This window comes from Salmo salar, chromosome 12 (genome assembly GCF_965601325.2).
Source record: "Salmo salar chromosome 12, fSalSal1, whole genome shotgun sequence".
In the NCBI taxonomy this organism is placed as follows: Eukaryota; Metazoa; Chordata; class Actinopteri; order Salmoniformes; family Salmonidae; genus Salmo; species Salmo salar.
Genome location: NC_138302.1, coordinates 90,212,355 through 90,349,280, shown reverse-complemented (window position 1 = coordinate 90,349,280; position 136,926 = coordinate 90,212,355). Strand labels below are relative to the sequence as shown.

The following is a 136,926-nucleotide window of genomic DNA, read 5'->3' as shown; positions in this document are numbered from 1 at the left end:
AGTAACACAAACTCTCAGCTACAACAACAATTGTTTGATATCCAGCGCAAAGGATTTACAGTGCATTCAGAAAATATTCAGATCCCATGACTTTTTCCACATTTTGTTAAGTTACAGCCTTATTCTAAAATGGATTACATAAAACATTTTCTTCATCAATCTTCACACAATACCCCATAATGACAAAGCGAAAACTAATTTATAAAAAAATGTTAAAAATAAATACCTTATTTAGACAAGTATTCAAACCCTTTGCAATGAGACTCTAAATTGAGCTCAGATGCATCCTGTTTACATTGATCATCCTTAAGCTGTTTCTACAACTTGATTGGAGTCACCTGTGGTAAATTCAATTGATTGGACATTATTTGGAAAGGCACACACCTGTTTATATAAGGTCCCACATTTGACAGTGCATGTCAGAGCAAAAACTAAGCCATGAGGTCGAAGGAATTGTCCGTAGAGCTCCGAGACAGGATTGTATTGAGGCACAGATCTGGGGAACGGTACCAAACATTTCTGCAGCTTTGAAGGTCCCCAAGAACACAGTGGCCTCCATCATTCTTAAATGGAAGAAGTTTGGAACCAAGACTCTTCCTAGAGCTGGCCGCCCGGCCAAACTAAGCAATCAGGGGGAGAAGGGCCTTGGTCAGGGAGGTGACCAAGAACCTGATGGTCACACTTACAGAGCTCCAGAGTTCCTGTGTGGAGATGGGAGAACATTCCAGAAGGACAAACATCTCTGCAGCACTCCACCAAATCAGGCCTATATGGTAGAGTGGCCAGACGGAAGCCACTGCTCAGTAAAAGGGACATGACAGCCCGCTTGGAGTTTGACAAAATGCACCTAAAGACTCTCAGACCACGAGAAACAAGATTCTCTGGTCTGATGAAACCAAGATTGAACTCTTTGGCTTGAATGCCAAGCGTCACTTCTGGAGGAAACCTGGCACCATCCCTACTGTGAAGAATGGTGGTGGCAGCATCATGCTGTGGGAATGTTTTTCAGTGGCAGGGACTCGGAGACTAGTCAGGATCGAGGGAAAGATGAACGGAGCAAAGTATAGAGAAATCCTTGATGAAAACCTGCTCCAGAGCGCTCAGGACCTCAGACTGGGGCAAGGTTTCATCTTCCAACAGGACAACGACCCTAAGCACACAGCCAAGACAATGCAGGAGTGGCTTCGGGACAAGCCTCTGAATGTCCTTGAGTGACCCAGCCAGAGCCCAGACTTGAACCCGATCGAACATCTCTGGAGAGACCTGAAAATAGCTGTGCAGCGACGCTCCCCATCCAACCTGACAGAGATTGAGAGTATCTGCAGAGAAGAATGGGAGAAATGCCCCAAATACAGGTGTGCCAAGCTTGTAGTGTCATACCCAAGAAGACTCAAGACTGTAATCGCTGCCAAAGGTGCTAAAACAAAGTACTGAGTTCAACAGAGTCTGAATACTTATGTAAATGTGATATTTCTGTTTAATTTATTTATTATTTCTAAAAACATTTTTTTGCTTTGTCATTATGGGGTATTGTGTGCAGATTGATGAGGAAAAAAGACAATTGAATCCATTTTAGAATAATGCTGTAACAACAAAATGTAAAGGTCTTTGAACAATGACATGTTTACTATTGATGTAGTTGTTATGGTATGCAGGGTTTTCTGACCACGGTTGTTAGAGGTGGGAGTGGGAGGTGGGCCACCTACACTCTTAGAAAAAAGGGTTCTTCGTTTTTCCCCATAGGATAACCCTTTTTGGTTCCAGGTATGACTCTTTTGGGTTCCATGTAGAACCAACCCTCTTATGTAAAATATTCTACATGGAACTCAAAATGGTTCTACTTGGAAGCAAAAAGGGTTCTTCAAAGGGTTCTCTTACAGGGACAGCCGAATAACCCTTTCAGGTTCTAGATGGTTTCTCTTAGAAAAAATATACTATCAAGAGAGTCCTCTGCTTTGACTTGAGGTCTTATTCTTACATTCAATTTGACCCAGATGGTCAGGGTTGCCATAGTTATGCTATACGTGATAGAACAACTAGAATTAACTCTATTGAGAAGATATCGAGTATGCTAATGATATCCTGCCTGCCTGCCTGCCTGTGACACAGCATGTACTTTATCATTGGGAGCTGGGTTTATTGAAACTCTGATAAATTCACCTGTCATGCATTGAATGCTTCTCCTTCAGAAGATAATGTTGTAATTATAGTGGTACATCTGTTTGAATAGCTAAAGGGATGGTGATCTCTATAATTGCATGTTGATCTCTATAATTACATGTTGAGTATGAACTGTCATTGATAACCATCTTCGGGATTGCATTTTGAGGGCCACTGCTTTTTGTGGGTTAAATTAAAGAGATTTAGGACAGTTCCTTATTATAAGGTGAACAACAGATCCTAACTGGAGTTATTTACAATTGCATAACAACAGAGAGGTGACTCACTTAAAATTAAAACAGACTCCACAATGGGAGAAGAGAAAGTCTACAGACCTGTGCCTATCTATGGCCCATAGCTGACATAAGGGAATTGGTGTTAGTACTGTCATACATTGAAGTAAAATTAAACAGTCTCTTGTAGGTGTTGGACTTTAGGAAGAGAGGTGGGTTGTTGTTGTTGTATCTGCAGAGGAACATTCAGCGAATTCTAAATATTGCTATGCTTCATAATTTACAGTAACTACCACAAATAGGGACACTTGTAGCAAGTCCACTCATCTTGTCCCAGAACTTATTGAGTGGGCAATGTTGTGGTGGGACAAGGAGGGGGGTGTAAACAAGGATGGTGAAAGAATGGGGGGGGAAAAATCACTTGCGCAACAAAACAATGCCACTCCCGGTCGTTTCTGTGGTAACCACAACAGTCAGAGGGGGTTAGGCGAGGCTGGGAGTCAGAAGACGGAGAGAGTAGGAGGCACCTGGTGATGGGCGGGGAGCAGGTCGAGGGTGCTCCGCCACTCTCTCCTGTCATCTCAACAGTGCTTCAGCAGGATGACTCATTTTGGGAGAGAGACACTCATTGTTATATAAGCTAATGCTCCAGATAGTCTGTCTGTCTGTCTGTCATCAGCCTGAAAGCCTCCCTGGCCCTCTCTCTCTATCTACCTCCACATAATTGCAGGGTGCTGTGAATGGTCGCATCCATTTTCCTGTCACACTTGGGGCCTGCTTTGACCCCCACTGACGAATCAACCACTTACATACAGAGGGGTCTCAGTGAAAATGGTCCTCAAAATAGGTCCACCGGATTCCAGAATGAAATTACACACCAGCTTTTTGTTAGACCATATATTTAATCAACTTAGTTATTATGCTATTTTGATACTGTGGCTCAGTCATTTCATAAAACAGTATGTTGTGTTGTGTAGCAAAGTGTATAGTAGTATCAGTAGTATTATTACTGACCAATGTTTTCCATGGTAAAGGACTTCTAACTTCTGTTCAGTTTTTGGAAGTAAGGAGTGAATGACTGTACACACATACATTCAACAGTTTGGGGTCACTTAGAAATGTCCTTGTTTTTGAAAGAAAAGCATATTTTTGGGCCATTAAAATAACATCAAATTGATCAGAAATACAGTGCATACATTGTTAATGTTGTAAATGACTATTGTAGCTGGAAACAGCAGATTTTTCATGGAATATCTACATAGGCATACAGAGGTCCATTATCAGCAACCATCACTCGTGTGTTCCAACGGCACGTTGTGTTAGCTAATCCAAGTTTATCATTTTAAAAGGCTAATTAATCATTAGAAAACCCTTTTGCAATTATGTTAGCCCAGCTGAAAACTGTTGTGCTGATTAAAGAAGCAATAAAACTAGCCTTCTTTAGGCAAGTTGAGTATCTGGAGGGTCAGCATTTGTGGGTTCGATTACAGGCTCAAAATGGCCAGAAACAAAGAACTTGACTAGTCTGACTAGTCTCCCAGTCGCTGCCGCTGAAAAACATCCCCACAGCATGATGCTGCCACCACCATGCTTTACCGTGCAAGGTTTCCTCCAGACGTGACGCTTGGCATTCAGGCCAAAGCTTTCAATCTTGGTTTCATCAGACCAGAGAATGTAGTTTCTCATCATCTGAGAGTCTTTAAGTGCATTTTGGCATACTCCAAGCAGGCGGTCATGTGCCTTTACTGAGGAGTGGCTTCTGTCTGGCCACTCTACCATATAGGCCTGATTTGGTGGAGTGCTGCAGAGATGGTTGTTCTTCTGGAAGATTCTCCCATCTCCATAAAGGAACTCTAGAGCTCCTTCAGAGTGACCATCGGGTTCTTGGTCACCTCCCTGACCAAGGCCCTTCTCCCCCGATTGCTTAGTTTGGTCGGGCGGCCAGCTCTAGGAAGAGTCTTGGTGGTTCCAAAATCCTTCCATTTAAGAATGGAGGAGGTCACTGAGTTCCTGGGGACCTTCAATGCTGCAGAAATGTTTTGGTGTTCTTCCCCAGATATGTGCCTCGAACACAATCCTGTCTTGGAGGTCTCCGGACAATTCCTTCGACATCAGGGCTTGGTTTTTGCTCTGACATGCACTGTCAACTGTGGGACCTTATATAGACAGGTGTGTGACTTTCCAAATCATGTCCAATCAATTGAATTTACCACAGGTGGACTCCAATCAAGTTGTAGAAAGGATGATCAATGGAAACAGGATTTACCTGAGCTCAATTTCGAGTCTCATAGCAAAGGGTCTGAATACTTACGTAAATAAGGTATTTCTGTTTTTTGTTTTTTATAAATTTGCTAAAATTCATAGAAACCTGTTTTCACTTTGTTATTATGGGGTATTGTGTTTAAATTAAGGAGGAAAAATATTTATTTAATCAATTTTAGAATAAGGTCGTAACGTAACAAAATGTGGAAAAAGTAAAGGGGTCTGAATACTTTACAAATGCACTGCACATACAGTTGAAGTCGGAAGTTTACATACACTTAGGTTGGAGTCATTAAATCTCGTTTTTCAACCACTCCACAAATTTCTTATTAACAAACTGTTTTGGCAATTCGGTTAGGACATCTACATTGTGCATGACACAAGTCATCTTTCCAACAATTGTTTACAGACAGATTATTTCACTTATAATTCACTGTATCACAATTCGAGTGGGTCAGAAGTTTACATACACTAAGTTGACTGTGCTTTTAAACAGCTTGGAAAATTCCAGAAAATTATGTCATCAAATGTATTTATAAAGCCCTTCTTACATCAGCTGATATCTCAATGTGCTGTACAGAAACCCAGCCTAAAACCCTAAACAGCAAGCAATGCAGGTGTAGAAGTACGGTGGCTGGGAAAAACTCCCTAGAAAGGCCAGAACATAGGAAGAAACCTAGAGCGGAACCAGACTATGAGGGGTGGCCAGTCCTCTTCTGGCTGTGCCGCGTGGAGATTATAACAGAACATGGCCAAGATGTTCAAATGTTTATAGATGATCAGCAGGGTCAAATACTAATAATCACAGTGGATGTCAAGGGTGCAACAGGCCAGCAGCTCAGGAGTAAATGTCAGTTGGCTTTTCATAGCCGATCATTCAGAGTATCTCTACCGCTCCTGCTGTCTCTAGAGAGTTGAAAACAGCAGGTCTGGGACAGGTAGCACATCCGGTTAACAGGTCAGGGTTCCATAGCCACAGGCAGAACAGTTGAAACTGGAGCAGCAGCACAGCCAGGTGGACAGCAAGGAGTCATCAGGCCAGGTGAGAGAGAGAGAGAGAGAGAGAGAGAGAGAGAGAGAGAGAGGAGAGAGAGAGAGAGAGAGAGAGGAGAGAGAGAGAGAGAGAATTAGAGAGAGCATACTTAAAATTCACACAGGACACCGGATAAGACAGGAGTAATACTCCAGATGTAACAGACTGACCCTTGCCCCCCGACACATACACTACTGCAGCATAAATACTAGAGGCTGAGACAGGAGGGGTTGGGAGACACTGTGGCCCCATCCAACGATACCCCCGGACAGGGCCAAACAGGCATGGCTTTAGAAGCTTCTGATAGGCTAATTGACATCATTTGAGTCAATTGGAGGTGTACCTGTGGATGTATTTCAAGGCCTACCTTCAAACTCAGTGCATATTTGCTTGACATCATGGGAAAATCAAAAGACATCAGCCAAGACCTCAGAAAAAAAATTGTAGACCTCCACAAGTCTGGTTCATCCTTGGAAGCAATTTCCAAACGCCTGAAGGTACCACGTTCATCTGTACAAACAATAGTACGTAAGTATAAACACCATGGGACCATGCAGCTGTCATACCGCTCAGGAAAGAGACGCGTTCTGTCTCCTAGAGATAGATGTACTTTCGTGCGAAAAGTGCAAATCAATCCCAGAACAACAGCAAAGGACCTTGTGAAGATGCTGGAGGAAACATATACAAAAGTACCAATATCCACAGTAAAACGAGTCCTATACCGTCATAACCTGAAAGGCCGCTCAGCAAGGAAAAGCAACTGCTCCAAAACCACCATAAAAAAGCCAGCCTACGGTTTGCAACTGCACATGGGGACAAAGATCATACTTTTTGGAGAAATGTCCTCTGGTCTGATGAAACAAAAATAGAACTGTTTGGCCATAATGACCATCGTTATGTTTGGAGGAAAAAGGGGGACGCTTGCAAGCCGAAGAACACCATCTCAACCGTGAAGCACGGGGGTGGCAGCATCATGTTGTGGGGGTGCTTTGCTGCAGGAGGGACTGGTGCACTTCACAAAATGGATGGCATCATGAGGAAAGAAAATTATGTGGATATATTGAAGCAACATCTCAAGACAACATTCAGGAAGTGAAATCTTGGTCGCAAATGGGTCTTTCAAATGGACAATGACCCCAAGCATACTTCCAAAGTTGTGGCAAAATGGCTTAAGGACAACAAAGTCAAGGTATTGGAGTGGCCATCAGAAAGCCCTGACCTCAATCCTATAGAAAATTTGTGGGCAGAACTGAAGAAGCGTGTGCGAGCAAGGAGGCCTACAAATCTGACTCAGTTACACCAGCTCTGTCAGGAGGAATGGGCCAAAATGTCACGTCCTGACCAGCAGATGGAGCCATTGTATTAGTTTTGGGGTCAGGACGTGGCAGTTTTTGTATGTGAATGATTGTGTTGTTGATTGGGACTTACAATTGAAGGCAGGTGTGTTGAGTTGCCTTTGATTGGAAGTCCTATATAGGTGTGTGTGTTTTTCTTTGGGGTTGTGGGTGGTTGTTTTTGCACGGCGTTTAATAGCCTGCAGAACTGTTGCTGTTGTCACCGTTATTGTTTTGTTAAGTGGATGCTTTACTCCTTTTTGGAAATTAAATATGAGTATTCACATACCTGCTGCCCCTTGGTCTTCTCTCCATGACAACTTCTGTTACACAAAATTCATCCAACTTATTGTGGGAAGCTTGTGGAAGGCTACCCGAAACGTTTGACCCAAGTTAAACAATTTAAAAGGCAATGCTCCCAAATACAAATTGAGTGTATGTAAACTACTGACCCTCTGGGAATGTGATAAAAGAAATAAAAGCTGAAATAAGTCATTATCTCTACTATTATTCTTACATTTCACATTCTTATGATAAAGTGGTCATCCTAGCTGACCTAAGACAGGGAATATTTACTAGGATTTAATGTCAGGAATTGTGAAAAACTGAGTTTAAATGTAAACTTCCGACTTCAACTGTAGATTATGCAAATCACCTTGTCAGCTAGCTAGCTATGCTGTTGAAACAATCTAACTAGTCTTTACCTGTGATTGGAGTTTGTTCTGCTGCTGACATGTGCCTCTTATTCCTACTAACAAAAAGTGTAATTGAAGCCTTCCCTGTTCCTGACCATGAGATGACACATGCAACTCAAAAGGGAGCCACTTCTACACTACCATTCGGTGCTGGTGGCTTCTGCTTGCAGGAGGAAGGCAGTGCTGCAGGAGGAATGCAGTGCGTGCTCAGGTGGGGGCAGAGGAGCAGGGGAGGGGTAATTTTCCATGAAAAAAAATATAGATATTTATTTGATGGACAATTCATTTAAATAAGGCAGCAGAAAATAGACTAAAGTCGAATAAAAATGTCATAATTAAAAAACGCCACCGATCTAGAAGGGCACTTTTCTCATAGGAGAGCAGAAGGCCAGGTGCTCAGGCACCCCTAGACCTCTATCTGTGCACATGCCAGGCTTTTTAAATTTATTTTTTATTTCACCTTTATTTAACCAGGTAGACTAGTTGAGAACAAGTTCTCATTTGCAACTGCGACCTGGCCAAGATAAAGCGTAGCAATTCGACATATACAACAACACAGTGTTACACAAGGAATAAACAAAACATACAGTGAGGGAAAAAAGTATTTGATCCCCTGCTGATTTGTACGTTTGCCCACTTACAAAGAAATGATCAGTCTATAATTTTAATGGTAGGTTTATTTGAACAGTGAGAGACAGAATAACAACAAAAAAATCCCCAAAAACGCATGTCAAAAATGGTATAAATTGATTTGCATTTTAATGAGGGAAATAACTATTTGACCCCTCTGCAAAACATGACTTAGTACTTGGTGGCAAAACCCTTGTTGGCAATCACAGAGGTCAGACGTTTCTTGTAGTTGGCCACCAGGTTTGCACACATCTCAGGAGGGATTTTGTCCCACTCCTCTTTGCAGATCTTCTCCAAGTCATTAAGGTTTTGAGGCTGACGTTTGGCAACTCGAACCTTCAGCTACATCCACAGATTTTCTATGGGATTAAGGTCTGGAGACTGGCTAGGCCACTCCAGGACCTTAATGTGCTTCTTCTTGAGCCACTCCTTTGCTGCCTTGGCTGTATGTTTTGGGTCATTGTCATGGTGGAATACCCATCCACGACCCATTTTCAATGCCCTGGCTGAGGGAAGGAGGTCCTCACCCAAGATTTGACGGTACATGGCCCTGTCAAATGATGCGGTGAAGTTGTCCTGTCCCCTTAGCAGAAAAATACCCCCAAAGCATAATGTTTCCACCTCCATGTTTGACGGTGGAGATGGTGTTCTTGGGGTCATAGGCAGCATTCCTCCTCCTCCAAACACGGCGAGTTGAGTTGATGCCAAAGAGCTCCATTTTGGTCTCATCTGACCACAACACTTTCACCAGTTGTCCTCTGAATCATTCAGATGTTAATTCGCAAACTTTAGATGGGCATGGATATGTATTCTTGAGCAGGGGGACCTTGCGGGCGCTGCAGGATTTCAGTCCTTCACGGCATAGTGTGTTACCAATAGTTTCCTTGGTGACTATGGTCCCAGCTGCCTTGAGATCATTGACAAGATCCTCCCGTGTAGTTCAGGGCTGATTCCTCACCGTTCTCATGATCAATGCAACCCCACGAGGTGAAACTTGCATGGAGTCCCCAGGCCGAGGGATATTGACAGTTATTTTGTGTTTCTTCCATTTGCGAATAATCGCACCAACTGTTGTCACCTTCTCACCAAGCTGCTTGGCGATGGTCTTGTAGCCCATTCCAGCCTTGTGTAGGTCTACAATCTTGTCCCTGACATCCTTGGAGAGCTCTTTGGTCTTGGCCATGGTGGAGAGTTTGGAATCTGATTTATTGATTGCTTCTGTGGACAGGTGTCTTTTTTACAGGTAACAAGCTGCGGTTAGGAGCACTCCCTTTAAGAGTGTGCTCCTAATCTCAGCTCGTTACCTGTATAAAAGACACCTGGGAGCCAGAAATCTTTCTGATTGAGAGGGGGTGAAATTCTTATTTCCCTCATTAAAATGCAAATAAATGTATAACATTTTTGACATGCGTTTTTCTGGATATTTTTGTTGTTATTCTGTCTCTCACTGTTCAAATAAACCTACCATTAAAATTATAGACTGATCCTTTCTTTATCAAACGCACAAAATCAGCAGGGGATCAAATACTTTTTTTCCCCCACTGTACAGTCAATAATACAGTAGAACAAAAGAAAACCAAAAGTCTATATACAGTGAGTGCAAATGAGGTAAATTAAGGCAATAAATAGGCCATGGTGGCGAAGTAATTACAATATAGCAATTAAACACTGGAATGGTAGATGTGCAAAAGATGAATGTGCAAGTAGAGATACTGGGGTGCAAAGGAGAAAGATAAATAAATAAATACAGTATGGGGATGAGGTAAGTAGACAGATGGGATGTTTACAGATGGGCTATGTACAGGTGCAGTGATCTGTGAGCTGCTCTGACAGCTGGTGCTTAAAGCTAGTGAGGGAGATCTGAGTCTCCAGCTTCAGAGATTTTTGCAGTTCGTTCCAGTCATTAGCAGCAGAGAACTGGAAGGAAAGGAGGAATTGGCTTTGGGGGTGACCAGTGAGATATACCTGCTAGAGCGCGTGCTACGAGTGGGTGCTGCTATGGTGACCAGTGAGCTGAGATAAAGCGGGGCTTTACCTAGCAGAGACTTGTAGATAACCTGTAGCCAGTGGGTTTGGCGACGAGTATGAAGCGAGGGTCAACCAACGAGAGCATACAGGTCGCAATGGTGGGTAGTGTATGGGGCTTTGGTGACAAAACGGATGGCACTGTGATAGACTGCATCCAGTTTGTTGAGTAGAGTGTTGGAGGCTATTTTATAGATGACATCACTGAAGTCGAGGATCGGTAGGATGGTCAGTTTTACGAGGGTATGTTTGGCAGCATGAGTGAAGGATGCTTTGTTGGGATATAGGAAGCCGATTCTAGATTTAATTTTGGATTGGAGATGCTTAATGTGAGTCTGGAAGGAGAGTTTACAGTCTAACCAGACACCCAGGTATTTTTAGTTGTTCACGTATTCTAAGTCAGAGCCGTCCAGAAAAGTGATGCAGGTGCGGGCAGCGATCGATTGAATAGCATGCATTTAGTTTTACTTGCGTTCAAGAGCAGTTGGAGGCCCGGAAGGAGAGTTGTATGGCATTGAAGCTCGTCTGGAGGTTAGTTAACACAGTGTCCAAAGAGGGGCCAGAAGTATACAGAATGGTGTCATCTGCGTAGAGGTTGATCAGAGAATCACCAGCAGCAAGAGCAACATCGTTGATGTATACAGAGAAGAGAGTCGGCCCGAGAATTGAACCCTGTAGCACACCCATAGAGACTGCAAGAGGTCCAGGCAACAGGCCCTCCGATTTGACACACTGAACTCTATCAGAGAAGTAGTTGGTAAACCAGGCGAGGCAATCATTTGAGAAACCAAGGCTGTCGAGTCTGCCAATAAGAATGTGGTGATTGACAGAGTCGAAAGCCTTGGCCAGGTCGATGAATACGGCTGCACAGTAATGTCTCTTATCGATGGCGGTTATAATGTCGTTTAGGACCTTGAGCGTGGCTGAGGTGCACCCGTGACCAGCTCTGAAACCAGATTGCATAGCGGAGAAGGTACTGTGGGATTTGAAATGGTCGGTAATCTGTTTGTTAACTTGGCTTTCGAAGACCTTAGAAAGACAGAGTAGGATAGATATAGGTCTGTAGCAGTTTGGGTATGGAAGGTATGGAAGTACCAAGAAGGTTAGAAGAGAAAATAATAAGATAGTAAAAAAAGGTACAGTGAAAGACAGATTCAATGCATATTATAACATTACCTGGCCTACTGACATCAAATTGACAATTAAACCTGCATGTAGATATGATAGATGTTACATACAGTACAATGCATCACGGCTTGTTCTTGTTCTTATGGCATCTCTTTGTTGTTGCCTACCTTATGGAGGGCCCACGCCTCCTCTGCAACATAAGAGCGCCCTGGTAGGGACAGGCAAGCATCTGATTCAGACAGACACATTAGCCCAAGGGTCCTCTCACACAGCAGACTGTATCATCCTGATGCTGCACAACACTGAAGATGAATCCGCAGTGGGTTCGAAGATCACATAAACCACACAGGATGATCATTACCAGTTCGTGTGACCACATTTAAAATAATCAGCAGGTTGATTTTGTGGGTCAGTCACCTCCAACACACACAGAAATCCCCCTTATGGTGTTGTGCAAATTTATTAGGCGCCAAAGAGCAATAAAAAAATGTCAATGATGTTAATGACATAACTCCTCAGAGTTTGTACCGACAGATGTAGCCTATTGAATATCATTATAGAATTTGCTTAAAATGCATCCTCCAATTACAAAGTCTGCCTATGCCCACATACAGTGAAGGAAAAAAGTATTTGATCCCCTGCTGATTTTGTGCGTTTGCCCACTGACAAAGAAATGATCAGTCTATAATTTTAATGGTAGGTTTATTTGAACAGTGAGAGACAGAATAACAACAAAGAAATCCAGAAAAATGCATGTCAAAAATGTTATGAATGGATTTGCATTTTAATGAGGGAAATAAGTCTTTGACCCCCTCTCAATCAGAAAGATTTCTGGCTCCCAGGTGTCTTTTATACAGGTAACGAGCTGAGATTAGGAGCATACTCTTAAAGGGAGTGCTCCTAATCTCAGTTTGTTACCTGTATAAAAGACACCTGTCCACAGAAGCAATCAATCAATCAGACTCCAAACTCTCCACCATGGCCAAGACCAAAGAGCTCGCCAAGGATGTCAGGGACAAGATTGTAGACCTACACAAGGCTGGAATGGGCTACAAGACCATCGCCAAGCAGCTTGGTAAGAAGGTGACAACAGTTGGTGCGATTATTCGCAAATGGAAAAAACACAAAAGAACTGTCAATCTCCCTCGGCCTGGGGCTCCATGCAAGATCTCACCTCGTGGAGTTGCAATGATCATGAGAACGGTGAGGAATCAGCCCAGAACTACACGGGAGGATCTTGTCAATGATCTCAAGGCAGCTGGGACCATAGTCACCAAGAAAACAATTGGTAACACACTACGCCGTGAAGGACTGAAATCCTGCAGCACCTGCAAGGTCCCCCTGCTCAATAAAGCACATATACATGCCCGTCTGAAGTGTGCCAATGAACATCTGAATGATTCAGAGGACAACTGGGTGAAAGTGTTGTGGTCAGATGAGACCAAAATGGAGCTCTTTGGCATCAACTGAACTCGCCGTGTTTGGAGGAGGAGGAATGCTGCCTTTTACCCCAAAACACCATCCCCACCGTCACACATGGAGGTGGAATTATTATGCTTTAGGGGTGTTTTTCTGATAAGGGGACAGGACAACTTCGCCGCATCAAAGGGACGATGGACGGGGCCATGTACCGTCAAATCTTGGGTGAGAACCTCCTTCGCACAGCCAGGGCATTGAAAATGGGTCGTGAATGGGTATTCCAGCATGACAATGACCCAAAACACACGGCCAAGGCAACAAAGGAGTGGCTCAAGAAGAAACACATTAAGGTCCTGGAGTGGCCAGCCAGTCTCCAGACCTTAATCCCATAGAAAATCTGTGGAGGGAGCTGAAGGTTCGAGTTGCCAAACGTCAGCCTCGAAACCTTAATGACTTGGAGAAGATCTGCAAAGAGGAGTGGGACAAAATCCCTCCTGAGATGTGTGCAAACCTGGTGGCCAACTACAAGAAACGTCTGACCTCTGTGATTGCCAACAAGGGTTTTGCCACCAAGTACTAAGTCATGTTTTGCAGAGGGGTCAAATAGTTATTTCCCTCATTAAAATGCAAATCAATTTATAACATTTTTGACATGCATTTTTCTGGATTTTTTTGTTGTTATTCTGTCTCTCACTGTTCAAATAAACCTACCATTAAAATGATAGACTGATAATTTCTTTGTCAGTGGGCAAACTTACAAAATCAGCAGGGGATCAAATACTTTTTTCCCTCACTGTATATTGTCTCAAGAAAATGTTCTTTTTTTAATACCCTCAAACACCAAATTAGGCATACCTCATTTCAATATAGGCCATGACATCATCACTGTCAATCGTGAATGATAATTCTTCACATTTTACCAGTGAAATGTCCAAACTCTGTCCTCATGCCAATCGTTTGAGCTCAATCAGTTTCATGGAAATATGCATTTAGATCTTCTTGAATTACTGTTTTGTGAGCAAATTAGAGCAGATGGTGTTAACAAAATATACTGAACAAAAATACAAACGCAACATGAGCTGAAATAAAAATGTCCATACACAAAAAAAGTGTATTTCTCTCAAATGTTGTGAACGAATTTGTTTACATCCCTGTTAGTGAGCATTTCTACTCTGCCAAAATAATCCATCCACCTGACAGGTGTGGCATATCAAGAAGCTGATTAAACAGCATGATCATTACACACCTTGTGCTGGGGACAATAAAAGGGCACTCTAAAATGTGCAGTTGTGTCACACAACACAATGCCACAGATGTCTCAAGTTTTGAGGGAGCATGCAATTGGCATGCTGACTGAAGGAATGTCCACCAGAGCTTTTGCCAGATAATTTAATGTTCATTTCAGCCAACTCCAATGTCGTTTTAGAGAATTTGGCAGTACATCCAACCGGCCTCACAACCGCAGACCACGTATAACCACGCCAGCCCAAGACCTCCACATCCTACTTCACAGGAGGGCTCATCTGAGACCAGCCAACCGGACAGATGATGAAACTGAAGAGTATTTCTGCCTGTCATAAAGCCCTTTTGTGGGGAAAAATTCAAAGCACATTCTGTCTAGTGGTGCACACTTGTGTTTTGGCCACATGGGATTTTGTTTTTACTATTCAGCTAACAATCCTAAAATCTCATAAGAAATGAGGTGGTGTTTTTGATGTAACAGTAATGTTATATATACCATGCTATTATATTTGTTTCTGTCGGGGGCACAACTTTGGTTTTAGAAGTGATAAACATTCCAAACAGCCTACACGACCGCATCTGCATGGTCCTAAAGCACACCATTCCTCGTTTTGTATCACATTCCAATGGTTAAAACTATGGGGGGCAAAAATGCAATTTCAGAATGTGGGGGGACATGTCCCCCGTTCCCAGTGAAAGTTTCACCCCTGGTTTCTGTTATGTAGAAAATACTAATTAATCATTATGTGATCTTCCAAGACATTGATTCAGCACTGAACTAACTTTACTCAAGGAGCACCATTGTGAGAAGGGGCAGAGGGACTCTCCAGTGAGCTCTGGCAGCACTACACCCCTGCAGTCCGCTGCACAGAATGAGCAATTGAAGTCTACTCTCTTGCCTTGTGCAAAATTTGGTGATGCAGAAACGAGACCACATGTGTGGCTGTATAATTTAAATCTGGGAATATCTGGCCAAGGAAACATTTCTGGTTGGTCTCAGGGAATGTAAAACATTTAGGAAGTGAGACTTAAAACGGGATTGAGTGAAGTAGCAGCAAATATGTTGAATGAGCAACTAATGAGCATGAGAGATTACTTTATATTTTTCAGTCTAATATGGCTATTTACTTACTTTTGTAGCTCTTCATCAGAAGCACACTTTTTGTAAGTAGTTAGGGCTAACTGTCCTTCCCAAATTTAGCTGAAATGTTCCCCTGAAAGGATTGGTGAAATATGATTGAACTCAGATCTTTAACATCAACAGTATGCGTTGGCTACCACATCTTTAATCCTTATGATATGCAGGCCTATATTTTCATAAACGTTAAGTGAGAGCAAGAGATAGGTTGGAATGTCTGACTGAAATACAGGATGTTGACAAATCTACATTTTTTATATATAAATTAGTGGTGTTTCAATTTCTTGATAAAATGCAGGACATGATGGTTTGGTTGCCGGTCAAAGGGCCAAAATGCAGGACTGTCTATCTAGCACAATCCGGGACATGTGGTCACCCTATTACCAGTCATGTTGAACAGTTCATACACTGCATGTGGAAAGCAGCAGCCTTCTATTTCATTTTACGTTTTTACATTTAAATCTGGATAGCTAAACTCATCTATTTGCCCCAACAAATAGATGGATTTTGCTGTTGATGGGAGAAAATATGATAAATGACTCCCCGATTATCTCAATATGCTCATACAAATATTTTTTTTTATAAATGTGGTTTACATCAATGGAAAGAGTGGTTGATTTAATTTTGCCCGTCCCCCCATTCGCACGCATATGCACACGCACATCACGCCTTCCTTGCCTGCACGTTGGTTAGTAGAGTAGGCTGCCTACCATCGATGTTCATGTTCTCGCCGTGTTGCTCTCGTAAAGAAGCAGTTGATGGAGCAGATGAGCCGGGATCTACCTTTTTTATTTAACAGGGAATAAAAGTATACACTGCTAACTAACGCACGAAAACCTAGCGCTCATCAAGTTCTTTCTACCACAAAGCACGCGTAAAAAAAGAAAATAACTGAAAAAGTGGACACAATTTTGACAGAGTAATTTCAGGTGAGTGAGCAGCGCGCACATTGGACATGTTAAAATGTCAAACGTAACTACGATATCTCAAGCATTTTCTGAATGAAAAACCTATACATTTTTTTGGTGTCATTTTGTTGGGTTTCACTACAAATTGAATGGCTTTCTTGATGGACATTCTTCACTGCATGCTGCAGGTTACAAAGGCAAACTTTGTGCCCGCTGTATTCCCACTTGAAGGTTAACTTGAGTTACAATACAAGAATGATGAATTTCAAAAAGCAGTGTATCAATTCCATTTAATGTAAACACATGAAAGTGAACTGTTTTTATAATCGTCTAAGACGTTTGAAAGGATTATAGAATTAGAAAAAAAATACAGGAATCGGTTGAAAATAGATGTATTTTCATTAGAATATCATTAGATTTGATTCCGTATCAAACAACTAATTAATAACGACATTTAAGTCAAAACCCATTAATAATGCATGACTATTGGAAATGACACTGGTCACATCATATTATGACCATGTGCACTTTTCCTTTCCCCAGTCAAAGTTTAAGGCACAGCATCTAATGCTGCAGCATCTCCCTCAGCTCTGCAGGTTATAACAGTCTCACTGTGTCCCTGTCACTTTATCCAGCAGATTAACATATCATATAACACCCGTCTCACTTATCATCAGAGTGATTCCTCCTCATTCTTGATTCCACATGTAGACTTGCTGCTAATCAGGTTGCACCCCTCCACTTGTTGTTCAGATAATGTCATTGTTACCCTCTCAAGTGATTTTACTGTCTAAAAGGAGTCAGATTACTTCTGATATAGCGATACATTTTTACCTCACTGTTGGGTATCAGACAGCACCCTCTGACCCAAAGAGCGTGTCCTCGCATGCTCGTGGATGCCAAACATATGCACGCTTGTGGGTGTAACCCACTGTGGAAAAACTGGTTGAATAAACATTGTTTCCACGTCATTTCAACAAAAAAATCTGTGATGACGTTAAATCAACTTGGAAAGCTAATTGGATTTGCAAAAAGTCATCAACATAAGGGCATTTTGTATTTTTGTAACCCAACTTTTAATCTAAATCCAATGATTTTGTTTACATTTTTGTTAAGTTCACATTGAATTCACGTTATTTAAAACTTCTTTTAGCGCTGATCCCGTAACCGGGATCAACATCCAGCGAAAAATCAGAGCGCCATATTCATAACCAAATCTAATAATTTCTGTTTCTCAAACATAGGACTATTTTACACCGTTTTATAGATACACTTCTCCTGAATTGAACCACGTTGTCCGATTTCAAAAAGGCTTTACAGCGAAAGCAACACATTACATTATGTTAGGAGAGTACATCGGCAAAATAGCCACACCGCCATTTTCCGACCAAACACATGCATCACAAATAACCAAAACACCGCTAAATGAAGCACTAACCTTTGCCAATCTTCATCAGATGACACTCCTAGGACATCATGTTACACAATACATGCATTCTTTTGTTCGATAAAGTTCATATTTATATATAAATACAGCATTTTACATCGGCGCGTGATGTTCAGAAAATATTTTCCCTCAAATGCATCTGGTGAATCAGCGCTACAATTTACTTAATTACTATTCGAAAACATTTTTAAAATGTAATATTGTCATTCAAAGAATTATAGATAAACATCTCGTGAATGGAACCGCATTGCCAGATTTAAAAATAACTTTACTGGGAAATCACACTTTGCAATAAACAAGGTGCTATGCTAAGAAAAATAGGCTAGGCGATACAGGTTAGTGCCATCTTGGAACCATCTAAAATCAAATATACTATTGTAAATATTCCCTTACCTTTGATTATCTTCATCAGAAGGCACTTCCAGGAATCCCAGGTCCACAACAAATGTAGTTTTGTTCGAAAAAGTTAATTTATGTCCCAATAGCTCCTTCTTGTTAGCGCGTTCCGAAGGCAACTCAAAATGTACTGAAGCCCGCGGGACTTGTCATCACGAATGTGCAAAAAATATATATTTACGTTCGTTCAAACATGTCAAACGTTGTATAACATAAATCTTTAGGGCCTTTTTCAACCAGAGCTTCAATAATATTCAAGGGGGACGATTGCATTGTCTTACTAAACGTTTCGGAAGATGAGGCTACCCATGGGCGCCCGCGTCATAGTAGTAATGGCCCTCCCTCTATGACCAACTTTCCAAGCCTCTCTTTCGGTCAGTTTCTACCATAGAAGACTCAAACCACTTTGTAAAGACTGTTGCCATCTAGTGGAAGCCTTAGAAAGTGCTCAATGAATCCTAAATCACGGTGTGTTTCATAGGCAAAATGTTGAAGGTGATTCCACAAATCAGATTTCCACTTCCTGTTAGGATCTGTCTCGGGGTTTTGACTGCCATATGAGTTCTGTTATACTCACAGACACCATTCAAACAGTTTTAGAAACTTTAGAGTGTTTTCTATCCACATCTACTAATAATATGCATATCCTAGCTTCTGAGTTTGAGTAGGAGGCTGTTTAAAATGGGCACGTATTTTTTTCAAAATTCAGTTGTAGCGCCCCCTATCCTTAAGGAGCTATAAGAGGTTATTAACAACTCATCCAAATGTAAATCAAAGCTAGATTTTGAACTGAAGTCTGTGTCCAGGTCTGATCACTTCCGACACCAGTGTAATGAAACCGGCAAGGATAGTGAGCTTACCACAGTGGTATTTGAACCCACAACCTTCTGTCCCATAGCCCAGTGTGCCATCGACTGTACCACAAGAACTTGCACGTGTGGCCCGTTACTCAGTAATTAGTTGAAGCACCTTTTGCAGCGATTACGGCCTCAAGTCTTCTTGGGTATGCCGCTACAAGCTTGGCACCCCTGTAGTTGGAGAGTTTCTCTTATTCTTCTCTGCAGATCCTCTCAAGATCTGTCAGGTTGGATGGAGAGCGTCGCTGCACAGCTATTTTCAGGTCTCTCTAGAGATGTTCGATCGGGTTCAAGTCCGGGCTCTGGCTGGGCCACTCAAGGACATTCAGAGACTTGTCTCATAGCCACTCCTGCGTTGTCTTTGCTTAGGGTTGTTGTCCCGTTGTCTTCAGACTTCGCCCCAGTCTGAGGTCCTGAGCACTCTGGAGCAGAGATATCCTTCATAAAGTATATCTCTGTGCTCTACTCCGTTCATCTTTTCCTCGATCCTGACTAGTCTCCCAGTCCCTGCTGCTGGAAAACATCCCTACAGCATGATGCTGCCACCACCATACTTCACCGTAGGGATGGTTCCAGGTTTCCTCTAGAAGTGACGCTTAGCATTCAGGTCAAATAGTTCAATCTTGGTTTCATCAGACCAGAGAATCTTGTTTCTCATGACATGCACTATCAACTGTTGGACCTTATATAGACAGGTGTTTGCCTTTCCAAATCATGTCCAATCAATGTAATTTACCACAGGTGGTCTCCAAGTTTGTAGAAAGATCTCAAGGATGATCAATGTAAACAGGATGCACGTGAGTCAATTTCGAGTCTCCTAGCAAAGGGTCTGAATACTTATGTAAATAAGGTATTTTTATAAAATTGCAATCATTTCTGAACCTGTTTTCGCATTGTCATTATGGGTTACTGTGTGTAGATTGAATAGGATTTTTAAAAATGTAATACATTTTAGAATAAGGCTGTAACGTAATAAAATGTTGAAAAAGTCAAGGGTCAATGAATACTTTCCGAATGCACTGTATATGCAGTCACAGAGCAGGAACTTTACGACAGTGGTGGGTCAGTGGCTTGGATGGAGCCATTGCTTATTGCTTATCATTAACCCTCCCTGGGCAAGCGTCCCACCTAGTCAACAGCCGGTGGAATCGCATGGCGCAAAATACAAATACCTCATAAATGCTATAACTTCAATTTCTCAAACATATGACTATTTTACACAATTTTAGAGACAAGACTCTTCTTAATCTAACCACATTGTCCGATTTCAAAAAGGCTTTACAGCGAAAGTAAAACATTAGATTATGTCAGGAGAGTACCCTGCCAAAAATAATCACACAGCCATTTTCAAAGCATGCATATTTGTCACAAAAACCAAAACCACAGCTAAATGCAGCACTAACCTTTGATGATCTTCATCAGATGACACTCCTAGGACATTATGTTATACAATACATGCATGTTTTGTTCAATCAAGTTCATATTTATATCAAAAAACAGCTTTTTACATTAGCATGTGACGTTCAGAACTAGCATACCCACCGAAAACTTCCGGTGAATTTATTAAATTACTCACGATAAACGTTCACAAAAAACATAAATTATTTTAATAATTATAGATACAGAACTCCTTTATGCAATCGCGGTGTCCGATTCTAAAATAGCTTTTTGGTGAAAGCACATTTTGCAATATTCTCAGTAGATAGCCCGGCCATCATGGCTAGCTATTTTGACACCCACCAAGTTTGGCACTCACCAAACTCAGATTTACTATAAGAAAAAATTGATTATCTTTGCTGTTCTTCGTCAGAATGCACTCCCAGGACTTCTACTTCAACACCCAATGTTGTTTTGGTTCCAAATAATCCATAGTTATATCCAAATAGCTGCGTTTTGTTCTTGCGTTCAAGACACTATCCGATGGGTGACGTGCCGGCGCGTATCGTGACAAAAAAATTCAAAATATTCCATTACCGTACTTCGAAGCATGTCAAACGCTGTTTAAAATCAATTTTTATGCAATTTTTCTCGTAAAATAGCAATAATATTCCGACCGGGAGACCTTGTTTTCGTTCAAACACTGAAAATAGAAAATGGAGTCTTCACATGCACGCGCGCACCCGTGTCATTGTTCTCAGAACGACCACTTTCCAAAACCCCTACTGTTTTTCGCCCAGGGACTGCAGAGTCATCATTCCCCGTTCTGGCGCCTTCTGAGAGCCTATGGGAGCCTTAGAAAATGTCACGTTACAGCAGAGATCCTCTATTTTCCATAAAGAGGCTATAGAAAGCCAAGAAATGGTCAGACAGGGCACTTCCTGTATGGAATCTTCTCAGGTTTTGGCCTGCCATATGAGTTCTGTTATACTCACAGACACCATTCAAACAGTTTTAGAAATTTTAGGGTGTTTTCTATCCAAATAAAATAATTATATGCATATTCTAGTTTCTGGGCAGGAGTAATAACCAGATTAAATCGGGTAGGTTTTTTATCCTGCCGTGAAAATACTGCCCCCTATCCTAAACAGGTTAAGAACAAATTCTTATTTACAAGGACCACCTACTTCTTCCCCCCGGTCAGGGAATTGAACCCCAGTCTCCCGCGTGCCTGCATGACACAGGGATTCTTTAGCTAAATAGCTAAGTACTGTAGCCTACTCCCAACCATCACGTTGTACAGCGCCATATTGTCCGTTCCAGCCTAACGGAAACCCAGAGGGTTTTTTGTTTTTCTTGGAATATAAACACAATATTAATCAAATTAATGAAACAAACATTTTTCAAATCAGTCCCATATACTATGTTCTTACAGAAAAGGTTTTAAATTCTCTAGTACAGCTACTGTTGAAGGCTATCAAATGCTTCTCAAAGATGCCCTCTGGTGGTCAAACGAGCACTAACTAGGATTAATGTTACCATGCAAGCTGTGCCGCAGTACTCTGCAACTTTTAAAGGACACACCACTGTTGTTTATTTGAGGTATAAAAAGGCGTCTGAAGTTTTTCTAATTTCCACTTAACTTCAGACTTGATTTGTCATAACGAAAAATGTACCATTAATTATAATCCACATTTCCTGTTGCTGCAGGATTATTTCCCTGCTGTGAGAAACTGGTCCAATTAAGATGGCACATTAAGTGTTTTGTGATGAAAATAATGTTTGAAAAACACTTCAATAAAGAGGCGGACACTGCCTTCTGTTCTGTCCCCTCTGTACATGTAGCATGCTTTGTGTTGGTTTCCATGACGCCTGCGTAGTGGTCGTGTTGTGTTTTAATGTGTCCAGCCGACATTATGTAACATTCAAGCTTAATGTATCAGACACGAGAGCGGAGAGAGGCTGTTGTTTTTTCCTAATAAACATTGAATGTAAAGGCTATATTTCGGAATTACCAAAATCTCAAGTAGTAGTCTCTAGCAAACATAGGTGTGAATTACCATTCTATGTAATGATTTTGAAACCCCACCCCCACAACTATCCTATTAAAAGCAGTGTATATGTATTTAGCTTTTTTGGCACAGGTCGTTAGGCACTAGACTTCGCACGGTCCACGGATCGACTCCCGCATCAGCGGTTCTCGCTCTCTTCACATATGTCGGCTATATTATCAACTAAGGTTGGGCGGTATTCAGATTTTCATACCTTCATACCGTTCCTTTTACCAAACCAGGGTATACGGTATTACTGGCAGTGCCTCTGTACAGACCCAATCAGAGAATATGGAGAGAAGCAATCACTTATTCCCTTTGCTAAATGGCTGTAAGGGAAAATCACATCTCCCCAATGACACCACTGCCAAGGTCAGTTTGATCAATATTCCCATGGGTGACAATTAATGGCGTGGAAATCATAATGTAGCCTATTATTAAAGCATGTGTAGCCAAACACCAGCCTGGTTATGTATGAGGGCTGAAGGCCCTTGGCTGCGCAACATGGCAACAGCTATTCGCATTTTAATATTGAGTTAAATGAGATTTGTTACATTGGATTAAGTCATGTCCCATCAACATGAGTGCGCATTTGCCAAAAGTCACTTACTGTCACCATACTGTAATGTCTGTAATAACAGCTTCTTCTGGGAAGCGTATTCTGGGTAATTAGTGTGTGGTGTGTGTGTGTGTGTGTGTGTGTGTGTGTGTGTGTGTGTGTGTGTGTGTGATATTTACTTATAAAATATAATTAGGGTAACATATTCAAATGTCTGTACTTTACTTGAGGGAAAATCCGGAAAACAAGGGATCAGCGTAAGGTAATTGGAGTGGAAATAATATCTTATAGAAGTTCTATTCACACAGGGGAGAGACCGGAGAGCACTGCAATACAATTTTGAGGAAAGAGGTCCTTAGCCAATCAAAGAACACAAACGTAAAGCCCTTTTTACCAGCAATTTATGGTATGGGCAGGCATAAGCCACGAACAACGAACACAATTGCATTTTATCGATGGCAATTTGAATGCACAGAGAGATCGCGATGAGATCCTGAGGCCCATTGTCGTGCCATTCATCCGCTGCTATCACCTCATGTTTCAGCATGATAAAGCACAGCCCTATGTATCAAGGATCTGTACACAATTCCTGGAAGCTAAAAATGGCCCAGTTCTTCCATGGCCTGCATACTCACCAGACATGTCAGCCGTTGAGCATGTTTGGGAGGCTCTGGATTGACCTGTACGACAGCGTGTCCCAGTTCCCGCCAATATCCAGAAACTTCGCACAGCCATTGAAGAGGAGTGGGACAACATTCCACAAGCCACAATTCTATGCAAAGGAGATGTGTCGTGCTGCATGAGGCAAATGATTGTCACACCAGATACTGACTGCTTTTCTGATCCATGCCCCTACTTTTTTTTAAGGTATCTGTGACCAACAGATGCATATCTGTATTACCAGTCATGTGAAATCGATAGATTAGGGCCTAATTAATTTATTTCAATTGACTGATTTCCTTATATGAACTGTAACTCAGTAAAATCTTTGAAATTGCATGTGCCGTTTATTTTTGTTCAGTGTACAAAAAGCTCAAGTTTAAGGGGAACTTCAAATGATGGCAATTTATATTTCATTCCAGCTTAAACATGCTGTATTTTGCTAGATACAGTGTATTCGGAAAGTATTCAGATCCCTTGACAATTTCCACATTTGGTTACGTTACAGCCTTATTCTAAAATTGATTAAATTGTTTTCCCCCTCAATCTACACACAATACCCCATAATGACAAAGCACATTTATTAAAAATATTAAATTGAAATATCACATTTTGCATAAGTATTCAGACCCTTTACTCAGTACTTTGTTGAAGTGCCTTTGGTAGCGATTACAGCTTCTTGTGTATGACGCTAGAAGCTTGGCACCTGTATTTAGGTAGTTTCTCACATTATTTTCTACAGAGCGTCGCTGCACAGCTATTTTCAGGCCTCTCCAGAGAAGTTAGACTGGGTTCAAGTCTGGGCTCTGGCTGGGCCACTCAAGGACATTGAGACTTGTCCCGAAGCCACTGCTTCGTTGTCTTGGCTGTGTGCTTAGGGTCGTTGTCCTGTTGGAAGGTGAACTTTCGCCCCAGTCTGAGGTCCTGAGCACTCTGGAGCAGGTTTTCATTAAGGATCTCTTTGTACTTTGCTCCGTTCATCTTACCCTCGATCTTGACTAGTCTCCAAGTCCCTGCCACTGAAAAACATCCCCACAGCATGATGGTGCCACCACCATGCTCCACCTTAGGAATGGTGCCAGGTTTCCTCCAGACGTGACGTTTGGCATTCAGGCAAAGAGTTCAATCTTGGTTTCATCAGACCAGAGAATCTTGTTTCTCATGGTCTGAGAGTCTTTAGGTGCCTTTAGGAAAACTCCAAGCAGCTGTCATTTGCCTATTACTGAGGAGTGGCTTCCGTCTGGCCACTACCATAAAGGCCTGATTGGTGGAGTGCTGCAGAGATCGTTGTCCCTCTGGAAGATTCTCCCATCTGCACAGAGGAATTCTGGAACTCTGTCAGCGTGACCATCAGGTTCTTGGTCACCTCCCTGACCAAGGCCCTTCTCCCCCGATTGCTCAGTTTGGCCGGGCGGCCAGCTCTAAGAGTCTTTGTGGTTCCAAACTTGTTCCATTTAAGAATGATGGAGGCCACTGTCTTCTTGGGTACCTTCAATGCTACAGACATTTTTTGCTACAGATCTGTGCCTCGACACAATCCTATCTCGGAGGTTTACGGATAATTCCTTCGACATGGCTTGGTTTTTGCTCAGACGTGCACTGTCAACTGTTGGACCTTTATATAGACAGGTTGAATTTACCACAGGTCGACCTTCAGATGTTTCAAGTTGTAGAAACATCTGAAGGACGATCAATGGAAGCAGGGTGCACCTGAGCTCCATTTCGAGTCTCCAGTCTCATAGCAAAGGGTCTGAATACTTATGTAAAAACTTTTTTTTATACATTTTCAAAGAATTCTGATAACCTGTTTTCACTAGGTTGATGAGGGGGAAAAAATAATTTTTGAAATTTTAGAATAAAGCTGTAACTTAAAAATGTTTTGAAAAAGGGAAGGGGTCTGAATACTTTACGAATGCACAGTATGTAAATCTTCAACTAGTCATTGATTGCCATTGGATAACTACAGAGAGCTGTGAAAGACTACAGACAACTATCAGTTTACCTTCCATGGAACCTGGTCCGGTAAGGTTAAACCACAATAGCTAATTAGTGTCCTGGTTTTACAGTTAAGTGTTTACATTCATAGAAATAACAGTGAACAAGAAAAAATTGTTCACGTCATGCTTCATGTGCTTGTAGATAAAAATGCATTTTAAATTGGGTTGTAGCTGATGAGTACTCACTATTCAATCTATTTGAAGGTACTAAAATCATTCCATGAAGGACCTATTTTGATCTTTTGATGCAAGACCAAAAATGTTTTTGTATTGCATCCAAAAACCCAGTGAGGCATGCATGACGAGACTAGCCAACCACTAAATTTAGCTCTGTTCCTGTACAACACAGTGTGGATGGGCAATGCGTCTATCCCCCCCTCCTCATGTGTGATGCTGCTGGTTGCGTTCTAAAGGCACCACACTGTACCCCTGACGCTTATGTAGGACTTGGTAACCACGGCAACAAACAACATCAGAACAGAATGGTCAGACCCAGGCGGTAAAGCGTGAAGAAGAGGGAATAAAGATCTCCGACTTAAAACAATAAGTCAGAAGCTTCCATCCTGTCAACAGCAGATCAAACAGGTAAAGAGGAGCTTCACACACCTGCTTGATGCAGAGATCTCTCACTGTTCTCTTCTCACCAGTGATTTCATGCCGTTTTAGGATTTCCTTGCTGTTGTGTAATAATCAAACGTGTTTGGTTTGCTGTTGCCCTAGTTGCTGATGGTACCAATCTATGTTTTTGTTTTATACTAAATCTGGGTGTGCATTGAGGTTGATTTAATCAAAGTCCACCAAGTGGGGGGGAAATACACGGCGATGGTCATAGTGTTCTGAAAGGCAACGTCTGTTTCCTAGCTTGGTGTTGTGCATGACCATCTGTTCCCTGTCACCAGTGCTTCACAAGAATTAACCTTTGAAAGTTCCAAGCTCATGCCAGGGATCAGGGGCATGTCTATGGCTGGTGGCCAGGCACCAACCTGCATCAGACCTGGGAGAAGAATTTACATTTTAGTCATTTAGCATACACTCTTATGCAGAGCGACTTTTATGAGTAATTTGGGTTAAGTGCCTTGCTCAGAGGCACATCGACACATTTTTCACCTAGTTGGCTCAGGGATTCAAACCAGTGACCTTTCAGTTACTGGCCCAGTGCTCTTAACCGCTAAGCTACCTGGTTATTGTATGGTACTTACAGTAGCATTATGAGGCTGTATATTAAAAAATATAAACGCAACAATTTCAAAAATGTATAAGGAAATCAGTCAATTGAAATAAATTCATTAGGCCCTAATCTATGGATTTTACATGACTGGGAATACAGATATGTATCTGGTCACAGAGACCTTAAAAAAAGGTAGGGGCGTGGATCAGAAAAACAGTCAGTATCCGGTGTGACCACCATTTTCCTCATGCAGTGCAACACATCTCCTTCGCATCGAATTGATCAGGCTGTTGATTGTGGAATGTTGTCCCACTCCTCTTCAATGGCTGTACAAAGTTGCTGGATATTGGCGGGATCTGGGACACGCTGTCATATACATTGATCCCAAACATACTCAGTAGGTGACATGTCTGGTGAGTATGCAGGCCATGGAAGAACTGGGACATTTTCAGCTTCCAGGAATTGTGTACAGATCCTTGCGACATGGGGCCATGCATTATCATGCTGAAACATGAGGTGATGGCTGTGGATGAATAGCACGACAATCGTCCTCAGGATCTCGTCACAGTATCTCTGTGCATTGACGTCACGGTATCACTGCCCATACCATAACCCCACCGCCACCATGGTGCACTCTCTTCACAATGTTGACGTCCGCAAACCGCTCTCCCACACAACGCCATACACTCTGTCTGCCATCTGCCCGGGACAGTTGAAACCAGGATTCATTCGTGAAGAGCGCACTTTTCCAGCATGCCAGTGGCCATTGAAGGTGAGTATTTGCTCGCTGAAGTCTGTTATGATGCCAACATGCAGTCAGGTCTAGACCCTGGTGAGGACAAAGAGCACGCAGATGAGCTTCCCTGAGAGTTTGACTGTTTGTGCAGAAATTCTTCAATTGTGCAAACCCACAGGTTCATCAGCTGTCCGGTTGGCTGGTCTCAAACGATCCCGCAGGTGAAGAACCCGGATGTGGTGGTCCTGGCATAGTTACACGGGAGGGCAGTTGGATGTACTGCCAAATTATCTAAAATGATGTTGGAGGCGGCTTATGGTAGAGTAAAATTCCATTATCTGGCAACAGCTCTGGTGGACATTCCTGTATTCAGTGTGCCAGTTGCACGCTCCTTCAAGCTGAGACATCTGTGGCATTGTGTTGTGCAACACAACTGCACATTTTAGAGTGGCTTTTTATAGTCCCCAGCACAAGGTGAACCTGTGTAATGATCATGCTGTTTAATCAGCTTCTTGATATGCCACACCTGTCAGGTCGATGGATTAACTTGGCAAAAGATAAATAAATGCTCACTATAACAGGGATGTAAACAAATGTGTGCAATTAAAAAAAAATGTAATACGCTTTTTGTGCATATGGAACATTTCTGTTATCTTTTATTTTAGCTTATGAAACATAGGACAAACACTTTACATGTTGTGTTTTTATATTTTTGTTCAGTGTATGAAATGAGCTATGGAAACAACTAGGGATGCACGGTCCCGTGTGGCTCAGTTGGTAGAGCATGGTGTTTGCAGCGCCAGGGTTGTGGGTTCGATTCCCATGGGGGACCAGTACGGAAGAAAATGTATGAAATTCACTACTGTAAGTCGCTCTGGATAAGAGCGTCTGCTAAATGACTAAAATGTAAAATGTAAATATATCGGTGAGCATATCAGAATCGGACGATATTAGCTAAAAATGGCAACATTGGCATCGGCCCGATGTCTAGTTTAACGCAGATGTGCGAAACCGATGTCAAAGCTGACGTGCATACCTATATAACATAAGTCTCTTAAATAATAGATCCACCATTGAGCACAAAAACAACACTTGTTACAGAATATTTTACATAGATGTTATTTCTATCAGACAAACCATGCCTGACAACATGATCCAATAAGACAGAAAAATAGAAGAACATTTAAAGGCGTAAAAATACACACTAAAACAGAACAAAAACAGAAAAATACTAAGCTCACACTTCCAACAGCCAAACAAGTTCAAGTCGAGCACTCATTTGAAAGAGTAAGATATTTTCAGCGAGACAACTCAAAGGCGAAATCCATAAATGCCAAGATAATGGAATTCATTGCCCTTGACAATCAACCATTCTCTATCGTGGATGAAGTTGGCTTTCGCTGACTGATCGAGCACCTCGAGCCCAGGTACACACTACCAAGTAGGCGCTATTTTTCAGATATTGTACACAGTATTGTTGAAATGCACATCTATGAGCTAGTTGCTATGGGCGTCACTGCTATTAGCTTCACAACTAACATTTGGACTAGTGATGTCAGCCCCATGAGCATGCTGAGTCTGACAGCACAGTGAGTCGACGAGGATTTTGTACTGAGGAAAGCCGTATTGCATGCTCAAGAATGTGCTGGTTCTCATTCCGCTGCTGCCATTTCAATGGCATTTGACAACCTATTTGAAACATGAACACACTCCTAGCGCCATTTGAACAACTGAATTGAGAAATAAGCTAATCAACTGCATCTGCAGCAGGTGTGATACCCTCTGTCATGGCATTGAAACGCCTGCTCAACAAAACTGCCGACACAGACGGTGGGGTTAAAATTTACAAAAGTACTTGAGGCTGTGAACACAAGCGATGGAAATGTACACAGTGACAGTGTGCACCGAGGAAGAGAGGCCACAAACAGACAGCTGAAACTTCATTGCTTGACATGTATTATGAAATCCTAGTTGAGACTGAACAAATGAACAATGAAACAGCAAGTAAGTGAAAGAGATAGGTTTTGATTATGTTTTACTGGTAATGGGGACATACTTAAATGCCAACAAAATAACTTTTTGGTCAGTGTGTGTTTGTGTGTAACCTGTACTTAACTAGGCAAGTCAGTTAAGAACAAATTCCGTGTCACGATACAACAGGAATACAGCATGATAGAATGTGATGCCTAAGACAAATTTTTACTTGCAGTCATTAGTGGGCATTTGAATCTATGTTCCTTTTTTCTTCCTTTTTTTGTTGGATTACAACAGGATATGAGGACTACGTGAAATATGTCTTGCATGTAATGGACATTAGAATAAAGGACTTGTCTTGCGATATATTTAGGTTGTTTTCAAAAAACAATTGCCATTTTTTTCGAACAGTTGAATCCAATGAACTGAGCAGGCTGGGCTGACATGCTTATAGCCTTGCTAGGACTTTCAAATATGAGCATGCATTTATAAGATTGTGCTGTTTTTATTATTTCTATTAATATTATCTATTATTGTTACTATAAAAAAAATCTGACTGTTTTCCATGTTACTTGGTTAGTTCTCTTAAGCATCCTCATAGGTATTTATGTTATCATGGGACTGCCCATATTTCCCTCTGGCCAATGCCAATTGGCGGCCAAGAGTTTGCCTTAGGACGCAAAGGTGTGTCATGAGTCAGGCAGATGGTCTGATGGTCTTAATGACAACAGACCTAGATATGGGGGGAGGTTTTAGTGGGTGGAATATTAGGACAATTGGAGGTTTACAAAGTTGCAGCTACAGCATGCTTAACATTGCAAATTATTATGGTACAGCTATATGGACACTTAATCATCATGGTGCTTTTTAAGGGTAAGTTTACAAACATTGGTTGTGGTAAGTGTAATTTAAACTTGGGTATTTTGTATTTTTGTATTTATTATGGATCCCCGTTAGTTCCTGCCAAAGCAGCGGCTTCTGTTCCTGGGGTCCAGCAAAATTAAGGGAGTTAATACCATTTTAAAAACATTACAATACATTCACAGATTTCACAACACACTGTGTGCCCTCAGGCCCCTACTCCACCACTACCACATATCTACAGTACTAAATCCATGTGTATGTGTAGTGCGTATGTTATCATGTGTGTATGCATGTGTCCGTGCCACTGTTTGTTGCGTCACAGTTCCCGCTGTTCCATAAGGTGTTTTTTTTATCTGTTTTTTTTTAATCAAATTTTACTGCTTGCGTCAGTTACTTGATGTGGAATAGAGTTCCATGTAGTCATGGCTCTATGTAGTACTGTGTGCGTCCCATAGTCTGTTCTGGACATGGGGACTGTGAAGAGAACTCTTGTGGCATGTCTTGTGGGGTATGCATGGGTGTCCGAGCTGTGTGCCAGTAGTTTAGACAGACAGCTTGGTGCATTCAGCATGTCAATACCTCTCATAAATAAAAGTAGTGATGAAGTCAATCTCTCCTCCACTTTCAACCAGGAGAGCTTGATATGCATATTATTAATATTAGCTCTCTGTATACATCCAAGGGCCAGCTGTGCTGCCCTGTTCTGAGCCAGGGCAGCACGGCACCTGACCACACGACTGAACAGTAGTCAAGGTGTGACAAAACTAGGGCCTGTAGGACCTGCCTTGTTGATAGAGTTGTTAAGAAGGCAGAGCATCGCTTTATTATAGACAGACTTCTCCCCATCTTAGCTACTACTGCATCATTTATGTTTTGACCATGACAGTTTACAATCTAGGGTCACTCCAAGCAGTTTAGTCATCTCAACTTGCTCAATTTCCACATTATTTATTATAAGATTTAGTTGAGGTTTAGGGTTTAGTGAGTCTTTTGTTCCAAATACACTGCTTTTAGTTTTAGAAATATTTAGGGCTAACTTATTCCTTGCCACCCACTCTGAAACTAACTGCAGCTCATTGTTGAGTGTTGCAGTCATTTCAGTCGCTGTACTAGCTGACGTGTATAGTGTTGAGTCATCCGCATACATAGACACTCTGGCTTTACTCAGTCAGTGGCATGTTGTTAGTAAAAAAATTAAAAAGCAAGGGGCCTAAACGGCTACCCTGGGGAATTCCTGATTCTAACTGGATTATATTTTAGAGGCTTCCATTAAAGAACACCCTCTGTGTTCTGTTAGACAAGTAACTCTTTATCCACATTATAGCAGGGGGTGTAAAGCCGTAACACAAGTTTTTCCAGCAGCAGACTGATCAAAAATGTCAAAAGCTGCACTGAAGTCTAACAAGACATCCCCCACAATCATTTTATCATCAATTTCTCTCAGCCAGTCATTTGTGTAAGTGCTGTGCTTGTTGAGTGTCCTTCCCTATAAGGTTGCTGAAATTCTGTTGTCAATTTGTTTACTGTGAAATAACATTGTATCTGGTCAAACACAATTTTTTCCAGAAGTTTACTAAGCGTTGGTAACAGGCTGATTGGTCGTTATTGTAAGTGGGAAAATAAGTATAGCAAGTTATAATTGTAATGGCTTAGCAGATCATTAAAAAACTAATTCATGGCTAAAAGAGGTTGGGTGGAAAAAGGACTGGGAGGGAGAAATATATTTTTGTCATGGGCAAAGAAACTCAAAAGGGGTGATTATACTAATTAATACAAATTTTGATCCGATTTTGCAAACAGATCCACAAGGAAGATGGATTATTTTAAATATGCTATTGGACCAAAAACGGATCTGGCTAATTAATCTATATGGGCCAAATAATGATGATCCACACTTTTTCAAATACATATATAATCTATTGAGCTCACAAGCAACGACATAATCTATTATGATGGTGGGAGATTATAATACGGTTTTAAGTACCTCAATGGATCGTAAAGGAAATCATTCTACAAAATATCACCCTCAAGCACTTAAGGAGATCACAAAGATCATGGATACATTAGAACTAGTTGATATGTGGAGGTTGAAAAACCCTGACCTAGTGAGATATACATGGAGGAGGCTTAATCAAGCTAGCCGTCTTGATTACTTCCTTGTCTTGTTCTTGCTGGCATCAAAAGTTTAAAAAAAGTATTAATAGGAGACCGAATGCGATCGGACCAGCATCTAATTGGCCTCCATATAACTCTTACAGAATTTCCAAGTGGACGGGGATATTGGAAATCTAATCAAAGCCTATTGGATGACAATTTATTCTTAACGAAGACAAAATAATTCATAAATTACTTTTTTTTGTACAACATAGGTACAGCAAATCCCCTTATTGTATGGAACACTTTCAGATGTACTTTTAGAGCCATTCAATACAATATTCATTAAAACAAAAGCAGTTTAGGTCTTAAGAGATTAGACTAATAAAGGAAATGGAGGAAGTAACAGCGCAGATGGTAATGGGAACTGTACTACAGAGGCACAAAATAGGTTAGAGGAAAAACAAAAAGAAATGGAGGTACTTATTCAAGAACGATCAAGTGTAATGTATTAGAAAAATAAAGCGAATTGGATGGAAAATTGTGAAAAATGCACCAAATCTTTCTTGAATCTTCAACATAGAAATTTGGGCAAAAATAATTTATAGAAACGTGTTATAAATGGCGTTATCCATGATTCACCAAATTATATTTTGAAAGAGGACGCAAAGTATTTTAATCATGTTTTTTTTTCAGTCTCCTCCATGTCCACTGAATGATGTTTACTGTAAGGATTTCTTTCATAATAATAATAATAATAATGTAAAATTATTATTAACACATTCACAGAAAGACCTGTGTAAAGGCCAACTTACAGAATAATAACTTTGAGGCAATAAAATATTTTCAGTCTGGAAAAACACCAGTGCTTGACGTTATACCAGTAGAAGTATATCAGACCTTTTTTGATGTACTCAAAATCCATTATTAGCATGTTTTAATTACTCTCATACAAATGGTAGACTTTCAGGTACTCAACAAGGTTTGATTTCATTACTACTAAAACAGGACCCAGGTGGTAAGTTAGAGATCCTGTCCATTTAAAACAAACTGGAGGCCTCTAATACTTCATTGTTGTGATGTAAAAATCCTGGCGAAATGCATAGCACATAGAATAAATAAGGTTTTTCCAGATATTGTTCATCCTGATCAGACAGGTTTTTTACATGGAGGATATATTGGAGATAATATACGACAATTACTTGAAATAATTGAACATTATGAAACATCGAATATACCAGGTCTGGTCTTCATAGCAGATTCTGATAAAGTATGACTAGAATTGATATATAAATGCCTGGATTACTTCAATTTTGGTGAATCTTATACAATGGGTTAAAGTTATGTACAGCAACCCCAGATGTAAATAATGGTTACTTCTCAGATAGTATTGAGCTTTTAAGAGGAGTAAATCAAGGCTGTCTGTTGTCTCCAAATCTATTTATGGCCATTGAACATTTTGAAAATGTAGATCCAACAAGAACATCAAGGGGTTAGAAATCCAGGGGATAAAAACAAAAGTGTCAATCTATGCCGATGACTCTAGTTTTTTCTTAAATCCGCAATCTGGATCCCTGCACAGTCTCATTAAAACCTAATTATGACAAGTGTACCATATTAGGTATTGGATTGTTAAAAAAATGTGTTTACACTACCTTGTAGTTTACCAATAAAATGGGCGGATGGTGAAGTAGACACACTTGGTATTCACATCTCAAAAAATATAAATTAACTTACCACAATCAATTTCAATAGAAAGTTTGCAAAAATAGATAAGATTCTGCAACCATGGAGAGGTAAACGCTTGTCTATTTATGGAAAATCACATGATTAGCTCTTTTGTCCTATAACAGTTTACTTACTTACTAATGGCACTGCCTACTCCAGATGACAAAATGAAAATATTTCATTTTGGAATGCTAAGGCAGACAAAATTAAACATGCCTATTTATATAATGAATATGAGTTTGGGGGGCTGAAATGATTAAATATTAAAGCTTTAAACTAAAAGCTTCACTCATACATAATTTATACTTAAACCCCAACATTTTCTCCAGTAGATTATTAAGGCTCATCCTTTGTTCAAAAATGGCCTTTTTGACTTCATACAAATAACGACTTCTCATTTCTGACTAATTGAAAATGAAATTTTGTTTAAAGGATCGCCCTTTCTTAAATAAGCCATACAAAGCTGGTCACAATTTCAGTTTTATCCCCCAGAAAAGATAGAACAAATGTTATGGTTAAACTCAAATATACTGATTTAATAAAAAAAAAAAATGTATATTTATTAATGATATTATGAATAGAAATGGGGGAGTTACAGAAAATATATGGGAATATCTGCTCAATCCAAATTTACAACCAACTGATTGCAGCTCTACCACAGAAATCCAAGTGGAAAAGGGAGAACGTAAGGAACTTGTTTGCCTGCCATATATTAAAGATACAAATTGGCTGAAAGGAACTGACATAAATAGAAAAATATGCCAGTTGCATCTGAGGACAAAAATGTGGACAGCTGCACCATACAGGTTGCAAAATAAATGGGAGGAGATTTTCGATGTACCAATTCCATTGCACATGGTTTATGAACTGGTACAAAAAACTACACTTGATTCAACACTTAAGAGTTTTTCAATTTAAATTATTATATCAATTATTGTCACCAACAGAATGCTATATATATGGGGCATACAACATTCTAAGCTCTGTAGATTTTGTTGCAAAGAGACCGAATCAATAGGTGCAATACAATAATAAATTATCGATGTAGCTTGTTTCTGGTCAAAGGTTCAGGAATGTAAAAAAAAAAAAATCACAACATACACTTAAAATTAACCTTACAAATGGCAGTGTTGGGCGATTTGGAAAGCCATAGTCAGTCAATAAATAATATAATAATACTCGTAGGAAAGGTTTACATCTTTAATTCACAATGTGTGGATAATATACGATTAGAAAGGTTAATACATTTTGTAAAACATCACGGCACAATTGAAAAATATATGGCACATGGAAACCAAACGAGGGTGGTCTATGGTGATAGGTGGGATGGGCTGAGAGTGGCTGAGGTGTGAGTTTAAAGAGCTTATGTTCGGTAATGTATTATTGTTATGTGACTGCTGTATGTAAAATGTATGTACAGTGGAGAGAACAAGTATTTGATACGCTGCCGATTTTGCAGGTTTTCCTACTTACAAAGCATGTAGAGGTCTGTAATTTTTTATCATAGGTACACTTCAACTGTGAGAGATGGAATCTAAAAGAAAAAATTCCAGAAAATCACATTGTATGATTTTTAAGTAATTAATTTGCATTTTATTGCATGACATAAGTATTTGATCACCTACCAACCAGTAAGAATTCCGGCTCTAACAGACCTGTTAGTTTTTTTTTAAGAAGCCCTCCTGTTCTCCACTCATTACCTGTATTAACTGCACCTGTTTGAACTCCTTACCTGTATAAAAGACACCTGTCCACACACTCAAACAGACTCCAACCTCTCCACAATGGCAAAGACCAGAGAGCTGTGTAAGGACATCAGGGATAAAATTGTAGACCTGCACAAGTCTGGGATGGGCTACAGGACAATAGGCAAGCAGCTTGGTGAAAAGGCAACAACTGTTGGCTCAATTATTAGAAAATGGAAGAAGTTCAAGAAGACGGTCTAGCACCCTCGGTCTGGGGCTCCATGCAAGATCTCACCTCGTGGGGCATCAATGATCATGAGGAAGGTGAGGGATCAGCCCAGAACTACACGGCAGGACCTGGTCAATGACCTGAAGAGAGCTGGGACCACAGTCTCAAAGAAAACCATTAGTAACACACTACGTCATGGATTAAAATCCTGCAGCGCACGCAAGGTCCCCCTGCTCAAGCCAGCGCATGTCCAGGCCCGTTTGAAGTTTGCCAATGACCATCTGGATGATCCAGAGGAGGAATGGGAGAAGGTCATGTGGTCTGATGAGACAAAAATAGAGCTTTTTGGTCTAAACTCCACTCGCCGTGTTTGGAGGAAGAAGAAGGATGAGTACAACCCCAAGAACACCATCCCAACCATGAAGCATGGAGGTGGAAACATCATTCTTTGGGGATGCTTTTCCGCAAAGGGGACAGGACGACTGCACCGTATTGAGGGGAGGATGGATGGGGCCATGTATCGCGAGATCTTGGCCAACAACCTCCTTTCCTCAGTAAGAGCATTGAAGATGACCCATGGCTGGGTCTTCCAGCATGACAACGGCCTGAAACACACAGCCAGGGCAACTAAGGAGTGGCTCCGTAAGAACCATCTCAAGGTCCTGGAGTGGCCTAGCCAGTCTCCAGACCTGAACCCAATAGAAAATCTTTGGAGGGAGCTGAAAGTCCGTATTGCCCAGCGACAGCCCCGAATCCTGAAGGATCTGGAGAAGGTCTGTATGGAGAAGTGGGCCAAAATCCCTGCTGCAGTGTGTGCAAACCTGGTCAAGAACTACAGGAAACATATGATCTCTGTAATTGCAAACAAAGGTTTCTGTACCAAATATTAAGTTCTGCTTTTCTGATGTATCAAATACTTATGTCATGCAATAAAATGCAAATTAATTACTTAAATCATACAATGTGATTTTCTGGATTTTTGTTTTAGATTCTGTCTCTCACAGTTGAAGTGTACCTATGATAAAAATTACAGACCTCTACATGCTTTGTAAGTAGGAAAACCTGCAAAATCGGCAGTGTATCAAATACTTGTTCTCCCCACTGTATATGTAGCAAAAAAGCTGTAAAAAAACAAAGATATTTGTCCTCGAATGAGGGGGGGTGGTGGAGGGGTAAAAAAAAATATATATATTTACAATGACGGCCAAACCCAAACGACGTTGGGCCAATTGTGCGCCGCCCTATGGGACTCCCAATCACGACCGGATGTGATACAGCCTGGATTTGAACCAGGGACTGTAGTGACGCCTCTTGCACTGAGGTGCAGTGCCTTAGACCTGTGTGTGTGTGTGTGTGTGTGTGTGTGTGTGTGTGTGTGTGTGTGTGTGTGTGTGTGTGTGTGTGTGTGTGTGTGTGTGTGTGTGTGTGTGTGTGTGTGTGTGTGTGTGTGTGTGTGTGTGTGTGTGTGAACTATTTAACTGTACTAGAATGCTTAAAAGGCCGCCAAAAAAATATAATATCGGTATCGTTTTTTTGGCAAGGAAAATATCGGTATCGGCCAAAAATGTAATATCGGTGCCTCCCTAGAAACAACCAGTCAAAGGTGAACACTGACAGTACATCACCCAATTGTACCATTCATGAAGCCATATTACTCCATCGCTAGATATCTGCAGTGTAATAGTTGAAGTCTCTGTAGCTCCCAAGCCATTACTTTCAGATGGACTGTCTTTTTCTAAAAGCAGTTTACTTCCATTAGTGGAAGAAAAAAATCTACCTTCGCTCAATTTGAAATTCTTTCAATAGCAAAAGAAGACCAGCCTTCTGAATCAGCAACAGTGAAGGGCTTCCCCGTCTTGAAAAGGAGAGGAATCTTTTATCATATTTAAATTATTGATTCTTTTAAAAAAGCTGGATGTTTTCTACTGAGGGGTAATAAGTGGCTTTTTATTATCTTCAGCAAGTTAGGTGAGGACACGGTCTACTTTTGCTTCCATAACTTTCATAAAAGGGACAGTGTGTGTCTCCTTTAAACAGAATATGCACTGACAGTTTTCCTTGTCACTTTGGTGACAAGACTGACAATCTTATCATCCTAGACCTAATCTTTACTATTCTACCATTGTCCATCCATTTTCAATTCATTTGAATGCTTTGTCTCCTAACATATAGTTTTTTTGTTTACGTGACCCATTCAAGCAATGAAAGACCTGAATGGACTACAATTTCTAAAGTGAATTAATTCCAGACAATGACCATACAAACAGGATGGTAATACACTAAATGGGGAGAGATAGGAAATGGTTTTGGATGTTGGGAGCATTGGCCTTGTGGCATTAAGCTACAGTATGTAATGAATGACGTTTCATTCCCTTCCAATGATTAAAATACAAACAAGAAGAAACATAGAAATTGACGTTGTTTAATTTCTGGTGAGCATTTATTCCAGTGCTAATGATTTGTTTCCTCTTTCTGGTCATCCATCGATCTTTTAACAATGATAATAATAATGTGCTGGGTGCTTATGTGTCCTATTTCACACCCATTGTGTCCAATACTTCCCACAACTGTGTCAACTTGGCTGGGGATGTCCTTTGGGTGGTGGACCATTCTTGATACACACTGGAAACTGTTGAGCATGAAAAACCCAGCAGCGCTGCAGTTCTTGACCCAAACTGGTGCGCCTGGCACCTACTAACATACCCTGTTCAAAGGCACTTAAATCTTTTGTCTTACCCATTCACCCTCTTAATGGCACATATACACAATCCATGTCTCAATTTTCTCAAAAATCCTTCTTTAACCTGTTAACAAGTGACATCAATAAGGGATCATAGCTTTCACCTGGATTCACCTGATCAGTTTATGTCATGGAAAAAGCTTAAAGTTTTGAATACTTTTTGTATACTCAGTGTATATTTAGCATTTGTTTATGCTGTAGTTTTGTGATTGTTGCATCCTGAATTATAGTCCTAAATAGACTTTGTTCCAGACTGTTGATATTGCTGTAAGGCAGAGTCTTTGACAAAGAACAATGTCTAACTTGTTTGTCTCAGTGGTGTTGTGACAAGACTTTTTGCATATTCATGATTGAGTTAGCACAGAGGCTCAGGCAATACAGCAAAGTATTATGAATGTTTTTGCATTATGCTAAGCATTATCTCTGTTAGCTATATCATACCCACTGATTGATGCTGTGTCTCGCAATCATTTTGTTTGCTGAAACAGAATTTAATTGTTGCTTTGCTTAGAAAACAAAATAATATAATAAAAAGCGAACAAGGAGATAAACCAGACATAAAACAAATTTCAAAAGTGACCCCTGAGCCAACACTTCACTATTAGAACAAGAGCCGCATAGCGAAACCATAATGGGATTTTAGAACTAAGTGTCATGAGGTGGCATGTCATTATGAAGCAGTTTGTAGTGGCTTCCTTTCCTCTTTACCATAGCCACTGCCCAAGCCTGAAGCGGGGTTGTTTGGTACGCATACAGTCCACACTCAAGGTTTCCAAAAAGCCAAACATTCAATGTGATCCAGGGATATGGTGCAACAAAAATGTTTATTCTTCTTATAACTAACAGGAAAATGAATATCCAATCAACTTAAAACATAGGTTACTTGATATGGAAAATACACAATATGACCTGTCTGTATGTCTGTCTGTATGTCTGTATGGTCAAAAAACTACACCGCTCCCGCGTCTAGCAAGGACTCCTCCCCCCAAAGGCCCAACTTCCTGCTTTTATCCTAACACACTTACTGCAGTACAATGAATGGGCAAGAGGGGGGGGGACAAAACTAAGTTACACTAACAACAAATGAATACATCTCAAACAGGTAAATATAAATCATAAAGGTACGTACCTAATATTTCATCATATACATTCATTTTTACACAAATATACATGGAGCTCTGAATGTTCTGTCTTTTATACAAATATGTCAAAATAGGCTCTAACATACTGGCCCCTAATTGTTGACTGCACTGAATGGACAACAATTACTTAATATTCAAACGTAGAGCCAATACACAAAACATTCTATACCAGAGCGCTATTACAGTTCATAGCTATATACAAATATACAAGGTGCCATATAGGAAAATAGTCCGTAGATCTCAGTCTGAGTTCAAGTGTTTCAACTTCCAAAAATGTCAAGAGTATGACGCCCAAAAAATGTATGACTACGACATCAAAGAATGTAAGAGTACAACATCAACGAATCAGAGGTGCACGTGATTCAAAGATGGAGCACTGTGTGTGTGTGTGTGTGTGTGTGTGTGTGTGTGTGTGTGTGTGTGTGTGTGTGTGTGTGTGTGTGTGTGTGTGTGTGTGTGTGTGTGTGTGTGTGTGTGTGTGTGTGTGTGTGTGTCTCTCACTCCGCTGCCTCCAGGAGCAGACAGAGTTTATTGATAGGTCTCTGTAAGATATTGGTCTTGGTCTTAACCATGACGCTCCGGACAAGACCTTTGGCCCCTGGCAAAGCCTCCACCACACGCCCCATTAGCCAAGAGTTCCTAGGGGCGGTGTCGTCGACGATGACCGCAAGGTCACCAGGACTGAAGTTTCTCTTAGTTTTGTTCCACTTGTTCCGCTCCTGCATAAGTGGAAGATACTCCCTGATCCATCTCTTCCAGAAGAGGTCAGTAATATATTGTACTTGCTTCCATCTCCTTCGTGAGTATAGGTCGCTTCTCTGGAATAGTCCTGGTGGCAGGACTGGCTTTGCTTTCAGATGAAGCAGATGGTTCGGAGTCAGGGGTTCTAGATCATTAGGGTCATTTGTTACAGTTGTGATTGGTCTGTCGTTCATGATTGCCTCAACTTCACACAAGGCTGTCTGCAAAGCCTCATCATCCAGTACTTGCTCTTTAAGGACTGAATAGAGGATCTTTTTTACTAGTCGGATCAACCTCTCCCATACCCCGCCATGGTGGGCTCCAGAGGGAGGATTGAATGACCATGTCACTCCTTCCTTCAGTAATTCATTTTGAATCTTGTTGTGATCCGGCTCTTTCAGAGCTTCTCCTAGCTCTCTGTGTGTTCCAACAAAGTTGGTGCCATTGTCTGTTCTGATACTTGTGACTGGGCCCCTTCGACAGATGAACCTGCGCAGGGCATTGATGCAGGAATCAGTATCCAGATAACTAGCAACTTCTAGATGGACAGCTCGACTCACAAGGCAAGTAAAGATCACACCATACCGCTTCACATGAACGCGGCCTCGCTTCACCTCTATGGGGCCGAAGTAATCTATGCCCATATGGGTGAAAGGCGGCAAATCAGGTGACACCCGATCTTGTGGAAGGTCGGCCATCTTCTGTTCTCCAGCTCTAGCTTGCACCCGCCTGCAGAAGACACAGCTCTTAAGGATCTTCCTTGCTAAAGAGTTGGCACAGGGTATCCAATATCGCTGGCGAAGTCTAGAAAGCATGTGCCCTCTCCCAGAGTGGCCAACCTGCTCATGGATGTGGAGTAAAATCAGTCTGGAGATGTAGGAGTCTTTGGGTAGGATCATAGGATTCTTTACTTCCGTAGGCATAGCAGCTTTGCTTAACCTTCCTCCCACTCTCAGAATGCCATTGTCAACAATTGGATCAAGCTTACAGATTGAGCCATTTCTCTTGGCACATTGTTTTCCTTTCACAACTAGTGCAATTTCTTGTTTATAGTGCTGTCGTTGCTCAAATCGAATGATAGCCTTTTCTGCTTCATCTAGGTCATCCACAGACAGACTTTCTTTTCCAAATGTCAGTTTGAACTTGTCAATTTGTTCCTTCAGTGAGTTTGTCAGACTCTGATCTGAACCTGGATCAGTTTGTGTGAGAACTTTCCTTTTCTGGCTTAACTGTAGAAGAAGTCTCTTCAGTTTCAGCATCCAGGCAACTGCTTTCTTCAAGCTGTTCCATGTTGAATAGTACTCGATCAGTTTGCTGGTCGGACTCTTTTCTTCCACACATGTACTGTTTACGTTGACGTCTTTTCTCACCTCTGGATCATCTGAAGGGATGGAGCCAAGCTCCTCGGGGACTTTTGGCCATTGTGTTTCTGTTTTCTCCAGGAATTCTGGTCCTTTGCGCCATCTCTTTGAGTTCAGGAAAATTTCAACATGTAATCCTCTTGAAGCATCATCGGCTGGGTTGTGTTTGGAGTTCAAATACCTCCACTGTTTTGCTTTCGATAGGTCACGGATCATAGCAACCCTATTAGCCACAAAGGTATGGAATCTCTTGGTATCGTTGCGGATGTATTTTAGCACAGACTGGCTGTCTGTCCAGAAAGTTGACTCCTCAAGTTCAATCTGGAGCTCCAACCTTAACATCCTGTCCACTCTCACTGCCAATGTTGCTGCAGCAAGTTCCAGTCTGGGGATCGTCTTCTGCTTGAGTGGAGTGACCCTTGATTTCCCCAGTATGAATGCAATGTGGACCTTTCCCATACCGTTTGTGAACCTAAGGTAGCTTGCCGTGCCATAACCTTGCTCACTTGCGTCACCGAAGTGATGCAGCTGTGCGGTCTTGACTTGACCAAAGTTCTCAGGCATCATACACCTGTCTATCTGGAATCTAGAAAGCTGGTCTAGCTCTGAGAGCCATCTCTTCCATGAAATAGAGTGTTCTTCGGGGATGACTTCGTCCCATCCACACTTTAGCTTTACGAATGGGGGCGAGGAAACCTAATGGATCATAAACAGAGCTGACAGTAGAGAGAATACCTCTTCTTGTAAGGGGTCTGTTCTTGACAATGACTCGGAAGGTAAACGCATCTCTTTCAATGTTCCATCGGATTCCAAGTGCTCTTTCAACAGGCAGCTTTTCTCTGTCCAGGTCCAGTTCTTTTATCTGCTTGGCTTTGTGTTCATCAGGGATAGAAGCCAGCACAGCACGGCTGTTGCCGACCCACTTGGTCAATTTGAACCCACCCTGAGAGCACACATCCATGAGGTTTTTTGTGAGAGCTATGGCTTGTTCTTCTGTGGCCACTGACTTGAGGCAGTCATCAACGTAGAAGTTGGACTTGACTGTTTGAATCACCTCTTCATCGTACCTCTCACAGTTGTCTTCTGCAGTCTTTCGTAGTGCAAAATTTGCACAACTTGGAGAGGATATAGCACCGAAAAGATGTACTGTCATTCTGTACTCCTCCAATCTTTTGTTAGTGTCACCATCCGGCCACCATAGGAATCGCAGGAAGTCTAAGTCATCTTCATGGACACGTACTTGATGGAACATTCCTTCGATATCTGCCATCATGGCAATGTGCTCTTGCCGAAATCTTAGCAAGACTCCTATAAGCGTGTTCACCAGGTCAGGGCCTTGAAGGAGTTCACTGTTAAGAGATGTACCTTTATAGGATGATGAACAGTCAAACACCACTCGTATTGTTCCTTTGCGCTTATGGTGAACGCCATGGTGTGGTATGTACCATACCTTGCCTTTCTCTCTGAGAAGCTGTTCTTGTGGTACCTTCTCAGCATAACCTTTTGTTATCATCTCTTCCATGAAGCCTTTGTACTCTGCAGCATAACCTTCATCCTTCTTAAACTTCCTGATGATATTTATAGCCCGCTGCTTTGCCATGTCACGATTGTTCGGCAGGACTACCTGTTTGTTGCGAAAGGGCAACGGTAAGTAGTAGTGACGGTCTTTGAGGGTTATGGAGCTTGATACGATCTCCATAAACTTACGATCCTCAGCTGACATCTCACTCTTCTCTTCATACTCTCTCTCAGGGAAGTCATGGTTGTATTGATTTACAAGAAGAACCCCCAGGTCGGCCATTGAGATACGATTGGCCATCACCGTAGGACATCCAGATTCTTCTGCCATGGTACAATTGTTAAGAGGACCGTTCATCACCCATCCAAAGATGGTTTTCACTGCATACGGTCCGTTGCCTTGGCTATTTATGATATGCCAGGGTTCCATTGCCTTTGGAGCATTTATGCCAATCAGGAGTTCGACGTCAGCATCAATTTCCTTCAACTGAACCTCTTTCAGGTATGGCCACCTTTTGAGATCTTTCTGAGTGGGAATGTTCTCTCTTGTCACTGGGATCTTATTTTGGGTGTAGACCTTTGGTAATGCAAGAAATGTGTTGCCTTCCACGTTGCCAATCTCTAATCCAGATATCTCAAAGCTCTTGGTAGGACTCTCCTGCCCCATTGTGCGTAGCAGAATTTCAGTCTCACTGCATTTAGCATTCAGCTGCCTCATGAGTCTCTCCATACAAAATGTTGCAGAGCTACCAGAATCGAGAAACGCATAGGTTAACACAGACTTGCTTCCATTTGCCACCTTTACTTGAACTGGCACAATTGCAAGTGCACAATCTGTACCGGCCCCAGTATCTTCACCAGCTTCCAGTGAGACAAGAGCACTGCTGACAGTCTCCTCCCGCTTTACTGCTACACCACTCATATCTGCCTTTTGAGATCTAAATCTCTCTCTTCCTTCAATGTGCAGGATAGTGGGGTGCTTTCTTTGACAGCTCTGACAGGTCATCCTTCTTTTACATTCTTTGCTTAAGTGTCCTCTCATCAAACAGCCAAAACAAAGGCCTTTTGATCTCAGAAACTCAACCTTGGATTCGTGTGGCTGTGCCTTCACCTGTTGGCAGTCGACCAATAAATGATATCCAGCACAAAACATGCGTGAAGGAACTGGGAGCGTCAGAAGGGTAGGTGCCTGGTCTCTTTACTTTTAATGTTTGTTCTTTTAGAGGTTTTTCAGAGTCACAATCTGCCACTACAGCTACTGCAGTGGCAAAGCTGCTTCCCCTACTCTTGGACTTGAACTGCTGTTTAAAGTCAGCTTCTGTTCTGGTTTTTAAAAACTTTGTTGGACAGGGGATCTTGAATATCTCCATACAACGGATCCTGCAGTATTTTGGCCTGTTTTTCCATGAACGTCACAAGGTCACTGAACTGGGCCCTCAGGTGTCTTCTCTCTAAAATATCACATGCCGTAGACCTCCATTTTTCCCTTAGTTTGTAGGGAAGTTTTGACATGATCAACTTTATGTTGGAGGGAAGATTAAGCTCTTCCATGTTCTGTAGGTCTTGCATAGCGTTACAGCAACCTCTAAGATAGAGTGCATAGCCACCCAATCCCTTTCCATCATCCGGTTTGATGTTTGTCCAGTTCCAAGCTTTTTCCATGTAAGCAGTGGTGACTTTGATTTCATTGCCAAAGTGTTCCTTTAACAACCTCTTGGCCTCCGCATAGCCTCCGCATAGCCTCTTCTGGCTTCCATATGCAGACAACTACGTACCAGATCCTTGGGCTGACCAGTGGTGTACTGTTCCAGGTAATAGAGCCTATCCTGGTAACTGCTGGTCTTCTCTTCTATACCATGTTCAAATGCACGCATGAATGGCCTAAAGTTTAGAGGATCACCGTCAAACATAGGTATCTCCCTAACAGGGAGTGTGGCCTGTTTGTGCTGTAGTACAAGGAGGTCAGCAATTTCATTCTGCCTTTGCATGACAGTAGAGAGGTTATCATGGCTGGTATTATCACTGATACCTGCAGTGTTGATTCTGTGTTGATTGCTAGACCTTGCTGTTGGCTGCTGAAGGGTGTGGTTCATGACAGTTCTCTGAATAGGTTTTGATGGCTTTGTTGTCAGTTGTTGTAAAACCCTTTGTAGTGGGGTCTTTGGAACTGCACCTAATGCAGCAAACTCAACAGGTGATGGTTCAGGTTCCACATAGACCTCAGGTACCTGGTTCTCAAAATAAGAGTTCATTCCATCTTCTTGGCTTAGTAAATGGGCTGCCACAGCATTGAGAAGTTGACTCAACACTCTCCAGGACCTTCAGTTTGGCATTATATGCTGCTATGTCCGTTTCCAGTGCCATTTTCTCCATCCTAACATTCAGTTGAGCTTTCTGTTGTTCCAGTTGAGCTTTCTCCAGTTCCAGTGCATGCTTGTCCTGTAATGATGCTTGGCGAGCTAGTAGAGCTGCTCGTTCTGCCTCAGCTTTTAAGCGTGCAGAGGACACTGAGGAAGCAGTCTTAGAATACTTTGTTTTACTTGATGTTTTTGACACATTGGAAATGCTGTCGTGTGGTTCAATGAGCGTTTGTGGCTCAACTTCAGCTTTTTTCCATATTTCCACCTCTTTCAGGAAATGTTCATAAGTTGTCATTCTTGGTTGATAATAGTACATGCTCTCCTGTTCCTGTTCCTCCTCTGTGACCAGCTCTAGCACAGATTCATGAGCATGCTTAAAGTCATTGAGAACAGCATCAAATGCTTCAAGACTCTCATTCACAGTTTCAATGTTTCCTCCATCAACAAGAAGGACTTTTATTTCATTCATTTTGCGTGTACACACTCCAAGTTTGCCTCTCCGGGCTGCATAGAGTGAATTTAAATGCTCCTCTGCCCTCTCCAGTGGAGTCTTATTTGGGATTTCGTCCTCCATCATTCACTTTTAGTTCACTCAATTTACAATGACACAGTTGTTGGTTTGATTGTTAAACGTAATGCCCCTTTAGACCTCCTGTAATGCTTTAAAACACAGTCATCCATTTCAGCATATTGACCCATTTTGAATTGAACATGTGCAAGTTTGAACACGCAGTATCACTCGTTGCGTGGATGCATTGCATTTCCACGTTAGGCCAAATATTAGACATATGATTAGGTTACATTGTGCATAGGATCTCAGTGTTTCCCAAACTTAAACTTCTTAATTGTTTTCACAGCGCTGTGTTTTGAATTCCATTCCCAAGTTTATCAAACATTCCAATTATAAGCACATTTGCGCTTCCATAATATGCATGATCAAACGATCGCATTGAACAGGGCAGCTCATTCATTCGCAGTGGTTACTCACGGCTGGCGAATTCTAGGAGTTCAAGTCCTTCCAAGCGAGCTGTCCTTATGGTACGAATGCAATTACAAATCGAACAATATCCAGCGTGTGTCCAAAACCGGAGATTTCCTTCCGATAGCAATCCTTCACGGAGTTTTTGGACTTGATTGTAGTGGCTTCCTTTCCTCTTTACCATAGCCACTGCCCAAGTCTGAAGCGGGGTTGTTTGGTACGCATACAGTCCACACTCAAGGTTTCCAAAAAGCCAAACATTCAATGTGATCCAGGGATATGGTGCAACAAAAATGTTTATTCTTCTTATAACTAACAGGAAAATGAATATCCAATCAACTTAAAACATAGGTTAATTGATATGGAAAATACACAATATGACCTGTCTGTATGTCTGTCTGTCTGTATGGTCAAAAAACTATACCGCTCCCGCGTCTAGCAAGGACTCCTCCCCCCAAAGGCCCAACTTCCTGCTTTTATCCTAACACACTTACTGCAGTACAATGAATGGGCAAGAGGGGGGGGGACAAAACTAAGTTACACTAACAACAAATGAATACATCTCAAACAGGTAAATATAAATCATAAAGGTATGTACCTAATATTTCATCATATACATTCATATTTACACAAATATACATGGAGCTCTGAATGTTCTGTCTTTTATACAAATATGTCAAAATAGGCTCTAACACAGTTATATAAGCTCATTTGGTGTGCGTGTGTGACAAAATAGTAGATGCTGTAATACAGAGACAGCAGTTGTAGGGAAGGGGGCTCAGAAGGGGGCTCAGAAGGAGAAGTGTGGCAGACTGTACTTTGGACTTCAAACCACTCACAAATCACCAGTTAGTGATGCTGAGCTCTGCAGCTTTCAGGTGCAAGATAAAGGAGGTGCATACTGTAATTAGTATATATACACACACATGCACAGACTAAACATTATGAATAACACAAGTATTGTAAATTATTACACATTATGTGAGCATGTATGTATTTGGCTATACTCTTACACCTGCCTTCTTTTACCTGGATTTAAAGGAGACTGCAGGAGGGGCTCCAGATAATGTTTTGTGAACATGAAATATCTCCCTTTCCCTATGTAAAATTGTTCCTATTGTGTCCAATATAGTGCTGAGGACGCAGTACTGAAATATTCATTTGATAATACACAGATACTCGCCCACTGGGAAGGGTGCGATTTAAAATAATGAAAATCCGGTTTAGGAGAAAGGGACAAGTGTTAAGGATACCTGTGGCCTGCCCTATCAGCTCCAACTCCCTAATGTTCCCAGTAATCTAGGCCCTCCCAACAAACAGCCCAGCCCTCCTGGTTTACCTGTTTCCTGGCCATGCATTATTCCCTGTGACGAGGAGGTGCTGATGATGTGAAAGTGGGGTTTAGTGGTAATTAGCTAGGAGTTCAAAACTCATTATGGAAGAACAGCAGGTGTCGTACTGGCCTCATCATACTGCCATTGTTTACAGATGGCTCGTTGCGGAAGCTTCCTTAGCTTGGCATCCTTGATCAACCAAACCTAAACTATTCGGTTTCACCAGAATAGCATTTCTCATTAATATACAATATCTCTAGGAACAACAGTTTACAATTTGTCGGATTTAATCTGTCCTTCACTATCAAATAAGCGTTTGAAATACATTTTTACACAGGGTCTCATTTTCCACCTGTAGAAGTGGGAGATCACGTGAGAAATTACTCTCAAGTGACTACGTGGTCTAGAATGGACTACAATGGCAGCCCACAGGCGGAAAATGGGATTGTTCCTAGAGATATTGAAGATGTCTCTGTGGACGGGAAACTTTATTTTGGTGAAACTGAATAGTTTTGGGTTGGTTGATCAAGGACGCTGGGCTACAGAGGCTTCTGCAATGAGCCATCTAAACAAATGTTTTAACATTTTTATTTAACCTTTATTTAACTAGGCTCGTTGCGGGACGAAGCAAACTATAGAGCAACCAGAAACACATTTGCAGAGACTTATTTTAGTGTATGTATGGAAGGGGTAAAGGGTAAAAACAAAAATGTATGTATTCACACACAAGCAGCTTATGAAAATGTGCTGGCAAACCTGCTGGCACCGCTCTTATATTATCTCTGTTATACAACCACCTAGACTATGGAATATAAATGCAATGTGCTGCAAGCTGACAGAGGATTACAGGCACAAACATACTGCTGCAGGTGTTGCTGCCAAAGGATAGCCACAAAATTAAGAAGTTCATGAAGCGAATGCCTTTAAGACAAACATTTGGGGAGTGATGTCGAATATAAGGTAATCCAAAACCTATGGAGTAAGGTTTTGACAGACTTGACCCACTTAAAGATCTATAGTGTTGTCCATTACAGAGCTGACTATCAAATGTACAGCTAAAATCTAGATGGACATGACAATCATCATATGTCACCCCCCCGTTGTTTTCTAATTCTAAACTCTTTTGTTGTCGATTTTACAGTAGGACACATTTACAGTAGACTACATTTACTAGAGGTACTGTAGAATCAGTGTAGATGTCTTCTGTCGTGGAATGGGTTTGTCTCTCTTATGGAGTGGGTCCGGATCAGCATACACAATGGACTAGTACCACTCTCTTTATGAATGGACAATAGATATACAGTATCAAACAGAAATTATATTAGTATAGTTGCAGGAGATATGACAACACAGAACAAATGGCCCATGTATTTTTACCAGTTGCAGTAGTAGAGTTGCATGAGGTGAGGCTGATTTACAGTTTATCAGCTTCACTGTGCTGTTCAGCCAACGAGTCAGGCAGTATGTATCTCTGGAACCCTGATCCTGTAGTTAGATAGTAATGAGTCCCACTGTGGCCCACACTACACTCATCCTCCTCTTCTCCTTTCCTCTGTGTCTCTCTGTGAACTCATTCTCTCCTTCCCGTGCAGATGATTGATTCACGACCTGAAACAGAACTATGCGCTCTTCTCTCTCGCTGCACAGGGTTCGTTATTTCCCTCGCCTGGCTGATTACTATCACTCTACCAGTCAGATGGAGATATTGCCTGCTCCGCTCCAAACCAACGCAGACAGGGCTACTGCTAGAGTTGAAGCACCATGGGTACAGGGAATTTAATTACTGCTTTGAAAGCTCTTGTAATGAACAGGAAAAAAACAGACTTCTCTGCCAGAGTGCAGACTGTGCAGATAGCTAATGGCTCTGGCTTTTAGTGAGTTTATTAGAAAGAAAAACAATTCTGGATGCAATCATTCTGGCTCTGAAATGATAGTTCAGTCTTCTCTCCTGGCCCAGAGTGCTATTCTGGGAGATGGGCTCCTCTAGACAATGGAGTGTGTTCTTTACGTGGTCTAGTCCAGGGGTAGGCAACTACACTGAACAAAAATATAAACGCAATATGCAACAACTTACAGTTCTTAAAAGGAAATCAGTCAATTGAAATAAATTCATTAGACACTAAGCTATGGATTTCACATGACTGTGAATACAGATATACATCTGTTGGTTACAGATACCTTAAAAAAAAGGTAGGGGCGTGGATCAGAAAACCAGTCAGTATCTGGTGTGACCACCATTTGCCTCATGCAGCGTGACACATCTCCTTCGCATCGAGTTGATCAGGCTGTTGATTGTGGCATGTGGAGTGTTGTCCCACTCTTCAATGGCTGTGCGAAGTGGCTGGATATTGGCGGGAACTGGAACACGCTGTTGATCCAGAGCATCCCAAACATACTCAATGAGTGACATGCTGGTGAGTATGCAGGACATGGAAGAACTGGAACATTTTCAGCTTCCAGGAATTGTGTACAGATCCTATCTTATGCCTGCCCATACCATCACCCCACCTCCACTAAGGGGTACTCTGTTCACAACGTTGACATCAGCAAACCGCTTTCCCACACGACAACATACACGTGGGTTGAGGTTGTGAGGCCGGTTGGGCATACTGCCAAATTCTCTAAAACGACGTTGGAGGTGGCTTATGGTAGAGAAATGAACATTCAATTATCCAGCAAAAGCTCTGATGGACATTCCTGTAGTCAGCATGCCAATTGCATGCTCCCTCAACTTGACATCTCTAGTATTGTGGTGAGTGTCAGAACTGCACATTTTCGAGTGACCAGCACAAGGGGCACCTGTGTAATGTTCATGTTGTTTAATCAGCTTCTTGATAAGCCACACCTTTCAGGTATATGGACTATCTTGGCAAAGGAGACTTGCTCACAAAACAACGATGTAAACAAATTTGAGAGAAATACGCTTTTTGTGCGTATGGAACATTTCTGTTATCTTTTATTTCAACTCATGAAACATGGGACCAAAACTTTACACGTTGCGTACATTTTTTTGTTCAGTGTAGATTCAGACGCGGGATGATTTTTGTCAGAATGGATCGTCGGGGGGCTGGATCATACTGTAAGTATAATCATTTGCAAATGACCACAGTTGAGCCAAAACATATCTTGATTACATTGAGACCAGTGATATAGTGGTAAAAAAAGTGGGTAAACTATCAACTCCAGTGGGTGATTGGGGTAAGACGAACAACCACCGATATAAACCAACACATATTACACTTTTAAACCTGTATTGTATGATTGCACAGATGATCTTTTTTAGTGAAGGTGTTGCTTTACTCAACTGTCCAAATGCTTGGACAGCCTCTCTGTCTGCTTGCTTCCTCTCTCTCTCTCTGTCTCCTCCTGCATTGCAGCCTGCCTCAGCCTCACCACTGTCTGGCTCATCACTACACTCTGTAAAGCTATTTTAAAAATAGATTTTTATATACATGAGAATAATATAAAATAGTTTTTATATTTAAATTGTCTTTATATTTCACTACATTTTAGGTACCACAGGCTGTCCCAACACAATTATAAAAAAGTAAATTCTAACAGTGTAAAAGGCCCTTTGTTTACTCTAAAATGTTGTATTCTACACCCATTTGAAGAGAAACAAGTTAGAAATGCGTTTGATAAGATTACAGATTCTCTCAGGGGAACCCACATTGATCCCTGACCTGAAGTTTGGGAACCACTGTACTACTAACATCTTTCTGCTTACTTCCTCTCTGCGTCTCCTTTGCCTCCTGCATTGCAACCTGCCTCACCACTGTCTGTCTCAGTACTCTGTAAAGCAAAGTTATTGTTATGAGAACTTATAGTAGCCTATCTTTTGTTAAGATTATAGCTAACTTAATTTCAGTAAACTGCTCCTGCTGAGGTCAGGCTTTGTTTAACGTTAATTTCTAATTTAGCTATATGTAGCGAGAGCCCTTGGCTTGAACTAACGAGTTAGCTGGCCACCTGACTGAACTATCAGTGACTATTTACCAGTTGTTCACAAAGAGTCAGTTTCTTTGGGGGGGGGGGTCTGTTGACACAACAGGAGCCAAGGGACGTTTAAAAAATGTATTTATGTCAAGCATCTAACAAACCCACTGTTTGAGGCGTCTGTACTTGCCACTTTGTACTTGCCAGCGTTGATATGGACTGAGGTAGTATGTTTCACGTCTCGGCCTGTGCCGTGGGCGAAGTTTGCCATTGGACAGAGTAGTGAATGCTCTGCTAACAAGGCAAATCCGGGGGGTGCAGGAAAACATAAGGAAAATACCTGAATCATGATTCCACTCGTTCAGATAGGCAGGCGCGATTAGAACTCGGATCAAGAATATTAGCGTTCTGAGGTTTAATCAACATTGGGAACGCAATAATAAGTGAGTAAATGACAACTAACTAAATAAAAAGGTGAGTAAACGCTATTTCACAAATAGAAAGTTGCGTAAATGGCGTATACGTGTGTTTACCCTCCACTACAGCCCTGATTGAGATACGATCGCATGTCTCTTTTTATTTGTGGGAATACTTGGGAACAGATATCCCAAATTAAAATAATTTTAAGCTTAATTCCTAGTGATTTTAGTCTTTCTTGCAAAAAACTTTGGGGGGGGGGGCCCAAAAGAATCACTCGCAGCCCGGTTTTGGCCCGTGGGCCACCTGTTGCCAACCTCTGGTCTAGTCAGTGGAAAAGCAGGCTTTTGCTCAGCCGTGTTCTAATAAAGCACTTTCTTAAGTTGCTTGTTTATCTCAAATGGCTTAGGGGTCTTCCATTTAGAGAGAGTTATTCCTTCGGGTCCCATGGTTCAGAGCTTTAGACCCAGTTTAATATTTACCTAATGCCCATTAAATCTCTAACCTGGTCCCAGATTTTTTGTGCTTTTGCCTATTCCATTGTCATTGTCAAGCCATGACAATTCCATAAGGAGTTGGCAAGAGAACAGAAACAGACTGGCACCCAGGCTATTAAATATCTGCAGCGTGTTCCAATATATATTTTTTACTGCTAACAATAGGTCACAAACACAGGAGATGTCCTCACATTTCTGATTTGAACTGTAATCAATAGACTCCTCTGCCTGTCTTGCCAGTTTAGACATTTACCTGCTTCCCAGCCGTGAGTGAAGGAAGGTTCACACTAAGCATAGCAGATGCATCATACATCATGAATGATCGGTCTGAGTGTTGTCAGAAGAAAATTAGTGTACTGTGTATACCGAATGAGATCTTTTCTCAATTCAATTACTCACCTAGATCTTTGCATTTCGGTTGCCTCCTATACAATGGCTACATGTTTTTGGGCTTTTTGGATGATAAATGTTGAAATTGCTGAAATTACAGACTACGTTTTTATTGCGTACACTGTACTTATACCCAGTGGTGGAAAAATTACTAAATTGTCATACTTGAGTAAAAGTAAAGATACCTTAATAGGAAATGACTCAAGTAAAAGTGAAAGTCACCCAGTAAAATACTACTTGAGTAAAAGTCTAAAAGTATTTGGTTTTAAATATACTTAAGAATCAAAAGTAAATGGAATTGCTAAAATGTACTTAAGTATCAAAAGTAAAAAATATATTTTATTAAGCAAACCAGACGGCACAATTTTCTTTTTTTTTTATTGACAGATAGCCAGGGGCACACTCCAACACTCCAGACATAATTTACAAACAAAGCATTTGTGTTTAGTGAGTCCTTCAGATCAGAGGCAGTAGGGTTGGTCAGGGATGTTCTCTTGATAAGTGTGTGAATTTTCCTGTGAAAATGTACTTTTGGGTGTCAGGGAAAATGTATGGAGTAAAAAGTATATTATTTTCATTAGGAATGTAGTGAAGTATAAGTTGGCAAAAATATAAATAGTAAAGTACAGATACCCAAAAAAACTACTTAAGTAGTACTTTAAAGTATTTTTACTTAAATACTTTACACCACTGCTTGTACCTAACAATTGTTTTGCTCCTAATACTACAACAATTCACTATTGTAAAGTGGTTGTTCCACTGGATATCATAAGGTGAATGCACCAATTTGTAAGTCGCTCTGGATAAGAGCGTCTGCTAAATGACTTAAATGTAATGTAAATGTAACAAGATTAGAACTGATTTGAAATCATGTGCCTTTACAGTAGCTATTACTACAGCTTTGGTATAATGGCTCATTTACAAAGGCCAATTGCCTTTCCTGTTTATCATTAATTTCCCCATTGTTTCCTCATGTATTCGTGATCCTTCCATAAGGACGTGTTATTTTCCTCTACCACGGAGTAAACTGACATTGATTTTCCACCAGAGATGAGCCATAATTTTTCTTCTCTTAATAGGGACATGACTGATGACACTCCACTGAGATGGCACCTCAGTCAAATGCACTCTCCTCCTCATCCTCCCACTTTATTTCACTCTGCTTTCTGCTGCCAAATCAACAGGGTTGTTCAGCAACCAGACACCCATCCAGAGAGGATCATATTTATGTATTCAGGGAACTGTATGCTCTGTTCAGAAAGAACAAAATCTGCTGCTGCTGCTGCTGTTCCATTGGACCAGGGACATTTATGGACACCAATTCAGTTCCAAAAGTAATTTTTAAAAGGTTGTAAATTGCCATTCTGCCTAATAGCTAAATGAGTTCCTTAGAACAGAAAAAAAGGAAGCTATCTGAAATTCATAAAAATCTCTATTACATTGAGACATTTGCCAGCTTGTCTTTTATTCCATGCATCTTTCACCCATTGCTTTCCCCACTGCTACATCCTTTTAGAGTAGTCTCTTTGAGATACAGAGAGCAGACCAAGGTGTTAAAGGGCTGTCTGACTCATTATTGAGTGAAAAGAAAGCAGCCTTCCAGATTACTGGAGAGTTCAATCTTTTTGCAGGAGAGTTATTGTGAATAATGTTGAGTCCAAAGTGACGGGCATATTCAATAAACACATTTTGAAAACGTTAAGTGCATGATGTGCCTCTGCCTATTTCGTGCATGGATTGAAAGCATTGATTTAAAAACAACTAAAATCTGCAATTGTTAGTAATGATATGCTACATTCTTTGTCATAGCATTGCATATGCTGTATACATGCTGTATACTGTATAAGAACAGCAAGGTAATATACAATAGGCTTAGGTCATGGTGCTCTTAAGTTGTTTAGTAGTGAGGTGGAACTTGGTATCTACTGTTGTACAATGTGTACTATTGTAGCAACAATATGCTATGTCTTGGTAACAGGTGGTGTTGGTGTGATCTCCCTGTGTAGCTGAGGAGCTGCCATGCCATTTGGCTGTTTGACACTCGGGGAGAAGAAGGATTACAACAATCCCTCAGAGGTGACTGATAAATATGACCTCGGACAAATTGTCAAATCGTGAGTATTTCTTCACAATGCTTCACAACGACTCTTACATTCTGTAGTCTGGGACTTTAACTAAATAGTAAAATAATGCTTCTTCCATTCAGTATAGCTTTTAGTGAAATGTTTATTTTGTTTGCTCTTGTGTGTGGTCCTTGTTTAGGGAGGAGTTCTGTGAGATCTTCAGAGCAAAGGACAAGAACACACTCAAAATGTTCACCTGTAAAAAGTTTCTGAAAAAGGATGGGAGGAAAGTGAGAAAAGCTGCCAAGAATGAGATCCTGATCTTGAAGATGTAAGTTACATTCAGTTTAGCTTATGCATTATTTCAGAGCTTTACCCTTGGCATCTGAAATGCCACAGGAATCAAATCAAATCAAATGTTATTAGTCACATGCGCCGAATACAACAGGTGTAGACCTTACAGTGAAATGCTTACTTACGAGCCCCTAACCAACAAAGCAGTTAAAAAACAAATATGAGTAAGAAACAAAAGTAACAAGTGATTAAAGTGCAGCAGTAAAATAACAATAGAAGACACAACAGTGGTAGGCCTGATCACCGACAATGATGAGACAGCCTATAGGGAGGAGGTCAGAGACCTGGCCGGGTGGTGCCAGAATAACAACCTATCCCTCAACATAACCAAGACTAAGGAGATGATTGTGGACTACAGGAAAAGGAGCACCGAGCATGTCCCCATTCTCATCGGCGGGGCTGTAGTGGAGCAGGTTGAGAGCTTCAAGTTCCTTGGTGTCCACATCAACAACAAACTAGAATGGTCCAAACACACCAAGACAGTAGTGAAGAGGGCACGACAAAGCCTATTCCCCCTCAGGAGACTGAAAATATTTGGCATGGGTCCTCAGGTCCTCAAAAGGTTCTACAGCTGCATCGTCGAGAGCATCCTGACTGATTGCATCATTGCCTGGTATGGCAACTGCTCGGCCCCTGACCGCAAGGCACCACAGAGGGTAGTGTGTACGGCCCACTACATCACTGGGGCCAAGCTTCCTTCCATCCAGGACCTTTACACCAGGCGGTGTCAGAGGAAGGCCCTAAAAATTGTCAAAGACCCCAGCCACCCCAGTCATAGACTGTTCTCTCTACTACCAAAATTCCTTGAAAGACCAAATGAAATGTCTTATTAGCACACGTTAGTTTACTGCTGTAATGAGACCGATCTCTAGGTTGAATTATTTAATCCAAATTTCACGGGAATTGGAAATGGTCCACTTTCCATACAGATCAAAATATCATCAAGTCACTCATACAATATCACAAGTAATGTCCATTTTTGCCTATACTGATTTTATTCAGTAGGCATTTCATAATCTGAATTTAACTTGAATGGGAAAAGGTCCAATTCTCTAATGGTTATTAAACCATTAAACTACTAATACAAATGATCAAATGTTATGTCTTAATGATTCCTAGTTAATCTTGGTTTAAAATTGCTCAATACATGACTTTGTTTTTCTTTGTTTCCATCTGTGCCTCCCTCCATCTTTCACAGGGTTAAACATCATAACATCCTCCAGCTGGTTGATGTCTTTGAAACTAGGAAGGAGTACTTCCTCTTCCTGGAGCTGTGAGTGTTATTGGAGGTTATTGAGTGACATTGGTTAGGGCTTTTTATTTGTTCTCTTGAAGTCATCATGGTTCCGTTCCAATGATTACACCATTAGGGAGTGTACCTACGTCTGCAGACTTGCCAATGCATACTTCCCTTTCTCAACCCCTGTGTGAAATGTCTATTTTCCATATTCTCCTGGAGAATCTCATTTTAGTAAACTCATCTGAGTTGATTTTTACTTCTTGAATGTTGCAAGAGGCCTACAGTACAATTTAGGGATACGACACATGATAATGGTTTTCTCTGGATGTTCTTCTCTGCAGAGCTACAGGCAGAGAGGTCTTTGACTGGATCTTAGACCAAGGCTACTACTCGGAGAGGGACACCAGCAACGTTGTCAGACAGGTGTTGGAAGCCGTGGCCTATCTGCACTCCCAGAGCATCGTCCACAGGAATCTCAAGGTATACTGCGTACACACACAGCACACTGCTCCCATCTGGTGTTTCATAGAGGTTATTACACCATAGGCCACTCACTCGGGTGACAGCATTAGAAATACGAAATTTAGCTATTTGCCCTCTGCATTAAAAGAACATGAATTATATTGCACCCTGAGTAATTGTCCAACCTGCCAATTATGTATATTTTTGTTATTCCATCTACATACCAAAAAGGAGATCTGTTCAGACGTACACTTTGTTTTGTCTCACACAGCTGGAGAACTTGGTGTACTTCAATCGCCTGAAGCACTCCAAAATAGTGATCAGTGACTTCCACCTGGCCAAGCTGGAGAACAGACTCATCAAAGACCCCTGTGGAACCCCAGAGTACCTTGGTGAGTTGGTAGGGAAGGGGGCAGATCATAGACGTATGGGGGCAAATGGGTTTGGCATGACAGTAACGGTGTTTGGACAAGTTTAGAGCTACATACTATGTTGCTACCTCCTGAGCATTCCAATTTTCGATTCATGAATATTGGATTGTGTGTGTCTTACTGCAGCTCCTGAGGTGGTGGGACGACAGAGGTATGGGAGGCCAGTGGATTGCTGGGCCATCGGGGTCATTGTGTATATTCTGTGAGTGTTCTCTATCACCTCAGTTCACTAGAGTTAACAGTGTCTTGCCGATACAGTACTCATGTTATCATTCATCTCAGGTGACTCAACTCTGTCTTGTTTTCTCTTTCTCCAGCCTGTCTGGAAACCCTCCTTTCTATGACGAAATGGAAGATGACGACTATGATAATCACGACAAGAATCTTTTCCGCAAGATTCTGTCAGGAGACTATGAGTTTGACTCACCGTACTGGGATGATATCTCTGACTCGGGTATAAAACACTATAATTCGAGATCAAATCAAAATGCAGTACTACGTAGCACATTTAGGAACCAGTAGATGGGAAGAGGAAGGTTTTTAGGCGTGTCTACTTCTGTTGCACCAGAAGAGAGAAAGAGAAGATGTGTACAATTACCTCGACTAACCTGTACCCCCACACAGTGACTCGGTTCCGGTACCCCCTGTATATAGCCTTGTTATTGTTACTCTTTTATTTTTTTACTTTAGTTTATTTCGTTAATATTTTTCTTAACTCCATTGTTAGTTAAGATCTTGTAAGTAAGCATATTACAGTAAGGTCTACACCTGCTGTATTCAGCGCATGTGACAAATAACATTTTATTCCATTTTTTTATTTGTTGTACAGCGAAAAGCCTGGTGGCAAGTCTGATGGAAGTGGAGCAGGATCAAAGACTGACTGCACAGGAGGCCATCAACCATGAATGGTATGGATCGATCCAAGATTAAAATACATAACAATTTTTGTCGTCTTAAGTGTGCAATGTGTGTATGCGTTTTGATTGGTTTTCTGTTTACCTGTCCCTTGTTTCAGGATTTCTGGGAATGCAGCGTCCGATAAGAACATCAGGGATGGAGTGTGTGGGCAAATTGAAAAGAACTTTGCCAAAGCCAAGTGGAAGGTATTCTTCCTTTCTGTCAAACAAACCTTTTTTTGGTATTTTTTACAATCATTGTTTAACTTGGCTGCATAATGTATGAATGTTGTGCATATGAAGTTCATTCACTGCACAGATTCTTCACTTAGATGATAGCGTTCTAAAAATATCTTTCTATGGTCTTGCTCTTCCACAGAAAGCTGTACGAGTCACAACAATGATGAAGAGGCTTCGAGCTCCAGAACAGAGGGACTCAGGGACCTCCAGCCCAGTACCAGGGGGCTCTACATGCCCTGTCACCTCCAGCAACACTCCAGTACCCTCAGCTGATGCTCCTGAGGGCACCCCTGTCAGCACAGAGGCCTCGGTCACCCTCCAGGTCCCTGACTCACAGAATCCACCCGCCATCATCACTCCTGATGAGCCAGAGGCAGATCCCCTGCAACGGTGTAACGGGGATGCCGCAGTGTCCCTCCAAACACCCCCACAAACACAGGACGATCAGAATGGCTAGACAGAGCAGCAGCACTACAACCCCACCACACACACCCTGTTAATAACACTCCGCCCCACCCTCCCTCTTGCAGCATTAGTACAGCAACATCTCACTCGGTCTGTTATATCTGTGATTGTTTGAGATGGTCTGTCTATCTTAAGCATTGTTTTCTCTCACTATTTTCCCCTCCAGTTTTAAGGATACTCATCCTTTTGAAAATGGTTCAAAGCGTGTGAGGAATACTAATTGTTTTGAGCAGGTCTAGGAAATGTCTCGGTCTCAAACTTTCTCTTCAATTAATTACTTTTAATTTAATGGAAATCTCAATTCAATAAATGTATCTGTTTGAATCTGAATCACGCCTTCAGTGCAGTTCTTAGACACCTACAGTACATGTTTGTAATGTCCTGCCTCCTTGGTTCCATCTCTTAGAGAGGCAATTTCTAAATATGTTTGCTACTGTACCCTAGTCGATATGTTAGTGAGAAATGATCCTCAAAGCGACTAATAACTGCATATTTTGTCTTTATACTCCCGTTTATGAAAAGATGAAAGAAACCTGTGAGAAAGTCTGTCTGGTCGGTTCATGGTCCCAATAAAATAATGTAAAGGCCTTTATTAAGATTTTGCAAATAGTAGCTCATGTTGTATGTAACTAGTTTAAGGTAGTGTCAAGCCTGTTACACGGTGTGGTATCTATGTTTTAAGCATCTTTTAGCTGAGCTGAAGGGTTGCCAAAGTATTATGTAAATCTATGAATTGAGCAATATTGGTATTGCTGTATAAAACTGACACTTTTTTTGAATTACTTTAATTGTGACTGATCAGTATGAGTTTTTTCCCCCATATGCCATGACCAGCTAATTTAACCTGACTGCTTTTCATAATGACATTCGTCATTGTTTAAAAAATTGGTTCCTATGGAGGTTTGGGACAGTAGATAATATTTGTAACTTACAGATCATACACTTGACACATTGTTTTTTTCCTCTTTTCCCATGAATACCTGTAAAGCTGAAAAATATATTCTCAATTCACTTATTCATATCATGGGAGCCACCACACAAGTATGTGACAAAACAAAGCAATGATGTTATCAAGACACACATTTAAAAGTATGCTACAAGGTTAATGTATGCTATAAGTATGCTATTATTATGTATTTATTTAGCGACTACATTTTCTTGTATTTTGAGTAACGTCCCTCAGTCTCTGTATTCCTTGACTGAAATCTATAATAAAATGAATGGTGATTCACAAGTTATATTTTTGATGCACAATGTATACCAACGTATCATCCTCCTTTCATTCCAGAAAAGTAATCCTGTCATCAAATCCTGCATCGGGGATGCTGAAATTACACACAAAAAAAGTGAATTTTATTGGATTTGTAGCTAGCTAGCAAGCGAGTTATGTGATTGTCTTTACTGGATGCACTGAGAAAGTTGACTAACGTTTGATATACTTAATTTTGAGATTTATAACTAAGTTCATATATAACATAAGTTATATCAAATTGTATTAGTCACATGCGACGAATACAACTGGTGTAGACCTTACAGTGAAATGCTTACGAGCCCCTAACCAATTTAAGCCGTTTTCCATATGTTAATATAATCATATTCATCTGTGGTGTTTGGTTGTTACATTAGCTATCTAAGGTTACAGGTTGAGGTGTGTCACAAAACATGATATGCTAAGGCTGGTGGGTTAGCCTGGCTGTAAATTGCCAAGTTGCTGGTAACAACGATGAGTTTTTTTCTGTTTCCATTTACTCGTAGAATTAGATTTTTTTTCTGGCCTCCTGCTCCACTTCATCCAAGTGCCCCTTTCTCCACAGGGTAAAATAGTTTCGGTTGGCTAGCTATCTAGATTGTTTCAGAAACTTGCGAGCAGGGATGGAAATTAAGATAGCCTGCTAGCCTAAGGCTACTATTCTGACTGGGCTATTAGAAAAAAAGTGCAAAACCAGCCTGCCATGCCAGTGAAATTGTATCTTTTCAAACATCACATGGCACAGATTTTCAACCCGAATGTTAACGGCCTCGTAGAAATTGCTGTCTCCAAAAGCCCAACTGGCAAGTGCCCAAAACCCTTCAATTCCATCCTTGCTTGCAAGCATCCGATAAGTATGAAAGGAACAGCAACTAATGTCAAATGGCGCCAAATAACCTTACCTGTGCTGCTCTCGCTCGAGAGCTTGTGTCGTTCGAACACCTTTACCGAGCGAGTTTATCCAAGAAAAGTTAACATTTTTTGAGTTTATCTAGCACATCGTTTTTTGAGTAAAGTTAATTTAAGCCGTTTTCCAGCGCATTTATATATTTATCAATTCTAGCATTTATGTTTATGAGTTTGACCAATAATTTATATATACACTAGATGACGGTGGGGGCGCTGTTTTGAAGCCAACCATAGAGATAGATGGTGCCATTATAGCGTCTGTAACAGCCTCAATGTCGCTGTCCATGCTATCTCCATTTTGAAAAAAATAAATGTTCTTCTTCACGATTAGCTGATCCCTCCTGAGGCCCCGGTTGGACAGCAGGGTCACCAGGAGGGTTCGGCCAATGAAGTAGAAAGTTCCACCCAGTTGACTACATTAAAATGGTGGAAACCATCAATGGCTCTGCCCATGTTGAAATGGCCCTTTGGCCACTAGAGGCATCTATCATTCTCTATGAAGAGACACAGCACCTCCATCTTGGTATTCCATTGTAAAAAAATATTTTGGAAGCTGTAGAAAATAATTTATTAATGTGTCCAATTATTTTTGCCTCATTCATTCTATTGCAGACACATTAATACATACTTTTACATTATATTATGTGAACTAAAAATACTAATTTAAGTATAAAAAATATCTAAAAACATTTTTAGAAAGTTCAAATGTTACTGTCACACTACAAATGGAGGACTGCTTCTTGGTTCTGAATAGAGGGAGTACAGCTACAACCGGAACTGACCTTTTCATAGCAGGTTAGGAGAATTTATGCAGCAGGTTATGTTAATTATTGTGGCAGGTTAGGAGACTTAGGTTAAGGGTAGGAAAAGGGTTAGGAATGTTGTTATATAAATTCAACAAAAGACAATAATAAGTTAATTTGACAAAGGACAAATCAGTTGAAATCGCACTGTGGATGTATTTGACTCTATAACTGCATTGGGGGCATACATATATTTCACCGTACAGCCTTACCTATGGACTGTGGCTCAATGAAATGGTATATCAGCCTATTCAGTGACACCCACAGAACACACCTTTGAAGAGTTTACACACATATTAGCGTCGTAGCTCTTATTGTAAGACTTTGACTGTGGGAAATCACCTCAATATTCAGCCTATTGACTGGTGAGCAAATGTTGCTAATTTCACAGTAGTGTCATTTCACAGTGGTGTCAAAGTCCTGCAATAAGAGTTATGACCTTAATATTTGTGTAAGCTCTTCACAGTTGTATTCTGTGGGTGTCACTGAGCAGGCTGATATCTATGGATCTTGGGTCCATTAAACGGGGTAAGGCATTGCACATTGCAATATGAATGTCTAATACACACAATAGACTGACTGGTGAGGGGATTTCCCACAGCCAAGGTCCTACAATATGTGCTACAACTGCTTCACAGTTGTGTTCTCTGGTGTCACTGAGTAGGCTGATACCCAATTTCATGGACCCAAGATCCATATGTAGGGATGTACATTGCAATGTGAACGAGTGGCGCAGCGGTCTAAGGCACTCCATCTCAGTGCTAGAGGTGTCACTACAGACCCTTGTTTGATTCCAGGCTATATCACAACTGGCTGTGATTGGGAGTCCCATAGGGCAGTGCACAATTGGCCCAGTGTTGTTAGTGTTTGCCCGGGGTAGGGTATCATTGTAAATAAGAATTTGTTCTTAACTGACTTTCCTAGTTAAATAAAGGTTAGAAAATGTTACTCATTTCACAGTGGTGTGAAAGTCCTGCGATATGAGCTATGGTGCTAATATTTCTCTAAACTCTTCACAGTTGGGTTCTGCATTGATACCCCATTTCATGGACCCAAGATCCATAGGTAAGGCTGTGCATTGCGATATGAATGGTAATTGTACACAAGAGGCTGAATAATTAGTTGATTTCCACACAGTTAAAGTCCTGCAATTCGAGCTATGATGCCAATATTTGTGTAAACTCTTCACAGTTGTGAACATTTCATGGACCATAGCCGAGGCCGTACAATGCATTCAATACATTCACAGTGCGATTTCAACGGATTGTTATTTTTTGGTAAAATTAAATAACTGTGTTTTGTTCAATTTATATAACAACATTCCAAACTTGTTAAGCATTATCTAGTCCAAATATGGCATGATTCGACAATTTGTAGTCAATCAACAGAAGTCAATGATGATTTAATTTACCAATGAATACAAATTAGCTGAAATCGCGCTGTGGATGTATTAGACTTCAGAATTGCTTTGGTGTCATGCAGTCAAGGCATGATATTGATCAACCAATGGTGTGTTAGATACCAGCCATGGACGTTTGACACCCCTCATTTCCATATGGGATAAAGAAATACAGGAATAAATATATACAGTGGGGGGGGGGGAAATATTTGATCCCCTGCTGATTTTGTACGTTTGCCCACTGACAAAGAAAGGATCAGTCTATAATTTGAATGGTAGGTTTATTTGAACAGTGAGAGACAGAATAACAAGAAAAATATCCAGAAAAACGCATGTCAAAAATGTTATAAATTGATTTGCATTAGAAAACACTCTGAAGTTTCTAAAACTGTTTGAATGATGTCTGTGAGTATAACAGAACTCATATGGCAGGCAAAAACTTTAACCTTCTGCATCACTTTCAAATACGTACTTTTATTTTGAAGGCAAACAGCAAATTCCAATATTGTGCCTAATCGTTATTATGGCTAGCTTCATAACACATAACCCGGTCCAGTCGAGCCACAGGAGAGCTAGCTGGCTGTTTATAACGTTAGCTTTGGGAAACAGGGTTTAGTAGCTGGCTAGCTATTTATTTCCATGAACTGAAGTTCAATTTCAGAAGGCTAACAACAAGTGGCTAGCTAATACCAGAAGTTGCGGTCCAACACAACATTCTACAATTAAACTGTTCTCTAACGCGTCAAATAGTTTTATTTGACGCGTCAAACAGCGTTCCATAATATACTTGCTGCCATCAGTGGATACTGTAGTTCCCACACTGTCAGAGGACTACAATTCCCACTTAAAAGTTACCGTCCCCGGATATATTGGTTCCTTATAATTTCCGGTCTCCATTTATTCCCCGATTGTTTCTCAGAAGAAATATCAAGGTGAGTCTCCCTTATGAAAAATACGTAGAAATGGATGAAATATGATTATGTAACGCACATATCAACATCTGGCGTAAAATAAAAACATTATATCGTGTATTCTTTGAAAACAGATGGGTACCTGCCAGTATATTAGCTCGCTCGTGGCTTGGAATACAAAGTCGATGGAGGCAGTTAAACGTTGGCGTTACTGTAGCTAGCTAGACATGGTTGCCAGCACGGATAACGTTAGCTAGATGGAACGTCGTCATTAACTGGCAATGCACGCCATCGTCTACTTTGCTTGTTTTTCATCAACATACTTGATAGCTAGCCAGATAGTAAGCTAGCTAGTTTCAACTGATCAACAAATGGTGTAGTAAATATTGACTGAATGGAGGTAGCTACTATCTTACTCAATTTAGCTAGCTAACGTTAGTAACACAAATATTAGCCCTAGCTTAATACCCATGTCACATATCTAGCCTGCTAACGACTCCATTCATTGGCACAACATACGAGGCTAAATAAAGATGGTGGTTGATGCAGACTATGGTATCAATACCGTCTCACTTTGTAGTAGCTACACTGTTTTTGTTTACTTTAATTTTCCCAGATGCTTATCAATCTCCCTATAGAAGGGGTATTTATATTGTGAAGGAAAAAATGCATTAGAGTTAAACTACTGTCTGGAATTTAACATTACATTTTTGCTCTGTCAGATAAGTTGGTTATTTGAAAATGATGTGGGACGGACCCAGGAGAGGACCACAAGGGGGCCCACCCTTTCGGTAAGCAGATGGTGGCAATGGCAGTATGCAAATAGAAAACTATCTTGCAAGAGAAAGTTAATGTTTTTACATTCTTATGGTGGTTACTTGATTTGAGAGCTACTTAATTTTAAAATGTTTGTAAATGTTTAGAGCCCAAAGTATGAATTCTCATTTCTTTGTTCCAGTGGGGACAATCGTGGAGAAATGTTTGGGGGCCGAGATGGCCCTATGCCTGATTTCAGGGGTAGAGACGGAATGAACATGGGTCCCAGGGGACCACAGGATCGGGGGCCTCCTATGGACATGAGGAGGATGGACTGTCCACCTGATATGAGGGACCGTGACATGGAACCACATGACATACGAGGGAGAGGAGAACCACCTAGGGATTTTCTGGGGAGACCTGGAGAAGAACCAGACTTCAGCCTCAGAAGGCAGTATGAAATGTCAATCAGGGACAAGCTGCTTAATGCAGCTGCTGGTGGTGGTTTCATGGGGCCTGGGCCAGGCATGGGAGGGAGAGGAATGGGAGGGAGAGATGTGAGGGGAAGAGGCATGGGAGTGAGAGGCATGCCTCCACGAGATCTACGAGAGTCAAATGACAGATTTATGGACATGAGAGACAGGGATATGTTCCGCAAGGATATGCCAGGCTTCAACAATCCAGACATGGATGGAAGGCGAGGAGGATTTCCCATGGAGCCTATGGGTAGAAATGAGGTGTTCAGAGACATGCGTGATAGGGACAGGCCACCCATAGACAGGCCCCCGATGGGCATGGATGACATTGATGGGTTTAATATGGACATGCCTCCACGAGATCGAGACCGGGGAATGATGGACTTTGACAGGAGGGGTGCTCCCCCATTGAATCCAAGGAAAAGATTTGAGTCTGATACGGACTTCAGAAACCGCGTTGGACCTCCAGCTGAATTCCGAGATAGGGATAGATCTCCCGTAAGATTTGCCGACAATGATGGTGCTCCAATGGATGTCAGGGGAAGGCCTGGCGGCCCTCCAGATCTTGGTGGCCCAAACAGACCCAAGTTTATGGGTACAGATCCAGAAGGCACCCTTAGAGACAGAGAATTCCCAGAAATGGAAGAGGTGTCGCTTGCAGAGGAGTGGAAGAACCGTAAGAAGGAGAAGGACTCTCTTCCATCTCCCATGACCAGAGGTCTTCCTCCTTTCTCCAAAGAGATGCAGGGACAGCGATTCCCTCCAGTGTCCAGAGAAGGTAGTCTTCTTGGAGAGCCGGAAAACTTTAAAGAAAGGAACATGCCATCTACAGAATTCCCTGGGAAAAAAGATGGGCCTCCTTTTGGCTTCCCTCACCCCAACAGAGAAGCTCCAGGTTCCCAGAACTGGGATAAAAAGCCATCCACAGATATCCCTGGGATGGATCTGCCACCTTTTGGCCGTAGAAGTCTTCAGGACCCTCCCTTTCCACCCATGGGTCCTGGGCTCCTGCCAAACATGCCGAACAGAGAGAATGACGGCAAGCGCTGGCCCGAACATGGGGATCCCAAGCAGAATCAAAATGCACCAAATCGAGTTGACAGGCCCCCATACCTCTTGGAGAAGGACAGACCCCCATACATCCCAGAGAAGGCTCCACCAACTCCACTGGGCCATGGGCCAAAAGATAAAACTCGTTTCAAAGGGCCGAAGGATGCATTGCTTGAACAAGGCCCAGAGAGGGTTAAGCTGGTTCCAGGGCCAGACTTCCAAGGCAAAGACCAGGACTACAGGGACATTGATTACAGAACAGGTCCAGGGATAGTCTTTGACTACAAACACGAGGAGCTGCCAGGACCTGACAAAGTTCTAAAAGAATCTAAAGCAGTCCCGCCTCCAAAATTCAGTGACTCTGGTTCCCAGGTTAGTAAACCAAATATTTAGACTAAACCCATAGAAAATGAAAATGTTTTTTATGCATCTAAATACAAATTCTATACAAATGTTCTTGTGCATCTGTTGGTTGTCCATTTTGTCATTTATGTGAATTTCAATTGCTTTAACCTGTTATTTAAATTTGAACTGTCAACTAAAGGATCAGGATTACCGGAGTGCATCTGTGAAGGACAAGGTTACTCATACAATTTGCATCACTGGGATTCCTAAGACAGCCACAATGGAGCAGGTAGGAATCAAAACAGACATTTAGCTTTTGACTTGATACTTTTCTGATTGCACAAAATCATGCAGTTCGGTGATAGAAGTTTAGTTATATACGTATAGGTGTGTGTGTGTTAAGGTTAGAGCCTAACAATATTTAATTATCTTTTAGATCCTTGGTGCCTTTGCAGTTCGTGATGGTGTCCCAATGCAGGGCATGAAAATCAAGAATGTTGTGCCAGGTGAGACAGAAGTCCCCGTGTGGACATGCTCAACTCGAACGATATCTCGAATCTCCTACGAATTGTTTCGCTATTTCGCTATTCGAATCATACGCTCATATTCTTTTCAAAGTGTCTTTGTTGCCTCCGATGTTCTCGGTCTTGATGCAATCGCTCATCAGTTCAACAGCCAAGTTTTCTAAGTATTTAGCCATTAGTGTTTTTCATTCCTGACAATGTAGGAACACTGTCCAAACATCCTTATTGCAGCAGTCTTTGACAGTGACTATCAGTCACTAAAGTTCTTATGACACGCAATCTCTTATGTTGTTCACACCTTATTTGTTTCCTTATACACCATTTTCTATTTTATTGAAACAAAAAATGAATTGATTACGATATAATATAGGCAGCAAGTTTATATTACAGACTATGCAACTACTTCAGGTTCTTGGTGTTGCTTTTCTCGTCATTCAGCTTAGACGAAAGTTTTCTCAATTATTTGATTGTAGGACTGTATCAGCCATCTACGTTACATTTTGGATCCCTGAGAAGCTACAATACCAAGTTTCTGAGTGACAAAGTATTATGGCAGGTTTAAAATGTAGCAAGACAATCCATACTTTCTTTCATACAAAGTAGGCCTATGCCTTAGTAGCACTTAAATCATACACAGTACACATATGCCTTAGTAGCACTTAGGTTATGCTATGCTTGCAGGAATTTACTTTAAGAGGGACATTTTAAGTAAGCTGTAGTTGGTGTACTTGGGAGTATGTTTACAGACGACATTCAATCCATAGTTGGATCTGGAAAAGATGTTGGTAGTGGCTTTTAATTAAGGAGAACATTGCCAACTCAAATATTAAAGATAAATGACTACAATCCATATTGTGCTGCAAAGGTATGGAGAGATTGGCATACATGTCAAAAAATGAAGAATTAGGACAATGTTCGATTTCCCCCAATGTATTCATCGAAATGCTACACCATCACCACAAATGCTGAATGTGATCTCCTTTCGTGAACTGCTGTCCTTACTGGCATTGACTAACGCAAATCCATCTGTATTTCAAATGCTGTCCCCAGGTTACAGCTACGATACGGCCTATGTGGAGTTTTTAAACCTCGAGGATGCAGTCCACTTCATGGAATCCAACCAGGTGGCCCATCCTCATCTCTCTACATCGGCTGTGCCTTCGGGCAGGAAGAAGGCTTGGGCTGGGGGCGGGCATTTTAGAAGGGGGAGAGGTGGGATCAGGGTTGGTTATTGTTTGGGATCATTTATGGGAGTTACTCCCTACCTGTGGGTGTGTGAATTGACATCGTTGGCGTAGGTTCAAGGGGACTTCGCACAACAATAGCTTAATAATGAGGTCAAAGAGGAGCCGTGCTTCTGGTGATGCACTTGGCATTGAAAAGGAAAGAAAAAGAGAAACCACTTCGAACAACATTCTCCAGATTTGTTTGCCGTAATGTAATCCTCTTAAATCGGAATGAATTTAGAAATTAAAACAAAGAAAACCATCTCTGAGGAAAAAAAACACGTAGTCTCAAAACAATAAATGAGGTAAATGTTTGGATTCATAAGAAATAAGGTACGTTGTATGTCTAAGCCCAGAGGCATATTATCATAATGGGTCTTGTTCCTGGATTCTTGGTCCTCTGTCCCTCCAAGTCTTAGCTGGATAGTTTTCTTTACAGTGATATCTGTTAATTTTTAGATAGCAATGTCAGATCCTTCATGTTTTAGTTTTTTTGCGTCATTTTAACATTGTTTTTATCAGGCTGGGAATAGTAGCTATTGGTGTTATGGGTATTACCTGCAGAATAATATACTAAGGATCCTAAGGTCTTTTCCAGATCACAGACTACTCAGTTTAGATATTATATTATCTTTGAATCATTTACATATTCCAATATAAAGTTATTTATGGAACTTGAAGCTCAATAGAATCAACAACAAAAAAATCACTGCTGCTTTGGGATGGGTTGTGCTTACACGAGTAAGGCAGCCATTTCTGAGCTAGCGTTCAAGTCCATACTAGGTTTGTTTTTTTCCCTTTCAACTTTACACAGACTTTAAATGTACACAAAGTCTCTTATAATTTTGGAGGTGGCCATTATCCTTTCAACGGTCCTTTGGTGGCAATATTGGAAAGTTGATCTGTTTACAGTTTGCTGTGACCCTTTGACTTATTCCTTCTTGGCAATATCTTGCCATCACCTTTGGTTATCCACAAGGCCAACTTTACCTCAGTGTCTTGGGGGTACTTACCACATACATTCTAGAATACTCTGACTGTGTCTTGAGGGTTTTACTCATTCCTTGATCTCAACAAGTGGACAATGCTCGATTTCATTCATCTTTCTCTACACAGAGAGTGCTGTGCATCAACCATAGTAACGTTATTCCTTTACATTGCTGAATGGATAGACTCCATCTCTAAATGCATCCTCCACATCAGATCCACTCTTGCCTGCTAAATACAAGTATACATCTTCTTGATGCTCATTCACTTGACAGCAGAGGAATCTTTTCTCTTGACCACACTTCTTGGCTCACTTTCTCCTTTTGTTGTGAGACCTTTCTATTGGTCCCATTGGTATAGAGCCATGTAAAGTATCAGCAGCTCTCAATGGTTGGTTTTTAGCCATGGTAGCACAGGTGAATGTCAGTGGTGCACGCCATGGGTATAGATTTAGGGTATAGATAACTGATATTTTCCCAACCATATTGGCCTATTCTGGTTCCCATATTGAAGGAATCGTGATGCACTACAATCTTAAGCAACAGACCAACATCAAGGCCAGAGCCATATCTGGCTCTGCTCAAGGCTGGAAAGAAGCAGAACCAGTGACAGGTGTTACACATTCCTTTGATGAGTCTTCTATGTTAAGTTACCCCATTGGGTAGCTGGTTGTTACAATGGTTTTGGGTCTACCATACAATGGTTATGATTTAGTTACCTAAGATATTGATTCTAGAAACATGCGCTACCTCGCAATTGTTTCATGTAGTCAGCTGTATCTTTACCCATCAACGACTACATAAAAAGTTTAAAATACACTCGTCTTGGTTCCTGGGTCTTACAATCCTAACCCTGTTAACAATACCGAACTCAGCAAGTATGGGTTATTGTAGATATAACTGCCACTCACCATTTTAGTTAAACTGGAGATTTTGAGTCTACCAACCTACAGCTTGCATGTCAAATCATGCAGTCATGCCTTTATGCAGATTAGTGTCATATACATTTACAGAGCACAGCCGACACAATGGTATATTGAATTTCATGTTGGATTAAGTACACATTTTAAGTACATATTTGAGCCCTATACTGTCAAAGAATATAGCTTTCTAGCTTTATCTAGTAAGACCACTAATATGAAATTCAAAATCTCCTCCCCAAAGTACTGTACATGAGAAGCTAGAATTTCCACCTCCTGGCAAACAGTAATGCTATAGCATGGAGGAAATACCTTGGACGGTATTGGTTGATCTAAGTTCCATATTCCTGTCAGAACCATAATGGTCGTCCCCTTTACCCTCACCACTGAGGAGGACTAAACCTGCTACAGTGCATGATGGGAGTCTGTTATTCTCTTGGAACATTTAGAATTGTGAGTCACTTGGTTGGCAAGGAAGCAGATTCCTCAGTTTGAATCTAGCTCACTCTCTTCCTGTTTTTCAGGGATCCCTGAAGGTTGGCACTAAAACAGCTCTAATGCGATACGTCCAGCCGGACAGAAGTGGCAAGGAAGCTCTAGTAAGTGTTGGATATCACAGTTGGGGCCTTTTGTAGATGGAAGTGATTTATTCCCTTTACCTTTGATCTTGTTTTAAGCATGCTAGTAGCATAGTTCTTTTTGTTATTGGTAATGTTCACCCTAAGAGTTGTATGCATGCTGGATTTGATTTGCCTGTGCTCCTTATGTTAAGCCATAGGTTGTTGAGACAACCACCACTAAATGACTGATGTGCCTTCTCTTGCTGCTTTAGGAACCAGGGCATAAGGCAGGCCCTCCGACCCAGGAACCCCTACTGCCAAGCCCAGGCCAGCTCCTGGTCAACAAGGCCAAGAATGAGCACCACAGCCAGGATGTCTCCCAAGCCAAGGCCCCAGTTGACCCCCTGTCCCAGCAGGGCTCATGGCAGCGCAGCTCGGACCTTACCCCAGAGGCCTGGCAGCAGCAGGTGGACCAGCAACTTAGACAGCAGGAGGCTGAGCAGCAGGCAGAGTCCTGGGCCAGCCGCAACCCCCCTCGCCAAGGCCCTGGCCCACATCAGATGGACCCCATCTTTAAGGAGAGCAAGAGTGAGTGAGCTGGGGCAATATTGCAATAGTTGGGAATTTTTAATTTGAATAGTTGGGGAGTAGGGAATGTAGAATGGGAATCGTTGGGGAGTAGGGAATTTAGAATGGGAATCGTTGGGGAGTAGGGAATTTAGAATGGGAATCGTTGGGGAGTAGGGAATTTAGAATGGGAATCGTTGGGGAGTAGGGAATTTAGAATGGGAATCGTTGGGGAGTAGGGAATTTAGAATGGGAATCGTTGGGGAGTAGGGAATTTAGAATGGGAATCGTTGGGGAGTAGGGAATTTAGAATGGGAATCGTTGGGGAGTAGGGAATTTAGAATGGGAATCGTTGGGGAGTAGGGAATTTAGAATGGGAATCGTTGGGGAGTAGGGAATTTAGAATGGGAATCGTTGGGGAATTTAGAAATGGAATCTTTGGGGAGTAGGGAACCCTAGTAAGGAGTTGATGGTGTGATTGTTTATTTAAAACATTTGTTTGTTTCTAAGGAAAGCTCAAGATCAGTGTGCTTGTTCCTCTGTTTCCTCACAGCCATGATCATAAAGAATGTGAAGCCCACCACTACAGTGGAGACCATTCTGAAATCCCTGGACCCCTTCGCCTACCTTGATGAGAGGAACGTTCGTCTGGTCAGAGGAAAACCCCCGGGAGCCAAATGCTTCTGCTTCGTAGACATGGACTCCCATGAGGTATCACATAGCTGCCATTACATGTCAGTTGGCCACTTTGTCATGGTTTATTGAACTCCCATGTGTATGCATGTCAGAGTTGTACCCTGCTTAATGGATGTTACGTCTGTGGATGTCATGACGTGGCCTTTCTTCTATCCTAGCAAGTGACCCGTCTGGTAGAGCTCCTCACCAAGCCCAGGCCTCTCTCTATCGATGGGGTCAGGGTTTACGCTGAGGTTGCTAAGCCACTGAAGAACCAAAAGTGAGTGACACTTATATCATGTAACTAAGCTCTTCAGTGTAAGAACGGTGATGTTATTTTTTTTTTACCATTGATGGTTTGTATTTTCCTACTAGCTACAGAAAAGAGTTTGATAAATCCAACACTTCTCTCCTGGGGTACCCACCTGAGGCCAGTATGACGGAGGTACGTTAGGTGTTTGGTATCATTTTTGGTTTTGTTGAGATAGTGTGTTGGTTAGAAAATGAGTGTGTTGTTTTGTACCCTAATCACAGCAGCAGCAGTACTATTCATCCCAACCTCACAACCAGCCACCAGTAGGCCGCCCACCTAAACTGCAAGGTGAGACCTCTCTCATTAGTCAGTATCCCCATTCAAACACTATTCTACCTGACAATGTATGCCCTCCAGGATCTGTACATGAAGAGACGACAAATATTGCGTTGGGCTGTGGTTGTCTGTCTTTCAGCTCAACATGCTTCAATCATCAGGTCATGTTGAGTAGAAAATGAGCAGGAAGAAAATGATTTGTATTTTTACCTAGGCGATCATATGGGTGGACCGATGGGCTCAGACCCTCTCTCCAATTCATCTGTCTCGCACTTGAACTCCAGCATGACTTCGGTACGACACCATCAGACTATTATATAACCACTTTATCCAAAAGTAAAGAAACATTGACAGTTTAAGCAGAGGAAATGCTTGAGTGAGTGTGAAATGCCCTTCTAACCAATGCTTCCCTCTGCCACATCCTAGGGAGGTGGCTATGCTGAACCTCCACCAGTTGATCCCTACCACCAGGCTCTGGACCCCCAGGTCGCCTCTGCTGCAGCAGCAGGGGGGATGACAGCAACAGGAGATCATGGCACTGATGGCTACAGCTATGGTAAGGCCAAACAGTAGGCCAAGTGCCCCTCTCAGACATTAGGGAATATGCAGCTTCAGGACCTCTTGTGAATCTGTGGAAAGAATGTGAATAGACAGGAAATGAATCATTGTCATCTTGTCATACTCTTGTAACAACTGTTTTTTTTATTTGTCCAGCTACTGAAACTCCAGACATGACAAACTACCTGTATGATGCCACGTCTGGGTTCTACTATGATCCCCAGACTACCCTGTACTATGACCCTGCCTCTAGGGTAAGAGTTCTACACAGTAGCTCATATGTGATACATTATCTTCAAATTACCTTGGTGTGTCTGTGCTACTCTACGTCCTTCATGTCCAACGTATGTGTGTGCAGTATTTCTACAATGCCCAGACCCAGGAGTACCTGTACTGGGACAGTGTGTCCAAAACATACATCCCCGTTCCCGGAGGACACTCTACAGATACCCAGCTCCCCATTGCCCAGTCTGGTGTTGCCTTGGCGCCAGACGTACAGGCCATTCTGGCTAATCCAGCAGCAGACGCTCCGCTGGACATGAAGAGACCAGAGCCAACCCCTCACTTCGACCCTCCCCAGCTCCTGAACCCCACTCCTGCCCCTAACCCCAACCCTAACCCCAACCCTTCCCCCGAGAGGAGAGAGGAGGAGGACACTGCACCTCGCATGGACAAGAAAGACAACAAAGACAAACCAGGAGAGAAAGAGGAGAAACCCAGGAGCCTAGCCGCTTTCAAGGTTAACCCACAATATAGTCATGTATAATGAAGCTATAGGAACAATACACCACCTTATAGATGGTTAACACGCATGTCTGTCTCAGATCATGAAGGATATGGAGCGCTGGGCTAAGATCCAGAACCGTCAGAAGGACAGCGTCCGTGTTCCGTCCCCTGTACTCAAGACCTCCGGTGGCGGGCTGGACGACAGGAAGTCCTCCAAGGCAGCTGACGCCGCCTTCACCATCTTCGAGAGGAAGGTGTGTACCGGGAGCCTCTGTGACATGCATGCACTTTAATGCAATGGTGTGGAATTAAATCATTTTATTTCACTGTCCCTCTTCTGTTTCCCCAAACAGGGTGGAGACGACCTCTTCAAGAAGCCTATGGCTCCTCCCAAGAAAGAGGGGAAGGGCTCAAAGGTGAGATTGATTGATTGGTGAGGTCACTGCCAAAAGCCTACAATGTTCTGTTGTGTATGAGCAGGAGGAAAGAAGGGATGAATTTGATTCCAATCCATTATGTCTGTGGGGTGTCTTCCTCCCTCCCCGGTGACGTTGTTTCTGAACTTCCTGCTCCCCACCCTTCCCAGCAGTCCATTGGCTCTCTGGGCCTGCTGGCGTCAGACTACGCAGCAACAGGCAGTGATGAGGAGGAGGAGGTGGTGCAGCATGAGGATCCTCAGGCCTCTAGGAGTCAGTCTCAGGAGAAGGAAGACAAGCTGACAGACTGGAAGAAGATGGCGTGCCTGCTGTGTAGGAGACAGTTCCCCAATAAGGACGGCCTGGTGCGCCACCAGCAGCTCTCAGACCTCCACAAGCAAAACATGGAGATCCACATGAAGATCAAGAGATCAAAGAAAGAGCTGGAGGCTTTGGAGAACCAGGAGAAAGAGGTCAGAGGAGGCTAGATTTACACATTTGATAAGTAGTTGTAAAGCAGTTCAATAGTCTTAAAAGCTTAATTTGAGTTGCCTTAATCTCTCTCTAACCTCCGATTCAGCTATGTTCAGGAAGTGTTGTTGAAATGTTATATGAGCAATGTATTGATGTCTGTAATCTGTTCCACAGCTGAGTGCCAGGGAGTCCAACGGCTCCCCTGAACAGAAGAGAAGGAAACATCAACACCAGAATAGCTGGGTCGGTGGCTCCAGGGACATGCATAAAGGAAGCGAGAGGCCGGGGTTAGGTTCTGAGCCTGTTGAGGTACTATAACATCTTTCTTTTTCAGTCTGTTGTCAAGTTGGGTTTCTTGGGGATTTTAACCCCCGTTTTTTTTTTTTTTATTCAAAGCTTGGTGGTGATTTTAACCCCAGTCGTTTTTTTATTTGACCTCTACGGGATCGGTGTCCACCCCGCGGGATGGTTGAGCTAATGTGCGCTAATGTGATTAGCATGATGTTGTAAGTAACTGGAAAATTTCCCAGGACAAAGACATATCTTATATGGGCAGAAAGCTTAAATTCTTGTTAATCTAACTGCACTGTCCAATTTAAACTATTACAGTGAAAAAATACCATTGCTATTGTTTGAGGAGAGTGCACAACAAAACTTTTATCGCGGCAACTGGTTTGATACCTCTAAAGGTAAATAATGTACTTACATTCAGTAATCTTGCTCTGATTTGTCATCCTGAGGGTCCCAGAGATAAAATGTAGCGTAGTTTTGTTTGATAAAATCCATTTTTATATTCAAATGTAGGAGCTGGGTTCTACAGTTTGAACCCCTGCTGTGTCCCCCATCTAGATGTGTGAAGGTTAGTGTCTTTTCTGTAGGGAAGCTAATTATCCATAATTTATGACATTCCTCGGATTGTGTAAACTAAACATTTTTATTACCATATCATTTTTGTATATTCTCTATAGTTATGAACTTGAAAATGTATCAGTTGACCATTTGGGCAAACTTGATACAACATTTTGAACTGTAATACAATGGTTCATTGGATCAGTCTGAAACTTTGCACATACACTGCTAAATTGCGCCTAGACTCCTAAGTGATATAATGGCCTTTCTCTAGCATTTCAAAGTTGATGGGGGGGGGGGGGAATGCATGTTTTTTCTTTTGTATTATCTTTTACCAGATCTAATGTTATTCTCTTTCATTAATTTTACATTTCCACCAACTTCAGTGTTTTCTTTCAAATGGTATCAAGAATATGCATATCCTTGCTTCAGGTCCTGAGCTACAGGCAGTTAGATTTGGGTATGACATTTTAGGCGAAAATTGGAAGAAAAAAATGGGTCCGACCATAACGAGGTTCTATTAAAGCTAGTTGGTGATTTTAACCCGTTTTTTTTATTTAAAGCTTGGTGGTGATTTTAACCCGTTGTGCTTCCTATCTTATCTTCCACAGAGGAAGAAAAAGGAGTCTGTTGTCTGGAATCATGCCACCTACAAACAAGCGGTGCGCAAGGCCATGTTCGCACGCTTCAAAGAACTGGACTGACATTTCCTCCTTTTCAGTTTATTAAACATTTCGCTAAATTGAGTGAGTCACTGAAGGCTTGTACGGAATGACACATTTACCCAAATGGTGCATACCGTTCTTCAACTGCCTTTGAGCTATGTTTGCTGTTGGTGGGTGTGACCTGATCAATATTGGCGTGACCTTTTCAAATTACTAAACTAATGCAGTGCACCATACACATTTGCCCTCCGTACCACCATACTCAACATTCTTCATAACAGCACCGTTTCCTTTGAATCAAACGCTGCACATCGTTCTGTTCTGCTGAACACACCCCACATCACCCAATCCCGACTGTGTCCCTGTGTTTGTATGTATGGGCAACATTGGTCGAATTAATGTGCCTGCCAAAGCCTAGCGGATCTTTTGGACTGAGCCCACCTCTTACTGTATCTGTGGGCCCACCTCACTGTACTACCAGCAATGCAATCTGTCTGTAGCTGTAGCTGTTGAGACAATGGAGCTGTAGGGAGACCGTTAGGGCCTCCACATTTCTGCAGTGTTCTCTATGCTTGTTCGAGGGCCATTCACAACCCCCCCCCCCCCCAGTGCTGACAGAGCCAGATGATCTGAGAGACTGAATTAATGTGAGCAAGATGGCAGGAGAGAGGGAGAAGAAGCAGTGGAGTTGGTGCTAAGTTGCTCTACAGACTCAACCCAAATAGCAAGCTGTCTTTGACCTCCTAATCAATCCTTTTAAGGGATGTAGCTTTTTGTTTTGCCATGTGTGTGTGGCTGATGTGTAGTGTTATTGCAGCCAGATCTGGCGTTGTAGAATACTTGTTGTATGCCACCGGGTGGTTTCAGCTACACACGGTCATTTATTTTAACACAGCCTTTTTACATGGACTTATTCCTTTCCTTGTTTGATTTATACTCTGTATTGTGTGCACACCTTTTTTAAGTAAAATATGAAATCTACTTGAATTTGAGTCTGTGGTTTATTTCTTTGAAATGTGTGATATTAGTTTAGAAATGTGTGCAATAATGGACTGTGTCAGACAAATGTTCGGCAACTCTCCATTGGGTGGCAGCAGTGTTCTTTTGAGATATGTACAGTCACTGAACCTGAACTTATTTGTCTTCCCATGTTACATCATTACCCATTCAGATAATGCAATGAACTGGAATACGCTTATGATTTTTTTCATTTATTTAAAAATCATTTTTTATGGAATTTGCACAATGGTCTTTGCTCATTGGTCTTGGATATTGTTGACAGTGATGAGAAATAGGATGTTATAAAACTGATTTGTCTGTCCATTGGCATTGCCATGGCTACCCAGACTCCTTGCTTCGCCACGCACACAGACCTTAGTTTCTTCTCAGCAGTAAGTCTGGATCTGAGTACCCCCCCCCCCCCCCCTGACCCTACACTGAATGCCAACACATTCGGGGCCATCTGATTGGGCCAGAAAAAGATGGGTTGGGCCAGAACACAGTGGGTAAAGCGGCTGTGAGTCTGTTTTTTATTTATTTTTATTTCACCTTTATTTAACCAGGTAGGTAAGTTGAGAACAAGTTCTCATTTACAATTGCGACCTGGCCAAGATAAAGCAAAGCAGTTCGACACATAAAACAACACAGAGTTACACATGGAGTAAAACATACAGTAGAAAAATAAGTTTATATACAATGTGAGCAAATGAGGTGAGATAAGGGAGGTAAAGGCAAAAAAGGCCATGGTGGCAAAGTAAATAAAATATAGCAAGTAAAACACTGGAATGGTAGATTTATAGTGGAAGAAAGTGCAAAGTAGAAATAGAAATAATGGTGTGCAAAGGAGCAAAATAAATAAATACAATAGGGGAAGAGGTAGTTCTTTGGGCTAAATTATAGATGGGCTATGTACAGGTGCAGTCATCTGTGAGCTGCTCTGACAGCTGGTGCTTAAAGCTAGTGAGGGAGATAAGTGTTTCCACTTTCAGAGATTTTTGTAGTTCGTTCCAGTCATTGGCAGCGGAGAACTGGAAGGAGAGACGGCCAAAGGAGGAATTGGCTTTGGGGGTGACCAGAGAGATATATCTGCTGGAGCACGTGCTACAGGTGGGTGCTGCTATGGTGACCAGTGAGCTGAGATAAGGGGGGACTTTACCTAGCAGGGTCTTGTAGATGACCTGGAGCCAGTGGGTTTGGCGACGAGTATGAAGCGAGGGCCAGCCAACGAGAGCATACAGGTCGGGCTTTGGTGACAAAACGGATGGCACTGTGATAGACTGCATCCAGTTTATTGAGTAGGATATTGGAGGCTATTTTGTAAATGACATCGCCGAAGTCGAGGATTGGTAGGATGGTCAGTTTTACGAGGGTATGTTTGGCAGCATGAGTGAAGGATGCTTTGTTGCGAAATAGGAAGCCAATTCTAGATTTAACTTTAGATTGGAGATGTTTGATGTGAGTCTCGAAGGAGAGCTTACAGTCTAACCAGACACCTAGGTATTTGTAGTTGTCCACATATTCTAAGTAAGAACCGTCCAGAGTAGTGATGCTGGACGGGCGGGCAGGTGCAGGCAGCGATCGGTTGAAGAGCATGCATTTAGTTTTACTTGTATTTATGAGCAGTTGGAGGCTATGGAAGGAGAGTTGGAGGCATTGAAGCTCGTCTGGAGGGTTGTTAACACAGTGTCCAAAGAAGGGCCAGAAGTATACAGAATGGTGTCGTCTGCGTAGAGGTGGATCAGAGACTCACCAGCAGCAAGAGCGACATCATTGATGTATACAGAGAAAAGAGTTGGCCCAAGAATTGAACCCTGTGGCACCCCCATAGAGACTGCCAGAGGTCCGGACAACAGGCCCTCCAATTTGACACATTGCTTATTGAAATTCTCAATTATAGTGGATTTATCGGAGGTGACAGAGTTTCCTATCCTCAGTGCAGTGGGCAGCTGGGAGGAGGTGTTCTTATTCTCCATGGACTTTACAGTGTCCCAGAACTTTTTTGAGTTTGTGTTGCAGGAAGCAAATTTCTGCTTGAAAAAGCTAGCCTTGGCTTTTCTAACTGCCTGTGTATATTGGTTTCTAACTTCCCTGAAAAGTTGCATATCACGGGGGCTGTTCGATGCTAATGCAGAACGCCACAGGATGTTTTTGTGTTGGTTAAGGGCAGTCAGGTCTGAAGAGAACCAAGGGCTATATCTGTTCCTGATTCTAAATTTCTTGAAAGGGGCATGCTTATTTAAGATGGTGAGGAAGGCATTTAAAAAAATAACCAGGCATCCTCTACTGATGGGATGAGGTCAATATCCTTCCAGGATACCCGGATTGGATACTGTAATTGGATTACCTTGTGATACCGGATGCTATTGCTCTGGGACTAAATATCAGATGTTAATGTCAATGGTTCCAAGCCAGGTGCCACCTCTCTGCTCATATGTCTCCTTTTTATTTTATTTGTCCCCTGAAATTGTGTAGCTTGCTGTAATTAACCCTCGAGTCATATCTGAAGTCGCTGTGTCCATGGATTCTTTACCCCGGCCTTCAGTCAATGTAGAACAGAACAGCCTTACGTTGCTGTATCTTACAAGACTCCACTCAAGGGAAAACGGACCCATTGATTTGTGTTTTGTGATTTTAGTTCCCATCAGCAGGTTACCTTTGACTCAAACTTTGCTGTCTCCCATCCAACCTGCTCCTTTATTTTCAAGCCTTCAACTAGGAGTGGTTAATGCAGTTTCTAAACAGAGGCATTCTCAGTGAGGGGAGTCTTTAAGTCTGGAGACAGACACATGGCAGGGAAGCAGCACAACTCAGTGGAAAGCCTGTCTTGGCAGGGAAATAAGGCGAGTGCATAGCATTACCACAAACAAACCAAACGCCACCAACAATGGCAGGTTAAAGTGCATGTAGAGTGTGTTTTGGCGAAAAACTCAGCTTGAAATCACATTACTTGCTATCCAACTTTTGTTTTTGGTGTCATAAATGTGCTATGGTTCAGTAATTAATTTCATACTTCCAATTGCAGCTCTGATGCCATGCTGGGTCAACAGATATTCCATCATTGGTAACCCACCATGGTAGGCATTGTCAGGAGTCTGAGAGCTGCAGAGTGATCCCAGCATTGCCCCACCATAGGCTGGTCATAAATCACTGTCCTCTGGCCTGCCATGGCTCTCTCATCGCCTCTGTACCAGAGAACCCCCCTCTCCATGCTCTGGTTTGTGAAAAGGGGAAGGCTACATGACTGTTTGTTTTCTGCTCATGCTTGAGTGTCGGTCGGTTGGGCCCAACATTTTACTTTGTCTGCTTGTCTGACCTCTGCTATTCCAAGCATGGTCTTACTCACTGTCTCGCATGTATCGAGTGCTGTTCAACATTCAGTCTGTTGAATCAAAGCACTCAACTTTTCCTTACACAACAAACTAGTCTATAAATATTGTTTTGGGGAGCTGACACTTCTATTTTAATTAGATGTGAGACGGTGTTACAGCATTGTTCTTATCGGTCTGGTTTTTCTCTGGTTGTAATAGTGAGATCTGTGCTGTGTCAAGTATAGCTCTTTGCAGCAGTACAGAGGGAGACATACATGAAACAGTTCCGTTTCCCCTCTGATATCGACACCATCAGTGTACATTCAGTGTAACATCTGTAGGCCTACAGTAAAAAAAACGAATATGTTGTGATTTTGAGTCCATGGCCTGTCAGTACTGTATTCAGTACACAACATAAGAAAAAAGGATTCCAAAAGGGTTATTCAGCTGTCCCCATAGAATAACCCTTTTTAGTTCCAGGTCAGACCCTCTGGGGAAAGGGAACCCAAAAGGGTTCTTCAAAAGGTCTTCGTATGGGGACGGCCGAATAACCCTTTTAGGTTCTAGATAGCACCTTATTTTCTAAGAGTGCAGTACTTTATTAGTGTTCTCCTCCATCAAATGATGGATACACACCACCGTGGAGCATGTCTCTGCATGTATCCTTAGTTTAACTGAACTGTAATGTTCATGCTCATCCGCTCACCAAAGTGCCACTGATAGCACATACATCATGGACATTAAAAGGATTATACTGAGGTGTCCTGGTGTTATTTCTCTATTAAGGGAGGTTTGTGTTCTTCTCAAAGTCAGGTTCTTTGATTCACCCAGGTTGTTCATCCCTGCAGATTCCCCCATTAAGCAATCTGCACATATTTCCCTTCAGAGTAATTTGTTATATAGCCAGTGGCACTGATCAAATGAATATTGTCAATGCTGCACATGTACTCTTCTAATACATTATCTTTATTTGCATATAGATGGAGAATGTATCTGGAAGATATCTATTGTAAGTAGAATTCATACATTTCCTTGAATTAGGTATGCTGTATGACTTGGACTCTGAACTTAAGGTTAATTAAAGAAACACCTAGAAGAGAAGTGTTACCGTCTGCAAGATCTGTGTATTAATGGTGTTATAGCTGGACAGTGGGAATACAGCAAGCTTCCACACTGTAAGCTAAAGCACAAATGTTGTCTGGCTATAAGACGACAAGGTGTGCATACTAATAGATATAGACTACTGTGTCTATTAAAAGGACATTGCTGTTGAATGTGCATCTTGGGATATCTTATGCCGAGAAAAAATTCTAATAGCATTGCATGTATGACTCTTCCAAGGGGGCTTTAGATTATGTGGCCCCTTAGTTTATGCATGGAGTAAAGGCCAGCTCTTGTTTTATGTACAGATTTAAATTATAATACCAAGGAAATAGGTAACTGGAGCCGTGCAATTAGAGGTTGTTAATGTTTGCAATTTGACAACATTACACATAGATGTTTAAACGGCCTGTTGCTTGTCTAAAGAAATGTGTATTATGCAGATATCGCTCTGTTAAACCCAGTCAGAATCCATGGCTTTTCTGTACTATCGGCATCTTTGAAAAGAGACTTCTCAGGGTTTCCTTTGTATTTAATGGTCTGATTTCCATTCCTCTTTATATCCGCTCTGTCACAAACCCCCCTCTGTCACAGATGTCATCATTACTGACCGACAGCCAATGCCGTAGTGTCACAGTTGATTGAATATTAAATGAATGTGAGAAGGGACTTCATGAGGATGAGGACCAAATGAGGTAGTAGGGCACAACGTTGGCGAGTCACCATTTTGTAATCCGTTCACGTATTGCTGGAGCTTTCAGGCACTAGGGGTGTCAGGGATGGAGCACAGCAAGCCCAATTATCCCAGTCGGACAGCAGACGAGGGACCAGCAGTCAGGGGATGGAGCTTTAGAAGAGCTCTCTGTCAGCAGGCACCTCAGATAGATGTGCTGTCAATCTGCACAGCAGAGAGAGGTGGGAAGAGACTCTTTTGATCATCATGAATGCAGGTTTTGAAACAGCAGCAGTTCTAGACGGACAAACATGCAGCACATTATGTGCAAAACAAATTAAAATGTGAGCACTCTATCTTTTCATTCATGTGACAAACGGCTATGTGGCTCCTTGTGGATAGAGATGGGTGTAATTACTGTATGATGTTTTGTATTAGGCCTGAAGTCACTGTAAATGTGGCCTTCATTTAGCCATTTACTCCTTGCCACTCCAGTACTCACAAATCATTATTGGAATACTACAGTGTATAGGTTAGTTTGCCTCAAACCCAGCCTACAGTAAATTCTACTTTTTATGACAACTCTTAGAGTTTCAGATTTCTTCACTGTAAAATTGATGTAAGTGAAAATCAATTTATACATGCTGGATTTACTTTGTTTTATAACAGATGGTCACATGTACGCCTCATGTAAACTTATTCTCCTTAAAGAGTAGCATGTGGGTTTTGTGGAACTGGACAAATAAAAAAGCCTGATCATGCTCCTCTCTACATAATCTCCATGGTGCTTTTCCTTTCAAGTGTAAGTTGAAAAATGGAGTCTACCATTGAGCTTATCCATATGACATCATCTTAAAAATGTCCTGGTTGTCAGAAAGAGAACGGGCTTCAGGGGGTAGCTTTGATTCTTTGATTCCGTTGTTCTGTGGTTCCGTTGTCTGGCCCGTCACTGAGAACATTATAAGACATTGGGAACACTTAGAACTGGTGATGTCATTGCTCTCTGCCTCAGCTCAGACAGGAGAAAAGACAGGGGTAACAGCCTTGAACAAATACAGAAAACAGGAGGTTAGAACCATTTCCTTTGCTGATTGAGCTCTCTGGCGCACACACTTAAATAGTGGATAAAGAGAATACTTTCAAGAAAGAAAGGAGAGACAAAATAAATTATATTTTCTTATTCTGACAGTCAGTTTGAAGCAAGCAGCGTGGGTCATAATTTTGCTGTCTAGCCACCAATCTGTTCTCTGTATGTTTAGGTTGTAGCTCAGGGAATGGTGAAGTGTGTTTCTTTGAAGCGTTGACCGTGACCCCTTCTGTCCCTGACCCCTTCTGACTCTGACCCCTTCTGGCCCTGACCCCTTCTGGGCGCCCTCGGCCGACCCCTTCTGACTCTGACCCCTTCTGACTCTGACCCCTTCTGGCCCTGACCCCTTCTGGCCCTGACCCCTTCTGGCCCTGACCCCTTCTGACTCTGACCCCTTCTGGCCCTGACCCCTTCTGGCCCTGACCCCTTCTGGCCCTGACCCCTTCTGGCCCTGACCTCATCTGGCCCTGACCCCTTCTGGGCATAACAGCGGTGTGCCTGACACTAGGAGGAGGGTGTCTGCCACTGGGAGGAGGGTGTCTGCCACTGGGAGGAGGGTGTCTGCCACTGGGAGGAGGGTGTCTGCCACTGGGAGGAGGGTGTCTGCCACTGGGAGGAGGGTGTCTGCCACTGGGAGGAGGGTGTCTGCCACTGGGAGGAGGGTGTCTGACACTGGGAGGAAATTGTCTGCCACTGGGAGGAGGGTGTCTGCTACCGGGAGGAGGGTGTCTGCTACCGGGAGGAGGGTGTCTGCCACTGGGAGGAGGGTGTCTGCCATTGGGAGGAGGGTGTCTGCCGCCAGGAGGTTGTGAGTGATGGCTCACTGACCACATTCACACTAATTACTAATTTCACAATGTATTTGTAAACATACTGTACAAAACGGCTCCTGGAGCTACTTATCAGTGATTTATGAAGCGTCCCTTGAACCATTGCCTTGCTTCATTACAGATCTTATCATATGCTGCATCTAGTTCTAGTCGCCAGAAAGTTAATCATTTTAATCTTAGCTGTCATGAAGCCTGGCATTGTGTTTTTCAACACTCCGTAAATCATTATTGTCTTCCAGACAATGTCATATTAGCCATGCTTCCATTACAGGATCCGAGAGGAAGTTTCACAAAGGCCAGGAACAACGTCTGTCCAGGGATAGCCACAGCCACCGCTTAAGTACCTCTATAGCAACTGTGAAGAGAGACAGCAATTATCGTTGGATGAGATTGATGCGCCTGGGTTGTTGTGTGTTTGTGTTACTATGTTGTTATATTAGCATACCTGTTAGCTTGTGGTAATAGGATAATGACTCAGGTATGTTTGATTTTCCACTCTCTCACTCTCCCTCCAATTGCATTTGGCCTTGACTGATACTGAGTTACAACCGAGTCGTGTGAGTGAATAGATTCCATCTCAGTCATGGAGCGTAAACAGTGAGGGAAGACCTGCCTGTCCTGGCCTGGTCTCACATCTCTCCCTATTCCACCTTTCTTTCTCTTTTCCACCTCTCTCTCCCTATTCCACCTCTCTCTCTCTCTAATCTACCTCTCTCTCTATTCCACCTCTCTATTCCACCTTTCTCTCTATTCCACATATCTCCCTATTCAAGCTCTCTCTATTCCACCTCTCTCTCTCTCTATTCCACCTTTCTCTCTTTCCCACATCTCTCCCTATTCCACCTCTCTCTCTCTATTCCACCTCTCATCCTATTCCACCTCTCTCCCTATTCCACCTCTCTCCCTATTCCACCTCTCTCTGTTCCACCTCTCTCTCCCTATTCAACCTCTCTCCCTTTTCCACCTCTCTCTCTTATTCTATCCATCCTAGCTTCTCCTTTGTTCTCTATATCTCTATACAGCCTTACTCCCTCCCATATTTACACTCTTGATCACCCCCCAACCCTCACTTCTCTCTCTCACTTATCACTGATTTTGTTGCACCCCTTTCTCCTCTTATGGGCAAATTCCACATGAGTGTTGTAATTCTCTGTGATGGTGTGCCGCTATTGAGCAGAGACTCCCCATTAGATCAGGAAGTACTCCCATGGGGGGCCAGCACAGAAAAAAAATGTATGAAATTAAAAGAAATGTATGAATGTATGCATTCACTACTGTAAGTCGCTCTGGGTAAGAGCGTCTGCTAAATGACTAAAATGTAAAATGTACTCTACTACTACCGGGAGCACTCTATCTATCCCCTGTCTGTAAGGTGGTGCTCGACTCCCGTTGGAACCTGTTGATCCTTAGCTTGCCTTGCATTCCTAGCTCTTGATTTATTGGGTGTAGAACTTAGGTTCTGTATTTTCCATGTCATTATTTTTTGATGGACGTTTATAGCAGTCAAATAATATTTTCCTAATTTACCTGATGACGTGTTAGAATCGGTAGAAGGTTAAAAAGGGTGTGAATTGAATGTCAATCTGTAATTATCACCAGGCCGGTTCAATGTGTCAGATGTAGGATCTACCCTGGGAGATAAAGCTGCATGTGTCCATAGAGACAGAGAAGACTCAGTATCTCAGCAGCATCTACATCCTCCGGAGGTTCAGGCCTCTGTTTAACCAGTGGCGAGTATTAATGGTTGCCAACGGAAGCCAGGCTTCCCCGAAAACTGTACCAATAAAAAATGATGAAAAGAACAACATATCAAATAATACTTTTTGTCTCTGTGTTTCATAATTTTGCTTCAATTCGCAAGAGGCTGAACGTATCTCACCGGTGAAAGCATTCTAGTGAGCACCCCTCTTTCTCAGTATGTGTAGCCCATCTATGCTGTCTGGTCAAAAAGAGTATGACATTGTTGCTGTCCGCAGCATTGAATGCAAAGTAAGCCAGCGAGTATTTGGCGTCCCTTGATAAAAAAATATAAAATAATAGCCAATCAGCGTTGAGCTCAACTGTGAATGGTCCTGGCACACACAAAAAAGTGTCAAGGGAAGTGCGTTTGGATTTGGCTCCAAACCAATCACATCAAAAACAAAAAGTAATTTACAAAAAGAAACTTGAATAGTTGAATCTCGTTGTGTTGTTGTCCTCCGGTGGCTAGCTAGCAAGCTAAAATCGTCCCTTTCTTAAATTAACCATGGATGGAGGTATCATGTTAATGAATTCAATTGTAAACAACGACGGCAGAATTATGTCATACAACCAATTAATCCAGGTGTATGGAGATGTATGCTCAATACAAAATGATAACCAACTCATCGCAGCTCTGCCACAAAAATGGACAAGGCAATTGCTTAAAAGAGAAAGGAATTAATTCATTTTTCTGACACCAATTAAAAATCATAAATGGCTTAAAATGACAAATATAAATCGTAAAATGTACCAGATTCACTTACGGACAAGAGGGTTGACAATAATGCACATTTTCGATGTCCCAATACCATGGCATCAGGTTTTTGAACTGATATACAAAATAACAATTGATGCATCAATTCGTTCTTTTCAATTTAAGCTATTATATAAAATTCTCGCTCCAAAAAGAATGCTCAGTATATAGGCATTTGAGCGGGGCTTGGTTTTTCCTGCCCTTGGAAAATCCCTTTGGGCCGGAGGTGGGGCTTTGTCTTGCCGGCGTCTCGGGGCGTGTGGGGTCGAGCGCATCCACTGATGGGAGCAGCTGTTTTCATTGTCTGTGCATTGTATTGTATTGTTGTTTAAAGACCAAAAATATGGCCTTCCTGAAGAGCTCACTGACCTTCAACGTGGCACCGTCATAGGATGCCACCTTTCCAACAAGTCAATTTCTGCCCTGCTAAAGCTGCCCCGGTCAATGATAAGGGCTGTTATTGTGAAGTGGAAATGTCTAGGAGCAAGAACAGCTCAGCTGCGAAGTGGTAACATAAGCTCACAGAACAGGACCACCGAGTGCTGAAGCGCGTAGCACGTAAGAATTGTCTGTCCTCGGTTGCAACGCTCACTACCGAGTTCCAAACTGCCTCTGGAAGCATTGTCAGCACAAGAACTGTTCATTGGGAGCTTAATAAAATGGATTTCCATTAGCCGAGCAGTAGCACACAGGCCTAAGATCACCATGTGCAATGCCAAGCGTCGGCTGGAGTGGTGTAAAGCTCGCCACCATTGGACTCTGGAGCAATGAAAATGTGTTCTCTGGAGTGATGAATCACCCTTCACCATCTGGCAGTCCAATGGACAAATCTGGGTTTGAATACACGCCACTGGTTAACCAACCTCAGGAGGATGTAGATGCTGCTGGGACATGCAACTTTATCTCCCAGGGTAGATCCTATACCTGACACATTGAACCGGCCTGGTGATGATCACAGATTGGTATTCAACCACACCCTATATATACACATATATACAGTGAGGGAAAAAAGTATTTGATCCCCTTCTGATTTTGTACATTTGCCCACTGACAAAGAAATGATATATAATTTTATAATTTTAATGGTAGGGTTATTTGAACAGTGAGAGACAGAATAACGACAAAAACATCCAGAAAAACGCATGTCAGAAATGTTATAAATTGATTTGCATTTTAATGAGGGAAATAAGTATTATTTAAGTAGCTGGCCTGGCGCATTTTTGCCCATGAAATGAAGTTAGGCTAGCTAGCAAGCATTTTAGCCAGGTAGCTTAGGACAACAAAAACTAAAAGCGTATACTGTATGACCGAGTCATAGACCGCTTGGGCAACATGAAAGAGAGAAGGATGTCATCACTGTTTCTCCACAATTAGGGTGAGTCAACACGTTTTTTTTTTGCTTCCACGCACACATACACCCACAAATCAGTACCATGGACAGCCACATATTTAGCTTATGGTGATTGGACTAACTTGTTTTTGGTATCTTTTCGTTGTCACTGTATTAGACTAAGCATAGCTGATTTGATGATGTTGAAGTTGAAAGGGTGTTGGAATAGTTGAGGCAGCTCCTGTTTTCTTGTCGACTTGCAGTAACTCTCCGAGGTTCTAAATTAATGGTTGTTTAGTAGTCCGAAAATGTTGGAAACATTAACATGCTTGACCATGCTGTAAGTTATAAAACTGTGATGCTTTGTGGACTTCACCGGATAGATGAGGCTCTCCGGTTTTGTGATGAAATAAATGTGTGGTTTAATTTATTCTGCCACTGGTCTTCTCATTGTCTCGGTCTTAGGCCTATATATCACTGTGGCAAGGTACAGTTGAAGTCGGAAGTTTACATACACCTAGGTTGGAGTCATTAAAACTCATTTTTTAACCACTCCACAAATCTATTGTTAATAAACTATAGTTTTGGCAAGTCGGTTAGGACATCCACTTTGTGCATGACACAAGTAATTTTTCCAACAATTGTTTACAGACAGATTATTTCAGGTATCACAATTCCAGTGGGTCACAAGTTTACATACACTAAGTTGAATGTGCCTTTAAACAGCTTCCGTCCCTCTCCTCACCCCAACCTGGGCTTGAACCAGGGACCTTCTGCACACATCAACAACTGACACCAATGAAGCATCGTTACCCATCGCGCCACAAAAGCCGCGGCCCTTGTAGAGCAAGGGGAACAACTACTTAAGGTCGCAGAGCGAGTGACGTCACCTGATTGAAACGCTATTAGCGCGCACCACCGCTAACTAACTAGCCATTTCACATCGGTTACACTTGGAATATTCCAGAAAATGATGTCATGGCTTTAGAAGCTTCTGATAGCCTAATTGACATCACTTGAGTCAATTGGAGGTGTACCTGTGGATGTATTTTAAGGCCTACCTTCAAACTCAGTGCCTCTTTTCTTGACATCATGGGAATATCAGAAGAAATCAGCCAAGACCTCAGAAAAAAAATTGTAGACCTCCACAAGTCTGGTTCATTCTTGGAAGCAATTTCCAAATGCCCGAAGGTAACACGTTCATCTGTAACAACCAATAGTACGTAAGTATAAACACAATGGGACCACGCAGCTGTCATACCGCTCAGGAAGGAGACGCGTTCTGTCTCCTAGAGATGAACGTACTTTGGTGCAAAAAGTGCAAATCAATCCCAGAACAACAGCAAAGGACCTTGTAAAGATGCTGGAGGAAACAGGTACAAAAGTATCTATATCCACAGTAAAACGAGTCCTACATCGACATAACCTGAAAGGCCGCTCAGCAAGGAAGAAGCCACTACTCCAAAACAGCCATAAAAAAGCCAGACCACGGTTTGTAACTGCACATGGGGACAAAGATCATACTTTTTGGAGAAATGTCCTCTGGTCTGATGAAACAAAAATAGAACTGTTTGGCCGCAATGACCATCGTTATGTTTGTAAGAAAAAGGGTGAGGCTTGCAAGCCGAAGAACACCATCCCAACCGTGAAGCACGGGGGTGGCAGCATCATTTTGTGGGGGTGCTTTGCTGCAGGAGGGTCTGGTGTACTTCACAAAATAGATGGCATCAATAGAAAATAAAATTATGTGGATATATTGAAGCAACATCTCAAGACATCAGTCAGGAAGTTAAAGCTTGGTCACAAATGGGTCTTCCAAATGGACAATGACCCCAAGCATACTCCAAATTTGTGGCAAAATGGCTTAAGGACAGCAAAGTCAAGGTATTGGAGTGACCATCACAAAGCCCTGACCTCAATCCTATAGAAAATTTGTGGGAAGAACTGAAAAAGCGTGTGCGAGCAAGGAGGCCTACAAACCTGACTCAGTTACACCAACTCTGTCAGGAGGGATGGGCCAAAATTCCCCCAACTTATTGTGGAAAGCTTGTGGAAGGCTACCTGAAACGTTTGACCCAAGTTAAACAATTTAAAAGGCAATGTTACCAAATACTAATTGAGTGTATGCAAACTTCTGACCCACTGGGAATGTGATGAAAGAAATAAAAGCTGAAATAAATCATTCTCTCTACTATTATTCTGACTTTTCACATTCTTAAAATGAAGTGGTGATCCTAAATGACCTAAGACAGGGAATTTTTACTTGGAATAAATGTCAGGAATTGTGAAAAACTGAGTTTAAATGTATTTGGCTAAGGTGTATGTAAACTTCCGACTTCAATTGTATATGAACTAGCAGGTTATAGAGCAAACAACTTAATTATCACAACACATAGGTTGTAATATGGCTTTTTCTTTTCCTGGCTTGGCTTCCAAAGGGATTTTACCCACACACCGATACTGTGGTTATCCTGACTTGACTCCTAATATGCTGTAATCTCCCACCACAGGAGAATTATGTTAGCACTCTCTTGACCCCTGGGGCAGAAGGCAGACACAGAGGGAGAGATGGGGTGGAGGATGAGTCTATGTTCACGGAAGGATGGTCTATGCCTGGCAGGCCCAGAGAGTTGAAGGCAGATCCCTCTCTGTGGTATCTGGTATTTCCTGGTTTTGTCCAGCCAGGTTTCTGGGTGGGATCATCTGCACCTTGGGAGAGGATAAGATAAAATGGCACAGAGGGCAATGCTGAAAGAATGTTATACTTCTCTCTGTCTGTCTGTCTGTCTGTCTGTCTGTCTGTCTGTCTGTCTGTCTGCGCGCGCGCGTCTGTCTGTCTGTCTGTCTGTCTGTCTGTCTGTCTGTCTGTCTGTCTGTCTGTCTGTCTGTCTGTCTGTGTCTCTCTCTGTCATTGCACTCATACTCTTTATTTGACATATCTGTGGTCTTGGGATCCTTACTCACATCTATCCCACCTCATCTTCTCATTGCCTGGGGAACACTTATAGCCATTGGTGTTTAGTGGAATCCATGTTGTGTCTGGTGTGTTAAAAAGTTTGAGAGGTCAAACACGGGAGGATATATATTGATGGAGAAAGAGTTTTCTACATTACAGAAACAGCTGGTAAACAGCTCCCCATTATAGACCTGTGATGACAGAGTAATGGCTGTGCCTTTGGTTCGTCTCATGCTGCTCATAGGGCAGTACCTGTGTAGTGGCCCTTTAATGTGCTCTGAATCGGGGGGTAATGAAAGGTTCTTACAACACCAGCTCTTTCTCCCAGTACTGCTCTGATCTCCGCTCTCAGGCCTCTCTTCTGTGTCTTTCATGCCATAGACAGAACACATGGTTGGCTTCATCATCAGCCGTTTTCAGTACATGTTTTCCTCAGCAGATAAACCTATCATCACACAGGGCATTGTGAAACAGGTGGTATGATGTTGTTGCTTTTTACTGTACCTTCCCTCTCCTACTCTCTTTCCATTACAGAGAACTGATTATCTGTTAGGTGACTTATCGGGACAATGTCAGTCCCCTAACTCATGCTTTGTGAAATGCTTGTTCAAAGGGGATAGTGTTATAGTATGAACCTGAATTGGATTATTTGTGACCGACTAGCTCGATTCGATCTTATGTAGCTAAATTTGAAATTGTGTTTTTTAACAGTGAGTAGAGTAGTGTACTGAACAACCAAAGATTTCAAGACAAAAGTCTGGTTAATACTACATCTATCGACATGTCTGTATAAAGTTGTCACAGTGACATCATGAACATTCTATTGTCGTCCGACATGAAAAAGTATAAGCACAAAAACGACTGGCTGCATGACATCAGTAGCCTGGTGGTCCAAAATAGCATAACTGATGTATTTTAATACCAATAACCCCCTCCGTTTAAAAATTATTTTAGTGTATGTCAATCTAGCAAACCAGGCAACTAAAAGCAACTTTCTAAACATTGTTTTGGTTTGTTTCTAGCTTGTTAGCTAGCTAACGTTAAGTTAGCTGACTAGACAGATCAAATAATGACCATATCATATAACTGAGAATGTATTAACGTTAGCTAATTTGTATTCATTATTACAGGAAAGTAAGTTCACAACAAGATCATTATTTACAAGTTAATGCCAAGCTAATTACAAACATACACTATATTAAATAAAATCAAAGTTTATTTGTCACATGCACAGGATACAGAAGGTGTAAACGGTACAGTGAAAGGGTTACTTGCATAGTGGAGTATTTTGTTTAGATATGTAGCCAGCTAAACAATGAACCATAATCCCAACTCATAAAGTTATTACCCTGAATGAATCTGCAGGTAGCTAAATGCTAACCAACTAGGTTCAATGTTAGCTAGCTAGCTAACATTAGGCTATAACTAGCAATGCAAATGGCTCTGAGATAAGAATAATAGTACTACACAGATCAGACACATAACATTAGCTAGAGAGCCAGCTAACCTTAGCTAGCTAACAGTACGCTGTAACTTGCAATGAAAATGACTTTCTGGCAAATTAGAAATGTATAATATCTGAAAATGTAGCTACATGTATACATGGATGAACGCATCTCCCTTTCTGTCACGAATGCCATGGTTTCTCATAGTTTGAAGATGTAATCTGGAGACAGGTGTTTTATACAACAGACTTCTGTGTTCTCTTTTCAACTCCCTCTGCATTTGCAATCAAACGCCTGAATTTTCTCCATCTCCTTAGCAATTATACTCTGCTTCCACCGGGAATTCCACTGATTTCAAAACTCTGTCCTCCAGAAAGTGGAAAGCCTTAGCAGTTCTTTGTGATATCTTTACAAAATGCTGCATTAGAAAGGATTACCTACACATACTGAACACAACTCATGTTATAGACAGAAGTGTGCTACATGGCAGACCAATCCGAACTCATCTCTCGGCATGTCCAACCCATCCATTATCTCAGCCAATCATGGCTAGCGGGAATGTTTCTGACTTTTTCCGTGGCTAAACCAACTAGGCTCGTAATTGAATCATTTTATTCATATTCACAGATCAAAATAAAAAGTTTATGTTCAAATGCCTCTCCTGTGAAGTAGTGACGTGCGACATACGCCTACTTTCCTGAAACGTGTTGCATTTGTTTATTTGGCTCCCCATTAGCTTTTGCAGAAGCAGCAGCTACCCTTCCTAGGGTCCACAAAAAAAACACAAAACATGACAAGTAACAAAACACTGATAGACAAGGACAGTTAAATATTTGCATATTATTGGTATTTGGATAGAAAACACTCTGAAGTTTCTAAAACTGTTTGAATGATGTCTGTGAGTATAACAGAACTCATATGGCAGGCAAAAACTTGAGAAAAATTCATCCAGGTAGTGGGAAATCTGATGCCTGCCTATCTAACACACAGTGACTTAGGGTTCATTTTGCACTTCCTAAGGCTTCCACTAGATGTCAACAGTCTTTAAAACCTTGTTTCAGGCTTTTGCAGTGAACAGAGAGCGAACAAGAAGGCCGGGAAGTTGGTGACTCAGAAAATGACATGACTTCAGTGGCGCGCGTTTACATGATGAGGTAGCTGTGTTCCATAACATTTTTCAAGACATTTGAATCATCCGGTTGGAATTTTATTGAAGTTTTATGTTAAAAAGGCCCTAAAGATTGATGCTATACAACATTTGACATGTTTCTATGAACGTAAATATAACTTTTTTTACTTTTCGTCGTGAAGTTTTTGGCGCACTTCCAACATTTGGAGTAGCTTACTGAACGCGCAAACAACAAGGAGGTACTTGGACATAAATTATGGACTTTATCGAACAAAACAACATTTATTGTGGACCTGGGATGCCTGAGAGTGCATTCTGATGAAGATCAAAGGTACGTGAATATTTATAATGCTATTTATGATTTTAGATGACTCCAAAATGGCGGGTATCTGTATTGCTGGTTTGGTTATCTGAGCGCTGTACTCAGATTATTGCAAAGTGTGCTTTGCCCGTGAAGCTTTTTTGAAATCTGTCACAGTGGTTGCATTAACCTGTTGGGGGTAGGGGGCAGTATTTACACGGCCGGATAAAAAACATACCCGATTTAATCTGGTTATTACTACTGCCCAGAAACTAGAATATGCATATAATTATTGGTTTTGGATAGAAAACACCCTAAAGTTTCTAAAACTGTTTGAATGGTGTCTGTGAGTATAACAGAACTCATATGGCAGGCAAAAACCTGAGAAGATTCTGTACAGGAAGTGTCCTCTCTGACCATTCCTTGAGCTTCTTGACTGTGTTTATTGAAGACTGAGGATCTTTGCTGTAACGTGACACTTCCTACGGCTCCCATAGGCTCTCAGAAGGTGGGAAAAAGCTGAATGATGTAATTCCAGCCACTGGCTGAAAAACATTAGCGCTTTTGGCAAGTGCTCTATCAGAGGACAATGGGCTGAGGCGCGTGCAACGAGTCGACCCCATGTTTTTATTTTCTTTCGTCTTTGAACCTAAACACGCATTCCCGTCGGAATATTATCGCTTTTTTATGAGAAAAATGGCATAAAAATTGATTTTAAACAGCGGTTGACATGCTTCGAAGTACGGTAATGGATATTAAAATAACGAATATTTTGGTCACGAAATGCGTCGTGCGCGTCACCCTTCTTTACCATTCGGATAGTGTCTTGAACGCACGAACAAAACAGAGGATATTTGAACATAACTATGGATTATTTTGAACCAAACCAACATTTCTTATTGAAGTAGAAGTCCTGGGAGTGCATTCTGACGAAGACAGCAAAGTTAATAACATTTTTCTTATAGTAAATCTGATTTTGGTGAGTGCTAAACTTAGTGGGTGTCTAAATAGCTAGCCCTGTGATGCCGGGCTATCTACTGAGAATATTGCAAAATGTGCTTTCACCAAAAAGCTATTTTAAAATCGGACATAGCGAGTGCATAGAGGAGTTCTGTATCTATAATTCTTAAAATAATTGTTATGTTTTTTGTGAATGTTTATCGTGAGTAATTTAGTAAATTCACCGGAAGTTTGCAGGGGGTATGCTAGTTCTGAACGTCACATGCTAATGTAAAAAGCTGGTTTTTGATATAAATATGAACTTGATTGAACAAAACATGCATGTATTGTATAACATAATGTCCTAGGGTTGTCATCTGATGAAGAACATCAAAGGTTAGTGCTGCATTTAGCTGTGGTTTGGGTTTATGTGACATTATATGCTAGCTTGAAAAATGGGTGTCTGATTATTTCTGGCTGGGTACTCTGCTGACATAATCTAATGTTTTGCTTTCGTTGTAAAGCCTTTTTGAAATCGGACAGTGTGGTTAAATTAACGAGAGTCTTGTCTTTAAAATGGTGTAAAATAGTCATATGTTTGAGAAATTGAAGTAATAGCATTTCTAAGGTATTTGAATAACGCGCCACGGGATTCAACTGGCTGTTGAGTAGGTGGGACGATTTCGTCCCGCCGACCCTAGAGAGGTTAAGGAGATGTTTATCTATAATTCTTTGAATAACAGTTTAATATTTTATCAACATTTATGATGAGTATTTTTGTTAATTGTTGTGCTCATTCACCGGAAGTTTTGGAGGCAAATATTTTCTGAACATCATGCGCCAATGTAAAATGGGGTTTTTGGATATAAATATGAACTTTATTGAACAAAACATACATGTATTGTGTAACATTGAGTCCTAGGAGTGTCATCTGATGAAGATCGTCAAAGGTTAGTGCTTAATTTTAGCTGTATTTCTGTTTTTTGTGACGCCTCTCCTGCTTGGAAAATGCTTTGTGGTTTTTCTTGTTGACGCTCTGTCCTAACATAGTCTAACTTTATGCTTTCGCCGTAAAGCCTTTTTGAAATCGGACAATGTGGTTGGATTAAGGACAAGTGTATCTTTAAAATGGTGTAAAATCGTTGTATGTTTGAATTATGAGATTTTGTTGCTTTGTTGCTGATATTTCACTGGCTGCGTCCCACGTAGCCCATAGAAGATATACAAACTATACAACAACAAACAATTATGCTTTAGTCTGTGTGTGCGTGTGTCCACTCACAGACCCTGCTGTTCCATAATCCGTTTTTAAAGGTAATTTTGCTGTTTGCTTTAGTAATTGGAGATGGGAGTTCCATGCGATCATGGGTCTGTATAATATTGTGCGTTGCCCCCCTATTGCAGAGCACATCACAACTCCAAGACAATATGCTCCTTTCAAAGGATTAATAATCCTACAGTTGTACATTTAGCTAGTTGGTCTATCCACTGAATTTGCTTCTGTAAGTTATTGGAAAGTAGTGTAAATCTTGCCTTGGTTATTTTGTTCATTTCCTATGGCCCTGGTAGGCTATATTATTTTTTTACCTTTATTTAACTAGGCAAGTCAGTTAAGAACATATTCTTTTTTCAACGACAGCCTAGGAACAGTGGGTTAACTGCCTCGTTCAGGGGCGGAACGACAGATTATTACCTTGTCAGCTCGGGGATTTGATCTTGCAACCTTTCAGTTACTAGTGCAATGCTCTAACCACTAGGCTACCTGCCGCCCCATGTATTTTCTATTGCCAAGTTCAATATAGTGGGTACTCAAAAAACAAACATAGCATTATATATTATATAGCTTTTACAATTACTGATATACATGTTATCTTTACCATTAATACAGTGTAATAAATAGCCTTTGCTGAGTGTGCAAATCTGTCAATCTGATTCAATAGAACAGAACAAGTGGTTGATGTGCAAAGAGTGCCAGATATTCCACGAATGTTAGAGAACGGAAAAAACATATCTGTTGGTCACCTTGCTTGGTTAAAAAAATGTCAATTCTCTCTGCCTTGTAGCACTGCAAGGCTTGTTTCCATTGCAGATATAGGGTCAAAGGTTTACAGTCTTGAAAACAAAGGCCAAAAGGCTATAAACAACTGTTTAGTTAGTGGTGACAACAGACGCTTGGATAATCAGAGTCTGAAGGGACTGTGTCTTCAACAGTGGAAATTGTTTTAGGTCTAATTGAGAAACACTGAGCAAATCTTTCTCAGTTCAGCAAAAAACACAATTATTATGGAGATATTAACTATGTTCTTTCTTCTTGAATGATAAACATTCACAATTGGATAATGGCATATCTGTTTCCAATGCACCCCATCATCTGATGTAGACTTTCCTTTCACCTTTCTATTGTCTTTTGCACCGAAATATTATAGCAATGTTTTATGTAGATTGTTTTAAACAGATTAAATTGGATGCCGAATCGCATGAAACATGCAAATGTTGCCATCTTATTGTCTTGTACACTCGACAATTCCCCTCCACTCTCCTTGATTGTCAATGACTGTCATGAGAGATTGCATCGTGTTTTTTTCTTCTTCTTCTACTCATGATAATCTATGTAATGGGGTTGGAAAACCAGGGCAGATTTAATGTATTTTTGTGTGGAAGGAGAACATTTTCATATATTCAGTTTTACTCTCTGCTTGTCCATTAGTAAAGAGAAACCATTGCTTGCAATTTAACTTGCCAGCTGCAAAATGGCACAATTGACGTCTCAGATAGGAGCGCCCTGCTTTAAAACCACCTTGTTTTCCCCAGCCAGAGCTCAGAGCTGTACGTTGGGATCAAGACAGTGTCTAGTTAGTGTCATTTGTCTTCAGTCGAAGGGCTGGAGGCCCCATGGGTGACACGTGCAGGTCATAAATGACTCCAAATGGTTTGTCTTATCTGAGACCTAAACACAGAGAGGAAACCAGCAGAAAGACCGCAATCAAAGGAGTTTAAGCAGCACAGAGCTGGAAATGGTGTCAACTCCTAACTCCTAAGTTCTTGAGCCTGTGTGTGAGATGTGTGTCTGTATGTGCAATGTGTGTATGTGTGTGAGTGTGTACATGCATTATTCTGTCAGATCTCCATCTTTCATACACAGAGAAAACAATGTATCTGACATCATTATGGGTTTCCATTACCTAGTTGAGAAGTGTTTTAGGTCCACTTTCGCCCCAGGACAAGATTAACTATCGTATCTCTTAAAATATTCAGCTTGTCTTTCAACAAAGGAATGACACTGTTTGGGAGCCCTAGGCTGTTATCTATTCTAATGCTTGAACATGTCCATCGGTACCTCTGTTTTTATATATCTTGGTACTTTTGCCAATATTTTTTCAAATTACTTTTTTAAACACACAGTACATTTGTACTACATTATAACACTGGCAACTTGCCTTTCAAAGCAGTATCAGTATTAACTCAGGTGAACCTGATGACATCATGATCTCACCACCTGTGTCTGCTCTGCTCATCAGAGTGGATGATTACTTTGAAACTTGGCTGCCCTACCCTGTGCTCTCTCAGGGCCAATAGGACTTCTGTCTCTAACTAGGAGGTGGAGGAGGACTGATACACATGTGACCTGCATTATGGCTGTCAGTCATAAAAATAGCCCAGATCCTCACACTGACCACTTCCTAAACCATGCCACGCCCAACTTGACCTGTTGGTCAATGGGTCAAGGTTTTTTTTAAGTGAGTTAGCAGATTACTCTTTAAACCACAAACTGAACAATGTCTCACAACTGCAGTTTTGATAAGGCACTAAATACATTGAGAATTCTGGGCAAATGTTAGGCCTTCAAGTCTGTGATCCAACCGAAATGAAGTAATGCAGCAAGTGAAAAGACACTTGGCAGCATCTTTGTGAAATCAACTGTGCTGAAACAAAACAAATGACGTAAGGTCAATCAATCAGCCTATTCTCTACCTAAATGAGTCCCCGTGTATTAAAGAGCCATAAAATGAAGCCTCATCAAAGAGAGCTTTTGTGCTGAGCTTATTGCTGGGATTCTTTTGTAATACACGCCAACACTGTAACACATCAGAATAAATGTTCATCTAAATCCCAGATTTTGAAGTAAAAAAGAAAACAATCACCCTATAGATATCCACAGTTATTAGACAGCTGTGAATGGTTGTTTGGTTGTTCAAACACTCATAAGGGTGAGTCTTATAATAAGGGGACGTTTGACATTTCTGACTGGTTCTTAAGCAAGACTGTCATGACAAGAATGTAGGCACTTTTGAATCAAAGCAGATTACACATGAAGAACTTCAAACTGTGAAAGCATTCCTGTGTGGCTTATCCTAGTTTTCATTTGGGTAAACCAGACATGTCTATAATCTCACTTCATTCCGTTTGATTTGATTGGAGATCACAGTTGGAGAAGATTCAACACACTGAAAAGAAATGCTGAAGTAATCATTTATATGATCCTGCATTGGCAGTCTATGCTCTATGTTCTAATACTCTTAAGATCCCAATTGTAACATCATTACTAAACTTTAGACATATGTGACCGACCGGCTCCATTTGGTCTTATGTAGCAAAATTTGAAATTGTGTTTTTTACATTGGATAGAAGTAGAGACTCAGAGCTAGAAAATGGCACATCATACACTACAGTTGAGGAACAATGGGAAAGTAATTCTGCTTTGAAAGTTGATAAACTTGTAAACTCACTTTTGAGAAAATGGCCATTGAATATTTTGCTACCTACTGGAGAGCTCTTCTTTGTCTACACCCATTCAACATCATTGGACGCTTCATCTCCCGTCTGGATTACTGCAACTCCCTGTTGGCGGGGCTCCCTGCCTGTGCCATTAAACCCCTAAAACTCATCCAGAACGCCGCAGCCCGTCTGGTGTTCAACCTTCCCAAGTTCTCTCACGTCACCCCGCTCCTCCGCACACTCCACTGGCTTCCAGTTGAAGCTCGCATCTGCTACAAGACCATGGTGCTTGCCTACGGAGCTGTGAGGGGAACGGCACCTCCGTACCTTCAGGCTCTGATCAGGCCCTACACCCAAACAAGGGCACTGCGTTCATCCACCTCTGGCCTGCTGGCCCCCCTACCTCTGCGGAAGCACAGTTCCCGCTCAGCCCAGTCAAAACTGTTCGCTGCCCTGGCACCCCAATGGTGGAACAAGCTCCCTCACGACGCCAGGACAGCGGAGTCAATCACCACCTTCCGTAGACACCTGAAACCCCACCTCTTTAAGGAATACCTGGGATAGGATATAGTAATCCTTCTAACCACCCCCCCCCCCCCCAAAAAAAGGATATAGATGTACTATTGTAAAGTGGTTGTTCCACTGGATATTATAAGGTGAATGCACCAATTTGTAAGTCGCTCTGGATAAGAGCGTCTGCTAAATGACGTAAATGTAAATGTAATCATTCACACCCTCTTAAGCTGTAGCCCCACACATCTCTTTAAGGATTCACATGTGAGGCTATGTACTAAACAACCAAAGATTTCAAGACTAAAGGCTGGTTTATACTATGGGTGTGTTCATAAATTTAATCTGGAGTGCCAGAGTGTGCTCTGGGCTTTCGTAAACTCAGAGCGTTGTCAGATTGTCCGTTTGTAAAATCAGATCGTTTCGCTCTCAGAGCTTTCAGAGTGCACAATGGGTGCTCTGGCCGAGAAGTAGGGTTGATCCTAGCTTTCTGACCAAACAGCATTCAAGCACCCAAGCTAACTGGCTAAAGTTGGCTAGCTTGCTAGTTACTGCCAGACACAAAAGAGAAAACAGCTCACTCTGACCATTTTACTTGCCCTAGCAGAGCTGGTAAGGCTGTTTTTATGTTATCCAGAGCATTGGTGACTGGAACTGTGCTGCTGGCAACAATTTAATTACGCTTTTTTGCCAAAGTTTACTGTCTTGAGCGTTCATAAATTTGTCAGTTGTCCTGCGCTCTGGCACACTCAAACGAGAGTGCTCTGAAATCGGAGTAGAGAGCCAGAGCGAATTTACCAGCGACATCATAAATATTCTATTGAAATAGTTGCTTTCATATGAGTCTTTTGTTTAGACATGTAGTTAGCTAGCTAATGAAACAATTAACCATAATCCCAACTCATAACGTTACTACCATGCATGAATCTGCAGGTAGCTAACCAACCAGGTTCAATGTTAGCTAGCTAATATTAGGTTATATTTTTTATTTTTTTTATTTTTATTTTTCTACTGCATCATTGATTGTATGTTGTTTTACTCCATGTGTAACTCTGTGTTTTTGTATGTTGTCGAACTGCTTTGCTTTATCTTGGCCAGGTCGCAATTGTAAATGAGAACTTGTTCTCAACTTGCCTACCTGGTTAAATAAAGGTGAAATAAAAAAATAAAAAAATAAAAATAACTAGCAATGCAAATGGGTCTGAGATATGAATAATATTACTACACAGATCATACATGCAACGTTAGCTAGCTAGCCAGCCAGCTAACATTAGCTAGCTACCTAACAGTACACTTTGACTTGAAATTAAACGACTTTATAACAAAATGAGAAACGTGCAATATCTGAAAATGTAGCTAGCTAGACTATCTTACTCGTATACATGGATGGACGCTTCTCCCTCGCTGCCACGGATGCCATGGTTGCCCTTAGTTTAAAGATGAAATCCGAAGACGTGTTTTACACAGCTACCTTCTGTGTGTTCTCTTTTCAACTCTGTCTGCATATTTGCAATCAAACGACAGAAATTTCTTCATCTCCTTAGCTATCATACTCTTATTCTACTGATTTCAAAACTCGGTCCTCCAGAAAGTGGACAGCAACACTTATGCAGTTCTATTACGTGATATCCTTCAAAAAAACCTGGTTTAGAAAGGATTACCTACACATACTGACCAGCTCATGTTATGGACAGAAGCATGCTACATGACAGACCAATCCGAGCTCATCTGTAGACATGTCCAGCCCACTCATTATCTCAGCCAATCATGGCTAGCGGGAAGGTTTCCGTGGTTAAACCAACAAGGCTCGTAATTTAACAATTGTATTCGTATTTACAGATGGCATACAAGTTTGTTATTAAGGCACGTGAAAATTCACATGTTCTTGAAGGCATTTCTGCCAAAAAACGCATTTTGATAAAAAAAACTAAGTTTACATTCAAATGGAGCTCCTGTTAAGTAGTGAAGCGCGACATACGTCTAGTTTCCTGAAATGAGTCACATATAAGTTACCACACCCGGTTTCAGGGATAGCTAACTCTGGAAATTCCTTTGTTCTCTACTGAGTTAGGTAAATCAGCTTTTAGTATTCTTGCACCTTATTTGTGGAACAATCTTCTAAATATTCTTACATTTGATGTTTTGATACCTCTAAAGCAATTCAGAAAGCTGATTGAGGACCTTATTACTGATGAATGTGTTTGTTTTTTATGACTGTGTTTTTCTTTCTGCTTGCATTTTGTATTTAACTTCTCTAGGGCCAGTGGGACGATTTCGTCCCACCTACGTAACAGCCAGTGGAATCCCGTGGCGCGTTATTCAAATACCTTAGAAATGCTATTACTTCAATTTCTCAAACATATGACTATTTTACACCATTTTAAAGACAAGACTCTCGTTAATCTAACCACACTGTCCGATTTCAAAAAGGCTTTACAACGAAAGCAAAACATTAGATTATGTCAGCAGAGTACCCAGCCAGAAATAATCAGACACCCATTTTTCAAGCTAGCATATAATGTCACATAAACCCAAATCACAGCTAAATGCAGCACTAACCTTTGATGATCTTCATCAGATGACAATCTTAGGACATTATGTTATACAATACATGCATGTTTTGTTCAATCAAGTTCATATTTATATCAAAAAACAGCTTTTTACATTAGCATGTGACGTTCAGAACTAGCAAACTTCCAGTGAATTTACTAAATTACTCACGGCCCGACGCGTTTCGTGACAAAAAAATTCTAAATATTCCATTACCGTACTTCGAAGCATGTCAACCGCTGTTTAAAATCAATTTTTATGCAATTTTTCTTGTAAAAAAGCGATAATATTCCGACCGGGAATCTGTGTTTTAGTACAAAGAGAGAGAAACTAAAAACATGGTGTCGCCCTGTGCACGCGCCTCAGCTCATTGTCCTCTGATAGACCACTTAACCAAAGGTGCTGAAGTTTTTCAGCCAGCGGCTGGAATTACATCATTCAGCTTTTTCCCGGGTTCTGAGAGCCTATGGGAGCCGTAGGAAGTGTCACGTTACAGCAAAGATCCTACATTTTCAATAAACAGAGCCAAGAAGCCCAAGGAATGGTCAGAGAGGGTACTTCCTGTACAGAATCTTCTCAGGTTTTTGCCTGCGATATGAGTTCTGTTATACTCACAGACACCATTCAAACAGTTTTAGAAACTTTAGGGTGTTTTCTATCCAAAGCCAATAATTATATGCATATTCTAGTTTCTGGGCAGTAGTAATAACCAGATTAAATCGGGTATGTTTTTTATCCGGCCGTGTAAATACTGCCCCCTAGCCCTAACAGGTTAATTTATGTAATTCTGGGCTCATCTGTAAAATAGACCTTGGTCTCAGTACGACTCCCTGATAAAATAAATGTTAAATAAAACATTTAAAATAAAAACATTTCTAAGGCCCTCCCGAGTGGTGCAGCGGTCTAAGGCACTGCATCGTAGTGCTTGAGGCGTCACTACCGACCCGGGTTAGATCCCAGGCACTGTTGCAGCCGGCTGCGACCGAGAGGCCCATGAGGCGGCGCACAATTGGCCCAGCGTTGTCCGGGTTAGGGGAGGGTTTGGCCTGGCGGCATGTCCTTGTCTCATTTTTCAGAGGACACATGGCTCTCGACCTTCACCTCTCCCGAGTCCATATGGGAGTTGCAGCGATGGGACAAGAATGTAACTGTCACGCCTGCTCCCGCTCTTCCTCCCTCAACATTATGCACTCAAGCCACCTTCAGTACAGACACATGCCTTTCCCCGTCACACACATCAGCGCTCATTGGACTCACGTGGACTCAATTACTTGTGTAATTTCCTTCCCTTTAGCTGTCTGTTTCCTGCTTCGTGATTGTTTGTCATATGTCCTTGTTTACCCGTGTACTCACCCTGTTCCTGCCATGTTCTATGTCTGTTCCTGAATAAATGTTTGACTCCCCGTACCTGCTTCTTATCTCCGGCGTCAGGACCTTACAGGAACTACCAATTGGGGAGTAAAAAATGGGTAAAAAGTAAAAACAATAATCTAATAAAACATTTCTATAAGTTTCATAAACATTTGGCTAATTGAATTGAGTGATGTCATTGAGGAATATTGAAGTTGTCACGTCCTGACCCTTGTAAGAGGTCATTTGCCATAGTAGAGTGGTCAGGGCGTGACAGGTGGTTGTGTTGGGTGGTTTTGGGTTTTCTGTTTATATGTGGGGGTTTTCTAGTATTCTATTTCTATGTTTTGTTTTCCATGTTTTGGCCGGGTATGGTTTCTAATCAGAGGCAGGTGTCTTTCGTTGTCTGATTGGAAGCCATACTTAGACAGCCTGTTTTCCTTTGGGGTTTGTGGGTAGTTGTTTTCCGTTTTAGTCGTAGTACCTGACGGGACTGTTGTTGGTTGTTTTCTTGTTTTGCTGTTTGAAGTGTTTTCATTAAAGATTAAGAATTAGCACTATCCACGCTGCATCTTGGTCTCCATTTCACGACCCCTGTGACAGAAGTGTATTCATTTACATATTAATATTACTGTTACTCTGTATAGTAAGGTTTGCCTCACATGACCCTCACATACCATTCCTTATGAATTCTCCTGTCTGCCCATCCACAGCGCCTGTCTGTACATCCGGTCCTGTTTCCACTGGTCTTGCTGACAGTAATTGACTACAGGCGAGCAGCACTGGGAGCTGTAAATGTGTTATCGTCCCCCAACTGCTGGAGGCTTGGCTCAGACACCTGTCCCTGAATTCTAGACTGCTGGTTTCCCAGCTCACTTTTAGCAGAGCAGCACTGATCACTGTGGTCTGTCTGTCAGGACCTACACACCAATATAACCTCATGAGGACGATAGAAATCAGAGAAAGGATTATAAAAAATTACATGACTTAGTTGAACTGTAAGTTGCGTATGGGGAGGCCAGGGGAAAGCATCCGGGCCATCGCTGAGACTGATGTGTGAAGTGGAAAACGGGTGCCTTCTCCATGGTGCTGACAGGGAGAGCCTTATCTTGTGTGGAGAGATGTGTCCTATAAACATGGGGGTGATGGACTACATAGGCTTGCAGTAGCTTCCCAATATGGCCGACCCCTGTACAAAAGCATCAACTCCATAGAGAAAGTAGGCTACATGGGGAAAAGGATTTAAGATAGAGTTAAAATGACAGTTGTAAATATGATGAATATACTGTACACAACGTATACAAATGTATGTGGACACCCCTTCAAATTAGTTGATTCGGCTATTTCAGCCACACCCATTGCTGACAGGTGTATAAAATTGCGCACACAGCCATGCAATCTCCATAGCTAAACATTGGCAGTTGTCTGTCTGTGAAGAGCTCAGTAACTTTCAACGTGGCACCTTCATAGCATGCCACCTTTCCAACAAGTCAGTTTGTGGTTCGGGCTAGGCTGCTTAGTTCCAGTGAAGGGAAATCTTAACGCTACAGCATACAATGACATTCTAGATGATTATGTGCTTCAAACTTTGTGGCAAGAGTTTGGGAAAGGACTTTTACTGTTTCAGCATGACAATGCCCCCGTGAACAAAGCGAGGTCCACATAGAAATGGTTTGTCGAGATCGATGTGGAAGAACTTAAATGGCTTGCACAGAGCCCTGACCTCAACCCCATCAAACACCTTAGGGATCTATTGAAACACCGACTGCGAGCCAGGTCTAATCGCCCAACGTTAGTCCCCGACCTCACTAATGCTCTTTGGCTGAATGGAAGCAAGTCCTCGGAGCAATGTTCCAACATCTAGTGGGCAGGGGCGGACACGACCCCCCCATCCTGGGAAAAATATGATTTGTCCCCCCCAATATATCACTGAAACATAACTATGTAATTTAAATAATATTAATAATACGCAATGAAAGCAATTGTGCTGATTATAGACACTTAATAGCACGTTTTTAAGTTTGAAAAGATTGCGACCCCCCCACCCTTTGCCTCACAATGGTTTGATCCACTGCCAGTTCCTTAGCTTGCTAGGTAACAGAGGTCGTATCTACTGTAAGTTAGTGCTTCAAAGTCCCTGTGATAAGGTTAGCGATAAACTGAAATCCAAACTGAACAGAACTACACTCTCTTCTACCATTGTCTTAAATATATTTAATGGTCTCGTTGCGAAAGCTAAATTGTCGCAAGGGAACTTTTATTTATTTATTTATTTTATTTCACCTTTATTTAACCCGGGTAGCAAAGATTATAGCAAACACCACTGAAACTGAATTGGTGCTCGCTAGCTTTGCAAATTCAGCTATTGTTGGAAGCCAGCCAATATGAAACAAACTATTAAAATTACAAAAGGTTGCAGCATATGTTGTGTAAATGGTGAACTCATACAGCTGTCAACTCTTGTCATTTTAATCCGTTTCACATTTGCTAGCTACCTTTTAGATCGAAGCCCAAATAGAATGATTGAAGATGATAGAAGCCCATCTCCTACTGTAAATAACCTACACACTGTGTGTGTAGCCAGCCAGCCAGGTAGAAAAATGGCAGAAAAATAAAAGACGAACATCAGAGTATTTTTCAATACACCAAAACGCATAGTAAGAACCCTAGTAGCCTAATATCTCAAAGACTAGTTGATACAATGTTTATAAGAAAGAAATGAAATTCTAATGGAAATGTTTCACAATGATGTCATTAGGCAGAGCAGGCAACATATGGCACACAGACAGCAGATTTGGGGACAGATATGCAGGGACAGACTGGCAGAGACAGGGAGTCTCAGGTAAGTTTGTTGAGTCTTTGTTTGGCAACATTATGAAAGGTTCTCAATTTTTTTGACTTGTAAAATAGGAACATAATTGGAAAATGCCATGGATACCCCCACTCTCAACTTAAACTGGTGACTGAACTAAGATTTGTTAAAGGCAATGGTATTGCTGTTGTGATTAGTTGTGTAGTTTTGGGTACCGGTAGTTAGGAGTACGGCAAACACCTTATTTCTTTGGTTCCTCAATATACATTTACCATATTACAATGTAGGCTATGTGTTACAGCACTACTTTTGGTGTCCCCCTCAGGAATTGCTCTTGAGAACATTTCATGTAATTGTCCCCTCCAAAGTTGATATCAGATTTTCGCCCCTGCTAGTGGGAAAGCCTTCCCAGAAGAGTGGAGGCTGTTATAGTAGCAAAGGGGGGACCAACTCCATATTAACGCCCATGATTTTGGAATGAGATATTCGATGATCAGGTGTCCACATACTTTGGTCATGTAGTATTACAGGAAATGTGCAATTAAGCCTCCAAATTTGTAAACAGGAACCATTTCCTTTCTAATAAATACATGTAATAACTGTTTGTGTCAGTTTTAAGGTCAAGTTATATAATTAGAACCTTAATGAATGCTATATAATTAGAGAGTGTTGATGTTTACCTCTCAAGTTGGATTCTGGGTTTCTAAGTTACTCACTGGATTGATTAACTCTTCAATGTGATAGTTATACAGTATATCTTTGTGTATCGTTGTCATACTATATATTGGTTCAAATAAATCTTTCCTTATTGTGGTTTTTCTCTGGTTACTGAAAGGCTCTGCTTAGCGCTATGTGTGCTTAACACATTTCGTTTGAATGCATTCAGTTGTGCAACTGACCAGGTATCCCCTTGCCCTTCCCTCCCTGCTTCCCCCTCTTTAAATTATAATGTTAAGAGATCCATCAGTTCTTCAGGTTAAAAGCAGAAAAGATGGACCAAAGAGGAATCTGCTGAGCTAAGAAGCTCTCAGGGGTGCTGTCACTGAAGTGGATGCTTTCTGTCCATCAATGAATACCGTTCCTCGCCATTTCTAAAGGCAGAAGTGTGAGCTTTCTCTCTCTCTCTGCAGGAGTTTTTCCCCCAGTTGTCTTTTTCTCTTTGTAACTGTAATCAGAAGTTAACCTTTGAAATGCCAGACTGTTTCAGTCCTGTCTTTTTCATCTCCAGCTTTCTCCAGTTAATTAGTGTCAACACAGTAAGTCTTCCTCTCATCATTGTGCGTATCTTCTTTATCTGTTTTTCTCCCTGTCAAAAAAAGGGAAATATTTTTACTGTGAAAGAACACAAACAGAGAAAGACAATTGTTTTGATATATCAATGCAGTTAGCTGGAACACACAATGTTGTAGGTGATCCACTCAGCCTTGTCTACAGTACCTCTCCGAGCCAAACAACAGAGGCCATTTGTCCGTGTCCCCACAACAGAGCCAACAGTAAATCACACAGAGCTGAGGGAGGTAACAATTGGGGGGGCTCTCAGGGCCGACACCCACCCACTCCTGTCCACCTGGCCTGGGCAGGCAGGGTTGCTATCCCTGCTTTCTGGTCCTGTTTGGTGATTGGGAGCTGTCAGCAGGGCCTGAGTGATGGAGGCAGGGTGCAGGGAGGCAGGCAGGGTCAGGACGGGTAATGAGGACAGTAATGGCACCACCTTTCCTGGCCATGGCCGAGGTCTCCCAGGGAGATGTAAGCAGACCTGGGTTTTGTGGGATAACAGTGAGAGTAAGTGGGCCCTTGGGGTTGATGGTCATGAGTCTCTGGTTGTCTGGCACTTGTTTGTTTTCCAGGCGCAGGAAAGCTACCCTATGTTTGGGGCTAGGGAGACCTGGACAGGGGGCGAATAGATGGATGGATGGTGCCCTTTGCACCAGGCATGTCATGGTCTTAACTCTGGCTTTGGAGGTCAAATTCAGACCTTGTGTTGTGTGACCATACATGTGGCTTTGACCTAAATATTTCCCACTCTTCAGATAATCTACCACCCCTTTATATACTTACATCACATTTCACATTGTTTTATACGTGATAAGACAGAATGAATGTGGGCTTCAAGAATTACGCTACATGATTGGATTAAGATATGTGATTACTATGTTTCCGAGCACATGAGAACATACCAGTCACATTACAATATTTAGGGATTAGTATTGCACTGCGCTGGATATCTGACTCTAAGAGTTTTTATGTAAGCTTCCGATTTGACATCGCTTGATATTGTGTTTATGGATTACAGGAAATGGAGAGGACATGAAACTTCCATCTGGCTATTATTGTACAGGTAACTGCCAAAATAATCTAAACACTTGAGTAAATGAGGGATACAAAGTGTATTGAAAGCAGGTGCTTCCACACAGGTGTGGTTCCTGAGTTAATTAAGCAATTAACATCCAATCATGCTTAGGGTCATGCATAAAAATGCTGGGCAAGCCATTATTTTGACTAACTTGGCTATGGTATGCCCCCATCCACAGGGCACTGTGGTCACTGAATGGTTCGATGAGCATGAAAATGATGTAAACCATATGCCATGGCTGTCTCAGTCACCAGATCTCAACCCAATTGAACACTGGAGATTCTGGAGCGGTGCCTGAGAGTGTTTTCCACCACCATAAACAAAACACCAAATTATGGAATTTCTCATGGAAGAATGGTGTCGCATCCCTCCAATAGAGTTCCAGACACATGTAGAATCAATGCCAAGGTTCATTGAAGTTGTTCTGGCTTGTGGTGGCCCAACGCCCTATTAAGATGCTTTATGTTGGTGTTTCCTTTATTTTGGCAGTTACCTGTAGATGCTATTAGTCATGCTGTGCTGTTGACCAACAATGTGAACAAATAAGTCAGGTAGACCGGATCCTTGGGTTTGGTCCATCTCCAGTGAGGACCCAGCATTTCTTCCTCTTGATGTGAGCTTGAGCACCTCCATGGATCATACATGGGATCGTGCAGGAGGGCGGTTAGAGATCAGCTTGCCCACCTTTGTGCTACATGCGTTCCCATTTGTGTGTGGCCCGGCCTGGTGCACACCATCGCTGCAGCTGCTCCAATATAAATCACACTCAGAAACTCGATCAGGCCTCCTCAAGGGCACAGTGAACATGGTGCCCATGAATGCCCTCAGTAATGAATTTGGAATCTTTGTCTGACACAAACATTTTGTTACACATACACTACGTGACCAAAAGTATGTGGACACCAGATTGACAAACATCTCATTCCAAGAACATGGGCATTAATGTGGAGTTGGTCACCCCTTTGCTGCTATAACAGCCTCCACTCTTCTGGGAAGGCTTTCCTCTAGATGTTGGAATATTGCTGCAGGGACTTGTTTCCATTCAGCAACAAGAGCATTATTGAGGTCGGGCAGTGATGTTGGGTGATTAGGCCTTGCTCGCAGTCAGCATTCCAATTCACCCCAAAAGTGTTTGATGGGGTTGAGGTCAGGGCTCTGTGCAAGCCAGTCAAGTTCTTCCACACCGATCTCGACAAACCATTTCTGTATGGACTTTGTTTTGTGCACAGGGCCATTGTCATGCTGAAACAGTGAAGGGCCTTCCCCAAACTGTTCCACAATGTTGGAAGGACAGACTCGTCTAGAATGTCATTGTATGCTGTTGTGTTAAGATTTCCCTTCACTGGAACCATTAAAAACTGACCATTATTCCTCCTTCACCAAACTTTACAGTTGGCACTATGCATTGGGGCAGCGTACTCCTGGCATCCGCCAAACCCAGGTTCGTCCTACAAACTGCCAGATGATGAAGCATGATTCATCACTCCAGAGAACGTATTTCCACTGCTCCAAAGTCCAATGGCGGCAATCTTTACACCACTGCTGACGCTTGGCATTGTGCATGGTGATCTTAGGCTTGTGTGCAGCTGCTCGGCCATGGAAACCCATTTCATGAAGCTCCCGACAATCTTAGGCTTGTGCTGACGTTGCTTCCAGAGGCAGTTTGGAAATCGGTAGTGAGTGTTGCGACCGATGACAGACGATTTTTACACGCTACGCAATTCAGCACTCGGAGGTCCCGTTCTATAAGCTTGTATGGCCTAGCACTTTGCGGCTGAGCCGTTGTTGCCTCTAGACATTTCCACTTCACAATAACAGTACTTACAGTTGGGAAGAAGTCACTGAGCTCTTCAGTAAGGCCATTCTTCTGTCATGTTTGTCTATGGAGATTGCATGGCTGTGAGCTCGATTTTATACACCTGTGTGGCCGAAATAGCCGAATTTCAAGGGGTGTCCACATACTTTTGTATATATAGTGTGTATTCACTTATCAATCTTATGTTATCTGGGTTTGGGGAAGAACATTGTCTTCACTCTTCAGGTCAAAACATGAATGGCTATTGTTTGACTTGTCCAAAAGTATTTCTGTGGGACAATGTCGAGCTTCTGTCTGAGATAAGACAATCAGTCAACTCCCTAGAGTACAATCATTTAGCCACCTGATGAAAGTTTTATTCTGTAGTTCACAGCTTTCTGTTGAGATCATGTCACTGAATAACACATCCATCCATCTTCTGCACTGGGAGAGGAGACAGTCACGTGAGGTTACAGGCTCTCAGGAGAATCAACCAATAGGCTCCTAGTCTGGTCAATCTCTCTGTCCTTGGCACATAAAGATGGATTCAACAATGGAAGTCTAATCCCCCTGGCCCCAGCTCCTATGTGAATCTCATCTGTCAGGCTCTACAAGAGGGGACCTGCTCCTGCATATGAGGCTGCCGCCAAGTGTCTGAAATTCCACCTTATGCACTTCACAGCAATTTATGTGTCAACTATCATTGTCCTGCTGCCGCCCTGTGTCCCGTGACAGGTATTAATTATCATTATCATGAATTGCCTCTTTTTTCCCGTCCTCCTGTTTTAGAACTCCTGTCTGGACATTCTCTGAGGTTGTTTTTTGAACAAACGTTGTCATGAATAAAGACTTTGTCCTTGATATAGATACCGGCAGACATGTCAGTGTAGACTGGTTAATGTACTGTTTACACTGGTATGTGAATTGAAAGAGGCTCATTGAAAATTTGTGAAAGAGGTGGATACATTTGACCCTCTTTGAGGTGGCATTAACAAGGCATATGGATGTAGTTGTGGCCGTTGTTGAATGAATTACTGCCTCAAATGGATATCCCACAAGCTGTTAATACAATGGTGTATACCTGTTCCCAAGGAGTTTCGCCCTGAAGGAAATAGGTAATTTTCTGTTCTTCAAGCCAAATAAAAGAACAACTCATGATTATGTTTCAGTCGAGCCGTGGAGTCGATGCCAACCACAACATAGTTGAGCCAAACAAGAGACACCACATTGGCCCAACCCCATACAATTACAACCAGGTTGACATGGGCTGTGGATACAGGAGGCATGCACAGTCCATACTCACACATGCACCAATGACTAAGTGGAGCTTTTTAACATGTCACATCACATATACACTACTGCAAACTAAAACCACGTGAACACATATTTACACAATCTCTGGTAAAAAAATGAACGATCATTTGTCTGTTGGTTGGCCGTTCTTTACGACTACAGTCAGTGGTGTCATGCCCATACCAGGCACAAAGGCACAACGTGCCCACTCAGATTTGTGCTGTTTACATTTTTTTCAAATGTTAAATTAATTACTAAACTTAATTTTTAAGCCCATGTTTTATCATAATAATTTATAAAAAGATCTGTCAGCAGTATTTTGCAGAGGGGGCTTTGGAGATCATTCCATATGACAGGCGCAAAAAATAAAAGCAGATTATCCATCCCTGAGACCGGGTCTGGCAACTCCCACATTAAAAAATACTCTAGTGCATACTATGGTAGGAATACTATAGTATTCACTGTTGTGTTTTTGCAGACTTTACTGCAGTATTCACTGTGTTTTTGGGCTGACTGGGAATGGGGAGGGTAAATGCAAATTAAATACTGTAATATTTACTATAGTTTTGGTTCTACGGTCCTGCTGCACCTGTCGAAGTCAACTGATAAACGTATCCTACTGCACGCTGCCTATTAATAAGGTGGTAACACAAGCCCATTCATGAGATCTCTAACACAAACAAATACTGGTTCAATCCATTCAGTGCTTTCAGGCTGTGTTCATTGTCATATTGACAATATACATACAGTATATGCCTAATGAAACATAATATAGTAACATGTATTTAATTGTAGCCATTCAAAAACAAACTCCATTTAGCGTGTGCCTCTTTCACAGCATGTCATTGCCTTGTTGCTCAAGTGGTTTGCAAGTGATTTCCATTTTTCTAATGGTTGTCAATTTCTTTGGGTCATATTTTTTACTGTGCTCATCTAAGGTATGTCCTGTACAACTATTTTCAATGCATCAGTACAACAATGTTATCATAACCACCAAAAGTGATCACACCAATTCACTTTCTCTCCTCAACTTTCCCCAAAATTTATTTTTTAGGCCTGTTTGCCATTTAGCAACTAGTAAAAGCAAGCCAGACAGGCTCTAGATGTAGCCTATAGCGTAAGCAGAAGCGTATGCATGTTATACCATCATTCATAAGCTCGATGTTAGGCTTAATACTGCAGTGAATATATCCAGTCAATTTTCACAGAGAAAGAAAACAAGTTTATTTGATAACTAAATCATAGGTAGCTACACTATGTGTGCTCCTGAGGATGTGCTGAGTGCACTCTCTCCCAGTCCCCGGGTATGCAGCTGGAAAAGCTACCACATGTTTCTGTTTTTTAGGGTCAACAAATGTATCCTACATATTAAATTGGCAGCAGTTTTACGGGCGCCAAACCAATTGTGCTATTATGTGGGGGTTTTTCGCATTATTTGTAACTTATTTTGTACATGTTTCTGCCACCGTATCTTACGGGAAAAAAAGAGCTTCTGGATATCAGGACAGCGATCACTCACCTCGGATTAGACAAAGATTTGTTCTTCAACAAGCAGGACACACAGGACATTCTCCGAACACCTGACAAGGCCAACATCCCAGTTATTGGCAAGAGGAAGAGACACAGGTACAGAGGACACGGAGCGGGGTGCCTCGTAAGGATTCGCAGAAGGCGAGTGGGAAAGCTGCCATTACGTCAATATTACTCGCCAACATGCAATCATTGGACAATAAATTAGACGAGTTACGATCACGAATATCCTACCAACGGGACATCAAAAACTGTAACATCTTATTTTTCACGGAATCGTGGCTGAATGATGACATGGATATTCAACAAGAGTGATATACGCTTCACCGGCTAGATAGAAAAGCACACGAGGGGGGGCGCTCTGTGCATATTTGTAAACAACTGGTGCACAAAATCTAAGGAAGTCTCTAGATTTTGCTCGTCTGAAGTAAAGTATCTTATGATAAACTGCGGACCACACTATTTGCCAAAAGAGTTTTCATCTATACTTTTCGTTGCTGTTTATTTACCATCACAGACGGATGCTGGCACTAAGACCACACTCAGTCAGCTGTATAAGGAAATAAGCATACAGGAAATTGCTCACCCAGAGGCGGTGCTCCTAGTGGCCAGAGACTTTAATGCAGGGAAACTTAAATCAGTTCTACCTAATTTCTATCAACATGTGCAACCAGAGGGGAAAAAAAATCTAGATCACCTGTACTTCACACACAGATACTTACAAAGCTCTCCTTCGTCCTCCATTTGGTAAATCTGACTACAATTCTATCCTCCTGATGTCTGCTTACAAGCAAAAATTAATGCAGGAAGCACCAGTGACTCTGTCTATAAAAAAGTGGTCAGATGAAGCAGATGCTAAACTACAGGACTGTTTTGGTATCACAGACTGGAGCATGTTCTAGGATTCTTCCAATGGCATTGAGGAATACACCACATCAGTCACTGGCTTTATCAATAAGTGAATCGAGGATGTCGTCTCAACAGTGACTGTACGTACATACCCCAACCAGAAGCTATGGATTACAGGCAACATTCTCACTGAGCTAAAGGGTAGAGCTGCCGCTTTCAAGGTGCGGGACGCTAACCCGTAAGCTTATAAGAAATCCTGCTATGCCCTCAGATGAACCATCAAACAGGCAAAGCGTCAGTACAGGGATAAGATTGAATCGTACTACACCGGCTCCGACGCTCGTCTTATGTGGCAGGGCTTGCAAACTATTACAGACTACAAAGGGAAGCACAGCCGTGAGCTGCCCAGTGACATGAGACTACCAGACGAGCTAAATCACTTCTATGCTCACTTCGAGGCAAGCAACACTGAGGCACGCATGAGAGCATCAGCTGTTCCGGATGACTGTGTGATCACGCTCTCCATAGCCGACGTGAGTAAGACCTTTGAAAAGGTCAACATTCACAAGGCCACGGGGCCAGATGGATTACCAGGACATGTGCTCCGGGCATGTGCTGACCAACTGGCAAGTGTCTTCACTGACATTTTCAACATATCCCTGATTGAGTCTGTAATACCAACATGTTTCAAGCAGACCGCCATAGTCCCTGTGCCCAAGAACACTAAGGCAACCTGCTTAAATGACTACAGACCCGTAGCACTCACATCTGTAGCCATGAAGTGCTTTGAAGGCTGGTAATGGCTCACATCAACACCATTATCGAAGAAACCCTAGACCCTCTACAATTTGCATACCACCCAAACAAATCCACAGCTGATGCAATCTCTATTGCACTCCACACTGCCCTTTCCCACCTGGACAACAGGAACACCTACATGAGAATGCCATTGACTACAGCTCAGCGTTCAAACCCATAGTTCCCTCAAAGCTCATCACTAAGCTAAGGATCCTGGGACAAAATACCTCCCTCTGCAACTGGATCCTGGACTTCCTTATGGGCCGCCCCAAGGTGGTGAGGGTAGGTAGCAACACATCTGCCATGCTGATCGTCAACACTGGAGCCCCTCAGGTGTGAGTGCTCAGTCCCCTCCTGTACTCCCTGTTCACCCACGACTGCGTGGCCATGGACGATTCCAACACCATCATTAGGTTTGCAGACGACACAACAGTGGTAGGCCTGATCACCGACAACAACGAGAAAGCCTATAGGGAGGAGGTCAGAGACCTGGCCGAGTGGTGCCAGAATAACAACCTATCCCTCAACGTAACCAAGAATAAAAGAGATGATTGTGGACTACAGGAAAAGGAGGACCGAGCACGCCCCCATTCTCATCGACGGGCCTGTAGTGGAGCAGGTTGAGAGCTTCAAGTTCCTTGGTGTCCACATCACCAACAAACTGGAATGGTCCAAACACACCAAGACAGTCGGGAAGAGGGCATGACAAAGTCTATTCCCCCTCAGGAAACTAAAAATATTTGGCATGCGTCCTCAGAACCTCAAAAGGTTCTACAGCTGCAACATCGAGAGCATCCTGAGTGGTTGCATCACTGCCTGGTACGGCAACTGCTCAGCCTCCGGCCTCAAGGCACTACAGAGGGTAGTGCGTACGGCCCGGTACACCACTGGGGCTAAGCTGCCTGCCATCCAGGATCTCTACACCAGGCGGTGTCAGAGGAAGGACCTAAAAATTGTCAAAGACCTCAGCCACCCCAGTCATAGACTGTTCTCTCTACTACCGCATGGCAAGCGGTACTGGAGCGCCAAGTCTAGGACCAAAAGGCTCCTCAACAGTTTTTACCCCCAAGCCATAAGACTCCTGAACAGGTAATCAAATGGCTACCCGGACTATTTGCATTGTGTGCTCCCCCAACCCCTCTTTTATGCTGCTGCTACTCTGTTTATCATATATGCATAGTCACTTTAACTATACATCCATGTACATGCTACCTCAATTAGCCCAACTAACCGGTGCCCCCACACATTGGCTACCCGGACTGTCCCGCCACCCACCAACCCCTCTTTTAAGCTACTACTACTACTCTCTGTTTATCATATATACATAGTCACTTTAACCTCTCCAGCGTCTCATCCCGTCAGCGGGATCAAAATCCAGCGAAAAATCATATCGCCAATTAGCATTAAAAAAAAATCATAATATTATTTTTTTTTAAGTACTTTAAATAAAAAAAAATTATAGATACACCTCTCCTGAATCGACCCACGTTGTCCGATTTCAAAAAGGTTTTACAGGAAAAGCAAATCATTAGATTATGTTAGATGAGTCCATCGTAAAAAGCAGCTTCATAGCCATTTTCCGACCAACCACTTGCATCACATATAATCAAAAAACAGCTAAATGCAGCACTAACCTTTTACAATCTTCATCAGATGGCACCCCTAGGACATCATGTTATACAATGCATGCATTCTTTTGTTCAATAAAGGTCATATTTATATATAAAAACAGCATTTTACATCGGCGTCTGACGTTGACTAAATCATTTCCCCTCAAATGCGTCCCGGTAAACAATGCTACAATTCCCTAAATTACTATCCGATAACGATTTTTTAAATTTATATTGTCAATCTAACATTTATAGATGAATATCTCTTGAGAACACCTGTCATACCAGATTTTAAATTAACTTTACTGGGTAATCACACTTTGCGATAAAAGGAGATGCGATACTCAGAAAATGAGCTAATATACAGAGCTCGGCGCCATCTTGGAAACAATCGCATGTCACATCTCATCTTGTATAATATTGTCAATAATCGCCTACCTTTAGTTGTCTTCATCAGAAAGCATCCCAGGTCCACAACAGATGTATTTTCGGTCAAAAAGTCCATACTTCACGTTCCATTAGCCTGCTGTTGGTAGCGCGTCCTATGGCTCTCTCCAAGCGCAGGGCTGAAGTTCCGGATAAAATGAGATTCTCCCGCCTGTAGGTTCGTTCAAACATGTCAAACGTTGTAAAACATTAATCTTCAGGGCCTGTAACACCAAGAGAGCCAATAAGATTTGAGGGGGATGATTTCATTGCCTTTAAAACCGTTTCCAAAGGTGGGGGTAGACATGGCCGCCGGCGTCATAATGGTGATGGCCCATCCCCTGTGACCAATTTCCAACGCGTCTCATTCACTGAGTTTCGACTGTATAAGGCTCAAACCACTGTGAAAAGACTGGCGACATCTAGTGGAAGCAATAGGAAGTGCTCACTGAACCATGGTTAACGGTGTGATTTATAGGGAAAGATGAGAAGTCGAGTCCACAATTCTGAATTCCACTTCCTGTTTCAATCGGTCTCGGGGTTTTGACTGCCATTTGAGTTCTGTTATACTCACAGACACCATTCAAACAGTTTTAGAAACGTTAGGGTGTTTTCTATCCATATATAATAAGTATATGCATGCCCTAGCTTCTGAGTTTGATTAGTAGGCCGTTGAAAATGGGAACGATTTTTTTTCAAAATGCGCTGTGGCGCCCCCTATCCTAGGGTATCCTCAACATCCATGTACATACTACCTCAATTAGCCCAACTATCCAGTGCCCCCACACATTGGCTACCCGGACTATCTGCATTGTGTCCCGCCACCCGCCAACCCCTCTTTTACGCTACTACTACTCTCTGTTTATCATATATGCATAGTCATTTTAACCACACCTACATGTACATACTACCTCAAATCAGCCCAACTAACCGGTGCCTGTGTATACCCTCGCTACTGTTATAGCCTCGCTACTGTTATTTTTCACTGTTGTTTTTATTTCTTTACTTATCTATTGTTCACCTAATACCTTTTTTTTGCTTAAAAATTGCACTGTTGGTTTGAGCCTGTAAGTAAGCATTTCACTGTAAGGTCTACACCTGTTGTATTCAGCGCACATGACAAATAAACTTTGATTTGATTTGACATAGGCTACCACAACACAATGTAATGAATAATGTTATTATTGTTATCAAGTGAGTACAAAACTCTAGTCTAGGCTGTAAACTGCAGTGAATAGCCTATGTAATTCGACTAACCTTGCGTTTCGAATGCATCCCAGTATTCATTTCGAAATAACTGTATCTAGCCTGCCTGATTGGGCAACCATTTGGATTAGTTGTGGGTTTTTTCTCTGCAGTTTAGTCTACAAGGTCCAGGCCATAAGGTCAGTAATATGTTGTATTTTGTCACGATGTTTTGGCTAACACAAACATGCTAATGCAGGGATTTCTAGTGGCGCGCATATGCATTATGATAATGCACAACCGCAGAGGAAGTTTTAGGCTATCCATAGTTTCCACGTTTGGCTTCCATGTTTTAAAAGCATTGGAAAATGAGTTGGATAAGTCTGAACGTTAACAATGAGGTAAGGTATAGCGGAAGTTTATGCAAGAGGGCTTTATAAACAAAGAGTGCAATGCAACGATCTATGAGACTTCAAGGAGGGCCAGCCTACTTTCTGATACAAAATGCAGTGATGCCTACTAAACCTATCGCCCATTATAAAGCACAATGTGGTATGATAAACTCTGTCCAATGGCTTCTATACAGTGGCAGCTGCATTCATATATTGGCATAGTCATGTCGTGTCTTTGGGGTACCATTAAACTGAAGACATGTTTATCAATTAACTCCCTGTAATTATTATCACGCGATTAAACTGATTAATCGTTTAATTGTAATTAACTAGGAGATCGGGGCACCAAGGAGAATATTCAGATTACAAAACTATAATTTTCCTAATATAACTTTCCTATATTATAATATTATATTTTATTATAGTATAGGCAGATTATCTTCTGGTTTAAATGGTGTATTTTACCTCGTGTTCAGTCTCATTCCAAACGTCGTAAATTGTTGTATCTGCACGAACCCAGTCTTTACTAAAATCATCCATACATCAATTGTCTTAAAATCATTTATTTACTACACTAAGGAATTAACAGAAAACATACAAACAGTAATTATCGTCACAAAGGATTGGTATGGTGTAATGTGCCCTAATGGCTAACAGGCATGGCTGGTCTGTTAGACAATGGGTCATAAACGGTCAGCTGAGAAGGTACACAGAGTTCATTAATATTAACAATTGACAATTGAAGGCTCGCTCATTCGGGAACAATTGCAATCAATATATATTTACGCTCATGTGTCGTCGGGATCCTTGTTCGAGCGTCGTTCTGATGGAGAGTTCTCTCTCTCTCTCTCGGTTAGAATGGATCTTTCAAAGCGACATTCATTAATGTCGTTATAGAATGGATGTTTCGTTGGTCTTCGCGTTCGATGATATAATTTACTTAGCTGCAGACTAATAATTAATATCAAAGACTTGTTCTTATTCTGTCAGTATCAATAGTCTAAAAGTTAACCACGTGGTATGGTTCACTTTCAGTAGAGGAATTGGATGGTAAAACCTACTGGCCAACTCACTAATGGAGTGGAGGCCTGGTCTGGAACAATGTAGCTCAGGGTATAGTTTTATAGTGACCCTTGAACAGGCTTGTCAAATGACGCCTGGTCCTGTCTGTGTCCCTTGGGGGCGTGCCGATGGCTGAGTGAAGCTTGGTACAGAAATCCAATTCTATCACATTAACATCAGTACATAGCATCTCAATGTATTACAAATAGCTTTATCCTTATTAATACATTTTATACAACCATTATGATGCAAGTCTCAAGCTGAGGCTATTATATAAACAGTTTTATGGTAATATGGCTATATTGTCTCTTCTGAGTATCACAAAATTGTACCAAGCGGACCAGTTCGTAGCTGGATTGTTCACCAATCTTCCATACCTTCTCCAGAACACAAATGTCGCTTGGCTCCCCAATTCTGTGAGTTGGAAGAATTTCCTGTGTCTCTCTATGGGCCATGTGGCCAGAGACTCTCCTGGAATTTTACCACTCCTTCACACAGGGACTGGGTGGGGGAAGGTAGGTTGGGGGATGGTGCAAAAGGGGGGGAGGGGGTCAACTGTCCTCCCCTGTACTCAAAGAGGCCAACGTCATGACAGTCAATAACCAGAATGAATGTTGACTGAATTATTCGTTTTTTTGCTATTTAACGAAGACAGGTCCTGTTGCTATAATTTTTGTATTCCTTAACTAACTCATCAACATGCCCAGTGGTGTAGTGGTGCCTGGAGAAGTCGGTACACTGAAATTTAGCAAAATATCCCCTGCCCCCAAAACATTATTGGAGGGTGTAGCGGAAGTTGCACACCTAGCAAGAGACCTTTTGGCTAGCTGTGTTTCTGTACTGTATAATGTCCTACATGTGATGGCAGAGTTTGCCAAACAAATGCTCCCCCCGCCTCAATTGATACAAAACATCATGATATCATTCTACCAGGTAGTTTTACTTTGCAGTTAACATTTAATTGGGAAGGTTTTTTGGGAAAGCCTTTAGAAATGTTAATTTAAGCAGCCCATGATGACTGGATTGCGCATCGCAAGATTCAACCAAGACTTCAAACCAATCTTTTTCAATACCTTGTTTGCATACCCATTGTTGCCTTAGTTAGCATTTACTGATAGATTTGAGTTGCAACTCCTACCTACCTACACTACCGGCTACCGATGTTGTTCTTCTGTGAGCTGCTCCATGCAACAACTAGTTGAGAGCTGCGCGCTCTTGCTGCCCACAGATGACATTCCGCTGAAACTAGCCACCCTCCGGAACACCCCCCTCCATCCTTACATACTTTGTGCCACCTCTAAAATAATGGGTGCATGATGCCCCTGACTGCAGTGTATCTCAATCTCTACAATACCTGGTTGCTTCCCCTGGGTGTTCATGGGAAAAGCAGTTTCCTGGCCCCTTTTTCTTTACAGCGAGATACACCAGACAGACAGCAGATGGAAACTAAAATGTGATGGAACAAGCCAATGCCTGAAGCAGTCAGTTGATGATGGCACAGGAATGACAGACGCATTCCCAGTAGAGCTCTTCAAAGAAAACATCCCCATGGAGACTCCTAGATTAATTCTCCATTAATTGAGATAATGATACCATTTTTTTATCTGTTCAGTTCTGTATTGGCCTCTTTGTCTGAGCAAATCACTCAGCTTCTGCACCCCACCCTTCCCCCATCCACACCCCTCCAGTCTAGCTCCTCTCCTTGCAGTCTGTCTGTCTCTCTATCATCCGTCAGTCTGTCTGTCTGGCCCACGCCTGGAGCAATAGCAGTTTAGAAAGCTGATTCATGTTACCATAACAGAGATGTTAAGAGCCAAACATCAATGGAGGGCTAATACTTTAGGAAAACCATTGCAGATACAGTACAGTAAGGCTTGGTAAGACTAAAGGTCTGTGCTTTGGGAGCATGGAAACTTTCTACCCATACCAATCAGATAGGAGAAGCCTGTGACAGAGCACGGGACACTTCAGATTAATTCCTTTTACCTAGCTGGCCAAAAAACAGAATGCAATTTTGGGCTGTGAACAGACAGACTGGACTGGCAGCGATGCCCGGGCACAGGGCACAGTGGGATGGATGGCTCTCTCAGCGCTGTGATTGCTTTCTCGTTTACAGAGTCATTAGTCCCAAGTGTGAGGGCGGTCAGGAGTGGGGGGTGACTGGGCTGTTCATCAGTTCTCTTGCTGACAGACGGGCTAAGACTCAGAATGCTGGTCCAACAGTAAACCACCTGCTGGGCTGAGGAGGGCTGTGTGTCACCCCATAGTCAGGACAAGGGCAAGCAGCTCAGAGACTGGACGGACACTTGGATCCTGCGCAACAGATGATGTGCTGGACTGGACCATAGTGTAATGTATCACTGTCTCTGTTCACTGACAGCCTCTACCATCATGCTTAAAACATGTTTTGTGGCTAAGGGAGTGAATGTTATTTACAGTGCATTCGGAAAGTATTCAGACCCCTTGACTTTTTCACCATTTTGTTACGTTACAGAATTATTCTAAAATGGATTAAATAGCTTTACCCCCTCATAAATCTACACACAATACCCCATAATGACAAAAAAACGTTTTATTTTTTATTTTTCAAAAAATGTATAAGTACAATAACTAAAATATTACATTTACATAAGTATTTGGACTCTTTACTCAGTACTTTGTTGAAGGACCTTTGGCAGCGATTACAGCCTCGAATCTTCTTGGGTATGACTCTACAAGCTTGGCACACCTGTATTTGGGGAGTTTCTCCCATTTTTCTCTGCAGATCCTCTCAAGTTCTGTCAGATTGAATGGGGTGCGTTGCTCCACAGCTATTTTCAGGTCTCTCTCTGGAGCAGGTTTTCATCAAGGATCTCTCTGTACTTTGTTCCGTTAATCTTTCCCTCAACCCTGACTAGTCTCCAAGTCCCTGCCACTGAAAAACATCCCCACAGCATGATGCTCCCACCACCATGCTTCACCATAGGGATGGTGCCAGATTTCCTCCAGACGTAACGCTTGGGATTCAGGCCGAAGAGTTCAATCTTGATTTCATCAGACAAGAGAATCTTGTTTCACATGGTCAGAGTCCTTTAGGTGCCTTTTGGCAAACTCCAAGCCTTTTACTGAGGAGTGGCTTCCTTCTGGCCACTCTACCATAAAGGCCTGATTGGTGGAGTGCTGCAGAGATGGTTGTCCTTCTGGAAGATTCTCCCATCACCACAGAGGTACTCTGGAGCTCTGTCAGAGTGACCATCGGGTTCTTGTTCACCTCCCTTACCAAAGCCCCGGGTGGGCAGCTCTAGGAAGAGTCTTGGTGGTTCCAAACTTCTTCCATTTAAGAAGGGAGGCCAGGGGTCTCCCGAGTGGTGCAGCAGTCTAAGGCACTGCATCGCAGTGTTGGGGCATCACTACAGCCTGGGATTTGACCGGGAGTCCCATAGGGTGGTGCACAATTGGCCCAGTGTCATCCTGGTTATTGTAATTGTATTTATTATGGATCCCCATTAGCTGCAGGCTACTCTTCCTAGCGTCCATCAAAATTAAGGCAGTTTATATTATTATTATTAGCTCCATGTGTACATCCAAGGACCAGCCGTGCTGCCCTGTTCTGAGCTAATTGCAATTTTCCTAAGTCCCTTTTTGTGGCACCTGACCACACAACTGAACAGTAGTCAAGGTGTGACAAAACTAGGGCCTGTAGGACCTGCCTTGTTGATATTGTTGTTAAGAAGGCAGAGCATCGCTTTATTATAGACAGACTTCTCCCCATCTTAGCTACTACTGCATCATTATGTATTGACCATGAGAGTTTACAATCCAGGGTTACTCCAAGCAGTTTAGTCACCTCAACTTGCTCAAGTTCCACATTATTTATTATAAGATTTAGTTGAGGTTTAGGGTTCAGTGAATGATTTGTCCCAAATACAATGCTTTAAGTTTTAGAAATATTTTGGACTAACTTATTCCTTGCCACCCACTCTGAAACTAACTGCAACTATTTGTTAAGTGTTGCAGTCATTTCAGTCGCTGTAGTAGCTGACATGTATAGTGTTGAGTCATCTGCATACACATTTATTCAAAGCCAGTGACATGTCATCAGTAAAGATTGCAAAAGCAATAGGCCTAGACAGCTGCCCTGGAGAATTACTGATTCTACCTGGATTATGTTGGAAAAGCCTCCATTAAAGAACACCTTCTGTCTTCTGTTAGACAGGTAACTCTTTATCCACAATATAGCAGGGGGTGTAAAGCCATAACATATACATTTTTCCAGCAGCAGACTATGATAGATAATGTCAAAAGCCACACTGAAGTCTAACAAAACAGCCCCACAATCTTTTAATCATCAATTTATCTCAGCCAATCATCAGTCATCTGTGTAAGTGCTGTGCTTGTTGAATGTCATTCCCTATAAGCATGCTGAAAGTTTGTTGTACATTTTTTTACTGTAAAATAGCATTGTATCTGGTCAAACTCCATTTTTTCCAAAAGTTTACTAAGGGTTGGTAACAGGCTGATTGGTCGGCTATTTCAGCCAGTAAAGGGGGCTTTACTATTCTTAGGTAGCAGAATGACTTTTGCTTCCCTTCTAGCCTGGGCTTAAATTGAAAATATGGTAAATAGGAGTGGCATTATTGTCCGCTATTATCCTCAGTAATTTTCCATCCAAGTTGTCAGACCCCGGTGGCTTGTCATTGTTGATAGATAACAATAATTGTTTCACCTCTTCCACACTCACTTTACGGAATTCCAAATTACAATCCTTGTCTTTCATAATTTGGTCAGATATACTTGGATGTGTAGTGTCAGCGTTTGTTACTGGCATGTCATGCCTAAATGTGCTAATCTTGCCAATTAAAAAATCATTAAAGTACAGTGAGGGAAAAAAGTATTTGATCCCCTGCTGATTTTGTACGTTTGCCTACTGACAAAGAAATGATCAGTCTATAATTTTAATGGTAGGTTTATTTGAACAGTGAGAGACAGAATAACAACAACAAAAATCCAGAAAATGTTATAAATTGATTTGCATTTTAATGAGGGAAATAAGTATTTGACCCCCTCTCAATCAGAAAGATTTCTGGCTCCCAGGTGTCTTTGAAACAGGTAACGAGCTGAGATTAGGAGCACACTCTTAAAGGGAGTGCTCCTAACCGCAGCTTGTTACCTGTAAAAAAGACACCTGTCCACAGAAGCAATCAATCAATCAGATTCCAAACTCTCCACCATGGCCAAGACCAAAGAGCTCTCCAAGGATGTCAGGGACAAGACTGTAGACCTACACAAGGCTGGAATGGGCTACAAGACCATCGCCAAGCAGCTTGGTGAGAAGGTGACAACAGTTGGTGCGATTATTCGCAAATGGAAGAAACACAAAAGAACTGTCAATATCCCTCGGCCTGGGGCTCCATGCAAGATCTTACCTCATGGAGTTGCAATGATCATGAGAATGGTGAGGAATCAGCCCAGAACTACACGGGAGGATCTTGTCAATGGTCTCAAGGCAGCTGGGACCATAGACACCAAGAAAACAATTGGTAACACTCTACGCCGTGAAGGACTGAAATTCTGCAGCGCCCGCAAGGTCCCCCTGCTCAAGAAAGCACATATACATGCCTGTCTGAAGTTTTCCAATGAACATCTGAATGATTCAGAGGACAACTGGGTGAAAGTGTTGTAGTCAGATGAGATCAAAATGGAGCTCTTTGGCATCAACTGAACTCGCCGTGTTTGGAGGAGGAGGAATGCTGCCTATGACCCCAAGAACACCATCTCCACCGTCAAACATGGAGGTGGAAACATTATGCTTTGGGGGTGTTTTTCTGATAAGGGGACAGGACAACTTCACCGCATCAAAGGGATGATGGTCGGGGCCATGTACCGTCAAATCTTGGGTGAGAACATCCTTCCCTCAGCCAGGGCATTGAAAATGGGTCCTGGATGGGTATTCCAGCATGACAATGACCCAAAACACACGGCCAAGGCAACAAAGGAGTGGCTCAAGAAGAAGCACATTAAGGTCCTGGAGTGGCCTAGCCAGTCTCCAGATCTTAATCCCATAGAAAATCTGTGGAGAGAGCTGAAGGTTCGAGTTGCCAAACGTCAGCCTCGAAACCTTAATGACTTGGAGAAGATCTGCAAAGAGGAGTGGGACAAAATCCTTCCTGAGATGTGTGCAAACCTGGTGGCCAACTACAAGAAATGTCTGACCTCTGTTATTGCCAACGAGGGTTTTGCCACCAAGTACTAAGTCATGTTTTGCAGAGGGGTGTAACGCCCTGGCCATAGAGAGGTTTTTTTTGTTCTCTATTTTGGTTAGGCCAGGGTGTTACATGGGTGGGCGTTCTGTTTATTTTTCTATGTTGGTTTGTTTCTGTGGTTTGGCCGTGTGTGGCTCTCAATCAGGAACAGCTGTAGATCGTTGTTGCTGATTGAGTCATACATAGGCAGCCTGTTTTTCCTTTGGGGTTTGTGGGTGATTATTTTCTGTCTAGGTTTGTGTTAATCCTGACAGGACTGTTTGGCTGTCGTTTCTTTTCGTGTTTTGTTTGTAGTGTTCATTCATTTATTAAAATCCTTTATGATGAACACATCCTCCGCTGCACCTTGGTCTCATTGCGACGACGGTCGTTACAAGGGGTCAAATACTTATTTCCCTCATTAAAACCGGTCGGGGCTAGGGGGCAGTATTTGCACGGCCGGATAAAAAACGTACCCGATTTAATCTGGTTACTACTCCTGCCCAGTAACTAGAATATGCATATAATTAGTAGATTTGGATAGAAACCACTCTAAAGTTTCTAGAACTGTTTGAATGGTGTCTGTGAGTATAACAGAACTCATATGGCAGGCCAAAACCTGAGAAGATTCCATGCAGGAAGTGGAAATCTGATTTGTGGAATCACCTTCAACACTTTGCCTATGAAACACACCGTGAGTTAGGATTCATTTAGCACTTCCTAAGGCTTCCACTAGATGTCAACAGTCTTTACAAAGTGGTTTGAGTCTTCTCTGGTAGAAACTGACCGAACGAGAGGCCTGGAAAGTTGGTCATAGAAGGAGGACCATTACTACTATGACGTGGGCGCCCGTGGGTACCCTCTCGTTCCGAAACGTTTAGTAAGACAATGCAATCGTTCGCCTTGAATATTATTGAAGCTCTGATTGAAAAAGGCCCTAAAGATTTATGTTATACAACGTTTGACATGTTTGAACGAACGTAAATATATTATTTTTGCACATTCTTGACGACAAGTCCCGTGCGCCTCGTACATTATGAGTAGCCTTCGGAACGCGCTAACAAGAAGGAGCTACTGGGACATAAATTATTAACTTTTTTGAACAAAACTACATTTGTTGTGGACCTGGGATTCCTGGAAGTGCCTTCTGATGAAGATAATCAAAGGTAAGGGAATATTTACAATAGTATATTTGATTTTAGATGGTTCCAAGATGGCGCTAACCTGTATCGCCTAGCCTATTTTTCTGAGCATAGCACCTCATTTATTGCAAAGTGTGATTTCCCAGGAAAGTTATTTTTAAATCTGGCAATGCGGTTGCATTCACGAGTTGTTAATCTATAATTCTTTGAATGACAATATTATAATTTACCAATGTTTTCGAATAGTAATTTTGTAAATTGTAGCGCTGATTCACCGGAAGCATTTGAGGGAAAATATTTTCTGAACATCACGCGCCGATGTAAAATGCTGTTTTTATATGTAAATATGAACTTTATCGAACAAAAAATGCATGTATTGTGTAACATGATGTCCTAGGAGTGTCATCTGATGAAGATTGTCAAAGGTTAGTGCTGCATTTAGTTGTGTTTTGGGTATTTGTGATGCATGCTAGTTGCTTTGAAAATGGCAGTGTGATTATTTTTGGCAGGGTACCCTCCTAACATAATCTAATGTTTTGTTTTTGCTTTTGCTGTAAAGCCTTTTTGAAATCGGACAACGTGGTTCGATTCAGGAGAGGTGTGTCTATAAAATGGTGTAAAATAGTCATATGTTTGAGAAATTGAAGTTATAGCATTTATGAGGTATTTGTATTTCGCGCGACGCTATTCCACTGGCTGTTGACTAGGGTGGGACGCAAATGTCCGACGTTGCCCAGACAGGTTAAAATACAAATCATTTTATAACATTTTTGACATGCGTTTTTCTGGATTTTTTGTTGTTATTCTGTCTCTCACTGTGTTGAATTGACCAAAACGCAGCCGGGATGTGAATACTCATCTTTATATTTATTTTGAATAAAGCATACATGGGAAACCAATAAACAAGAACGACTAGTGACAGTCTCACAGGCTATACATTCACTAGCAGTGCGAAATATGCAACAACCCACAAAAACCAGGTGACAAACACACTCCTAATATATGACTCCCAATCAGGAACAACGATAACCAGCTGTCCCTGATCGGGAGCCACACAGACCAACATAGAAACAGAAATACTAGACAAACACATACCAAGTACTTCTGCCACGTCTTGACCACAATACTAAACAACTACTCCCTCTGCTGGTCAGGACGTGACACCTACCATTAACCTCTCTAGGGTTGGTGGGACGAATTCGTCCCACCTACGTAACAGCCAGTGGAATCCTGTGGCGCGTTATTCAAATACCTTAGAAATGCTATTACTTCAATTTCTCAAACATATGACTATTTTACACCATTTTAAAGACAAGACTCTCGTTAATCTAACCACACTGTCCGATTTCAAAAAGGCTTTACAACGAAAGCAAAACATTAGATTATGTCAGCAGAGTACCCAGCCAGAAATAATCAGACACCCATTTTTCAAGCTAGCATATAATGTCACATAAACCCAAACCACAGGTAAATGCAGCACTAACCTTTGATGATCTTCATCAGATGACAACCCTAGGACATTATGTTATACAATACATGCATGTTTTGTTCAATCAAGTTCATATTTATATCAAAAACCAGCTTTTTACATTAGCATGTGACGTTCAGAACTAGCAAACTCCCGGTGAATTTACTAAATTACTCACGATAAACGTTCACAAAAAACATAACAATTATTTTAAGAATTATAGATACAGAACTCCTCTATGCACTCGCTATGTCCGATTTTAAAATAGCTTTTCGGTGAAAGCACATTTTGCAATATTCTGAGTAGATAGCCCGGCATCACAGGGCTAGCTATTTAGACACCCAGCAAGTTTGGCACTCACCAAAGTCAGATTTACTATAAGAAAAATGTTATTATGTCACGTCCTGGCCAGTATAAGGGTTAATTGGTATTGTAGTTTGTTCAGGACGTGGCAGAGGGTATTTGTTTTATGTGGTTAGGGGTGGTGTTTTTCTAAAAAGGGCATTTGATTTAGTATTCCGGGGTTTTTGGGCACTGTTCCTTGTCTACGTATTTCTATGTTGATCTAGTTGGTTGTATGTCTATGTTTGGTTAATTGGGGTGGACTTCCAATTGAAGGCAGCTGTGTGGTGTTGCCTTTGATTGGAAGTCCTATATTAGTTGGGTGTGTTTGTCTGTGTATTTGGGGGAGATTGTTCCGTTTATAGCATCAAGCCTTACAGGACTGTTTATTGTCGGTGTGTTTCTTTTGTATACGTGTTTATTTTGGGTTTTCCTTCTTTCAATATAATAAATAAGATGAGTTTACACATACCTGCGGCATTTTGGTCCTCCTTAACCGACGACAACCGTGACATATTACCTTTGCTGTTCTTCGTCAGAATGCACTCCCAGGACTTCTACTTCAATAACAAATGTTGGTTTGGTTCAAAATAATCCATAGTTATGTTCAAATATCCTCTGTTTTGTTCGTGCGTTCAAGACACTATCCGAAGTGTAAAGAAGGGTGACGCGCACGACGCATTTCGTGACAAAAAAAATCGAAATATTCCATTACCGTACTTCGAAGCATGTCAACCGCTGTTTAAAATCTATTTTTATGCAATTTTTCTCGTAAAAAAGCGATAATATTCCGACCGGGAAAGCGTGTTTACGTTCAAAGAGAGAGAAAGTAAAAACTTGGGATCCCCTCGTGCACGCGCCTGAGTCTCATGGTACTCTGACCGGCCACTATCCAAACGCGCTAATGTTTTTCAGCCAGAGGCTGGAATTACATCATTCAGCTTTTTCCCGGGTTCTGAGAGCCTATGGGAGCCGTAGGAAGTGTCACGTTACAGCAAAGATCCTCAGTTTTCAATAAACAGAGCCAAGAAGAACAAGAACTTGTCAGACAGGCCACTTCCTGTAAGGAATCTTCTCAGGTTTTTGCCTGCCATATGAGTTCTGTTATACTCACAGACACCATTCAAACAGTTTTAGAAACTTTAGGGTGTTTTCTATCCAAAGCCAATAATTATATGCATATTATAGTTACTGGGCAGGAGTAGTAACCAGATTAAATCGGGTACATTTTTTATCCGGCCGTGCAAATACTGCCCCCTATCCCCAAGAGGTTAAAATTATAGACTGATCATTTCTTTGTAAGTGGGCAAATGTACAAAATCAGCAAGGGATCAAATACTTTTTTCCCCCACTGTGTTGGGGAGGTGTTGCTGCATATATTCAGAGCCATGTCCCTGTAATGCTTAGAGAAGATCTTATGTCAAGTGTTATTGAAGTGTTGTGGTTGCAGGTTCACCTGGACGTTCGCCTTTTCTTTTGAGGTGTTGCTATAGGCCACCAAGTGCTAACAGTCAGTATCTAAATAATATGTGTGAAATACTTGATAGTGTATGTGATGTAAAAAGAGAGGTCCATTCTTGGGGACCTGAATATTGACTAGTGTTCATCAAGCTGTCTGCTCAAGAGGAAGCTTCTCACTGTAACCAGTGCCTGTAATCTGGTTCAGGTTATTAATCAACCTACCAGTGTGTTTACAAACACTACAGGAACAAGATCATCCACATGTACTGATCACATTTTTACTAATACTGTAGAACTGATCTAAAGATCTGTATCCATCGTATGCAGTGAGCACAATATAGTGGGCCTAAAATAGTGTGTAAGAGACATTACAAAAGATTTAGCTGTGACTCTTATGTGGATAATGTTACAAATATTTGTTGGTCTGATGTGATTAGTATGGAGCCTCTAGACGCTGCACTTGATAAATTGACAAAATGATTAATCACAAAACCATTTGATGTTGCCAATTATTTTAATGATTACTTAATTGGCAAAGTGGGCAAACTTAGGCCGGAAATGCCAACAACAAACTGTATGCCATCGTAGACATGCATAAAACAAATAATGAAAGAAAATAATTGTACGTTTGAATTTTGTAAAGTTAGTGTGGGAGAGGTGTAAAAATTATTGTTATCAATCAACAATGACAAACCTCCTATCATTGACAACTTAGATGGAAAGCTGCTGAGGATGGTAGCCACTCCTGACTCTATAGCCACTCCTATCTGTCATATCTTTAATCACGGCCTAGTGGAAACTATTTATCATCAGGTCTGGACGGAACCCAAAGTCATTCCTCTACCCAAGAGTGGTAAAGCGGCCTTTACTGGTTCTAACACCAGACCTATCAACTTGCTGCCAGCTGTTAGCAAACTGTTGGAAAAAATTGTGTTTGACCAAATACAATGCTATTTCTCTGTAAACAAATTAACAATAGACTTTCAGCATGCTTATAGAGAAGGGCACTCAACATGTACTCAACTGACACAAATGACTGATGATTGGTTGAAATAAATTGATAATAATACGATTGTGGGAGCTGTACTGTTAGATTTCAGTGCAGCCCTTGAAATTATTGTTAAGAAAACGTATGTGTTATGGCTTTTCAACCTCTGCCACATCGTGGATTCAGAGCTATCTATCTAATAGAACTCAGAGGGCTTTCTTTAATGGAAGTGTGGTGTACCGCAGGGCAGCTCACTAGGCCCTCAATTCTCTTTTATTTTTACCAATGACCTGCCACTGGCATTAAACAAAGTATGTGAGTCCATGTATGCTGAAGATTAAACCATATACACATTAGCAACCACAGCTAATGAAGTCATGAAATCATTAACAAAGAGTTTCTGTCTGTTTTGGAATTGGAGGCCAGTAATAAACTGGTCCTGAACATCTCTAAAACTAAGAGCATTATATTTGGTACTAATCATTCCTTAAATTCTAGACCTCAGCTGAATCTGGTAATGAATGGTGTGGCTGTTGAACAAGTTGAGGAGACAAAATTACTTGGTGTTACCTTAAATTGTAAACTGTCATGGTCAAAACATATAGATTCAATGGTTGTAAATATGGGGAGTGGTCTGTCTGTAATAAAGAGATGCTCTGCTTTTTTGACACCACACTCCACAAAGCAAGTCATGCAGGCTCTAGTTTGATCTTATCTTGATTATTGTCCAGTCATATGGTCAAGTGTTGCAAAGAAATCCTAGAAAAGTTGCAGCTGGTCCAGAACTGTCACGCCTTGACCATTGAGAGCCCTTGGTTCTCTATGGTATAGTAGGTCAGGGCGTGACTAGGGGGTGTTCTAGGTTTATTATTTCTATGTTGGTGTGCTTGGTATGGTTCCCAATCAGAGGCAGCTGTTTAGCGTTGTCTCTGATTGGGGATCATATTTAGGCAGCCATTTCCCCACTGTTATGTGGGATCTTGTTTATGTGTAGTTGCCTGTGAGCACTCCATAGCTTCACGTGTTCATTTATTGTATTTTTTTAGAGTTTCATTTAATAAACATGTGGAACCCAGATCATGCTGCACTTTGGTCCGAGTATGCTTCCAAAGACGATCGTGATGAGAACAGATCGGCACGTCTTGCTCTTCATTGTAATCAGAGGCCTAATATTAATAGTATGCATGCCAGTCTCTCTTGGCTGAGAGTTGAGGAAAGACTGACTGCGTCACTTATTGTTTTTATAAGACACATTATTGTTTTGGAAATTTGCATAGTCAACTTACACACAGCACTGACACACACACTTACCCCACCAGACATGCCACCAGGGGTCTTTTCACAGTACCAGGTCCAGAACAAATTCAAGGAAACATATAGTATTATATAGAGCCATGAGTGCATGGAACTCCTTTCCAACTTATAGCGCAAGTGCAAAGCAAACCGGGTTTCAAAAAACAAATAAAGCAACACCTCACAGCACAATGTCTCTCCCTCATGTGACCTACTTGTTGTGTGTATGTACTGACATTCATGTGTAACTGATAGATGCATGCACGCACACACACACACACACACCACACACACACACACACACACACACACACACACACACACACACACACACACACACACACACACTACATGTTAATGTTTTGAAATGCACGCTACTATTCAAGAGTTTGGGGTCACTTAGAAATGTCCTTGTTTTTGAAAGAAAAGCTAATTTTTTCCATTAAAATAACATAAAATTGATCCGAAATACAGTGTAGATATTGTTAATGTTGTAAATGACTATTGTAGCTGGAAACTGCAGATTTTTTTATGGAATATCTACATAGGTGTACAGAGGCCCATTATCAGCAACCATCACTCCTGTGTTCTAATGGCACATTGTGTTAGCTAATCCAAGTTTATCATTTTAAAATGCTAATTGATCTTTAGAAAACCCTTTTGCAATTATGTTAGCATAGCTGAAAACTGTTATCCTGATTAAAGAAGCAATAAAACTGGCCTTCTTTAAACTAGTTGAGGATCTGGGGCATCAGCATTTGTGGGTTTGATTACAGGCTCAAAATGACCAGAAACAAAGAACTTTCTTCTGAAACTCGTCAGTCTATTCTTGTTCTGAGAAATGAAGGCTATTCCATGAGAGAAATTGCCAAGAAACGGAAGATTTCGTACAACGCTGTGTACTAATCCCTTCACAGAACAGCGCAAACTGGCCCTAACCAGAATAGAAGGTGGAGTGGAAGGCCCCGGTGCACAACTGTGCAAGAGGACAAGTACATTAGAGTGTCTGGTTTGAGAAACAGACTCCTCACAAGTCCTCAACTGGCAGCTCCATTAAATAGTACCCGCAAAAAAACAGTCTCAACGTCAACAGTGAAGAGGCGACTCTGTGATGCTGGCCTTCTAGGCAGAGTTGCAAAGAAAAAGAAAAGAAAAGAAAAAGAAGGCCAATAAAAGAAAAGATTAAGATGGGCAAAAGAACACAGACACTGGACAGAGGAAAATGTGAAAAAAGTGTTATGGAAAGATGAATCTAAGTTTGAGGTGTTCGGATCACAAAGAAGAACTTTCGTGAGATGCAGAAAAAATGAATAGATGCTGGAGGAGTGCTTGACGCCAGCTGTCAAGCATGTTGGAGGCAATGTGATGGTCTGGGGGTGCTTTGGTGGTGGTAAGGTGGGAGATTTGTACAGGGTAAAAGGGATCTTGAAGAAGGAAGGCTATCACTCCATTTTGCAACGCCATGCCATACCCTGTGGATAGCGCTTAATTGGAGCCAATTTCCTCTTACAACAGGACAATGACCCAAAGCACAGCTGCAAACTATGCAAGAACTATTTAGGGAAGAAGCAGTCAGCTGGCATTCTGTCTATAATGGAGTGGCCAGCATAGTCACTGGATCTCAACCCTATTGAGCTGTTGTGGGAGCAGCTTGACCACAAGCCAATCTAAATTGTGGGAGGTGCTTCAGGAAGCATGGGGTGAAATCTCTTCAGATTACCTCAACAAATTGACAACTAGAATGCCAAAGGTCTGCAAGGCTGTAATTGCTGCAAATGGAGGATTCTTTCACGAAAGCAACGTTTGAAGGACGCAATTATTATTTCAATTAAAAATTATTGTTTATAACCTTGTCAACATCTTGACTATATTTCCTATTCATTTTGCAACTCATTTCATGTATGTTTTCATGGAAAACAAGGACATTTCTAAGAGACCTCAAACATTTGAACGGTAGTGTATGTAAATTGTAAAGTCTGTCTGTAATGTATTTTTCGTTATGTGTTCAACCCAAGTAAGACTAGCTGTCACCATTGGCATTGGCTAATAGGGATCCTAACAAATAAAAATAAGTAAGTGTGCTGACCTCACAACAACAGTCAAGAGCCAAAGCTAACTGGCTAAAGTTGCTAGCTACTTCCAGACACAAATGAGAGAATACATCACTCTGACCACTTTACTCACCCTAGCAGAGCTGGTAAGGCGGTTTTCATGTTATCCAGGGTACTTAGCCTTCCCTGTAGCTCAGTTGGTAGAGCATGGTGTTTGCAACGCCAGGGTTGTGGGTTCGATTCCCACGGGGGGCCAGCAAAAAAAAATGTATGAAATTGTATGAAATGTATGCATTCACTACTGTAAGTCTGCTAAATGACTAAAATGTAAAATGTAAAAATGTGACTGTAACTGTGCTGCTAGCAACAATTGAGTTACTTTTTTGCCGACGTTTACTGACAACGTTCATATTCAACCGGTGTTGCTCGTTCATAAAATTCATCAGCTATTCTGCGTTCTGGCACACTCAGATGAGAGTACTCTGAAATCGGAGGAGATAGCCAGAGTGAATTTACGAACGCATCCTTAGTTAGCTAGCTACCTAGCTTGCTAAGTTAGCAAATAGATTTTTTGGGGATTTTCCCCCACTGTAACACAGTAGTATGTTAGCCAACAATATACCATATGGGTTTCAGTAGAAAACTAAAGTTAGCTAGGTGGCTTTCAGGAAAAATAACTTACTTAGCTAGGCACCACCGTATGTGTCGTCTGCTCTCTTGGTGTAGGCATCGGCTGTAGCTGAGCTTCTAACATTAGCTAAATCCAACTTTTTGTTTAGAATCCTCTTCGCAATATTCCGGTTGAAACGTATGGTTGAATGTCACCATGTAGCTAATAGATGCTCCATCGTGAAATTCGTGTTGATGAGAGGAATCACTTGAATCCATTGCGTTTGGTCAGTTCTTTCA

The 136,926-nt window shown here is 41.8% G+C and overlaps 2 protein-coding genes across 5 annotated transcripts; both read left to right on the top strand.

The window, feature by feature from the left end:
• The first annotated feature begins 16,009 nt into the window (after positions 1-16,009).
• Positions 16,010-60,109, top strand: LOC106565986 (caM kinase-like vesicle-associated protein). Its single transcript, XM_014133718.3, has 11 exons — positions 16,010-16,228; positions 55,423-55,558; positions 55,707-55,838; positions 57,060-57,134; positions 57,443-57,581; positions 57,835-57,955; positions 58,121-58,196; positions 58,312-58,448; positions 58,824-58,902; positions 59,010-59,097; positions 59,270-60,109. Exons 2-11 carry the CDS (start codon positions 55,464-55,466, stop codon positions 59,585-59,587), a joined length of 1,260 nt encoding a protein of 419 aa, XP_013989193.1. The 5' UTR covers positions 16,010-16,228; positions 55,423-55,463; the 3' UTR covers positions 59,588-60,109.
• A 4,690-nt stretch (positions 60,110-64,799) lies between these two features.
• On the top strand, positions 64,800-78,215 carry LOC106565987 (RNA-binding protein 5). 4 transcript variants are annotated; one of them, XM_045691876.2, is made up of 22 exons: positions 64,800-64,887; positions 65,589-65,657; positions 65,825-67,520; positions 67,693-67,782; positions 67,930-67,999; positions 69,068-69,141; positions 71,674-71,748; positions 71,982-72,297; positions 72,830-72,987; positions 73,131-73,231; positions 73,327-73,396; positions 73,486-73,552; positions 73,755-73,834; positions 73,967-74,096; positions 74,255-74,352; positions 74,457-74,837; positions 74,923-75,078; positions 75,178-75,240; positions 75,411-75,713; positions 75,889-76,023; positions 76,519-76,573; positions 77,175-78,215. In XM_045691876.2, the coding sequence occupies exons 2-21, from the start codon at positions 65,608-65,610 to the stop codon at positions 76,537-76,539; spliced, it is 4,134 nt and encodes a 1,377-aa protein (XP_045547832.1). In that variant the 5' UTR covers positions 64,800-64,887; positions 65,589-65,607; the 3' UTR covers positions 76,540-76,573; positions 77,175-78,215. The 4 variants fall into 4 exon arrangements, with proteins under 4 accessions (XP_045547832.1, XP_013989197.1, XP_013989196.1 ...); XM_014133722.3 differs by lacking the exon at positions 76,519-76,573 and having other exon boundaries at positions 75,414-75,713; XM_014133721.3 differs by lacking the exon at positions 76,519-76,573 and having other exon boundaries at positions 64,801-64,887.
• Positions 78,216-136,926: the final 58,711 nt, after the last annotated feature.

What these genes read in the sequence shown, in the direction of transcription:
- LOC106565986 (XM_014133718.3), top strand. Translation starts at nt 55,464, where the DNA reads ATGCCATTTGGCTGTTTGACACTCGGGGAGAAGAAGGATTACAACAAT. An exon ending in TGGAACCCCAGAGTACCTTG is followed by an intron (nt 57,956 to 58,120) that starts GTGAGTTGGTAG and finishes GTCTTACTGCAG; the next exon opens with CTCCTGAGGTGGTGGGACGA. An exon ending in GGATGATATCTCTGACTCGG is followed by an intron (nt 58,449 to 58,823) that starts GTATAAAACACT and finishes TTTGTTGTACAG; the next exon opens with CGAAAAGCCTGGTGGCAAGT.
- LOC106565987 (XM_014133721.3), top strand. Translation starts at nt 65,608, where the DNA reads ATGATGTGGGACGGACCCAGGAGAGGACCACAAGGGGGCCCACCCTTT. An exon ending in AGACAGCCACAATGGAGCAG is followed by an intron (nt 67,783 to 67,929) that starts GTAGGAATCAAA and finishes ATTATCTTTTAG; the next exon opens with ATCCTTGGTGCCTTTGCAGT. An exon ending in CATCTTTAAGGAGAGCAAGA is followed by an intron (nt 72,298 to 72,829) that starts GTGAGTGAGCTG and finishes GTTTCCTCACAG; the next exon opens with CCATGATCATAAAGAATGTG.